General features: G+C 37.4%; 1 pseudogene; it reads right to left on the reverse strand.

The window, feature by feature from the left end:
- Window positions 1–56750: 56750 nt before the first annotated feature.
- On the reverse strand, window positions 56751–83298 carry LOC101673907 (annotated as a pseudogene).
- Between the last annotated feature and the right edge of the window lie 60881 nt (window positions 83299–144179).

Here is a 144179-nt window from a genome sequence, read left to right on the forward strand (position 1 = left end):
TTAGTATCAACAATATCTATTTGAGATATTTGGGAAACATAGGTACAGAGAAGCAAAGTCTATCCTTTGTAGTCCCAGGGATGTCTTTAGAGCAGTGCTATTCAATAGAATTATCTGTGGTGATAAAAATGTTTATAATTGGGGCACCTAGGTGGCTCAGTGGGTTGGGGCCTCTGCCTTCAGCTCAGGTCATGATTTCAGGGTCCTGGGATAGAGCCCTATGTCAGGCTCCCTTCTCGGCAGGGAGCCTGCTTCCCTTCCTCTCTCTCTGTTTGCCTCTCTGCCTACTTGTGACCTCTGTCTGTCAAATAAATAAATAAATAAATAAAATCTTTAAGAAAAATGTTTACAATCTAGTCTGTCCAATATGGTGGCCATAGTCTCATGTAGCTATTCAGCATGTGGATGCTGGTACTGGAACTGAGGACACAGTCACAGGTGGCTAAAAGTTTCTGTTTTGGATAACACAGCTCTAGAGCCCGAGTACTTGAGCCCAGTATCATATGACCAACCTTTGGCAGAGTGGCCTATGGTATCAGGGAGTGCAGTCTCCACATTTGTAATGATACCTTAAAGTTTAGAAAGGAGGTAGCTATTAAAAGATGCTGGGAAAAAACACTCTAGGTCTACAAAACAGAAATAGAGAGGGAAGAATTTTATATCTGTATATCTTTTTTTTTTTAAAGATTTTATTTATTTATTTGTAAGAGAGAGAGAGAGTGAGAGCGAGCACAGGCAGACAGAGTGGAAGGCAGAGTCAGAGGGAGAAGCAGGCTCCCTGCGGAGCAAGTAGCCCGATGTGGGACTCGATCCCAGGACGCTGGGATCATGACCTGAGCCGAAGGCAGCTGCTTAACCAACTGAGCCACCCAGGCGTCCCTATATCTGTATATCTTGATCTATCTATATATGTAGAGAGAAGGAGATAAATAGATTTTATTTTATTTTTAGAATTCTCCTTAAATTTATTAATCTTTTAAAATTTTTTTAAGATTGATTGATTGATTGATTGATTGATTCATTCGTTCATTCATTCATTCATTCATCTGACAGAGCACAACTGGCAGGGAGAAACAGAGGAGGTGGGCAATGCAGACTTCCCCCTGGGCAGGAAGCCTCGTCCCAGGGCTCTGGGATCAGGACCTGAGCTGAAGGTAGGTGCTTAAGTGACTGAAGAGCCACCAGAATTCTCCTTTAGCCGACCTGAGAAAAGACCACATGAGATGAAGCTGGAGAGGTTTGGAGAGGTTAGCAGAAATGTGTGCAAGAACAAGTTCAGCTAGCTGGGAGTTGGAGGAATGATGCTTCTCCCCAGCATCTTCTTCAACAATGGCAACTTTCAACCACTTAACTTATTTTTTTTTCCAGTTTATGTATAATTTAGTATAACAGTGGCTCTTGAAACAAGTGCCTCAAGAATGTGTCTACTCAAACATGAGAGAAGTTTATTTTTACCCACCTAAAATCAAAATGAGTAGGCAATTCTACTCCAAGTGGCAAAGTGAAGGTGCCCTTTTTTCTTGTGGTTTTGCTGTATTCTGCAAAACCACTGCACTCTATATTGTATTGTAAGAGGGGATCAAGACTGTCAAGGAATCCAGGAAGGGAATGAAGAATAGCAAAGAACCGTGGGCATTTTTGTAAGCCATTCCGGGTTGTTAGTGAGCTTCAGTTCTGTGTATATAATATGGGCTTGTCACATGATGGTCGGAGTAGTTGGTAAATGTAGGCTAGCAACAGATCCAAGAAAAAGATAAAATGGATTTGGGCAAGAGCTATACTCTCAGCCACTTGATGGTTGTTAATTAAACCTATGATGATATATACAAAAGAAATACCGTTCTTGGACAAAAATACCCAAGAAAAAAGATAATCAACAGATTACACCTATTTTATGTGATCATTTCATTTTTCCAGAATTCCTCCAATGTGTTCATCATGATGTTAGATTTTGGAATGTAGGCCAAGGTACAGAGAAGTACCTTGTGTAAGACAAAAAACATGCATTTGGCATTCAGTTAGCTGAACGAGACTGGGGCCTGTGAGTCATATGGAGTACCATGGGAGATTAAGAAGTAATGGGGCATGTGGAAGTAACTTTGGAGAACCTGGAATAGCCATATTTCTACACAGTCATTTTATTCACCATCATGCACTTGAGGACATTCTTAGAAAAATGATTCCCAGTGCTTCGCTTTTCTTAGAAAAATAATTCCCAGTGCTAGGTAGTGCTTTCCATTTGGCAAAAGTTATTTCAACAAAATCTTGCAGGAGAGATCACCTTAAAACGCTCTTGGGAAATTGAGGAAAGACAGCCATAGGAAAAAAGATAACAGATACAAAACAGGGAGTCATAGATACTCAAAGCTGGGGGAGTATGTGCATCTTCTATTTTAACACATACATACAGACCTTTACACATACATACAGTAATAAAGAACAAAGTTTCTGCAACCAGAATTTGTTTTACATTTTAGTACAGCTATTACTGTGTAGCCTTGGGGATGTTACTTAGTTTCACAGTGTCTCAGTTTTCTCATCTGTAAAGGAGGAGTATGAAATCTCCCACATTTTTTATTTTGAGGACTAAACGAGTTCATATGTGTATAGCACTAATAATCATATGATTACATGCACTGTACATATGTTAGTCGTTTTCTCTAATATCTTCTGATTACAAATGGGGGACATCACATCCCACAAGTTTGAATAAATCAGCAACCTCACACAGCAGAAACTTTCCAGGTTTCTTTGTCATGAAGCCTAGCACATTTGGGATATACAAGATTAAGAATGTCATCCTGGACTCTTGAGTTCTGATCAGGCTGTGTTGACTGTGTGCTATAAAAAGAAAGAAAACGAACATCTCTAAAACTCAATTTTCTCTTTGTAAAATGGGAAATTTATAATAATAGCTCATTCCTAAGATTGTTTTAAGGGTGGAATGACATTTCTTAGAACACTGTTCTTAATGCTTGTCACATAGCCAGGACTAAATAAATAGTATTGATGATGATGATGATGATGATGATAATTACATGATGATTTTTGTGCTACATTATTTTTAGTATACAAAAGTTATTTCCATTAAGTGAATGATTTTAAATCATTTGAATAAGCAATCCTGTTTCTTAGTAAGAAGAAAAAAATGTACTATGATGACTTTTTTATGCTATTGCTGATGTTTTAGACTATCTCTAATTGTTATAGATGATATTTTTAACAATTCAATTATATGCCACTAAAATGAAAATTAAATCAGTATCAATATATGCTTTAAACAATAAAACATCTAGAAAACCATTTCAGAACATGTTGAATTTCAATAATTAATAACTCATTGATAGAAATAGTGGTTAATATATTATGGTTGAGTCCTCACCCATATTTCAAACACATAACTAATATTTAAATATAATGTATTATACTCCTGACATTTGTGCAGACAACTCATGAACTAGAGCCTATGATTTATTCACATCTGTTATAACACATTCTGATAATTTATTTGGAAGAAAGCAATCTGCATTAATCATTTATTAATTATTAAATAAAATATAAGCACTGCATTAAAGAACTGCTGTACAAAAATAACCTTTTCTTCTTGAAGCCAAGGACCTATTTATTTTCCCCTCGCATTTTGTAAAGATTAATTATCTTTTCAGGTGTTGTCCTCTGATTTGACCCCATAAGGCTTTTGGGGAACATGTTTTATATTTAGATAGGAATCTGTTATGGGTTGAATTGTGAACCCTAAGAAAGATGTGTTGATAAACTAGCACCCAGTAGCTTAGAATGTGAACTTATTTGTAACGAGGATTGCTGGAGCTATAATTATTTAAGATGAGATTGTGGAGCAGGGTAGACTTCTATACAGCCGATGACCTTACAAGAGGTTAGTGCCTGTGAAAACACAGAGACACAGAGAGAAGCCATGTGGAGACAGAAGCAGAGAGTAGAGTAATGAATCTATAAGCCATGGGATCCCCAGGTTTATTGACCATCACCAGAAGCCAGGAGGAAGACAGGGAACAGATTTTTCCTCAGAGACCTCAGAAAGCACCAATCCTGCCAATATCTGGAGTGTAGACTTCCCTAAATTTCAGAATATGAAAGAATACATTTCTGTTGTTTTAAGCTACCCAGTTTTTAAAAAATTTTTACTTTATTTACTTTACTTTTCCAATTATATTTGATTTTATTTAATTTTTTCAATGTTCCAAGATTCGTTGTTTATGCACCACACCCAGTGCTCCATGAAATACGTGCCCTCCTTGATACCCACCACCAGGCTCACCCATCCCCCCACTCCCTCCCCACCCCTGCCACCAAAACCCTCACTTTTTTTCTCAGAGTCCACAGTCTCTCATGGTTCATCTCCCCTCTCCTGCCCAGTTTTACTTTGTGATAGCAACCTTAGGAAAATAATATGGAGTGCCTTTTCTGTCTTTGCCAGTATGTCTATAAAGATTTCCAAAGGAAACTTTTAAAAGAGGACCTTACATGTTGTGGTTAGAGTCCCAAGGAAAAATCCCCAACTTCTGACCTTCACTAGCTATGTATTCACTCTGTTTGGTAAATTTATCTAAAATTCTGCTTCTTCCTCGGTGAAACAGGAATAATCATACTACCCTTGCAGAAATGTTGTATACCCTTGATAGTTTACATAGATTGTTTCACTTTATGCGATGTCTGCTTTTTAATACATATTTTCTGGTTGTAAGGGTAGTGGCTTAATACTAATAGCACTAAGTAGTACTTAGCGGAATAGTACTAAAGTACTAATATTATTTACATTTATTTTGTCACTCATAAAGAGATAGCAATGATGGTCATAAGAAATGTCTTTGTTTTTGTTTTTTTCTTTTTTTTTTTTAAAGATTAATTTATTTATTTGACACAGAGAGAGAGATCACAAGTAGGCACAGAGGCAGGCGGGTGGAGGAGGGGGCGGAAGCAGGCTCCCCGCCGAGCAGAGAGCTTGATGCGGGGCTCTATCCCAGGACCCCAAGATCATGACCTGAGCCTAAGGCAGAGGCTTTAACCCACTGAGCCACCCAGGCACCCCCATAAGAAATGTCTCTATAACATAAGGTAGGGTTTATTCATCTTCTGGATTTAATCTATGTTCCTTTCTAATCAGCTTGAGGACTTTAGTTCGGTGTTCCTGGTTTATTTTTGCTTTTCCCATCCAATTAAGCCATTTCCAAACTTTGAGCAATTAGAATAATTGTTCAAGCCCCTTGAAGTGAATATCAGAGATGAGCTTAGAAGAGAAAAGATGCTCTTGGCCTCTATGATACAAGACAGATGCCACTCCAGGGACTTCAAATATAAATCTGATGGATTTCAGTTTATAGTGGTGAAAGTGTATTATATCTGTGTCTAACTTACTTATGTTATTGTGTGCTTAAAAAAGAAGAGGGAGGAATGGAAGTAAAGAAAAATCTGGGTTAAGAAAGAGGGATAAAAGAAAGAAATGAGGAAAAGAACTATTAGAATTGTGCAGGTATGCTTACTCACCATTTTACTACTTCTGCTAAGATACCAGAAAGAACTTAAGATAGAAGATTCTGGATCTTTTTTCCTCCTTTTTTTTTTTTTTTTTTCAGGATTTCAGAGCCCTCATAATATTTGCACCTTACTCTGATGCAGTGATTCAAGCATTTAAAAATAGAAAATATATATTCTTGGGGCACCTGGGTGGCTCAGTGGGTTAAGCCGCTGCGTTCGGCTCAGGTCATGATCTCAGGGTCCTGGGATCGAGTCCCGCATCAGGCTCTCTGCTCAGCAGGGAGCCTGCTTCCCTATCTCTCTTTCTCTCTCTGGCTGCCTCTCCCTCTACTTGTGATTTCTCTCTGTCAAATTAATAAATAAAAGCTTTAAAAAAAAAAAGAAAATATATATTCTTTAATGAAATCTGCTACCTAAACCCATCTTTTAAAAAAGGAGTTATTTTGTTTCAGTGCTAGAGGGAAGTAGAGTTTTGTGGGTTTTGTTGAGTAAATGTATCAAATTTAACTATGGGTGGAAATTAATGAATTTTTATAGATATATATAGTAGAAGGAATAATGGCTCTCAAAGATGTTTATTCCTTTAAATCTTAACACCTCTGCATATATTATCCTGGTCAAAGGACTCTGAAGATATGATTAAGGTTATGGACCTTGAGATGTGGAAATTATCTCTGATTATCATGATTGACTAAATTTAATCAGCTGAGTAGTTTAAAGCTAAAAGACTTCGCTGGTTGTGATCAAAGAGATAGTTGAGGGCAGAAGAAGGGTTAGACATAAATGTGACTTGACCCACTGTTGCTGGTTTTGAAGATGTCAGAAAGGAGCTAAGAGATGTGATGGCTTCTACCAGTTGCGAACAGTCAGCTGACAGGAAGGAAACGGTTGTCTCAGTCTCATGGCTGTAAGGAATTGAAGTCTGCCAACAGCCTGAAAAAGCAGGAAACATATTCTCTCCTAAAACTTCCAGAAAAACACAACCTTTATTTTAGTCAGTGAGACCCATTCTGGGGTCCTGACCTAAATTTGTGTTGTTCTAAGTCACTAACTTGGAGTAAAGTGTTACAGATGAAATAGAAAACTAATGCAGTAAAATTGACCATGAATGGTTATCATATTATGTAATGATACTAGATTTTTACTGCTCATTTTGATATAATCTACCTTTATGTATTGACCAATTAATTCAATAAATTTTTATTGAGCATATATTATGTGCAAGAAAATGTACCAGGCACTAGGATATAATAGCCAGAAGAGCAGATGTTCCTATAAATCATATTTTCACACAAAGAGTTTACTGAACTAGATCTGTGTGATTTTTTTGTTTATTCTATAAATAATCAAGTATCTAAATCTGGAGGTATAAGAAGAATTCTTATAGTTCAGAAAAAAAACAAATATTTAATTTAAGCAATGGCATGATTGAGTATATCCAGTTTGGAGGAGTAAATTAGGTAATAGTAATTAGATAATTCAATAGAATTGAATCTTTGATTCTTCAGACATCTTAGGACCATTGCATATTTAGTCTTGATAAAAATCACAGGGGCTAAAGGAATGGTCAGCTATCTTTGTTTTTCAGCCATTCGGAACCTCAGGGAAAGCCTCAGTGCTTTAAAGTGCTCACACTCATTTGTGATTCAAACTTAAGTTTTTTGCTAAATTGACCTGATCCATGTTTCCTGATCTCCTGCGTGGATTTCTGCAGCATCCTTCCAATTGGGCTTCCTATCTAAAATGTTGTCCTGTCCATCTTGCTCACTTCAATATATGTCTATATTCATAATTATTAAAATAGAACTCCTGCTTAAAGCCCTTATATATTTTTGCATTGTTCTGAAGAGAAACCACGTGTTCCCTAATTATGCCTTTAAGACTCCCATAGACTTGGCTACCATCTCTCTCTTCACTAAGATCCCATATCACTCTCCCCTTTACATTCTATACATGCTCTCATTCTTTGGAAGATGCCACATACTATTTTTCAAGTTTTTGCAGTCATTGTATCTTCTGCCAGGAATGCTTTCCCTCATGTATTTTGTCTGCATTTGTCTTACTCTTTCTTTGGCAGTCAGGGTAAAGATATTTTCCTTGGTAGCCATTTCCTATCAAATGGACCGAGTTGAATCTCCTTTAGTATGTATTTCAATAACTTCCACTCTTATGTCAATCTTTACATTGTACTTCATTTTCTAAATTGATGGAAGAGTCTCTTTTAGGGACGCCTGGGTGGCTCAGTTGGTTAAGCGGCTGCCTTCGGCTCAGGTCATGATCCCAGCGTCCTGGGATCGAGTCCCACATCAGGCTCCTTGCTTGGCAGGGAGCCTGCTTCTCCTTCTCCCTCTGCCTCTGCCTGCCACTCTGTCTGCCTGTGCTTGCTCTCGCTTCTCTCTCTATGACAAATAAATAAATAAAATCTTTAAAAAAAAAAAAAAGAGTCTCTTTTAATTTACAGTTCAATTGCAGACTTATCTAAAACAGCTCTGTTCCACAAATATGGGCTTAAACACAGAACTTCCCTTCTTACTATTTGACCATTGTTTAGTCTTGTGCATTTTTTAAATTAACATATAATATATTATTGGCCGCAGGGGTACAGGTCTGTGAATCATTGGGCTTACACACTTCACAGCATTCACCATAGTACATACCCTCCCCCAATGTCCATAACCCAACCAACCTCCATACACCCTCCCCCTGGCAACCCTCAGTTTGTTTTGTGAGATTAAGAGTCTCTTATGGTTTATCTCCCTCCCGATCCCATCATGTTTCATTTTTTCCTTCCCTACCCCCAAACACCTGACTTTGACTCTCAAATTCCTCATATCAGGGAGGTCATATAATTGTTTTTCTCTGATTGACTTATTTTGCTTAGCAGAATACCCTCTAGTTCCATCCACATTGTTGCAAATTGTGATTTCATTTCTTTTTATGGCTTCATAGTATTCCATTGTATATATATACCACATCTTCATTGTCCATTCATTTGTTGGTGGACATCTAGGTTCTTTGCATTGTCTGGCTATTTTGGACATTGCTACTATAAACATTCGGGTGCATGTGCCCCTTTGGATCACTACTTTTGTATCTTTAGGGTAAATACCCAGTAGTGTGATTCCTGGGTCATAGGGTAGCTCTGCTTTCAACTTTTTGAGGAACCTTCATACTGTTTTCCAGAGTGGGTGCACCAGCTTGCATTCCTACCAAGACTGTAAGAGGGGGTTCCCCTTTCTCCACATCCTCACCAACATCTGTCATTTCCTGACTTGTTAATTTTAGCATTCTGAGTGGTGTGAGGTGGTTTTGCATTGTGGTTTTGATTTGTATTTCCCTGATGCCGAGTGATGTGGAGCACTTTTTTATGTGTCTGTTGGCCATCTGGATGTCTTCTTTGCAGAAATGTCTGTTAATGTCCTCTATCCATATCTTGATTATTTGATCTTTGGGCACGGAGTTTGATAAGTTCTTTATAGATTTTGGATACTAGCCCTTTATCTGATATGTCCTTTGCAAATATCTTCTCCCATTCTGTCAGTTGTCTTTTGGATTTGTTGACAGTTTCCTTTGCTGTGCAGAAGCTTTTGATGTTAATGAAGTCCCGATAGTTCATTTTTGCCCTTGCTTCCCTTGCCTTTGGTGATGTTTCTAAGAAAAAGTTGCTGAGGACGAAAAGGTTGCTGCATTTGTTCTCCTCAAGGATTTTGATGGATACCTGTCTCACATTGAGGTCTTTTATTCATTTAGAGTCTATTTTTGTGTGTGGTGTAAGAAATGGTTCAGTTTCATTTTTCTGCATGTGGCTGTTCAATTTTCCCAACACCATTTGTTGTAGAGACTGTCTTTTTTCCATTGTACATTCTTTCTGGCTCTCTCAAAGATTAGTTGACCATAGAGTTGAGGGTCTGTTTCTGGGCTGTCTGTTCTGTTCCATTGATCTTTGTGTCTGTTTTTGTGCCAGTACATGATGACAGCTTTGTAATAGATGATGATGATGATGATGATGACAGCTTCGGAATAGAGCTTGAAGTCCGGAATTGTGATGCCACCAACTTTGGCTTTCTTTTGCAACATTCCTCTAGCTATTCGAGGTCTTTTCTGGCTTGATATAAATTTTAGGATAATTTGTTCCATTTCTTTGAAAAAATGAATGGTATTTTGATAGGGATTGCATTAAACATATAGATTGTTTTAGACATTTTCACAGACATAGACATAGACCATAGACCTATGGACCATAGACCATAGACATTTTCACAATATTTGTTCTTCTAATCCATGAGCATGGAATATTTTGCCATTTCTTTGTGTCTTCCTCAGTTTCTTTCATGAGTACAGTATAGTTTTCTGAGTACAGATTCTTTGCCTCTGTGGTTAGGTTTATTTCTAGGTATCTTATGGTTTTGGGTTCAATTGTAAATGGGATCAATCCCTTAATTTCCCTTTCTTTTGTCTTGTCATTGGTGTATACAAATGCAACTGACTTCTGTGCGTTTATTTCATATCCTGACACTTTACTGAATTCCTATACAAGTTCTAGCAGATTTGGAGTGGAGTCTTTTGGGTTTTCCACATAAAGTATCATATAAACTGCAAAGAGTGATAGTTTGAATTCTTTGCCGATTTGGATGCATTTAATTTCTTTTTGTTGTCTGATTGCTGAGGCTAGGACTTCTAGTACTATGTTGAATAGCAGTGGTGATAGTGGATATCCCTGCTATGTTCCTGACCTTAGGGGTAAAGCTCTTAGCTTTTCTCCATTGAGAATGATATTTGCTGTGGGTTTTTTGTAGATGGCTTTGATGATATTGAGGTATGTCCCCTCTGTCCCTACACTTTGAAGAGTTTTGATCAAGAAAGGATGCTCTACTTTGTCAAGTCTTTTTCAGCATCGATTGAGAGTATCATATGGTTCTTGTTCTTTCTTTTATTAATGTATTGTATCACATTGATTGGTTTGTGGATGTTGAACCAACCTTGCAACCCCGGAATAAATCCCACTTGGTCGTGGTCAGTAATCCTTTTAATGTACTGTTGGATCCTATTGGCGAGTATTTTGGTGAGAAGTCTCACATCTGTGTTCATCAAGAATATTGGTCTGTAATTCTCTTTTTTGTTGGGGTCTTTGTCTGGTTTTGGGATCAAGGTAATCCTGGCCTCATTAAATGAGTTTGGAAGTTTTCCTTCCATTTCTATTTTTTGGAACAGTTTCAAGAGAATAGGTATTAATTCTTCTTTAAATATTTAATAGAATTCCTCTGGGAAGCCGTCTGGCCTTGGATTTTTGTTTGTTGGGAGATTATTGATGACTGCTTCAATCTCCTTACTGGTTATGGGTCTGTGCAGGTTTTCTATTTCTTCCTGATGCAGTTTTGGTATTTTATATGTCTCTAGGAATGCATCAGTTTCTTCCAGATTGTCAAATTTGCTGGCATAGAGTTGCTCATAATATGTTCTTATAATTGTATTTCTTTGGTATTGGTTGTGATCTCTCCTCTTTTTTTCATGATTTTATTTATTTGGGTCCTTTTCCTTTTCTTTTTGATAAGTCTGGCCATGGATTTATCAGTCATATTAATTCTTTCAAAGAACCAGCTCCTAGTTTCATTGATCTATTGTACTGTTCTTTTGGTTTCTATTTCATTGATTTATGCTTTAATTTTTATAATTTTTCTTCTCATGTTGGGCTTAGGCTTTCTTTGTTGTTCTTTCTCCAGCTCCTTTAGATGTAGGGTTAGGCTGTGTACTTGAGACCTGAATGAATTTTTTCAGTTATTCTTTAATTTCCTGGTTGACCCATTCATTCTTTAGTAAGACTGTCTTTAGCGTTTGCATTATTTCCAACTTTCCTCTTGTGATTGAGTTCGAGTTTCAAAGCATTGTGGTCTGAAAATATGCAGGGAATCATCTCAATCTTTTATTACTGGTTGAGACCTGATTTCTGACAAAGCATGTGATCTGTTCTGGAGAATGTTCCATATACACTGGAAAAGAATATGTATTCTTTTACTTTGAGATGAAATCTTCTGAATATATCTGTGAAGTCCATCTGGTCCAGTGCGTCATTTAAGGCCTTTATTTCCTTGTTGATCTTTCGCTTCGATGATCTGTCCATTTAAGTGAGGGGGGTGTTAAAATCCCCTACTATTATTGTATTGTTTTCAATGTATTTCTTTGATTTTTGCTATTATTTGGTTAATAGGGGAATATATATTTTAAATTGTTAGATCTTCTTGTTGGATCCTTTAAGTACGATATAGTGTCCTTCCTCATCACTTATTATAGTCCTTGGCTTAAAATCTAATTTATCTGATATAAGCTTTTTATTTGACATTCATTAGCATGGTAAATTGTTTTCCATCCCCTCACTTTCAAGCTGGAGGTGTCTTTCGGTCTATAATGAATCTGTTGCAGACAGCATATCAATAGGTCTTGTGTTTTTATCCAGTCTGATGCCTTGTGTATTTTGAATGGAGCAATTAATCCATTTACATTCAGGGTAACTATTGAAGATATGAATTTAGTGCCATTGTATTGCCTGTAAGGTGACTGATACTGTATATTGTCTCTGTTCCTTTCTGGTCTACTACTTTTAGGCTTTCTCTTTGCTTAGAGGATCTCTCAAAATTTCCTACAGGGCTAGTTTGGTGTTAACAAATTCCTTCAGTTTTTGTTTGTCCTGGAAGCTTTTTATTTCTCGTTTATTTTCAACAACAGCCTAGCTGGATATAGTATTCTTTTTTTTTAAGATTTTATTTATTTATTTGACAGAGAGATGGAGAGAAAGCACAGTAGGTAGAGCAGCAGGCAGAGGGAGAGGGAGAGGCAGGCCCTCCATGGAGCAGGGAACCTGATGTGGTCTCGATCCCAGGATCCTGGGATCATGGCCTGATCCAAAGGCTGGCACTGCATATTTTTCTCATTTAGTGCTCTGAATATATGATGCCAGTCCTTTCTGACCTGCCAGCTCTCTGTGGATAAGTCTGCTGCCCATCTAATATTTCTGCCATTGTAGGTTACAGACCTCTTGTCCCAAACTGCTTTCAGGATTTTTTCTTTTGTCTCTGAGACTTGTAAGTTTTACTATTAGATGACGTGGTACTGACCTATTTTTATTGATTTGGGGGAGATTCTATGTGCCTTGTGGATTATGATGCTTGTTCCTTTTCCCAAATTAGGGAAGTTCTATGCTATAATTTGCTCCAATATACCTTCTGCCCCTCTCTTTCTTTTTCTTCCAGGATCCCAATTATTCCATTGTGTCATCTTATGGTATCACTTATCTTTCAAATTCAGTAGTTGTTTATCTGTCTTTTTCTCAGCTTCTTTATTCTCTGTCATTTGGTCTTCTGTATCACTAATTTTCTCTTCAGCTTCATTTATTCTAGCAGTAAGAGCCTCCATTTTTTAAAAATTATACTCATTAATAGACCTTTTGATTTTGATTTTGTTAAAGTCCTAGCTTCAGAGCACTGTGGTCTGAAAATATGCAGGTGATGATCCCAGTCTTTTGGTACCAGTTGAGACCTGATTTGTGACCCAGGATGTGATCTATTCTGAAGAATGTTCCATGTGCACTGAAGAAGAATGTGTATTCTGTTGCTTTTGGATGGAATGTTATGAATATATCTGTGACATCCATTGGTCCAGTGCGTCATTTAAGGCCTTTATTTCCTTGTTGATCTTTTGCTTAGATGATCTGTCCATTTAAGTTAGGGGGGTGTTAAAGTCCCCTACTATTATTGTATTATTGTCAATGTGTTTCTTTGATTTTGTTATTAATTGGTTTATGTAGTTGGCTGCTCTCATGTTAGGGGCATAGATATTTAAAATTGTTAGATCTTCTTGTTAGACTCTTTGAGTATGATACAGTGTCTTTCCTCATCTCTTATTATAGTCTTTGGCTTAAAATCTAATTTATCTGATGTAAGGGTTGCCACATCAGCTTTCTTTTGATGTCCATTAGCATGGTAAATTGTTTTCCACCCCTTCACTTTCAAGCTGGAGGTATCTTGGGGTCTAAAATGAGTTTATTGTAGATAGCGTGTTGATGGGTCTTGTTTTTTTATCCATTATGACACCCTTTGTCTTTTGATTGGGGCATTTAGCCCATTTACATTCAAGGTAACTATGGAGAGATATGAAATTAGTGCCATTGTATTGCTTGTAGGGTGACTGTTACTGTGTATTGTCTTTGTTCCTTTCTGGTCTACTACTTTTAGGCTTTCTCTTTGCTTAGAGGACCCCTTTCAATATTTCCTGGTTTGATGTTTACAAATTCCTTCAGTTTTTGTTTGTCCTGGAAGCTTTTTATCTCTCCTTCTATTTTCAGTGATAGCCTAGCGGGATATAATATTTTTGGCTGCATATTTTTCTCATTTAGTGCTCTGAATATATCATGCCAGTTCTTTCTGGCCTGCCAGGTATCTATGGATAAGTCTTCTGCCAATCTAATATTTTTACCACTGTATGTTACAGACTTCTTGTCCCAAGATGCTTTCAAGATTTTATCTTTGTTGACTTGTAAGTTTTACTACTAGATGATGGGGTGTGGACATAGTCTTACTGATTTTGAGGGGGGTTCTCTGTGCCTCCTGGATGTGATGCTTGTTCCCTTTGCCATATTAGGGAAATTCTCTGCTGTAATTCACTCCAATATACCTTCTGCTCCCCCTCTCTCTTTCTTTTTCTTCTGGAATCCCAGTTATTCCAATATTGTTTCATCTTATGGTATCACTTATCTCTCAAATTATCCCCTCATGGTCCAGTAGTTGTTTGTCTCTCTTTTGCTCAGCTTCTTTATTCTCCATCATTTGGTCTTCTATATCACTAATTATCTCTTCTGCTTCATTTATCCTAGTAGTAAGAGCCTCTATTTTTTTTGCACCTCATTAATAGCTCAGCTTGGTTAGATTTTAGTTCTTTTATTTCTCCAGAAAAGGCTTTTATTTCTCCAGACAGCATTTCTCTAATATCTTCCATGCCTTTTTTGAGCCCAACTAGCACCTTCAGAATCATCATTCTGAACTCTAAATCTGACATATTACCAATGTCCATATTGATCAGGTCCCTAGCCTTCAGTACTGCCTCTTGTTCTTTGTGTGTGTGTGTTTCTACCTTGTCATTTTATCCAGATAAGAATACATGAACAAAAGAATAAAATACTGAAAGGGTGGCAAAGACCCCAGAAAAATGTATGCTAACCAAATCAGAGGAGACCCCAAATCAGGGGGAGAAGAAAGGGAATAAAAAGAAATTTATATATATATATATATATATATATATATACACACACACACACACACATACACACACACACATATATATGACTGGTGAATAGAACAGAGCCACCCACTCGATCTTGGGTATATTTTGGTGTCTTAGAAGAAACTACCTCCCAAAATTTTAAAAGAGAGAAAAATTTATATATATACAAAAATAAGGGTAAACATGATGAAAGGATGGAATATGACTGACTGTAAAGATGAAAAATTTTTAAAAAATTCTAAAAAGGGAATTGGTAAGATAAGTTGGTTGGAAAATAAAGAAAAAGAAAGTGGAGAGAATTTGCTCAGGCTGAAGACTAGAACAAAGCCCTGTGGTAGATTTAGGGTATATTTTGATCTATTAGAAGAAATTGTATCCCAAAATTTTTTTAAAAGAAAAAGCCCTATATGTATACAAAAAATAAACTTCTATACAACAAAGGATAAAATATGAATATGATAATGAAGGTTTTTAAAAATTTTTAGAAAGGTATTGTTAAGATAAACTAGTTAAAAAAACATTAAAAGAGACAAAAGGAAAAGTTAAAGAAAGTAAGAATAAGAAAGAAATAAAATTAAATAAATTTAATTAACTTTGCAAGACTAGAGAATCATGGGGAGAAAGCCATGAATTCTATGCTCTGCTTTCCCCTAGCTCTGGATTTCCGCTGTACTCCTTGATCAGTGAGCTTGGCCTTGGCTGGATGTTCTTGCTGATCTTCTGGAGAGGGACCTGTTGTAGAGATTTTCAAATGCCTTTGCCTGAGGCAGAATTACACTGCCCTTGCCAGGGGCCAGGCTAAGTAATCTGCTTGGGTTTGCTCTCTGGATCTTTCGTTCCCTGAATGCTTTCCATAATGCTCTGGAGCACAGGAATGAAAATGGCAGCCTCCCAATCTGTGGCCTGGAGGAGCCAAGAGCTCAGAGTCCCACTCCTCAGTGTACCCTCAGAGAAAAGCGCTTAATCACTTCCTTCTCCCTGGTCTCTGGCCATGCTCTGAGCTCACCTGGCCTGTGACCAAACGTTTCAGTCTCTGGCACATGGCCCTGTTTGGAGTCCCCAAACCCAGCAGATTCCTGCCATGTGGCTTTTCCGATGGAGGAAGGTGGGTCTCCCCAGATCTACCACTTGTGGTGTCCCTGCTCAAAAAGCAGTGGCCCAACTCTGCCACAGATCATGGTTTAAGGTAACCCCATGCTGAGAGCTCACTCCTTGGCTCCTTCTCTGTAGTCAGCTTACCCGCTCTGATACCTGCGAGCTCTGCTACACTCAGACACCCCGATCCTTCTGTGACCCCACTGGACCCAAGACCATACTGTCCCTGTGAGGGTTCCACCCCCGCTTAACCTCTGGAGAGATATCCCTCCATGAGGAGACTTCTAAAAGTTCAGATTCTGTGTGCCACCACTTGCTGGGGGCCAGCCTTTCCCCCACGCCATCTATCTTCCTTTCACTTCAGATTCGCTTCTCTGCACATTCTACCATTCAGAAGGTGGTCAACTTTCTGTTTCTAGAATTGCTACTCTTCTTCTCTTTGATCCCCTGTTGAGTTTGTAGGTGTTTGGAATGTTGGAATGGTATGATAACCATCTAGCTGAACTCCTGTGACCTGAGATATCATGTTAGTCTGCTACTCCTCCACCATCTTGACTCTTCTCTTGTGCTTTTTTTTTTTTTTTTTTTTTTTTTTTTTTTGGTGAGAGAGAAAAAGAGAGAGAGTACATGAGTGGGAGGGGCAGAGGGAGAGGAAGAGAGAATTTCACCCTGAGTCTGGAGCCTGAGGTGAGGTGCCATCTTGCAAGCATGAGATCACAAACTGAGCTGAAACAAAGAGTTGAACACTTAACTGACTGTGCCACCCAGACACACCACAGTGTTACGCATTTTCACATGGTAAAATACCCCAGCCACCTGCCTGTATGTTGAAGCTTCTTATATTACTATTGGCTGAAGTTTCTCCAGCTACTTTTTAGGATGTATTATTAGATTAAGAATGATTCACAGAAACAACACTCTTTGAATGTTTCCATGTTTATGACATTTTTCTTATAATCTTTATTCTTGGAAATCAGTTTGGCTGGATATAAAAACCCTTGCTTTATATTATCATTCCTTCAATACCTTAAATTGTACACTAACTTCTCCTGAAATAAAGTGATATTTAAAAAATAATCTGATGTCAGTGTTAACTTTCTTCTTGAAGTGATTTGAACTTTCAGCTTGGTTGAACAGAAGATATTCCCTTTCTTCAAAGTTTAATAATTCTACTACAATATGTCTTACAATCAACCATAATGTGTCAGTTTTCCCGTTTGCCCTTTCAGTTTGAAAGTTCACATCTTCATTTGGGAAAGTTTTCTTGAATTGCATGTAATGTCATTGTGTCTATGTGTCTCTGTGTTCCATTGTTTTCTTTTCCTCATGCTTGGTTGTTTTTGCTTTCCTTCTATATCTATGTTTGCAAATTCTTTTTATCCCTTTTACATTTCCATTAGTAATTTTCATTTTTCTTATTTCCATTTTCTATTTTCTGTATGAGATTCTCTGTGCTTTTTATACATTCATGATCCTTCTAAGTTAGCTCTAATTTCCAGTGCTTTTTTCCCCCCTTTTATTTCTAATCTTTCCTGAGATTTGTCAGCTCCCTTGTCATGGGCTACTATTGCCTAATATCTTTTTAAATAATCTCTCTAATTTTCATTTATTTCTATTTATGTCATAATGAAATATAAGGTATTGTGTGCAGCCATTTTTTTCCCCCTGGTATTTCTTCAGATTCTTTAAGTCTTTATTTAGATTGTTTTATTGAAATAGACTGAATTTTTTTTTCAGGTAACACCTAGGTGTTGGTTTGAACCATCGTCCTTTCTTTGTTCTTTCTATAAAAACTATAAGTACTTCTCTTCTGAACAAGTTGGAGTAATACGAATCCAATTTACTATATCCCAAGTAAAAAGCAACCAGATTACATATATTTAGATAAAACTAAAGAACATAAAACAATTACATAAGATTAGAGATGATGGTTATGCTAATTAGATTGATGATGCTGATCACTGTGCAATGTATAACTATATAAAAATATCATGTTGTATATATTAAATGTTTATATTTTTGTCAATTATGCCCCTGTGAAGTTGAAAAATAATTCATAATGTAATAGTAATAATATTAAATGTCATATGGATATGTAGGAATAGCTCATGGGCTTGGAAATCAATAAGCTATTTGGAAATATATAATATCTTTTAATTAAATATTCCCTTTGAAACTATTAGTCTCATCTTTTAATATCTGAAAGAGAGGGATCCCCAAATATTGCTGAATGTATCTCCAGGCTGGACGTTGGCTTAATATTAAACATAAGTTAAAAGTTATTCCTCAAAAAAAGGGGGGGCAATGAAGAACAATGTCATGTTCATTGAGTATTGGAAGACAAACAAACTGAGTCTTACAATTGCCTCAGTTTACTAACTGAGATGACTGTCTAGGCTGTGTCTCAGAGGAGAACCCAGGGAGAACACAGAGAAATCCCTAACATGAAGAAATGAAGCAGAAAAGCTAGGGAGGCCAAGATGACTAGAATACACAGAAAATACTAGAGAAGAAATAGCTACACTTAGAGAGAATGGTGAATATTTGCAGATAATATCTCCCTCAAGTCTTACCAAATTGTGAGCAATAAATGCCTGTGTAGAAATTGTGCAAGACCATGGAAAGAATAACATGAAAGTATTAGAAGAAAATATCCTTGAAGCTCACACAAAGATAGAAATATCTCCTATTCCTACAAGACAGAGTGGAATCCCTTATAAGTGTGGTGTATTGGGAAACATACTCAGAAGGGTTTTGACTCAGTTAATAAAGAAAATTAATTCTAGAACAAATGATTTTGTAATCCCAACAAAGTTTAAAATCAGCACCTTATAGGATAAAACGGTTTCCCTGTATCTTTTTTTTTAAATTGTGCTATGTTAGTCACCATACAGTATATCATTAGTTTTTCACTAATGTTCCTTGACTCATTGTTGCATGTAACACAGAGTAGTCTAAGCAATCTCTGCCCTCTTTAATATCCATCATCAGGTTCACCCATCCCCCCACACCCCTCCCTTCTAAACCCCTCCATTTGTTTTCCAGTGTCCACAGTCTCTCGTGGTTCGTCTCCCAATCCAATTTCTCCCCCTTCATTTTTCCCTTCTCCTAATGTCCTCCATGCTATTCCTGTGTTCCTCAAATAAGTGAAACCATATGATAATTGACTTTCTCTGTTTGACTTATTTCACTTAGCATGATATCCTTCCATCCCATCGATGTTGATGCAAAAGTTGGGTATTCATCCTTAATGGTGGCTGAGTAATATTCCATTGTGTATATCGACCACATTTTCTTTATCCATTCATCTGTTGAAGGGCTTTTTGGCTCTCTCCACATTTTGGCTATTGTAAACATTGCTGCTATGGACATTGGGGTGCATATGGCCCTTCTTTTCACTATATCTGTATCTTTGGGGTAAATACCCAGTAGTGCAATTGTTGGATCATAGGGTAGCTTTCATTTTAATTTTTTGAGGAACCTCCATGCTGTTTTCCAAAGTGGCTACACTAATTTGCATTCCTATCAGCAGTGTAAGAGCGTTCCCCTATCTCCACAGCTTCTCCAACATTTGTTGTTCCTTGACTTGTCAATTTTTGCCATTCTAACTGGTATAAAGTGGAATCTCATTGTGGTTTTGATTTGAATTTCCCTGATGGCTAATCATGATGAATACTTTTTCATGTGTCTGTTAACCATTTGTATGTGGTCTTTGAAGAAGTGTCTGCTGATGTCTTCTGCTCATTTTTTGACTTGATTATCTGCTTTTTGGGTTTTGAGTTTGAGAAGTCCTTTATAGATGTTGTACATCAGCCCTTTGTCTATAGTGTCATTTGCAAATATCTTCTCCCATTTTGTGGGTTGTCTCTTTGTTTTGTTGACTGTTTTTTTTCCTGTGCAAAAGCTTTTTATCTTGATGAAGTCCCACGAGTTCATTTTTGCTTTTGTTTCCCTTGCCTTTGGAGATGTGTCTTGAAAGAAGTTGCCATGGCTGATGTCAAATAGGTTACTGCCATGTTCTTCTTTACGATTTTGATGGATTCCTGTCTCACATTGAGGTCATTCATTCATTTAAAGTTTATCTTTGTGTATGGTGTAAGAGAATGGTCCATTTTCATTCTTCTGTATATAGCTGTGCAGTTTCCCTTATCTTAACTGCATCCCAGACAATTTTTTTTCTATTTTTAGAAATACAGTGATATCTACCATATCGCAAAAGTAAAATATATAGTGTTTGGAATCCAGTGAAAATTTCCAGGCTTTAAAAATATCAAGAAAGTATCAAGAAATTGTAAAGAAACTGTAACTCATGATGAGGAGAAAATTTAATTACAACTGACCCAGAAATGACAGATGATATATTTCACAGAAAAAGATGTGAAACCAATTAACATAACTATATTTCATATGTTTAAGAAGATAGAGGAAATAGATAGATAGATAGATATAAAATGACACAAAACTTCTAAAGGTGAAAATTAAAATATCTGAATTGAAAATACAAGGAATGGCTTAAGGGCAGATTAGACATTGCAGGAAAAAAATTACTGAAATTAAAGACATAGGACTAGAAATTATCTAAATGAGCTGAGAGGATCAGTGAGCTGTGGGACAACCTCACATGTTGTACTGTTTGTACACTTGGTATTACTGGAGAAGAGGAAATGGCAGGAAAACATTTTAAAAAGTGCAGAACTAGTGGCTGAAAAAATTTGAGATTTGATCAAAACTATAAATCCACAGTTTAAAGGTAATCAATGAAATATGAAACATGAAGAGAACCACACAAATGCACATTGTGACCATATTGCTTCAAACAGGTAAACACATAAAGGGAAAACCAGAGAAAAGAGACACAATACCTAGAGAGAAACAAAGAGAAGAATAATAGCACACTGCTTGCTAGAAATAGTGCAGGTCAAAAAAATTTTACCACAAAATTTTACCACCCTAAAATTCTATAGCCTGTGAAAATACATTTAAGAAATTAAAATAAACTAAGACATTTCAGACCTAGAAAAAAATTATTACAAGCAGCCCTACTCTGCAAGAGAAAGATAAAGTATACCATATCCTTCAGGTAGACAGATGTGATATCAGATGGTAATCTGGATATACACAATAAATGAAGAATGTAAGAGATGAGAACTATGTGGGTAAATAATGAGACTTTTTCTTATCATTTAAGCTTTAAAAAATTTTTTCACTATTTAAGTTTATTTAAAGGATAATTGACTCTTTAAAGCAAAACTAGTAGTAATATTGCATGGTGTTTATAACATATTATGTCCTAATATGTTTGACAACAGTAGTATAAAGCTTAAGAGGGACAGCAGAGAATTGGATATATTCTTGTCCTTACACTGGATATGAAGTCCTTATACTGGATATGAAGTGGTGTACTTGTACTAAAAGTTAGAACTAGATGATTTAAATATATATATATATATTATAAGCCCCAAGCCAAACAGTAAAATAAAATGAAGCAGAAATATAGCTAATAAGTCAATAAAGGAGACAAAAATTAAACCATATAGTCACCTCAACTGATGCAAAAAAACATTTGACAAAATCTAACATCTATTTCTGACAACATTTCAATAAACTAGGAATAATAAGGAATCTCTTGAACCAGATAAAGCACATACTAAAAACTACCTACAGATAACTTCATACTTTAATAGTGAAGGACTGAATGCTTTGGTTCTAAGAACAGCAACAGAGCAAGATTGAACATTCTCACCACTTGTATTTAACACTGTACTCAGATTCCAGTCAGTAGAATAAGATAAAAAATATAAAAATCTTAAAGACTAGAAAGGAAGAAATATACATGTTTTTAATTAGCATAATTATCTAAGGAGAAAATTCCAAGGAATCTATAAAAAGCAAATTCTAGGACTAATTAGTGAATGTTAGCAACATTGTAGTCTATAAGATAAATATACAAAAATCAACTGTATGTCCTTATACTGGTAAAGGAATATCAGTCATTTAAAATAACATTTGCCTTTGCAGTCACATTAGATATATGAAATGTTCAGCAATGAAACTGACAAATCACATGCAGTTCTAGTACATTGAACGCTACAGAACATTTTTGAGAGAGAAAAAAGCAACTCAGTACAAGATACCATATTCACAGATCAGAAGACTCAATATTAATAATATGTCAATTGTCCTTAAACTAACTGCAGAGTCAGCACACTTTCAGTCAAAACCCCAGTAGTGTTTTTGAAGAAAATGAAAAGCTGTTTCTAAATTTCATACAGAAGTGCAAATAACCTCGACTGTGGAGCCCAAATTCAAATAAGAACAACAAATTTGGGGGCCTTACTAGTTCTTCAGTTGGAGGTATGGTATAAAGTGACAGGAGTGAACAAGAGGTGGTATTAGTGTCAAGATAGATCCATGGCACATACTAGTGTCCAGATACAGAGTCATAAATATTTGCTCAATTAATTTTGCACAAAAGTGCAAAGGTAATTTGGTAGAGAAAAATATCTTTATTTTCTTTCCATTATAGGCCCACACCTTCCTTAGCCATTGGCACACACGTCCCCCGGTTTCTATTTGTATAAATTAGAAAACTCAAGCATTGTTTTGGGGAGTATACCATACCTCCTCACGTAAATACTATGATGGTCTGCCTAGCTATCAACTGATCATCAGTGTACCTATCTCTACCTGCTGAACATGATGAAACTTAGGAGTGTTTTCACATATGTTGCTTAAAGTACATGCTTGTCCTTCACTTCAAAAGAATTCCATTGTTCCCTTTTTTGATGTGTAGTTTTATGTCGAGGTGGAGCAGTTCGTAGTTTTAAAAGACCATCTGTGGAAACCTAACCATTTGTCAGCCATTCTCTCCTCTTAAAAGTAATGAACAATTTCTGGGGGGCAAGTGAATAAGCTGTCTGTGGTGTATTGATAGAAAACGGCTTTCTTTCCCCCACAGTAACATTGGGAATCCTGTAGATAACAAATTATTGCAGCCAGGAACAACAAGTAACTCAAGAAAGCGTTAGACAAGATGACTTCAATAAATCCTGTGATGGCTTTTCTCAGTGAAAGTTTAGAAACAAACTTGTGACCAAGGCAATTCCCTTTGTCTCTTTCACTGGGAAAAGAACAGTCAAATCCTTTTCCTAAAATAATGTCGATGTATGAGGTCAAATATTTAGAAAGTTATCATTTATGCCTATGGTCAAATTCTTATAAAAGTACATAGAGAACAGTGAATTCAAACTTGTATATCAGACTTTAAGAGGGTTAGAAGCCAGTGAGACAGAAATAGAAACTACTATAAGTAGGACAGAGCTAAAATTCCCCTACCTGCTACATACCAGTCAGTATGATGGTATATTTATTATTCCTTAATAAAATGTGAGATAGTTATAAATATTATCTCTATTGTACAAAAGGGGTTTCAGTTTCCAAGAATGTATTTTAAGCAAATGGATCAACTGGGTTTTCAATCCACATCCACCTGGTTAGAAGCTGGAATCTACTAGACTAGACCAGAGCATAGATCTTGAGCAAGGTTTGATGAAAAAGAGACTACTTGTACTGTAGAATAAAATGCTAGATTAAGAAATGAATTTGGAGAGCTGTAACATCAAAGAAGTAATGGCTTTCTTTATGTGGTTCCAGAGGATAATGTTAAAAGTAATTTGAGGTAACTATGAGAAGACACATTTTGGCTTTCAAAGCAAGGAAGATGACTCCAGGTGTCCAGCAATGGAGTGAGTGTTTCCTCTGCAGTGACCTCTCCATCCCCAGAGGAGTTCCTATGGAGGCTAGAATCTAATCCTGCATTCCCCAATACCGCAGGACTAGCTATGTGTAGATATCTTAATTGAATTAAAATTACATGAAATTAAAAATTTAGTCTCTCAGTTGAAGTAGCCAAATAACAAGTGCTCAGTAGGCAGGTACCACTGCATATAAACTATTTGTTAAAAAATAATAATAATAACAGATCCATGCATGTAGATTCATGATGCCTTTGCAACTTCTTTTCTTTTAAATCTTAGTGATATTTCTAGATCTTCAGAATCTTGAAGTCTTCACAGTGCTGACAGGGTGAATGGAATTCTTTAAGGGTGTTGCTATTGGCATTTCCCACTTGCCTCCTCTGTGTCTTTGCTTCCGGGTACAAACTTCAATGCACAGTCTTTCTCAGCCTTTTTTCTGAGTCATCAATGACAAAATACCTGGGGAAGGAGGTTTGGTCATTGACTTTCAGCTGTTGTCACCCAAATACAGTTGCACAAAAACAATACTAATAAAGTTTTCTAAGATGTAGAAAATATTATTTTAGGACTTCAATTACAAGTCTTATAAAAGCATAAACATAGAGGAGGAAACTGAGATGCAGAAAGAGAAAATCACCAGAAAGTGTTTGTCAGACTCCAAACTGGAGTCTATATTTCCTGGTTAAACTACACACACCATTTCTCTTAAAAAGTCACCCTTACTTTCTCCAGTCTCTGTTTTGTTTTGTTTTGTTTTTTTTAAAGATTTTATTATTATTTTTTTATTTGTGAGAGACAGAGCACAAGCAGAGGGAGAAGTAGACTCCCCACCGAGCAAGGAGCCCAATGGGGTACTCCATCCGAGAACCCCAAGATCATGACCTGAGCCGAAGGCAGACACTCAACTGACTGAGCCACCCAGACATCCCTCCAGCCTCTCTTTTTTAAAGTTTTTCTTTGAATTAGGTAGTTAATGTACAGTGTTACATTAGTTTCCTGTGTCCTATATAGGGATTCAGCACTTCCCATACAACAGCCAGTGCTCCTCATGACTAACGCATGCCTTAATTCCCATCACCTAGTCCTCCCTTCCTCCTCCCCAATGGTAACCAACAGTGTGTTCTCTATAGTTAAGAGTCTCTTTCTTGGTTTCCCGCCCTCTTTCTTTTTTTTCCGCTTTGCTCATTTGTTTCTTAAATTCCACCTATGAGTGAAATCATATGGTATTTGTCTTTCTCTGACTGACCTATTTCGCTTAGCATGATACTCTCTAGCTCAAACCATGTCATTTCAAATGTCAAGATTTCATTCTTTTTTGACTGGGTAATATTCCATTGTATAATTATGATTATATTATGAAGCCTGTTTTCCCTGTCCTGACCATTATTCTGAAACAACGAATATGTTATAATTCCTAGGGTTTAATATGCAACAAAATGTTTCAAACTCTACTGATGGCATAAAAATTATCGTCAAACATTTATGGAGCACCATTATGTTTAAGAGATGAAGTTTTTTCATTATCATTTTAAGAACATGTATGGATTTATATGTTTACTACATGAAAATTCCACTTAGTTCCCAGAGAATGTCAGACTTGACATTTGCTTGTACTGATTTTATATCCATACATCCTCCATCCATCTATCCACCCAGCCATCTACCTCCCTGCCTTCAAGGAACTTACCTTCTAGAAGAAGGAATGCAGTATTTCATTTTTCCCTTCCATTACAGATGACTATTTCTATAAAGGCTATAATAAAGGTTTGCACAGAGTACATTAACTAGTAAAGGCTATCTCAAATAGGAAGGTTACACAACACAGCAGCCAGTTCTTTTGGGATTTAAAAGCAGAGTAGGATTTCTAAAGGAAAATACATTTTTTGAAAAGCCACGTCTATGCATTTTTTTCTTTTAGGGATAACCCTGCATCACCATACCAAGTACCCTGGAACAGGGGTTCTCAACCTTGTCTGCCCACTGAAAGCACCTGGGGAGCTTTCAAAATAGACATATCAGAGTCCCTTCCCTTAAGATTATGATTTGATTGATCTCAGGAGAGGCCTGGTCATAGGGACTTTAAAAGCTCTCCAGGTGGTTCTCTTGAGCAGCCAAAGTTGAGAACCATTGCCTTAGATGATAGTCAAGGAAAAAATGGTTGTTCACAAGGCTGGTATAAAAATCTCCTATGCATAAAAGAATGTTACTTGTGAGACTTGATACTAATTTGATATAATCCATTTTTGTATGGCTGAAGGAGAAATAAAACGAATTTACTGCCTTATGTAAGAGACGAATAAGATACAAATAAAGATACAAAAAGATATGTATAAAGATACATATGTAATCTTAAATTAAGATAATCTTAATTTATCTTCACGGCAACCTATTTATACCAACATGTCTGTCTATTCCCCACATAAGAATTATACATATGTACATGGATGCGTGTGTAGACACCAAAGTATAAGATTCTTAAATGTTAAATTACTACATTAATAAACATTTTTCCAAGGCAAATATTATCATTTTCTTTTTAAGTGGAAAGAGAAGTGGCTATGCTATAGCTACAGTATTTCTGACATACCTTGGGTTAACATGAAGGACAGAGCGTCAAGTATCCCACAAGATTACCCCCTATTGTAATAACATTCTTATCTCCAAATCATAGTGTTCACACGGATAGAATGCTGGTTAGAATTCATTCACAAACAGCACTTAGCCCAGGAGTAACAATGGTAAAGCAGCAAGGGACAGAACATAATTCAGAGGGTTGGAAAACAAAGGCTTCTGCATAATTCCTTTAAACTATGGTGGACCTTGTAAGATCCTTGTGTTCTGGCCTCTGCTCCCTCTTCAGCTTAATTTCTTGCCTCTGTGTTCCTTATTCACAGCTCTCAGAGCACACTGGGCTCCTTCACACTCTGAAGACAACACACTCTTTTTGACCCCAGGCATTTACACTGTTCTCTTTGGGATGTTACCAGCTTGGAGAAGTTGCACCTTACCACTTTAATCTAAACAGGCCACACTTGTTTCTTTTCATGCTCTGATTTTTTTTTTTTCCTGTGAATTTATTCCAAATTATAATTATATTTTTATATCTCCCAAATATAAGCCTCAAGAGGGTAGGAAGCTCGTGTGTTTTGTTTACTACATTGTATCAGGCACCTACCACCAACAGATTCAGAGTAGTTGCCCACAGTTTCTAAATGAGTGAAGAAACACAGTGAAGAAACACATATGTGTAATACAGAAAACCAATGTGGCAATTGAAATAGAACTTCCATGAGTAGAGCTTTGGCCAACTGTTTATAGATTATTAGGAATTTGTAGAGCAAGGCAAGTTCAGTTTCTGTTTCAGCTATGACCAAAAGATTCAAGTAGAAAATAAATTATTAAAAGAACAGAAGGTAATTAAAAGATCCCTGGCCAAAAATGGTTAATATTGAATGATTTTATCAAACAGGGAAAATTGCAGGTTCTGTTATTAGAAGAAAATAGAATTCTTGTAAATTATTTAAAAGGAACAAGACAGCAACATGTGAAATTGGATATGAAATTGAGAAATGACTAGTTTTTCATAATGGTGATATTGTTTGTTTAAAAATAAATATCAAAATTGAGGGGTAAATTAATCTGATTCCCGGCCACAATGGCATTCCTGGGTCTTAAATAAAAATGTGATGGGATTGATTTATAACCTCCATGGTATACTGTCATAAATAGTTCTTTCTGTAGCCCTGTCTCATGCCTCTGCATTTGTGATATGAATAATTTGAACTGTAAACGTGTGATAACAGAAGATAGTTGTGAAGCAATGGTACGTCTGTTATAAAATAAGGATGTCACACATCATGAGGGCAGATCAAGAGGCGTGATATTCATGATATGTGAAAAGACATTAAGTGTGGAAATGATGTTAATTACTTTCTAAATGCCATTTATTCAGTGTGTTCATGCTATGTTAGCAAAAGAAATATCTATTATCTCCTAATGGTTACTGGGACAAATAAATACCATATTGCTGCAGTAATTAAATCCCTTTAATAGGAAAGTGTTTGGTGCTGTTGAATTTATTTTCACACATTCAAGTTTTAAATGGGTTAAAGGTACAGTGATCTTGGTAACAGAGGCAATGTTAATCTGTGCTTTCTAGAGTGCGTCTCGGTTCAGTTATGTAAACAGTATAAATGATAGATGTATAAAGAAAGGAAGCCAAAATGAATAGGTATTGAAAGTCAATATGGAAGTTGCATTCATAGAGTACCACTTTAGCGTGCCCTTGCTTTTCATGGATTACCATTTGTAATTCTGACCTGCCAAAGCAAATATTTCATGATCCGCTACTGCGTGGATTTTCTGATATATCTATGTAAACTATGGGCTTTATTTAAATCATGTATGTCTTTATTAACACCAGGTACATATTTAAAGCTTTTGTGAGATTTATTGTGCAATGCCAGCAGAAGACTCTTGATCTCCCTGCAACTTGGCAGTCTGTGCTTTTACCAATCACCAGGTAAGTAAGAAACTACATGAAGGGTTGGAAGGGGTATCGCATCTCCTAAGAATGCTGTGTCTCCTGGATCACTTTATTATTTTGTAATGTCGGTTTTACAATGACAAATCAGACCTGTTAGGAATGAAAATTAGGTCACTCCATGGAAGGAAATATTTACCAAGTTCTTACTACATCCAAGGAACCTGGATTATCAGGAGAGGAAAATGTGAGGAGAAGAAGGATAAAACTGATAAATTGATCTGTAAGTGCTTACGTACACATGAAAAAGTAAATTTATTACTGTAAGTATGACATACTTACTAGACATAAAAAGAATGTTGGCTTTTATGAAATGTTTCTTTAACATTGTTTTGTAAAGTATGTTTCATGGAATACAAAAACCTAGGACATCCCTGGACTCATATTAAGTAGTTAATACAGATTTTGATTAAATTGTGGACTGAATATTTTAAGAAATGTTCCATTATCGGGGCGCCTGGGCGGCTCAGTGGGTTAAGCCGCTGCCTTCGGCTCAGGTCATGATCTCGGAGTCCTGGGATCGAGTCCCGCGTCGGGCTCTCTGCTCAGCAGGGAGTCTGCTTCTCTCTCTCTCTCTCTGCCTGCCTCTCTGTCTACTTGTGATCTCTCTGTCCAATAAATAAATAAATAAATCTTAAAAAAAAAAAAAAAGAAATGTTCCATTATCAATGTATGTCAAATCCCCTTTTTAGTGATTCAAGATGCACATTATTTTAGGACTCTCAACAACCTCTCACAGACTAAATAAACTTATTCAATGATGTTTTTCACATTTCCTCAACTTTTTAGGTGTTATGAATATTTCCACTTATTTTAGGTCAAATAACAAACAGTAAGTATATCTCATACAACTTATTTTGAGACATACTGCTATGATTATTTAACTTAAATTACAGGTATTACCACTTTTGCAGTAAAATGCCGGATATGCATATTATCAGTGAGCAGGGGTGAGGAGAGAGGAGCATAAAAACTGTGTCCACCAGCCTCTGTTCCCAGTGAGCAGCTCTGTGGGCCCTTTGAAGGGTGCCAAACCAGAGCCAGAACCTCAGACCACAGCTCCTGGATGAGCGAACAGGTCTCTTCCTCAGAACATCTGGGGGTGTACAACTGGGGGTCTGCTTATTTGTGCAGTGCCCCAGGAGTGGTAGTCTGCCAAGAACTGTCTCCCTGATTGTTACAGTTCTGTGGGGCCCAGGAACTCAGGCCCCCCTGGCCATCACAGTCCAGCATTAAGGTGTGAAACCTGGTCTGTAGGTCATCAGTTGTGTGCATAGAAGCTCCCATTTGGGAGATACTGGTGAGTGGGAGCGAGGCAGAGGGACAGTGTAAAGATGGCAGCCGCTGAAAAAAGAAATAAAAAGAAAAAATAAAGATTAAAAAGATCAAAGAAAAGAAAAAGGTGATACCCTCTGGCTTCAGCAAGGCTGAGAGAAAGTGTGAATACAGCATTTGGCCTCTAGAGTGTAAAGTGGGAGCTCACTGTGGTGAGGGGGGGGGGTATCAAAGATGGCATCTGCCGCCCAAGCAAGACTGAGGGACAGTGTCTACCAGACTCGGTCCCTGGAGAAATTCCCGTCACACCCCACCTCTCAGTCTGGTTCTTTAAAAGTAGCACTGAGCCTATTTCATATAAAGTCTGGGTGCCTGTCAAGGACTGCTTTTGCTCTGGGCCCTGGAGCCGGCAAGTCTGCAAGAGCCCTTTGAGAGTCATTTCTCAGTGACTTGCTTGAGTCATTGTTTGCTAATACAGATTTTAGCCCTGCAGGTCTCCTGGATGCCAGCCCTGCTAGTTTTTAGAGCTAGATATTTTGGGGGCTCATCTCTCAGATGAAGGTATAAAAGTTAGGGTGTCTGATGTTGGAGTATGAACCCTTTGCTCCTGGGGGAGAAGGTCCAGGTTTTGAGTTCTCTTCCAATTATGAGTCACCTTGCAGGATAGGGAGTGTTTGGGTAGAGTGTGTCTCTACATTTCCTACCTGCTTCAATGTTTTTTGTTTTTTGTTTTTTTTAATTCTCATTTCCCGGATGTGAAGGAGTTGTTCCACTGGGGTTTTTTTTGGTTTTTTTTTTTTTAAGATTTTTTTTAGGAGGAAATTATTCCACATGTAGCTGTAGATTTAGTGTGTCTGTGGGAGGAGGTGAGTGCTGGATCTCCATACATCACCGTCTTAAACTGGCTCTTGAGTATTCTTAAATGTACTAGTTTGGGTTCCTGAGAAATGGGCAACAGGACAGGATTAGACTTTCAACAGATTGATTGGGGGTGGGAGTTGGAGAAGGTGGGTAGACTCTTCAGAATAAAATGCAGATCTGACTCCTGTAAGGAGAGACCGGAGAGTAATGGTGTCAGGAAAAATCTCAGACTGCCTCACAGTTTTAAAAAAAAGTTTTAGCCTCGGGGCGCCTGAGTGGCTCAGTAGGTTAAGCTTCCGCCCTCAGCTCAGATCATAACCTCAGGGTCCTGGGATCAAGCCCTGCATCGGGCTCTCTGCTCAGTGGGGAGCCCGCTTCCCCCCCACCCCCGCCTGCCTCTCTGCCTACTTGTGATCTCTCTCTATCAAATAGATCAATAAATAAAATCTTTTAAAAATTCAATTAAACTAAATTTTAAAAATTAAAAAAAAAAGAAAAACTTTTAGCCAAGCCACTGGGAAGTCCTCAAGCTAAAATCAGTCCTTGAAGGAGTTCATCTCATATAATTCCTTAGTAACCCCACCGTCCTCCATCACTGGCTTAGAACAGCCCACATGTAGCTTAGCCTTGGCACAAATACGATGGAGAATAAAGAAAGATAACAGTTGTAATCTTCGTGTCTGCTCAGGACATACAGCACATTTTCATGACTGTCATTTGATAAATAGATCTTTGTTTCCTCCAGGTTTGTTCCTATATGTCCAGATCCCTAACATTTTTTTTTTTTAATTACCAACTAAAGGATATAGGCATTTTTAAGGCCCTTTATAAATGTTTCCAAAGGGTGCAAATTCTAGGGGCAAAGTTGGATGTGTTCATAAATGTGTCAGTTGAATGCACCTTCTTATACACGTGCCACCATTGGATGGTATCCTTATTACTAATTTTAAGTCTTCATGAGTTTGATATTCACAAAGTGATATTTGGATTGGATTGCAAAGCTGTGTTTTGGACTGCTTTTGGCATTGCTTAGGGTGTAATGGAAACAGAAGCTCAGTCCTTGTGTTGGTAGCATGCGGGCCCAGGTGTTCCAGTCTTTTATGGTAGAGCACTTGCCTTTCTCTGTTGCCCAGTGAGGCTTAGTGCCTGCCCTGTTCTTTAGATGGTCTTGCTCCTGCTCCTCCCATTCACTTGTTCGTGCGTTTAATACTATGCCGAGGCGGTGGTAGGTGAGCATATGGAGGCTCTTGCCTTTGGAGGATTGCACACAACAGCAGCAGCAGGCCTGCTGGTGGGGAAGCAGCATCTTGTTTGTTAAACTCAACCCTCTTCCCACCGAATCAGCCCCAGGCAGAGGGTCTACACAGCTGAGAATGTCAGAAAACATGGGGTGTCTCAGACCTTCACCAAGATTGGCACTTCAGGCAGAAAGGCAGCCTTTGCCTAGGGGATATCACTGCAGAGTTTGATAGTTCTTGGTAATTAATCAACTGCTTGAATGAAGGCATCAAGCTGTATCAGGAACACTGAATAAGGACAGAATTTTATATGGGTATAGAATAAAATAGCATTCTTCACAGCAAAAACAGTACTACACTGCAATATCCTCTCTGGAAGAATGGGTCCCTGTATATGCAGAGAAAATCTGAGCACTTACCACAGCTTCGTCATTAGCTTTCGATGGAACTTTGGGTAAACCTGCATCTTAATTTCCTTTCCTGTAAAATGAAGCAGCTGAAAATGGGATCGGTAAGAATCCTTACTGATTTGATATTCTGGGGACCCGGTCACACCTCCTATCTCCTTTTCCTTGATGGCTGTTTCTTGCTGAACCACCCAAACATAGGATCATTGGCGTTCTCTCTCATATCTCTTTACCCGGTAGAGCTTTGATGGGCGTATTAGTGGGCCTCAGCTGCCATCCCATAATACCAGAGACTGGGTTGCTTAAGAACATATTTATTTCTTACAGTACCAGAGGATGAGAAGTCCAAAGTCGTGGTGCTGGCATGGTATTGGTATCAATCTGAAGTTGCTTTCAGTAGCTAGTAGACAGCAGCCTACCCATGGTGGTCTCATTGTGGAGAGAGAGGGCGCTCTGAACTCTCTTCTTACACAGACACTAATCCTACCAGATTAGGGCCCCACTTTATGATCTCATTCAATCTTAGTTACATCTTAAAAATCCAATTGCCATGGGTCGCCTGGGTGCCTCAGTTGTTAAGCATCTGCCTTTGGCTCAGGTCATGATCCCAGGTGGGATCCAGCCCTGCATTGGGCTCCTTGCTTGGCAGGAAGCCAGCTTCTCTCTGTTCCTCTCCCCCTACATGTGTTCCTTCTCTCGCTGTCTTTGTCTATCAAATAAACAAATAAAATATTTAGAAAAAAAAAAAAAAAAAAACCTATCGCCACATGTAGTCACCTTGAAAATTAGGGCCTCATCACATGAATTTGGGAGGTGGGGCATAATCAAATCCATAGCAATAGGGTTGTGATCATGAAGGAGCTATCTGAGGCATCAGTCAGTTATGGGAAGTGCCTCTCACTCACACTGCAAACACCGTGCTTTTTCATAGCTCTTATCTTCAGGATGTTCCATTTCTCCAAAATGCTTTTTCCAAAGATTTTCTTTTCCCTACTTGTAAAGTCCTACTTACCATTTTTTAAAAAACATTTTATTTATTTCAGAGAGGGAGTGAGCAAGCAAGAGAGCAAACACAAGCTTGTGGGGAGACACAGGGAGAGGGAGAAGTAGATTCTCCCTACTCCCCCTGCCCCCCCCCCCACTGAACAAGGAGCCAGATGCAGCACTTGATCCCAGGACCTGGGATCATGACCTGAACTGGAGGCAGACACTTAACCAACTGAGCCACCCAGGAACCCCTCTTACTTACCTTTTAAAAGTCAGAACTACTGTCTGGAATTCTCTCTTAAATTCATCTCCTTTTAGGGTCTCACATTTTTCCTGTATTTCCTACATTGCTTTGTGTATATTATATAGTGACATGTATTCCCTTCTCTGAAGATAATGCCATCCCCTTTCTTTTTCTTCTCTTAAATTATTTATTTAAATGTAATTACTATGACAGTCGAGATAATGTTTCCCTCAACTTCCTTCTGGAATAGAAGACGCTGTGATTTTTGTTGTTTTGGGATGAATAAGCCTGCCTCTTATGACAAGAGACAGTGTCAACCACTTAATGTAAAAATGAATTAAGCTAAATACTTTTTTGTGTATGCAAATCATCACCTCTAAAATAATTCACTATGACTAATGTTGGCATTTCTGTATCTGCATTTTCAATTGTAGTTGATAACAGTAATCTGGACGAAATAGGTTAGTAAAGATTTTAAATTTTCTTGATAGGATTTATGGCCTCTCACACATTTGGGTTTAGTGTTATTTATTTTTTCTTTGTTTTTGAGAGAGATGATTTTATTAGTTTTCTTTAATGACTATGGATCTATTCAGATTTTAAAGATATTTTTGAGTCAGTATACATAAGAGAAAATGAATAAAACATTTCTACAAAAATATACTTTTAAAAAATGATTAGCAAAAGGTTTAGAAATCTTCGTAACAAAGGTCCTCCATTTATTTAGTGTCTTTTTTTTTTTTTTAAATAATGTTCAGTTCTGCTCTTGCTCGTGCTCTCTTTCATCCTTGATACATTTAGCAGAGGCTTTCCCATCTTTTAGCCTTTTTAAGGGATCAGTTTTAGGTTTAGTTGATTATCTCCAGTGTTTTGCTTTAATTTAAGTCGGTTTCATGTTTATTCTTTCCTTCCTACATTTTGTGGATTCACCCTGTGGTTACTTAACTTTCAACAGAATGTTTACTGGAACATATGAGTCTGTGTCCCAAGTCTGCTCTTGCTTACGCCCACCCCCCCTTCATCCCTACCACACCTCATGTAGGACCAGTTAGAATCTCAGGTGGTGGGTGGTCATTAACTAGGAGGAAATGAGGACTGGTTAAGGTAGTGCTGTTACAGCACTCTATGAAGCCTATAGAGAAGGAGAGCAAATTATTCAGATTTGCCAGTCATTCACCACCACAAATTTCCTTTTTGATATTAGATTTTATACAGGGAGTAATTTGCACGATACCAATTTTACAAATGGAAAAATTGAGGTTGAGAGGGCTTAACTGATGTTTGTAAGTTCTGTCAAAGTAAATAAAAAAAAAAATTAAAACTTGAGTAGTAATTCAAAGAATTTTGTCGTGCGCACATCCAAAAGACCTTTTGCAAACTGGGAGCACAAACCAAAACATGGAATAAGGTGCAGAGGGATATTGTTATAAAGCACCTTACAGGGGCGCCTGGGTGGCTCAGTGTAAGCTTCTACCTTAGGCTCAGGTCATGATCTCAGGGTCCTGGGATCGAGCCCCACGTTGGCATCTCTGCTCATTGGGGAGCCTGCTTCCCCTTCTCTCTCTGCCTGTTTCTCTGCCTGCTTGTGATCTCTGTCAAATAAATAAATAAAATCTTCAAAAAAAATGTTTTTTTAATTTGAATTAAAGCAACATACAAACTGCACAGGCAGTTTATTCTTTCCAGGGAGCGGTTACAATGTAGAATTTTCTTAAAGGAAAGGGAATTGATGAATGGTTACTTCATATCAATTTTGGGGAACTGTTTAAGTTTTGTTTGTGATTTTCAGAGGCATAAGCAAGAAGTGACTCAGGTCACGTTAGTCACATATGTCTTGCAAAATAAGCTAAATTAAGCTTTGCTGGATGACTAAGCTGGTTTTGTCTGCTCAGGGTATTTTCAAGTCTGATCTCTGTTTGTGTTTGATTTTAACAGTTCACACAATTAGGAAGTGATGATGTTATGGTTCAAACAATGTAAAAAAAAAAAACCATGCACTGAATATGAAAAAAGGAAAATGGGAGCTAGGTACAGCACAATGTTTCAGGGTAAGCTGGGAGAAGAATAAGAGACAAACCATAAACCCAGACATAGAGTAATTAGGAAGAGAGTCCTAAATAGGACTAAACAGGCAGAGCTTGAAGGTCCAGGATAATTGCCTTACGCAAGGTTATAATGTCCAAAGCCCCAGAGGTAAGTACAGGGGTCATTTGAGATTAAAGGCTTGGAGTATTGCCTAGTTATTGTGACAATGATTTACTAAATTTTTTTCCCCCGAAATTGACAGTTCACTGAATTGTCTTTGTAAGCTGACTTTGACTTCAGTTCTGAAATGCCCAGAAAAGTAATAATGGGAAAACAAACACAGACAAATATATGTTTGCTAGATTGTACTTACTACTCAGCTATGTTTGCCTAAATGGGAGGTTAGAGATGGGTTCTTTGCTTTGAGATGCTAAAATAGGCTGTCTAGAATGACATCACCCCACCAGGAACATCTTCAGAACTTTTGTGGTTCTAAACACAATATATGTGTAGCATATATGGGAACAGAGAACAAATAGATTTCTGGGTTCCACAAATTGTATGCATACACACACATTCATACACACACATCTGCTTCTTGGCCTGGTTCAGGAATTTATTTCCCGCATGCTCCATCCTCTAGCTTTCTAATGGTTCATTTTATGATATGATATTCTTTCACACATGAATGAATTGAAAAACATAAGTAGCAATCTGCCTGCTGTGAATTGACTTCTAACTCCCTTCTCCTTTCTTAATGTCCATGCATTCGAGCCTCCATAACCGAGTGCCAAGAAAGAGGCTTTCACTACTTGGTATTTACACTCTGTCTGCATTTCCACTCTACCCCACCCTCAAAGAAAACATTTGGACTTTGTTCAGAGTTCTGAAAGAATATTTGCATTGTAGATTCCCTTTTAACATTTGCAGTGAAAATAACAAGAGACAACTCATTCCCTAATGCTCCCATTACAGAGTATTGGTGTAAAATTAATTAGAAAAGAATTAATATTGTATATGCTCAACTTATAGACCCAAATATTTTCTTGGAATTGATTTGATGTCACGCCCCCCCCCCCCCAGAATATAGTCAGCATGATGCAAGTATTTATTTCATTTTCATTTGTTTGTATTAAGAAAATGGGATTTTTACTTTTGTGGTTGTAGATCTTTGATGATTAACCCTATCAAAAAACCTGGACATGGTATTTCTTTATAAAGAAATAAAACATGCATTTTATCCATATAAGAAATCCTAGAGAGATAAATTAGACATGGTCCCTGACCTCATAGAGGTTATAGTCTAATATAGAGGAAGGTCATTGTATATGTAATTGTAGGTAAGAATAATCAGAATATGCCACACAGCTGTGTAAGTCACACTGTTACTCTAGTCTGTGGCAGCACTGAGGACTTCTAGGGAAAATGACCTTAATTAAGACTTGCCAGAGGAGTAGGCTCTCCCGAACTTCCCTAAAAGAAAGGATAGGCTATGCAGATCAGGCAATTGCAATTGTTAGCCCTGTGGGTAAGCCTTTGACCTAGTAACACCTTGACTAAGTGTGTTAAGGAGTAGTTATTTGTAAAAGAATAGACCATCTGTTTTTTTTATGGTTTCCCTAATCCAGTGGAATGAGAAGGCTGAAACACGCTGGGGTTGGGATGAAAACTCTACAGTGTGGCTTTTCTTTTTTCTTTTTCCTTTTTTTTTTTTTTCCTTCTCCTTTTTCTTTTCTTTCCTTTTATTTATTTTTTTCCCATTAGACATAATGGTAAGAGCAAGTTACAATATTTCATTATTCATGAGAATGATGAAATAAATTTATTGTCAGAATGTAAGAGAGTAAGGTAAGTCAGGAAACGTACTGCTTCCCCGTTACATGTACTGGTCAGTGATTTCAGTTGAATACATGCCAAATTATGGAAATAGCCTAAGTTCATCATTTGATGAATGGATAAAGATGTAGGGTGTGTGTGTGCGTGTGTATGAACACATCATACACACACGCGCGCGCGCACACACACACACACACGCGCACACACACACACACACATATAATGAAATATTACTCAGCCATAACAAGAATGAAATAGGGCCATTTGAAACAACATGAATGGATTATTTCACATGCTAAGTGAAATAAGCCAGTCAGAGAAAGACAAATACCATATGATTTCACTCATATATGGAATTTAAGAAACAAAACAGTGAGTGGTGTGGGGTGTGTGGACCTGGCGATTCACGGACCTGTACCCCTGGGGATAAAAATATATGTTTATAAAAAATAAAAAATTTAAAAAAAAAAAGAAAGTAAAAAAAAAAAAAGAAAACAAATTAACAAAGGGAAGGAGGGGGAGAGAGAGAGACACAACCAAGAAACAGACTCTTAATTATAGAGAATAGACTGGTGGTTACTGGAAAGGAGGTGGATGAAGAATGAGAGAAACAGGTGCCAAGCACAGGATGGTGTACAGAAGTGCTGAATCACTATATCGAAACGTAATATACTATATGTTATCTGGAATTTAAATAAAAACTTAAAAAAAATAACACTTAAACATTTTTAAAAAGATTTTATTTATTTATTTGAGGGAGAATGAGTGAGAGAGAGCATGAGAGAGGAGAGGGTCAGAGGGAGAAGCAGACTCCCCAAGGAGCTGGGAGCCCGAGCTGGGACTCGATCCTGGAAGTTTGGGATCATGACCTGAGTCGAAGGCAGTTGCTCAACCAACCAAGCCACCCAGGCGCCCTAAACATTTTTTTTTTCCCAAGTTAAAAAATGTGCAGTAAAATTCCATATTGCAGAATTTTGGGCAGGTCAAAAGAATTATAGAAATGGATATGGCAAGAGTGAGAGAGAGGACTAGTCAGGAGGAGAGTACAGCAGGTATTGCCTTATAGGTATTAAAGAAATTTCATTGGCTCATTTGTTCATAGTTAACCTCCTTAACTGCTCTTCACCAAATTCCATTACTGCTCTGCTCTGGGTGGGAGAAGGGTTTGTTCGGACCTCTAGATGATGCTCTTACTAGTCTCTAAATAGCCTGGGAGAATGGACAAGATGATCAACTTGGAGATGAAGGATTATCTCAGTATTCAAAAAAGAATTTCACGAAGAATAAATCAGTGAGATTACTGAATACTGAATTTGTATAATTTGCATCAATATCCATTAACAGGGCATTTAAAGAACGGCTGACAGAAATTAGGACTCTTTGATTCCAGGTAACTAATTTCCAACATGTCCAGGTTTAAGCCAGAAGAAAATGAAGACTACTTTATCTAAGATGAAACTGGAAAAAAATCACAGAATCAAAACCTGAGCTAAAGAAACTGGAGTCCTAGAGACAGATATTGAGTATCTCAAAGATTTTAGTCTTCTATTTCTCATTATTGTTTCTCTCTTGCTCACTTCGTTCTGGAGACATTCTGCTCTCTCCTTATGCCATAAAAGATGGCTACTGTTAGCTCTAGAGTTCCACTCTCCTGGTTAAATAATCCCAGTAAAGGGGAAAACCTTTTTTCTTCAATCATGTAAGTACCAGGGAAGCACTTAGATTCCATACTGGGTTGCATGCCCACTTTTCTGCTTTAGGAGTTGTAGGGAAATGGGTTACAACTGATGGGTCAGGTAGATTTCAAAGGTTCAGAGGTTGGACTCAAAAGCATTTAGAGAGAATGCTTTCCAGGAGGGGGAAAAAAAAAAATACAAAAGTGCAGAGCATTATAATAGACAATATGAGCCACTTGCAAATCAATGATTTTTTTTTTCCTTTAAGGAAATAAGCGTGTCACAGCACTGTGTAAGGGTGAGTGTGCAATTCTTCCTGTAGAGGGAGCTCAAGTTATCCTCTGACTTCCCCTCTGCTCTGTCAAGACACTTAGATGAGACTTGTGACATTGCAGAGAATCCAAATGTAAAGGTTAGGTTAGATGGAAATTATATCCAAGTAGGACAACAGACAGGAAGAAACTAGAGATTAACACACACACACACACACACACACACAGACAAAATAAAAGAAAAGAAAAATTAAAAAAGGAAATTTTAATAGATTATCTAAAAGTATCTAAAAAAAGTATCTAAAGAAAGTATCTAAAAAATACTTTCTGCAAAAAGAGCTTGAGGCTTGAAACATTTGTGTCTCAAACATTGAAATTATAATCACTGTATTACATAAATTGTATATGTGATTCTGTCATCTATAATTTATTTTTTTTAAAGATTTTAGTTATTTATTTGACAGAGAGAAAGAGAGATCACAAATAGGCAGAGAGGCAGAGAGAGAGAGAGAGAGAGAGAGGGAGGAAGCAGGCTCCCTGCTGAGCAGAGAGCCTCATGCAGGGTTCGATCCCAGGACCCTGAGATCATGACCTGAGCAGAAGGCAGAGGCTTGCTTAACCCACCAAGCCACCCAGGCACCCCTATCTATAATTTATTTTATGTTATTAACATGAATAGTATGAAAATAAAACCAACAAAAACACTTAGAACAATTTTAATTATAGTGTTGTAAAAATACCGAATAAAACACCAGAAAATTTAATACAATTGTCAAAATATTAACCCTACATAGTTAAGGGAGATGAATGCAGAAATATAGGATTATTTTAGTATTAATTTATTATCTATTAGAGCAAATAAATACTTCATTAATAAATAAGATAATATGAATAATATAATGGGGTCTATAAAGTCAATTTCCCTTCCTCACAAATCATAATTTCTTCCCCTAGATTTCATTTATTAAAGTATAAAGAAGGTTAATCTTAACCAAAATCACACTTGGGTTAATAAAATATTTCCTGGAACTTTTTTTTTTTTTTTTTTTTTTTTTGACAGAGATCACAAGTAGGCAGAGAGGCAGGCAGAGAGAGGGGGAAGCAGGCTCCCCGCTGAGCAGAGAGCCCCATGGGGGGCTCAATCCCAGGACCCTGAGATCACAACCTGAGGCAGAGGCTTTAACCCACTGAGCCACCCAGGTGCCCCTGGAATTTTAATGTTTGGGGACAAATAGGTTTCCTTTGATAAATGGATTTCTTTTGAAAACCTCTTTGTCTTGGGAAGGTAGTAGGCATATGCACACAATATATTGAAACTAGGATATTTCAGGGGGCTTGCAAACCCCAGAAATTAAATGTAATATTTGAGGTGCTCCTGCATTCAAGAGGCATTACTTTTAAAATAGAGAATAAAAGCCACAATGATTGGGTATCAGACATCTTCAATAGTATTTTAGAAATTCTGACTATTTCAGCAAGATGCAGAATTCATTCATGCATTCAATCATTTGCCTGTTGGGTTGTCTATTTAATCATTTTGAATTTTGTTTTTGTATAGGAATTAGGTTACATACTAGAAAATACAGGTGATAATACTCAAAAAATAATTAGAGGTGACATTCTTCAAAGGAATCTTTAATCATTTTCAAATAAATTTTGGTTCAGTAAATTAATCAGGGATAAGTTAATTTAAAAAAAAATTTCCTATTTTTCTGCCTAATTAGTTTACAATGCATGAAAAATATCCAGAATATCAATGACATGAATTATTTAAGAATAATCCTGACAAAAACTGACTAGCAGAATATGTATTAAAACAGCGCATAAAGAAATGGAAAAAATCTTGAATCTATTTGAAGGGAATAATGCAGCATCATCAACACACATACACACACAATACATATATTTATACATATAAATACAAATATACATATGAAATATGTGTATTTATGCATTAATTTGTGAAAACATCAAAATCTCAATCTTTGGGAAGCTTTGGAAACCAAAAAAATTGCAAAAAATATAGAGACTTTCAAACAGAAATATTGAGTATAGTCTGAATAAAAAGACTAAAGATTATTTTCCTATCAGCTGTAAGAAGATACTATAAATTGAAATTTAGGTATGCCTGGGTGACTCAGTCAGTTAAGTGTCCATCTTCTGCTCAGATCATGATTCCAGGGAATTAGGATCAAACCCTGTGTCTGGCTCCTTGCTCAGCAGGGAGCTCCTTGCTCTACCTGATGCTCCCCCTGCTTATGCTCTCTCTGTCTCTCTTTCTGACAAATAAATAAAATCTTAAAAAAAAAATGAAAATTACTTTAAAAAATGTGGACATCATACATGAAACCAAACTGATCAGTAGGACAAAACAAATAGAACTTCAGCCTACTTGGAGGAGACCTATCATAAACAGTGAGAATATTGATAGATAATCCAACAAATGTTCCTTAAAAATTCTACAACTTAGGGATAAGTTAGGCATCAAGATATATTACTCCTTCATACTATGTATCAATAATGCTTTAACTGATAAAAAAAAAAAGCTTATATGTGAAAAAGATGACATCTATGAAAACAAGTACTGATAAGCATACCCACATTTGGGGACAATAATAATTGATAATAGTTATGATGAAATTCTTAAGAAATATATTTGGATAGAAAGTTATATGTTAGAAAAATATCACATTAACAGGAAACCACAGAAATGTAAAAATGCAAAAATAATGACAAATAAATAATGCCCTAATTTGAAGCACTATAAAATTTAATAAAAAATTTGCCAGTAGTAAAATTTAAAAAGGATATTAATGGAATAATTTCTAAATAAGTAATGCAAATGGTCCATAAACTTGTAAAATATGTAATAAACTTTATACTGATGCAAATGAAAACAACAATATGCCATTTCTTATTTAACTAGCACCTGAAAAATGGAGATTTTATAGCAAAACAGCCTCACTAACAACATGCTGGTAGAAATGTGAATTGATTTCATCCCTTTAGAAATCTCTTTGGTAATGTAAATCAGAAAAACTAAAATATCCTAAAATTTGACCCAGTACATTCTTGTTAGTAATCTGTCAGAGAAATGATCATAGAGGTGATAAATGTTTGATTTTAATAACAGATATAGAGTTTAAAAGTTGAAATAAGATACATGTCTAAGAGAGAAATTGATAAATAAATTATAAGAAATCTTATAACAATATTTTGAAACAATTAAAAATCTCCCCTGAAGCATTTAAAACAAGTCAATATGAGGCAGCTGGCTGGCTCAGGTGGTAGAGTATGCAACTCTGGATCTTGAGGTTGTGAGTTCAAGCCCCATGTTGGACATAGAGATTATGTTAAAAAAAAAAAAAATTAAGCCACAAGGAATTTAAAAAATAAGAAAATGAAAAACAGGTCAATGCAAAAGTTACATATGCAAACATATATATGGGTATGTACATATATACACAAAGGATATGCATATGTATAGAAAATATATTATTGTTTATAGTACACATTTATCATCAATGAATGTCATCAATGGATATGTGTGGATTTTTTGAGTATAGATTTTTCCTCTCTACTTTTTACTTTTGTTTTTGTTGCGATTTTGTTACTTTTCCCATTGGTTTTAAACTTGAGACCTATTACTCTCTGAGTGTCTAGCATTTCCATAACAGAGCTTCACTGTCTCTATGGGTACTTGGAAACCGAAATCACATAGAAATATTTGTTCATCATGTATTCTCTTCTGACAGAACAGCACACACATTCCACTAGAAGAGGAACTTAAAAAAATATATAACTTTTGGGGCGCCTGGGTGGCTCAGTGGGTTAAGCCGCTGCCTTTGGCTCAGGTCATGATCTCAGGGTCATGGGATTGAGTCCCACATCGGGCTCTCTGCTCAGCGGGGAGCCTGCTTCCTCCTCTCTCTCTCTCTTTCTCTCTGCCTGCCTCTCTGCCTACTTGTAATCTCTCTCTGTCAAATAAATAAATAAAATCTTTAAAAAATATATATATAACTTTTTTGTCCAGTCATCTTCCTCCTTCCTCTACCTATATCAGTGAGTTTTATTGGTTTGCATGACTTTGTATGGTAGGATATGGAATTTATAACATAGGTGAATGATGGGAAAGAGGAGAGAGAAGGGTAGAGAAGCAGGAAGAGATAGAAAGACATAGAAAATGATAAGGTCTCCATAGGCTGGAAATTCAAGGAGAATGTTGTATGTTGAATAATTGTTTAAGCAAGAGAGCAGCTTGAGCACTGCTGGATAGAGAGATAATTTGAGTATAAACAGAAGTGTATGATGAAGTGCTGCTTTGGGATATGAACAGGATCACCTTTAATATTCCCTAAGAGATGGAGGGAATATTCGGAACCTTTTTATTATTACTTTTATTTGCTAGACTCTATTTTTAATGCAAGGCCATGTTGTTTAAGTATTAAGACAAACATAAAACAGATTACTTAGGGTTACACATATTTATCTGAGGGAAATTTCTATATTGATTTAATTAGATTTTCAAAAAAAGTCCATGCTCTTAGTTGAGAAGGACATGCATGCATATTGTATTTGCAAATATATTTATGACTAGAGGGAAAATAATATACAGAATAATTTTCAAGAGACTTCCTTCAGTGGTGATCACCTCCTCTATCTTTTTTGTTTTAGGGTTTTGTTAGGAATGCAGTAGAATCTCTGCATTTTCCCTTCAACTGCATCCTAAGATCTTCTATAATAATTGAATCAGGATCCCAGCCAAAAGAAAAAATGATGATATATCCAAAAGCAATAGAGTTTAATGTTAGGACTTTCACAAAGTGTCACTAGGATTGTAAAAAATGAACAAAGTACAGTAGATCGCCCTGGGTTTAGAAATAACAGGAAGTGGTACCATTCCTAGGTCTCAGGTATAAGGGGACCTGGAAGGTGCTGTAACTTTAGCAGAGGGATCCCTCCAAAAGGATCACACACATACTTCCAAACCTAAATCCGGCAAGAAGGGAGCGAAGAATATAAATACCATGATCTCTGTCTCTTCCTGCCCTCTTATCTCCAGCCACCTTTTCCCAATGGATGTACCCAGTGGGACTCCAGAAAGCAAGGAGGCCTCCTTGGAACAGTCCATGTATGTCAGGCCTGGAGCATAAGCTGATCTCAAGAAACAATAAATATCTAGAAAATTTGAAACTATTACCTACCAGATAATTCATAATCTCCATATATGAAGTTCACTTCACAACATGCACACAAAATATGCAAGTATAACAATACCCTGACTGCTGGTGCACCTGGGTGGCTCAGTGGGTTAAGCGTCTGCCTTCCACTCAAGTCATGATCTCAGGGTCCTGGAATTGGGCTCCCTGCTCAGGGGGGAGTCTGCTTCTTCCTCCCCCTTTTTTTCTTCCCCTGCTTATGCTCTCTGTCTCTCCAATAAATAGAATCTTAAAAAAAAGGAAGGAGAAGGAAAGACCTGACTACAAAGATAATGATGGGGCCTTGTGTCTGTATATGTGCTGTTGAAGCGAGCACAAGGGCCTTGTGTCTGTAAATAATTATCAGTTTCTCCTTTTATAATCTGAAGTAGTAGAGGCATTGGCACCTAATCTGAAAAGGAACACTTGAGCTCTGGGGAATTAAAGAACAATCTCTGTCTTTTTCACTCTTTTTATTTCAATTTAATTCATGTTGGTAAACATCAATCAAAAGTTGTGTTTTTGGAATAACCTTCAAATTTATTCAAATTCCCTGTCCACTATTACCCAAAATGTAGTGACTATTTAACTCCCTGAGCTTCTACAAAAAAAAAAAAAAAAAAAAAAAAAAAAAAAAAAAAATCTCCTCTTTATAAAGAAGAATATTGATTCCAATTTCAAAAATAATTTTTGAAGATTATGTGCAACAGTGTATTAAGGACACTTGTTGGGACGCCTGGGTGGCTCAGTTGGTTAAGCAGCTGCCTTCGGCTCAGGTCATGATCCCAGCGTCCTGGGATCGAGTCCCACATCGGGCTCCTTGCTCCGCGGGGAGCCTGCTTCTCCCTCTGCCTCTGCCTTCCACTCTGTCTGCCTGTGCTCGCTCTCACTCTCTCTCTCTCTGACAAATAAATAAATAAAATCTTTAAAAAAAAAAAAAAAAAGGACACTTGTTGCTCTACCAAACCACATGATACTAATAAAACGTTAGTTTGAGTCTCAACCCAAAGCTCTAGGCAACTTTCCTCCTTCCCTAAAGTAGTGGATTGATTCCTCCATCTGAGAGAGACTAAGAATATTCTCTGGTTGTCACAGCACTATTGATTTAATCAAAAAAGCCTTTCATGAATGAACACTTTGAGCTTAAACGGAGAATGTTTGCAGACTAGTGCGTCTAGGTGTATGAGCATAAGCAAGTCTGTGCATGGTCCAGGGCCCGGTTGGTATTGAGGGAAAGAAACAAAGCAGCAGGGATATAAAGCTTTCACCATGCTTAATAAAGTTGAATGACTAGAACAAAGAAGATTGACGGCTAAGTGGATAAAACTCTGAACTTTGACCACTGGGACTGTAATTCAAGTTCAGCCTGATGCCTGACTGCCATGCCTGGGACTTCGGTTGAGGCAATATCTATGCCACCCATGAAGGAAGCCAGAGTCGGCTGCCTGTGGATCAACAGGACACATTTATTCTTAGCCGAGGGCCTAAAATTTGACATTTTGTAAAACAAAACAACGAAAATGAAAAATAAATTCTCATGGATTGAGTCTGTGAATGTGGAGCTTATTTCTGACAGAGGCCTTCGTCGCCAACCAGCGCATGGTTGACTTTACATCTGCCTTGACAATTTTGCTGTCAGTTAAATTAGAGATATTTAGGGTACATGCAAATATAGTTGCTTTCAATTCGCTAGAAGCACTCTTGTGTGCCTCGAGGGACCTTCCGCAATGACTGTTTATGATACACCACTCCAAGCTCAAAAACTTTTCACATGTTGAGTTGTGATCAGCTATGAAACTCATGAATGTTAGTAACTCGAAAGAGATCTCTGTAGAAACTGTGTGGCGTTCTTCCCTCCCACACCTCCCCCCCCAGGTTGCCAGATTATCATAATGCAACATAATACCATACGATGATAATTGTCTCCCCAATCTTCCACGTGTGAAAAAGAAATCAGAGGTAAATTCCATTTAGTTAAAAGCATATCTGTCTGTGCAGGGTTAGGGACATTGAATGATAGGCCCCTTGTGAAACACCTGGCATATAACAGAGAAACAGCAAATAACAGTGGCCTCTCATATCCTTTCCACCACTCACCACACCCGTGTGTCCTGCAGTGACACGTGAGCCTTTGCTATCCTTTATTTTCTTTAACACAGAATAAGAACAATAGTTTCTGTGGCACACTGAGACTAAGGAATTTGATTGAAAGGATGTTGAGTACCTAGTATACTGTCTTGCCTGTAGTAGTATTCAATATATTAAAAAAAATCCTCAATATGCCATAAAGCTGACTCTTTAAATAAAATATGAGTCAGTTAATGAGCTATTGGTATAAATATATACAGACGTTGCTCCAAGTTACACTGATCTGAGAATACTTGATTCCGAAAGTGTTGCTTGTCATCAACAATTTATTTAAGGAGCCATTAATTCCTATTAAAATTAATCTAAAACTGACAATGTGTCTATTCCTGGAAAAAAATAAGTCCAGCATCATTGTGGTGATATTGATGGTATGCATTCATATTTACATACTACAGATAACTGGAAATTTTGTCACTACATTAACATTTTTAAAAATTCCTGAAGCAGCCAGGCCCTTAGTAGCAGCGATGATATCAGCCCCTTCCAATTGTTCAGAAAGCAGCGCTCATGGAAACCTTTCAGATCATCTGTGAGTTGTGTCAAATGCTGTCTCCTACACGGCTGCATCTGGGAGGGGCACTGATTTTGTGTATCATAATCATTTCAACATAGAAAACACACTAAATGCAAAATGCTGATCATGATACACAGATCGCTGTTCTGTACTAAAAGCAGAACACTGAAAGCATGTCTTTCCATAGTCTACAGCAGGTTCTGACATTGTATTAAGTATTCCCCCCCAAAATAGGGTTGTGTGCATATTAAAACATATTTTATAAGAAATATCTTTTAAAAAAGAGGATTCTAGGGGTGCCTTGTGGCTCAGTCAGTTAAGCGTCTGCCGTTGGCTCAGGTCATGATCCCAGAGTCCCACAGCCGGCTCCCTGCTCAACAAGGGGTCTGCTTCTCTCTCTGACCCACCAGAACACTGTGGTCAGTGAACACAGGATGATCTTGTGTTCTCTCTCGCTCTCTCTCAAATAAATAAAATCTTTTAAAAAAGGATTGTAAAATAAATCACGAGACTACTGTGTAGCATGATGATACTCAGTACTCTGTATTATATGTTAGAAAGTTGATAAGAGAGTAGAAATATAAAGTTCTCATCACAAGAAAGTAATTTTTTTTTTTTTGTCGCTGTCTGAGGTGGTAGACGTTAACTAGATTTAACTGTGATGATCATTTCAGCATGTATCCAAATACTGTATCATGATGTTGTATACCTGAAATAAAATGTTATGTGTTAGTTATAACCCAATTAAAAAAAAATTAGAGGAGAGGAGAGACAAGAGTGTGGTCTTGTGCCTGAAAAGTCATTTGGACCAAAATATAATATAATGTAGTACAATAGAGATAATATGATACATTATGTAATGTAATGTCTTTGTATTTCCTTGATATTGGAAACAGATCAATGTAATGCAATGTAATGCATCAGTGGTTTCCAAACTCTATTTCTCCTTTTGAGGAGAAAAAACATCTTTATGAGACTGTATGTGAAAGGCCACGCCCCTACTTTCTATTTCCCCACCCCATTTCTCAAGGGTCTTCACAGTGTAGTTGGGCCTTGGTGGATGAGCTGACTTTGAATCAAAGCTAAGCCATGCTAAACTAAAATAACACAAAGCATTAGATTAGGGGATGACAGTTATCTATATACTGCTAAATAACATGCTAATAAAATATGAGCTCTGTTGCTTTGATAATATTGCCACAGACTTACCAGAAGTTTTGTGTATCCTTCTGCGTAGGAGGAGGATCTAATGGACTTTTCCCCTATGAAAGGGGAAAGAACAAAAATTACGTGGAGGGATGTTTCTTTCACTGTAGGTAGGTCTCAGGCCCTCCACCTTGAAGGCTCAGGGGCTCCATTTTTACTTTATCCGTGATACAATATATAGATCCCTCCCAGGAGTGCTGATTTCAGGAGTAGGGCCCAAGAAAGCCTATATGCAAATGAAAATGGAAAAGCAAATGATTGTTTAAGTGTCTAGAGAAGGGACTTTCACATTTGCCCTAATAGCGATATAATCAAGTTAGACAGGAGCCAGGTTCTCAGAACTTGGCTTGAAGAGGTTTGTGATGTGAGGTGAGTGGGCACCCATGTCAGGGACCTTTAATGTGATGCTTCTATCCCCACGATGGAGTTTTAACTCCTGGTCAGGCAGATTTGTCCTTTCCTCTCTCTCCCCAGGACTGTGTTTGAATGGGTGGTATCCACTTGCTCTTCTACACTGATTTGGTTTTTTTCCCCCAAGATTACAGCAATCCTAGTTGACTAGTGCATTTGTTGATTGGACTTTGGAGATCTTGTCTGGGAGTGTTTTCTTATTTAGGTATTTAGTACGTGCCTGATCTCTGATGTAAGCACTGGGGTCATAGTGAACCAATGCCAAAGCAGACCAGATCTCTTTCTTTGAGGAGTATCATGGAAAACCATGGATTTGGTGAGACTTACCTAGCTACTAATCCTTAGTCCTCATGAATTAGCTCTGTGATTTGAGTAATTTGTCAAATAGCTCTGAGTCAATTCTTTCAAGTGTTTTTACCTTACATAAGGATCATGGATACAAAGTGCCTAGAACCAAGTAGGTGTTTGAACTACTCTTCTATTTCCTTTGTTCTTTCCCTCTGGCCCTTATGACACTTAAGATAAGTGGGAAGATAAACTCACATACGTATTTTGAAAATTACATGTTTTTCTCGCAAAGAAGTCCATCAAGAAACACAAACAATATTACCTCTCAAAAGTCAAAGGACACACCGGTGATTATTTTCTCTCTCCTTAAACCTTTGCCATATTACAACGACTAATGGATTTCCAGGTCACCAATGTTTTTGGTGCCGATATTTCCCTTTTTATCACAGGTCCTTCTGTTCCTATGTCAGTTTTGTCTGTTCTCTAAATTGTTTCATCGCTCTTTCCCTGAGATAAATATGCCCCAGTTTCACTCTTCTCCGGTGAAGTTTTAAAAGCTACTCCTTACATTCTGCCTGCCAGAAAATTAAAGTTAAATATTAGCAGAGTGCCTCATTTATTCATTAAACTTAAAATCAGTGATTTCATGGAGGAGCTCAGTCTTTAATTACAATGATAACTTCCAGTATTTACGATTCACTGCTGATGTGTGTTTTGTTCAGTCCGTAACCAATGTTTCTTCTAATTCACAGCTGACATCGAGGAGAGAAAGCAAAATGCTGATGAGGAGGAAGAACAGGAGCAATCAAGAGTGCTTCAGCCTTTGCCTGGACATCCAAGTGACAATGGACGTTTTTATCTGTTAACTATTATCTGTTAACTTGGGGGAGACTTAAGAGAGCTGTATGGTTTGACTCCCCAGTAACTACCAGGCATAATAGCAGGCATTTTACCCAAGGAAAAAGAACTGACATTTGCTAAGTTGTCTGCTAGATACTAGAAAACAGGCTACTTTTTATATGCACATTTCATTGATTCCACAGAACATAATACCTTTTTTTGCAAGTGAAGAACTAGTTTTCAAAGGTTTGCAGATGTAGCAAGTATGTAGAAGAGGCAGGGATTAAACAGGTCTGAACAACTCCCTCTATTTTACTCTTTCAAAAATACCAAGTTAGTAAGACTAGGAAAGTAAAACTCCTGTTAACAACTAGGGGATCTTGGAAACGACACTTCTTAGAGTTATTATATTATTAACATATTTTTCAAATGCAGTCTCTGTATTGATAGGAATGTAAGTTCAAATATTTTAGAGGTTTTTACAAGGAGGTAGAAATATCAAACACATTAAGAACCATCCCAAGTATTTTTGTTTTCATTCCAAAATTTCTCAGCGAACTTGTTTTGCTTTTATTAAACCTAAGGTAAATTGCAGAGCAATCACTATCAACATTATTTAAATCTCTTAATAGGCGAAGAGTAAAGTTTCTAAGTTGTGTTGTATCACTATGGGTGAAATGAAGAGCTTCATTTTGTCAGAGTGGTTATTGTCCGTTCTCCGAGTTGATTTCATAACTACTAATACCAACCCTCTTACCTAATCTCACTGCTTTAGAGAATGGCTTGAGGCCTTCCCATATCTCATCCTGGTTTTGTTTGTTTTCAAATCTCTCCTTTCTCACCGGAGCTCATAGTTCTCTGTTGTTTTTATCTGGTGACCATTCTCACTATATACATTAGACTTGACATCATTTTAAGTATCAGAATTACTTGTCCTGATAGGTTCTAAGCATATGGAGGGAAATGACCAAATTTTATTATTTTTTTCTATCACTTAAAATACCCATGAACAGGCAGGTACCAGAAGAGGTACATGACATGGTCAAGAACTATGAAAGAGACTTAAGACCAAATTTATAGGTTTGTGATCAAATCCATTTATGTCACTTACTTAGCAGTGTGAACTCAGGTGAATTAATTAACTGCCATCTATAACATGGAAACCCAAAAAAGCCTTATCGGTTGTTTCAGGAAACTTTGTAAGGCTGTCTTTTTTTTTTCTTTCTTTCTTTCTTTCTGTTTTTTTTTTTTTCTTTCTTTCTTTCTTTTTTTTTTTTTTTTTTTTTCCTGAAGAATAGCCAGGGTTATTGGAAACCTACCACTAGTGTACACTGAATAAGTTGCTTATTCTTGTTAAGGTTCAGTTTTCTCATTCACAAAATGAATATGAAAATAATTGCTATCTCACAAGGCTATAATGAATATTGATATAATGGATATAACTCAATTTTTGAGCAAAACGTTTCCCTAAAGTGTTCAACTATTCAACAATTTCACCACATGCCCCAGAATGACAAGTAGTATCACCTCCTCTTCACCTCTGTCCCACTTCCTCAATACCTGTGTGCACTACTGGCCCTGGCAGAAATCTAGAACTCTAACTAGAAGAGAATAGGACAGGTGAGTCTACTAGAACAAGAACAAATAAGGTGGAGGATGGAGGACCAGAGAGTTGAATCAATGTCCTTACATTGTTCAATGATAAGAAATATTCGTGGGAAATCATCTTTCCAAACAGGCAACAAATAATAAAAGGAATATTATGAATCCTTTGAAATGCAGCAAAAGAAGCCATGGTTAACATTTTCACACGTGTCATTAGCCAAACAGACCTGGACAGCTCCCCAGTCACCGGGAGACACCTAATAAGGGCTTGATTTGTGAGACACCCTGAAGAGTCCCTCTGCCTTTCCCTTGAACATCCCATTTTGTTCATCTACTGTGTACCCTAAAATGTCATTCCCTGTTCTCTCTGCTAGTCACATATGTTTAAAAAGTATAGCTAACGTTTCCCTTTATTAGTGATCAGAGGAGAGAGATTCTCTTCTGCATCTCGCTGTATTGATCTCTTTAAAAAGAGGGACATTGCTGAGGAAAATGAATCAATTGATCCCTGTAAGCTTTCAAAATGAAGACTTTCTTCCTTAGGTTTTGCCATTTCTCCCAAATCTCAAATGATAAAACAGCAGATGGTTCTCATTGCCCCCACTCTAAATAAGAATAGAGAATTATGGATCATGCCATACATAATTTATAGCATTTAAAAGAAAGGCAACCTGATAGAAATACATTTTAATGAACACCTACCGACCGAACACTAGGCTTTATGGTATTTAATTTACATGTAATTCTCTTGTAATTCTCACAAAGGTGTAATGGGGTAGGAAATATTAACCTTCTTTTGCAATCAAGGAAACGAAGGTCAGAAGGTTGAAAATGAAAAAAATCCCTCATGAAACAATGCATGTAGGAGAGGTGCTTGAGAGAAACAGAATGGGAAATGTATTCCATTGATTCACTTTCTAGCAGGGAAAAATATTATTATTACTAATAGTTCATGTTATATTCACACTTCAAATTTATTTTGAGTCTTATTATATTTTCATTTTATTTCATTTTTAATATGAATTGAATAATAGAACTTTTAGTTACAATTTTCTTATTGAATTACTTCAGTCCTCCCCCTCCCCCTGCTGCTGAAGCATATCCCAAATTTTACAGAGCAGTTGGCTAAGGAAACCACATTCTTGTGATAGGGAAGGGCACTTTCTATAGAACTGGCCAAGACTAAATCCCCTTTTACATTAGCTCAGTATAAACATGTGTGTTGACTCATAAAGGAATGTATGTTATTTTAGATATTTTTATTAACGGACAGAACTCTTAGGTAGTAGCAGAAACAACAAAGCTAATACTTTTGAAATCCCTGCAGAAAATGACCACAGTAGAGATTTGGTGTGGAGGAGAAAAAAAAAAAAAGGTGTATAAAAGTGATTTCACTGAATTTTCAGTGTTCTCCCCTATAAGGAAAATAAATATATTTATTCATTTATGTATTTATGTGTCTCAAATGAACTCCCCATGAAGCACAAATATTTCTCTAACCAGAGGTTTCATATATGAGCTGGGTTTTTTGGTTTTTGGTTTTTGGTTTTTTTACCACCACTAAATCTGTTTTCTCTTCCCGGTGAATCCAACCAACTTCTCTGATTTCCTTTGGAGAGGAAATCAGTCTTTCTGGCTGGAGCCCATCAAATTGGCCGAGCTGTGTGTATAGTGATGCAGGGAGAAGAATGAGGATAGGGAACCCAGAAGATATTTTCTCTCTGCTCAATGCTGAAAGAAGTTTGATAGGAGGGTGAGTGTCTGTGTGACCGGGGGGGGGGGGGGGGGGGGGGGGGGGGCTCCCGCCATTGTTTACTTGGAGGTAATGTCGCTAAAATTTTGTGAGGGCCATAACTATAGAAGAGTGAGATTACATACACATTTTTATTGCATAGCTATCCACAAAACAACCATATCCTTTAAAAATAAGGAATTGAGAACCTGTTTTCATGTATTTAAAAAAAGTTTTGAATAGACATTTTGCAAGAGAATACCGATTGAAAAGCACATATGGAAATATTCTACCTCGCAGCAATCAAATAAATCCAAATTCAGCTTCAGAGTTAGAGAAAATGAGGAAATGTAAAAATCAGAATATTTAATATGAGAATGCTTACAGTTTTACCTTGATGGTGAGGCAAAAATTGAGGTAAACGTATCAGAAAATGTCACAAAATACATCAAACTTTTAGATATGTCCATAACCCTTAACACTTAATCTTATTTCTGGCAATAAATCCGGAGAATTCGACAAACAAACAAAAAATCAAAATCAGCTAAAAGTTAAAATATTCACATTAATATACACATTGTATAGCCTCCTTGATATTTTTGAACACTTGGAAATGGCATATATGATTGAAAGAAGAGAACAAAGAAATTATGGCATGCTTTATATGAAGAAATAGTATGCAAGGATTAACTTTGCCTTTGCAAAATACTTTAATATCATGGAAACAGGTTTGCTTTTTATTATATAGAAAGATACATATTTAAAACATACAGTGCTTCATATCATCTCAAAATTATGTACAGGTTAGAATATAAAGCATGAGTGAAGTACATATTTCCCCACTATTTAAAAGTAGAGTTTTCCTACGAAACGTTTTGTAAGCTAAAATGGCATAAAGCAAAAAATGCAATTACCATTTCGTAAAAGTGAAAATTTTCTTCAGATTTCTTTTGGTTAGTGAAAATCGGTAGTTCTAATGTAGGTTTTTCATAAAAGCGAGGTGGTATAAAGAAAATGAGGGATAATAATAGCAAGAAATAGCAGGGAAACCTGTATACCGAAAATGTTATAAAATTATTAGTGACTGCATCTGACATAATAGGTACTTTTTTTTCCCCCCCTATTTTTCTATTTTCTGTATCCCAAATATTTTCTCATGAGCACATATCAATTTTTAAAATGAATAAAAATAAATCTCATCAAAATTATTTTTAACATGAACCCTAGCATTTGGAAGGCTTTTTGAGTAGGATCTCTCATTTTACTAAAATCTCAAATAATCTAATCACTGCCACCTCCCTTCCCCCTAAACCCCACAATTAAAAGATGTCATCTGAATCACTTGGATTACTCCTCCACAAAACTAGATTACATCCCTAATTCATTATTATTTTAGAAAACTCACCTTTCAACCACCGACAACTTGGGCCATCATTCATATCGAACTTAATTAGAAAACAGTTTGGATGTTGGAGGAATTCCTAATTTAAATCAATTAAAGGGAAAGTTGTCAAGTTCATTTCGGGTTTGCTTTTCTCTAGTCTCACAGCAGGACTGAAGAGATCTGTCTTCCCCAATCTCCTTGTCTTCTTCCAGGATTATGTCATAGTGTTCAGCGTGTGAATCTCGGAACTCATGGTGGCAATTAGCATCTGAGACTCCTGCCACAGCTGGCTGGAGCCTGGGTGACAAACGAAGTCATCCCAGGATCTCGCGGTGGAAATTCTTTGATGGGTGCTTTCGTTCACACATGATAGATCTCTGGTTGGTGGGGCAAGGCAACCCCGAACTCTAGCCCTATTTCTGTTCTGTGTTGAGAGCTCTTCTTCCTTCCCTCCCCATGCCCTAAATCCTATTGTGTCACGGTTAATCTAGTTATCAAATGGAAAAAGCATGTCAGATAGCGACTATTTAAGGAGCACGTTCCTTTCACTGAGTAGATCATTACAGGTCCTTTACTTCTGCATTGCTAAAATAAGATTCTTTGCCTTATCTGTCACCTGCCCATATCCTTGCTGCCTTAAAATATGTGCTCCCTCTCCACCCAGCTCAGATAGAACTATTTTCTCTGTACTAATTCCAGTCATTTTCATGCCTGTTAAAATCATTATCTGCCAAGGAAAGGGGACAAGATATATTCTATATAGTGATGATATATATATTCTAAAATTGGAGCATATGATCATGATCATTTATATTTCTGCCTTCTCTCTCAGGCCCATAAGAACAGGGACTAAGTTTTAATGATCTTTAGTATCCTAGGATATAGATTACTCTCAGTTTATTACTTTGAGTGAATTAATGAAAAAAATAACAGCTGTCTTATCAAAAGCAATAGAAGATTTCAAAATGACGGAATTTCTGGAATCTTTTAATGATTTGAGAAAATAATCCAGATATTTGAAAGGCAACATAGCTTTTAAATCTAGATTTATAGTCTAATGTTAGAGTAAAGCAAAAGAAATTTCTAGAATAAGAGGCTAGAAAATCCAGACTAAATTATGTTTATGCATTTAGGATATTTAATGGAAAATCCTGGACTGCAGATTAGAATACTCTTCCAAGTTTCCACTTGTGGGGTGAGCTGTTGCCCTTGGCTCAGGTCATGATCCCAAGGTTCTGGGATTAGGCCCCACATCAGGCTCTCTGCTCAGCAGGAGCCTGGTTCTCTCTCTCTCTCATGCTCCCGCTGTGCTCTCCCTCTCTGGTGTTCTCAAATAAATAAATAAAATCTTTAAAAAAAAAAAGTAGATGTAAAAGTTAAAATAATTATCTAAGGAATTAGGGTGATTATATATTCTTTTTCTCCTTACATAACTTATGTGTAGTCTTGTCTTCTGTCAGATTATAAACTCTGTTAAGTTAGAAATCTCACTCTTCTTTGAGTTTTTTTTTTTTTAAGATTTTATTTATTTATTTGACAGAGAGATCACAAGTAAGCAGAGAGGCAGGCAGAGAGAGAAGGGGAAGCAGGCTCCCCGCCGAGCAGAGAGCCCGATGCGGGTCTTGATTCCAGGACTCTGAGATCATGACCTGAGCCGAAGGCAGAGGCTTAACCCACTGAGCCACCCAGGTTCCACCCCACCTTCTTTGAGTTTTGAGAACTGCCTCTCCTGAGCTGGTCTTAGTAGAACTCATTTGGTTGATTATTGTCAGTTAGCTCCTTAGAAGGAACAGGCTCCAGAGACAGAAGATATTTTCCTTCTCGGTGACTTTTTTAGGTGTCTTTGTACCCATTTACCAGAAGGGCTGGTCCAGTGTGGAAGAGCGCAGGATGGAGAGGGTGTCTTGCTGAAACTGGAGGGTTATAAGGCATACTATCAGTCTTTTTAAAACTCTACTTTGCTTTAAAATCATCTTGGACACTTTAAAGGAAGAGTTCTAGGCTTGCCCCAGATACTCTGATTCAGTGTTCCTGAACTATAGCCCAGAAATACACATTTTATTTTATGTTTTTTTTTTTTTTTTTTTTGGATTGAGATATACCTGACATGCACCATTATATTAGTTTCAGGTGTACAAGATGATAGTTGGTATTTGTATATATTGCAAAATGGCCACAATAAGTCTAGGTATCATATTTCATGTATGTTTTATATCCGGGAGAATACTGAGATTTTGCTACATAAATAGCTACAGAAGGCTGGGATGACTGGAGGGAGCAGCTGTTGTCTCCCTCTGCACAGGTCCTAGGAATTCATGGGCAGGGGAATTGGGAGGCGGTCTATGGTCATGACCAAAGAAAGGGAGAGAGGTTCCCTTATATGCTATCTGATGTGAGAAAAAGGGAGAGAGAGAGAAAGAGAGACTAACAGCTGTTGACTGTCAGCTAGGCAGCTCCAGCAGGCAGGGTGTCCAGGGTCAGCAGGACAAAGCTCTCACTAGTCTGCACTCTCCCTTCCTCCCTTCAAACCTTACTTGGCAGATGTCCCACAAAGGACATTATCCACGCAGGCACTTTTGTACCACCGTGTGGTCACTTCCAACAGGTATCTGGCAGTTTCAGCTTCTCTGCTTTCATTCATGTCCATCTGCTTTCCCCGTACCTTCGTGAACTCATTCTCACTCATGAACACAGGGGCCACTACTCATTGGGTGGCTGAATGGAGATGTGGAACTGTTGGGTTTGGATTCACAGCTGGAAGTTGAGCACCTAGGTTGAGTCACAGAAATTAATGCCCATGAAGCAGTGACAGCTTCTTTGGATGCTAGGGACTCAATTTCAGGATGCTAATGCCAGCAGATAGTGACCACATGCAGGCCCTTGATGGGGATATGGGAGTTCTTAGAGCAATGGGTATGCACAGATACTATGCTAGTCCATGGCCGGCTCCTCACCAGCTACAAGGTGCAGCTGCTCCTGCCTTCCAACCCCTGACAGTGAATTCAGCAGCACGGGCATCAGGGAAGAGTCTGTGACTATCCCACCTCCCATGTCAGTAGCCAGGCAGGTGAACACAGCCATGGTGGGAGACACAAGGTGAACAGTAGGAGGGGGAAGTTCTCTGGATCAAACAAAGACATTTCTTTGGCTGCAGGAGTCCATGATCCACTGGGAGGTTTTTCTTCTTCTCCTTCTCCTTCTTTTTCTCAGGAGCCAGATTCCTCCTGCCCCTCCTTGGGATCAAATATCATCTTGAACTCTGATGAGCTACAGCTGGAATCTCTGCCCTCATGCAAAGACAAGCCTTCTCCTTGTCCTTCTGGCACCTTCTTCATCTTCCTCTTTTCCTCTTTCTCCTCATTGTATTCACTCTCCCTCCTTTTCCTTTCTATTCACCCTCATAGTGGTCTTCATTATTAGACTCACTGCTGGAGTCTTTGGCTGCTCTGGCTGCTGCCCTTTCACTGACTGACTCACTCTTGGACTCTGGGAGTCTATTTGTGGACTCTGTGGGGCCTGACTCCTCCTCTTCTCCTTCCTCTTCGCCCTGTTTGAGCACTTGGTCCATTCAGGTACCTCCACGTTGCACGCAGATGTGTCTGGAGCTTCCTCTGGCCAGTGTGGGAGCTCTAGGTAGCCTGTGGCCTTGGCATTTAATGGGTGGGATAATGAGTCCAGCTGGAAGTAGTCTGGTCTTTGAAGATGACTCCAAGCCTGGGGCTGGTTTGGGTGCCAGGAAGAGCTTCTTGGCATGGTGGCTGAGGGCTCTACCCTACTCTGAAGAGAGGATAAGCTGCCAGGTGACAGGTCACAGATATCACAGTTCTGGTGGGACTTGGACAGATTTAGTGTATACTGGGTCAGCAGTTTGGTCTGCTTGGGTTTAGTCAGGTAGAGCTTGGCTGCCAGGTTGATAACCTGGAGTTTGTGGATGTCTTGCTCTGCTGTGAGGGACTTGGCCATTTTTCCCAGGACATCAGGTGAATATTGGAGACATGCTCACTGTATTCCCCAATGAGCCACAGGATGCTGGCTCAGGCCAGGAGTGCCTAGGTGTTAACGTGAGCTTTGCCAACTTCTGACATCCTCAGGCTGTGCTGGCTGCATCTGCAGCAGCTTCTTAATGATGACCACTGACTCTGTGATAAATCACAGTGCAGCCACTATTTCAATGTGATTGAAATAGTGGCTGCACCAGTCCGTTGAGGCAGGTGTCACAGACTTGTCCCATGTTAGTTGATCAGCATCCAGTGGCCTGGATCATAATGCCGTAAAGTCCCTGTCCATGTGTGAATATAGGTCTGGAACTTCTATAGGATTGTTGATTGACCTGATGCAGAAGCTCTTCAGTAGGATTGAAACCCACTGGATGCTCGATGGGCATGGTGGCCGTGTACTGCCCCTCACTGTAGAGAGGACAGGGCCAGAGGTATGGGGAACTTGGGCTGGGGCAAAGGGTGATAGATATGGGGAAGAGAGGTATACTAAGTAGAATGGCATAGAAGACAAGTTGGAGGAAGACAAAAGTAAGAAGAGGGCAGGACTGGGGTCAGTGTATGGGGAGGTGGGCCAGGAGAGAGAGAGAGGCTGGGTGATGTGCCCAACATGCTGGAGAAGACTTTTTTTTTTCTTTTCAGTGCAAAATATTTTATTTAAGTTTGCCTTCTAGACAAATAGAAACTCCTGCCTCAGAGAAAGGTTTTTTGAATCAAAAGTCCTGGAAATTGCCACAGAGAGCAATGGGCAGGGCTGCACTGGAACAAGCTGAGGGAGCCAGGAAGGCTCATGTTTTAGGAATCATCACATCAAGTGCTGACCACTGATACAAGAGACTGTTCCATCAATGAGGCCAATTTTTTCAAAGTGACAAGAATATGAATCCAGTCATTCTCCAGAACATTTTGGAAAACATTCTGTGGGTCTTTCCTAGATAATCCAGTGAACCAGAAAAATGGGAAGACCTGTGCTAAATACACATTTATAGTTTCTAAACTTCGATTTAAAATAGTAAGCAAACTATGTTCTCCTGGAAGAACATACAGAAATTATTACTTTTTTTTTTTTTTTTTTTTTTTTTAAGATTTATTTGAGAGAGAGGGAGAGAGCATGGATGCCTGGGCAAGCACTTGCATGCACCAGCTTGGGGTGGGGGTAGGCTTGGGGGGGTGGGTGGTGTAAGTAGGGACAGAAGGAGAGGAGAGGCTCTTCAACTAGATTTTCCCCATTTTGCACAGACTCAGGGGCTGTGCTTGATCTCCCTAACCTGAGATCAGGGACTGAGCCAGAATGGAGAGTCAGACGCTTAAGGAACTGAGTCACCCAGGCACCCCTGCTAATGATTATTATAAATATTTAAGCCTTTTCTTCAGTCTGTTCAGACTTAATAATGTAACTAGTTTTGTTTTGTTTTTGTTTTTTTAAAATATTTTATTTATTTGACAGAGATCACAAACAGACAGAGGGGCAAGCGGAGAGAGGGGTGGGGTGTAGCAGGCTCTCTGAGCAGAGAGCCTGATGTGGGGCTCCATCCCAGGACCCCCGACCTCAGCCGAAGGCAGAGGCCCAACCCACTGAGCCACCCTGGGACCCCAAGCGTGTAACCAGTTTTAAGAACAGTCTATGAAGTCTCAAAGCTTTAGTCCACTGAGAGGAGGTTTTCCTTTGTAGTGTAATTTATGCCTAACAGTCAACCTTTCAGCTAATGACATCTTAGGGAGGAAGGAATTGCCCGTATGTAGATGGTGGATGGCACCTGGCGGGGGGGGGGGGCAGAGTTATGAAGATGGTGGCGGCCGCTAGAGCCTGGCACGAGGAGAGCGTGCAGTTGCTGTCCTTCCACCAGCATCCCCTGAATGAGTCTTAAATTACAGGCCTCCTCTCCTCCTCCTGGATGCTTTCAGATTAGCAAATAAGCATTTTTCAGAACAGTCTGGACGCCTGGGGACCTGCCGCCCCCGCACCGCCCCCTGGGGCAGGTGAGTCCACGGTTCTCAGATTGTTACGGAGCTTTGTGGGTCTTTTGGCCTGGAGCCCTCCTGGTTTTCAAAGTCAAATGTTTGGGGGGCTCTTCCCTCAGCTGCCAGTCTTAAAAGTTGGGGCAACTGGTGTGGGGTTCCAGCCCTTTGCATTCAGCGAGAAGTTGCAGGTTCTGAGTTCAGTTCGGACTCTAGGTGGCTTGGGGCGGGGTGGGGTGGGCGGTCTGCGGTGAGATTGTGCCTCAGGCTTTTGTACTTGCTTTTGTGTGGACCTTCTTTCACAGAGGAGTTTCAGATGCAAATTTGGTTTGTCCGTGGTAAGACGGGAGTTTAGGTTCTTTTTACGTTCCCGTGTTGAACCCAGTCGTTCTAGAGGCGGGAAGCCCTCAATCAAGGTGCCAGCATGGCTGGGCGAGGGTCCTACACATTTTGAGTAAGTGTTAACTGTTCTTTTATATATGGATGGTAATGTGGAGAACAAAGGCGAAAGAAATAAAGAAAAAAATTACGTTTCCTTACAATTTACAGCCCATTGATAAATACTTGAGACAGGCAGAGTGACCATCCTTAAGGAGCTCCATTATCTCCATGTTAATACTTTGCAGGAGGAAAAGGCAACCTTAGCTTGGCATTAACCCGACCTCTAGGATCCTGTGCTGTCTTTAATATGTGAAATCCCTTTGGAAGCTTCCTTTATTTCTACCCCCTCCCCCAAGATATATGTTAGTAATTATCCTCCAAACGTGGTCTGCTGATAGCATCTAAAGGGTCTCATGACCAAGGTTTTTGTAGACAGTAGTAAATGACCTTATCCTAATAATAGCTAGCCCCTCAAGGTCCTGGAAACCTTGCTCCAAATTCCCTTAGAGACTTAGGCTCTCATAACTCCCACCCAACTTGAAAATCTGTAATCAGTCACTCCTCACAACTCCACTGCAGCTTCTCTGCTCATGGGGCCTGTCCCGTGCTTTAGTGAAACCACCTGTGTAGGACACCTGTGTTGTTCAGTCAGTTAAGCTTCTGACTCTTGGTTTTGGCTAAGGTAGTGATCTCCGGGTCATGAGACGGAGCTCTGTGCGTAGAGTCTGCTAAGGACTTGCCCTTACCCCTCTGCGCCTCCCCGCTCTCTCAAGTAAATAAATACAATCAAAAACCACCAAAAACAAAAACACAAAACACTTTTTTTTTAAAGATTTTATATATTTGACAAACGGAGATCACAAGGAGGCAGTAGAAGCAAGCAGAGAGAGAGGAGGAAGCAGGCTCCCCGCTGAGCAGAGAGCCCGATGCGGGGCTTGATCCCAGGACCCTGAGATCATGACCTGAGCTCAAGGCAGAGGCTTTAACCCACTGAGCCGCCCAGGCCTTGTCTCAAGAATTCTTTCTTGAACTTTCACTCCCAGACCCCAACATTTCACATCATAATGTTTGTATTCTACTCCTCTGGTGCTAACTTACTAATTTACTAATCTATCTATCTATCCATATATCTGTAAATAATTCTGGAATATCCTTTCTTCTACTCCTTCTGCCTCCAGTGTATTGCTCAGATCTATCTCCTTCCTCTCTGGAGTAATATAGAGAAAGCAGGGTGTGATCTTGGAAAACAGCAAAATAGGACTATTAATGAGATGGTTTAGTTCTAGCTCCAGAGAACTTTCCTTGCAGTGCTGTTCCATGATCAGATTGACCTCTGACTCCATCACCGTAACAATTTGTGTCCCATTAAAAACCTTCAGGCATTACCTGAAGAAGTAAATGGGCTTTTCGTCAGCATCTCATCTCAAGCTATGTTTTCTTGTGAGTTTTGGCATGAATTAATGCTCCAACAATGAGCTATGTAAGGGTCTAGAGGCAGGGGGCATCTCACCATCTTGGTACTGGAATGATAGAGAACACACATAACAACTGAGGAAGAGTTAACAAAAACAAACCAGTTATGTTCACAATATAGTGACCATGTGTTTACTTGTATTTGCAAATGCATAAGGACATCCCCCCCACCCCCCTGCCCCAGAAAACATACCCTGAACTTCCCTGCGCTTTCCTCAGGGAAAGGAGGTAGGATTTGGGAATTGTCCTCCGGCCCTCATTATTTTAATAGTTTTCTGTTAGTGTCATTATTTCAAAATTTATTTTAAGTTGCTTTCATTTTGTTTTACAATTGTCACATGTTCCAGTATATCCTGAATATAATTTTAACGTTAGCAATGATAATATGTTTAAAAATAGTTTACATTTATGTATACTAATAACAGTGGGGGATTTATAACAAGAAATGTCCCCAGCCTAGAAACTTTTTTTTTTTTTTAATAGGTTATAGGAAGATGACTGGTTACAGTGAGAGATTATCTGCCCATTAAAGTGTGTATTAGGCAGAGTTTATTCCAGTTAAAATGAAGCATTTAAGCCTCTTTCACAAATTTATCTATAGAAATTTCCTGGGAGCATACTTTTTTAAAAGATTTTATTTATTCATTTGACAGAAAGAGACGGATCACAAGTAGGCAGAGCAGCAGGCAGAAAGAGGAGAGAAGCAGGCTCCCTGCATCCCAGGACCCTGAGATCATGACCTGCGCTGAAGGGAGAGGCTTAACCCACTGAGCCACTCAGGTGCCCCTTTGGGAGCATTTTGGAATAGGCTTCCTCCCCTACAATGTCTCACCTGGAAGGAGGTGAGGTAATTCTCATCTGAAGTACAGCATGTTTGAAAAGATCGAGAGTTATGGACAGATATGTAGATAGATGGATGTATTAATAAGTTGTTATGAAACCATCTTGACAGATGTTAGGCTATACACACACACACACACATATTCGAACAAACATGACATAGCATGGTATCGACTTCTTTTCATAGTAGGGCACTCCTTATTGGCTGAGATCTACCTGGGGAATGGCAATTGCCACCAGAGGAGTAGAATACAAACCTCTCTCTCTGCAGCATGACCGAGAGAGAGAGAGAGAGAGAAAGGAGATGCTGAGCCATGGCACTTGGGTTGAAGCCTTAGGTCTAAACCTTGGCTGCACATTACAATTGCCTTGGGAGCTTTCAAAAATGACATAGCAATGCCCGCCCCCCAATTCTGATTTAATGCTCTAGAATGGGGCTTTGGCAGTATTACCGTTAAAAGCTCCCCAGTTGATTCTAATGTGCAAGTAGCGTTGAAAATCACTAGATTAGAAAAAGAGAATATATCGTAGTGGGTGACAAAGTTTGTTAGTTGAGCAAACACGATAGTGATCAATCGATAAACACAGCAAACTGGAAGAATACTGTGATCAGTTAGAAGACCAGGCATAAGTCATGCTAGTAACTAGGATTCTGAAGCCTGAAAGAAACCAAGTTGTAGGACACACCAGGACAGCGCAGCACTTGAGGACACATTAAAAAGGAGAAGACAGACCAGACCAGCATGGAGATAATGTATTCATTGTGCAATCTGGACACCACTTTCTCAACTACATTGGCTCACCGTTCTTCTCAGTTTCCTAGCAAGAAAGAATTTGATAATGGTTTTGGAACTTGGCTATATACCCCCATGTGGTCTGTTATCTATATTTACTGTCAGATTAACATGGAGTAAAATGGTTCTCATTACATATCTGGGCATATTGGATCTCTGTAAATCTTTTCTGTTCTAGTCTGGGCAGGTTACTTTGTAATAAAAACTGTCCTGAATTCTGGTTGGTACGGTTCAATAAACATTTACTGGTCACCTAATAGGAGTTGAGTATAGAGCATCTATTAAATAAATTAATAAAAATTCCTGCAGTCGAAGAGGTTGCATTGTAAGTGAGGGCAGATCAGTTCAGCAGGGAAGGCACTTCTTTTTGAGGTATTTTTACCTAGTGATGAGTACTACGAATTAAATGAAGCAGAGTCATGTGTTAGAGCCCTAGGGGTGGGAATGATTCCGGGGTCTCTTGATAGGTTGGTGAGGGAAAATACGTGAAATGAAGCCTGAGTGACTCTAACAAAAATCTGGGACAAAGGATGTTTCAGAGAGTACAGCAGATATAAAAGCTCCAGACAGAAATGGAGTTATTAACATCAGCTGGGTCAGAGGATTCACCTGAAAAGGAGTTCGGTGGCCAAATAAGTGCTCATCTCCCAATCCTCTTCTGATACACAAAACAGGTTCAGCGCAGTTCCTGAGAACTTCGTGTTTTGCTTAATCAAGAACTACCCAAATTCAAATGTCCTACCTAACTCCTCCCCATAGGCTGAACACATATACATATACATAAAGTCTCATGTTCATGTATTTATTGCACACAGCCTCCCAGTGCTCAGTGGGATGCTTGTTTGGTAATCACACCTGTGTATCATTGATCTGGATGATTCTGTCTTCGTTATGGAAAGCATGGCCTGAGGACTATCTCAAGCAAGTATTAGCTTTCTGTAATTCTGTGTTTCAAAGACATTTCCCACATGCTCTGCCCTGGCTTCTTTGGGTCTCTCTGTTCCCTCCCTGTCCTGTGCACTGTTTTGTTCGTTGGGGGAAGTGAGACTGGGGATCTTACCCCTTGCGTATATCAGGTTGTATGTGCGCACATCATAGTCATCCTGGTCCTCTTGTTGACCCAGATCTCTACAGGCATGAAGGTTTTAGAAGTCTGTGCTACCATGAACAAAATAAGCAGATAAATAAATAAAGGATTTGCTAGGCTCCAGAAGCGAATGCACTATTCATAACTTGGATGATTTTCCATGTTATTAAATAAGGGGCAAGTACCTTTTTACATTTTGATTTTTCATGTTTTTAATATAGCTTCCTTCATGTCATCTGATGGAGCTTGATATTTTAATACTCTCTGTTCTCTTTGTGTGTCTTTAACTTTAATCCTTCTTGAAATCATCCTGGAGACAGGCTTGTGGCTTTTGGATTACTGGATTTTTTTATTGTTGTTACCTTTAATTGTAATGTTCAAATTTTGAGATCATGTTTACTGTGTAATAACCAAATAACTCAAATCATATTTTTGGCTTAGAAGGTTTGAATTTTTAAAGGAGCATGTTGAGGATTATCAAGGTCTATGATTATTTTATCTGGAAAAGTTCAGTACTGCCATGCTGGTATGGACTATTATGATTAAGTTAACCATATTGTTAATTGAATATGTTAAAAACAAACAGTGCTGAGTCTCCTTGTTCCTCTCCCCTCTGTCAGTCTTCCTGTCTCTCTCAAATAAATAAATAAATCTTAAAAAAAATTTTAAAAAGGCCTTAAAACACAGAGTGTAGAAATGTGTTTTGTTGATGAAGGAGAGATACAGTGATTTAATAGTAAACAACTAAAAAAATATAAATTTTCCTTTCCTTTATCTATAATATAGTTAGAGTTGTCTTGTGGCAACCACCTGTAATAAATTTTAAACTTGAAAATCCTTAGCTTCTTGGTTCAGACAACAGTACGTCTTCACCTTCGGCCATTTCATATTAAAATATATCCAGGGTGAAAACCAGGTAATTTCTTTTCCTGAGGTTATAAAGATCACTTTATTCTTCTTAAGGCTTTCATTTATTTTTTTATTCTTTGAAGATAGTTTTCTAAGTTGTGTCTAGTAGCTGTGTGTAAATAAATCCCAGAACCTGTATTTATTAAAACCTCTATCAGCAGTCATTCCAGATTACTTTAATTCTACTATTTATTGTTAGTCTAATACTTAAATTATACTTAGCAATTTTTATAGATTTAAGAAAATAATCCATATTTAATTCTGACCATAAAATGTTACTAGAATTTTTTGTAAGGTGAGATGGTGATGGTCAGCATATGAAACTTGAATATAAGGAGTTTACATTTTGAACCTGCAGTAATTTTTGGCACATTTTTGGCACTCAATAAGTGGGATGGTTAGAAAGAAGGAAACTGAGTTCTGTTACTTACTTTCTGATAGCGTTTTTTATTTTTTTAATTTTTTTCCAAAATATGTGTACCTGAAGTTTATTATATGCCCTAAATAATAAGGCTCTATTGTCCAAAGTTTTTGTTCTATTTTACTGGAATAGCCATCTTTGCAATATATGTGGTAGCTGATATAAAGAACAAGAGAGACTAAAAAATTTTTTTCTATCTTCTTTCTGTAGCTGATTCTTAAGAGAGTAGTAGTTTCATTTTCTTGTTGAGAAGTAATAAACATCTCTGTCAAATATGGGGGGAAGGGAGTGGACACATATCTGGGAGTTTCACACATAAGTATTTATTTCTGGATTCAAAAATTCCCAAATAGATCAAGTTCAGTACTAATGTTGAACACATAGCTGCATTTTAAAAGTTTAAAGAGTCAATTGAGTTATCTGTTTATCAAAATCATATGCTTTTTTCCCCTTGGATTTCAAAACTGACTAGGCCTGAAAACAGAATTTTCATAAAGATTGTAAACTATATAGACAAAGTCTAAGCAAATTAAAAATCAAATTGTGTTTCTAAATCAATAAAAGCAATAACAAGAAAAATTCCAAATATATACATAAAGTTTTGTTTCATGCCTTCAATCAAGTAGTCTGTGCAGTTTAATGAGCCTTTCATATTATTGAACTAGCTTACCAATTTTTAACAGAAAGCGGAATATAGACTGGGTCTACAGAACAATATCCATGTGTATGATTGGTGGGAAAAAAAATGCCTTATACTTCAGGAAAGTAAGAAATCTAGGGATAAAATAAAAGAAGAACTTTCCCTTCCCTAATTACTTTTGTCCACTTTTTGCATCAGTATGAATTCATGGAGTCATAATTGATTTAATGGATTATAATAGAATTTATTTAGATGCTCGGAGTTTTTCAGAATGGGAGTCCCATCAATATGCTTTTGTGTCCTTTTGAGAAGTCTTCATCATTTCTCATTGACCATCTTTAAGTTTAACTTAAGTAATATTATATAACTTTCTGTATGCTTCTGTTCCCCCCTGCTGACTTTGGTAACATTACTGTCATACATGTTACTTTATGTTATAGGTCTTACAAAACAGTTATTACTTTTTACTGTACACATTTGATTCCTTTTATAGGTATTAAAAAGAAGGAAAAAAATAAAAAGGAAAATATGTCATAATTACCACATATTTATAATTTTTGGTGCCCTTAATTGCTTTCTGTAGATATGTATTTCCATCTGCTATAATTTTCCTTCTGTATGAAGAACTCCTTTAGCATTTTCCTGCAGCATAGGCTTGCTGGTGATGAATTCTTTTAGCTTTATATATCTGAGAAAGTCTTTATTTCATCATTTTGGAGGCATATTTTTCTGTGTTAATTCTAGGTTGACCGTTTTCTTTAGTAGAATTGTTCTGTTCTGGTTTGCATTGTTTCCAGTGAGAAATCTAACATTCTTCATTCTTTTGTTCAAAATCTACTACTTTTGCAGTGCCTGGGTGGCTCAGCGGGTTAAGCCTGTGCCTTCAGCTCAGGTCATGATCTCAGGGTCCTGGGATCAAGCCCCATATCAGGCTCTCTGTTTGGTGGGGTGCTGCTCCTCCCTGCTCTCTGCCTACTAATGTCAAGAAATAAATAAAATCTTAAAAAAGAAAGTTTAAAAGAAAATCCACTTTTCTGAAGTTACTTCCAAGACTTTCCCTTTGTTATAGTAACTGAACAGTTGGCTTAAGATATGCTATTGCGTTGTTTTCTTCATGTTTCCTGTACTTGGGATTTATCAAGCTTATTGGATCTGTGGGCTTATGGTTTTCATTAAATTTGGAAGAACAGCAGTCATTATTTCCTGAAATGTGTTTTTTTAATTTTTGTTTTATTTACTTGTATTATCCTGCCCTGATTTATTTTCCTTTGACTCCAGTTACACAGGTAGTAGTCCACTTGTAGTTATCCCATAGCTCACTGAAGATATATTCTCTATTTTTTTTTTTTTGTCTTTTTCCTCTCTGTTGCATTTTGCCTGGATTCTATTGCTATGTCTTTAGGTTCATAAATCTTTTCTCCTGAAGCATCTACTCTGTCATTGAAAACCACTGTGTTTTTCAAGGCAGACACTTTAGTTTTCAGGTCTAGAAGCTTAGTTTGTTTTGCATATTTATGTTGCTATTTAACATTTTTAATGTTTCCCGTTTCTTCTTGAACATAACAGGAGTTTGATCATAACATCTTTAATGTCCTTGTGTAGTAATTCTATAGGCATACGTTGGACGTATTTCAAGTTCAGTTTCAGAATACCTCGAAAAAGTGAATCACAGTAAAGTGAGTCAAATAAAATTTGGTTCGCAATGCATATAAAAGTTGTGTTTATACTATACTGTAATCTGTTAAGTGTGCAATAGCATTGTGTCTTAAAGAAAGTGTACATATTTAAAAATTAAGTTAAAATGCTTTAATGCAAAATACTTAAAATTATAAATATAAAATAATATAAATAAATATAATATAAATGTAGCCATTCCAGGAAGTCATAATCACAGATCACAAATCACCATAGCAAATGTAGTGATGAAAAAGTTTAAAATATTGTGAGAATTACCAAAATGTGACACAAAGACTTGAAGTGAATGGACACTGTTGGAAAAATGGTGCCAACAGATTTACTTGATGGAACATTGCCCCAAACCTTTGATTTGTAAAAAATGCAATTATTTGTGAAGTGAGATAAAAGGAGGTATGCATTTATCTGGTTGTTTCTTGGTCTCTTTCCATTGCCTTTTTTTTTTTTTTTCCCCTTTAAGGATCAGATCTTCCTGATTCTTTGTTTAACTGGCAGTTTTTAATGAAGTATCATACACTATGATCTTTAAATTTGTTGTTACTGGATACTTCTGTATATCTTTAAGTATTCTTGAACTTTATGCTAGAAAACAGTAATTACCTGGAAAGATACTCTTTTGAGTTTGCTTTTAGGTTATATGATAAGTATCCTTAGATTAGACTGACCTATATCTAATTTTGCCCTCCTACTGAGATACTATGGAGTTTTCTAAATATTCTGATTTCCTGTGAATTGTGAGGATTTAACTTTCTGGTTGAATGATTCTTTTTCTGCTCTCAAGTAGTCTTGCCTATATGTATGTTTATCATTGATGAGGCAAAGATGTAGAGAAATGCTCCAAGATTCCCATTGCTTTTCTTCTGTGTAAAATTACTTCTCTCCTGTACTGTGATCTGCAAACCTTTCCCATCTTGGCCTCCTGCTTTTAATTACCTCCTATTTACCCCATTGGTGAGGAAGGGATTTTTACCCTAGACCTTTGAGGGTAACCAAACCTGTGTCACCGAACACTGGACAGAGGAGACTGACCATAGTCACATGTGTTAATAGTCATATATATTCACAGTCTGGAGGAGGGGATGGAGCACACCACACAGAACCTTACAGAGGTGGCTCCTGGGAGCAGTGAACAACCAGAGGCTATGGGAAGCAGGCTTTGTAGTACTGAGAGGGTGTGGTGACCCCTTAGTTCCTATGAGAAAATATAATTGGTTTGTTGGCTTATTCCAGGAGCTGTCAGTGGAACCCACTATTCCACTGTGAGCCTGAAGGTGGTTTGGCTAGGAGATCTCATCCATGAGTGCAGAAGTAGGAGGTGAACTTGTGGCTATACCATTTGAGAACCTCTCAGTTTCACCAGATATAAAGGCAGCACATAATATTGGATCTTAATTTTAGGCCTCACACCATACACCTGACTCCGATCTCCATGTTCTCAGCTTAGTGGCATTGGTGGGCTCTGACTGGGTCCTTCTCAGTACTGCTTCTGAAGTCCCTCACTAGTCCATAACCTGGGGATAATCATAGAGTTCACCTCTTTCATAGATCACTGTCCTGTGCTACCCTATGTGCATGGCTGGAAAAAAGTACTTCATTGACTTTGTTCATTGTTTTTATTTTTAGTGAAATGTTAAATCTGTCCCATTACTCCTTCTTGGCCTTAGCTTCTGTTTTAAAGAACTTTGGCATGGCACACTTGATAAATTGAAATTTAATGGAAAGTTTATCATTATTAAGCAAATGTTAAGTATTTGATCAGCAAGAGGAGAGTTTCACCACTATTACTTTTACAAGGTTTCCTATCCTTCCAGAACCTTAGAAAAAGTGTTACTGTGGTATGATTAGAGGAAGCAAGGCATAAAAGGGTGAAGAGAAAAGGGGGGAAAAGAGTACATTACATACCAGTAAACAGTGTTCTTACCATTAGCATTCCCCTTTCATTTGTAGACTTGAATCTGAAGGCTCACAATTTTGAAAATGAGACAAGTAAGCAGTTGATTTTGTTTTTAATAATTTATTTCAGAGGGAGAGGTAGGGTGAAGGAGAGAGGGAAAGGGAGGAAGAGGGAGGGAAAAGAAGGGAGAGGGAGAGAGGAGCCCAGTGTGGGGCTCAATCCCAGGATTCATGACTTGAGCTGAAGGCAGACACTTAACCGATTAAGCCACCCAGGTGCCTCTGGGCAGTTGATTTTGAATAAGTATTTAAACTCTTCCAACACAGTGCTCCTGCCAAAAAAAAATTTTTATGTGGGAATAATATGGACATCAGTGATTCCACCCGCCCCCCCAAAGACATGCTATAAAACCTACACAGGTACTTTATACAAGGTTTGGCACACAATAGGTGCTCAATTAATATCATTTCCACTTAAGCCAGTTTGATTACTTCTGAAGGAGTTTCATGTTTCAGAGTTTCCCTCTCTCTCTCTCTCTTTTTTTTTTTTTCCCCAAACTAAACTTACTTTACCAACTAGCTGGTTTTGATTTTGTTTTGGCCCTTTTCCTTTTCTATTTCCTCACTCTGGGAGGCTATAAACCATGCTGTGTCCATAAGTAAATAAAAAAGTCCTCAGCTTCCCCAACAAAGAGTATTTTTGGCAAACTCAGTGCACTTAACACAAAGTGTCAGAATTTCAAAACCTCCCTAAGGAGTCTGGCAAACATATCTAAGGGAAGGTAACCGAGTGATTATGAGTCCTTTTCAAGGCAGTAAGGCCACTCCAGAAAGAAAGGCAGTGTAAAGAGTCACTGGCTTATCCTACAAGACTTGTAGCAGCAGCAGAAAATACGTGCAGGCAAAGAATAAGATACTTTGGCTCAAACAGGGGAGTTCACTTGAGAGCCATGAATTACTTTTAAAACCTTACTCTAGAAAGTATATAGGAAAACTGTAATTCTTTTGATTATGTTCAATCCATATATTAGTCAATTGTGTTAACAAGTTTGTATTGAGCAAATTAAATTGTTTTCAATATACTGTACTTTAATGTTTGGACATAAAGATGCTGTGAACTGCATAGATAAGGTCTTGTCAGTGTTAACATTCCAACTTCTCAATTACTAATTCCATAACCATAGCCAATTATCTAGGATCTCTGCACCTCACTTTGCATCTCTTGTTAATAATGGACATTTCATAGGATTTTTTCTGAGTGTCACATAAACCAACACAAGTAGAAGATCAGCCAGAATCCAAAATTCATAAAAGGTTCTCAGTGAATGATTGCTTTGCTCTTGTTACTACCACTGTGAGTAAATCATGAACTAGTACTACGTTTATCATTACATGTTTGTTTTCAAACAATGGACATTTTTAGATTCTTCCATTGCTTGCCAAAAGCAGAGCTCCAAAATCAAGACAGGAAACAGAAATGAAATATTATAGGCACAATGATGGAAACTCAAAAATATCTATCATTTACGAAACCATGACATTTAAAATATAAAGAATTATTGCTCATATTAAAAAAGAGAAAAATAAGGAGCATAAAATAGCACTCTACCACTGTAACAACTTTTTGCCTTGTGTATTCACTCATTCATTCATGAAATACTTATTAAACCCCTGTAATGTTTGAGCCATTATTCTCGGTATTGTGGATAAAGAAATTAATAAAACATACGAATTTGGGCTCTCATGGAGATTACAATTTCTTAATGGGGAAAAGAGAATAAATCTCATGCTGTGTCCTTTCCTATCTTACCCTGTTCCTCAGAGGGTGATATTTATCTCTCTCTCTATGGAAAAATAAGAATGAGAAGAGGAATAAGGAGTGTGTGTATGGGTAGAAAGGACTGTGATTTTATTTATTTTTTTAAAGATTTTAATTTATTTATTTGACAGACAGAGACCACAAGTAGACAGAGAGGCAGGCAGAGAGAGAGAGAGGAGGAAGCAGGCTCTCTGCTGAGTAGAGAGCCCAACATGGGGCTCGATCCCAGGACCCTGAGATCAAGACCTGAGATGAAGGCAGAGGCTTAACCCACTGAGCCACCCAGGCGCCCCAGCACTGTGATTTTAAATAGGACGGCAAGAGAAAAGCTGAGTGAGAGATTGCGAACAAAGACGTAAAGAAGGTGTAATTTTGACCTTCCGGCTGGATGAGGAGAGTATGGAAGGCAGAAGAAGTAACAAGCAGTGCATAATCCTGCATGGGACCATGCCTCTAGTATTGACAGAACATAGAAGAGATGAGTGTAGTTAAGTGAGCAGGGCTCCATCTTGTGATTCGAAGGTAGAGAGTTAATGCAAGGAAAGTAAGTATTCAGAAGACAGGTGATCTTTCAGATTGTTCTCAGGGCGTTGACTTTTTCTTTTAAAGAGTTGGAAGAATCATCCTAATTCTGTGCTGGGAAGAGATTAAGAGAGGAGTAGGGAGGGGCGCCTGGGTGACTCAGCCGTTAAGTCTGTTGGTTTTGGCTCAGGTCAGGATCTCAGGGTTGTGAGTTGGACCCCACGTTGGGCTCTGTGCTCATTGGATAGCCTGATAGAGACTCTTTCTCTCCTTACGCCCCTCCACATCACTCTTATATGCTCTCTCTCAGATAAATAAATAAATCAATAAATAAAGTCTTTAAAAAAGATAACTAGAACATTTAGGAATTGGGGAGCGACTGGGTTCCTGATACATTATGATGTGATTAAATACGGGATATAAGAGAAGGCAGGAAATCATGAGTAACTCAAGGGCTTTGGGTTGAGCAACTGCGGGGTGGAATTTCCAGGTAGAGAAAAAGACAACGCAGGTGGAAATTAGAAATAGTAAGATCAAGAATTTGGTTTGGGGGATATTAATTTTTAGGGAATTATCAGACATTTGAGCCTTGGTGTCATGAGAGTATGTGGGTTCAAGCCTGGAATCCATGGGGAAGATCCAAGCTAGAGATACAAAATATGGGTCACCAGGATATGGAATTTTTTCCCATGTTTTTTTCACTCCTTGCCTGTAGACATTTTGAATTTATATATCCTGTTTCTCAGCATTACATTAACATTTAAAAAAAAATTGCCTCACGGCAACATGTAGTATTATTTTAAGGACAATGGAAGGTATGTGCCAGATCTAGAGGTAAATGGTTAATTTCACCAGGTTTCATTTTGACAGCTTTGAGCTTGGATTTGCTCTTTTAGATTTGTGATCCTCAGTTCCTCACTGGCAAATAAGAAACAATAATACCTATTTTATATGATTTTTGTGAGGGGCATGTTTTATACCATTCTTTGAAATTTTAGTTTTTAATTATTTAGTGGTATAGGATGTACAATATACTTAGTGCTTCATATTCATTATCTACTTTAATCCTCACTAAAAATATAGAAGTAGGTGGAATTATCCCAATAGGAAGGCAGAGCCTCAGGAAGATTGAATAATGTACTCATGTTAACCTAGCTAGCAAGTAGCAGAATCAAACCTATCTATTAACGGTTTTTGTTTTGTTTGTTGTTTCTACATGGATTTTATATAATACAATCTAAAGTCCTAGGAATAGAATAAGCACACAATAATTCCTCGCTATTTTCATTATTATGCATGTGAGAAGGTTAGTTACCAGTTTTAGAGTAGTATCTAATTTTCTATGAGGATCAAACAAAATTTCATTTGAATGAATAATGTATGTATAACAGTTCTGGTAGCAAAATTCTTTCAAATGCAGTATATTAATTAAGCAGTATTTATAAATATATATCAGTACATGAATTTCAGCTGTTCAACCTATAAATGAGTATAGTGTACTCAACATCGTACTCAATGAATGGCTTTAAGATGAATGCAGAGTGGATCCATGGCATCTGTCTTATTTACCCAATGTCTCCAGTGTTCTATGAAAGACCCACTGGGACTCTACTATTCCCTTCCAGTACCTTCCATTGTGAAGACTCTATCCCAGATATCTAGATATACTCTAGATATGTTTATGTCCTGAGTGAAACCAGCCTATTAGCTTCCAAATGCAGTTGAAAAGGTATGGATGGTGGGGGTGCCTGGGTGGCTCAGTGGGTTGAGCCGCTGCCTTCGGCTCAGGTCATGATCTCAGGGTCCTGGGATCAAGCCCTGCATCGGGCTCTCTGCTCAGTGGGGAGCCTGCTTCCCCCTCTCTCTCTCTGTCTGCCTCTCTGCCTGCTTGCGATCTCTCTGTCAAATAAATAAAATTAAAAAAAAAAAGGTATGGATGGCAAAATTTCTTTGAATTATCTGTATTACAGCCAAGCCCAGTTTAAATAACTCTTGATTCTGTGGATAAGTAGTGTCTGTTGCTAGTATGCTTTTTTGTATAATTATTATTTATCACATATGTTTTACTTTGCTTATACAATGTTTATTATATCATACATGTCATAACATACATTAATAGATTTAGCATGTAAATGCCAGAAGATCTGTGCCATAGTGGTCAAGCGTGTGCAAGAGCACAAGTGTTTTGCATGAGTTGTGCATTCAGTGTCCCACTCAGGTGAATCTGATTTGTCTGGGTAATTTCTCATAAAATTTAGCATTCTCATTTGTGAAATGGAAAGGGGTCACTCTTTTCTCAGGGTTTATCATGCGTTTTGCAAGATGATAAATAACATCATTAGTGACCTCTAAGACAATAATTTTAAAGCCTAATATTTATTGGGCACATACCAACTAAGTGGGTGCTCCAAATGTTTATGTGAACTAGTGAAAATAATTCTTATAATGCCCTCAAAGGCAAGCATTGTAATTATATTCCTTTGGTAGAGAGATTAGAAACTGTGGTATAGAGAGGCTAAATATCCTGCCCAAAGAGGCATAGTTGGCATTTGCCTCCTTGCTACCAGAGCAAGATAGGTTGTCGAGAGCAATCATGTCCAGTACAATTTTCTGCAGTGCATGAAATACTGTATATCTACTCTGTCCTGTGTAACAACTAGCCACACGTGGATGTTGAGCATTTGAAATGTGATGAGAGGGATAAAGGGACAGAATTTTCAGTTTTATTTAATTTTAATTACAGTTTAAATTAAGTAGCCATATGTAGCCAGTGGCTAACATATTGTACAGTGACGCTGTGGAGTAAAAATCTATTACACTGTGAGACCCTCCAGGGCTTGTCGCGTGTCTCATTTGGCTTTGTGTCAGGGGCCAGTACTGACTTGGAACACAGAGGTGCACAGTGAATGCTTGCTGCAGTAAGAAGAGATTTCTTTATGGGTTCTACTCTCAGCTTGTGGGTCTAGTTTCTGGTTTGTGGACATCCTGGTACAGCTCTACTTCTCTATACCTCCAGTGTCTTTTTACAGTCTTGCTTAGTGAGCCTTTCCTTGGCTGCATTTCAAGCTCCTTAGCTGGGTTTAAGCACCAAAAGGGTCACCATTTGCCAGGGAGGAAATAAAAATGCCAGCTGAGAGTGTGTTTTGGAGTACGGCTGATCTGTTTGATACCCTGTCTCACAACTTCTGAGCTGACTATCCTTCCTCAGAGAAATGATGGACATCTCAGTTTTCTGTTCTATCAGGTGTATATAATAAATGTTCTCTTTGCGTGAAGTTGTTGGGAAAATAAATGGAGATAGTTCTTGAAACCCTTTGCAGAATACCTGGCAGGTAGATTTCAATCAACAAATACCTATTTTTATTATTATTTTTCTAAATTTTTCCTATTTTTGCCTTTCCTTCAAACCTCCAACACCTCACAAAGGTAAAATTTCAGGAGAATGTTTTATGGAAAACATGTTGAAACATTTAGACTATCTACAGGATGCTGATTTACATCTTTTAGTTAAACAATCATTTCTTGAGCTACAATAACTTGCCAAATCCTTGAGGTGGAACAAAGAGTGTATATATAAGGATAAATAAGACACATCTAGTGCCTCCAAGGAGTTCACAGCGTGCTGGGAAAGAGAGCCAACAAACTGATTACAGAGTAGTGTGAGCGTTCTAGAGGAAGTAAGTACGAGGCAGTGATCATCATTCCTGGATGGATGGGAATTGTCACGGAAATCTTCACGGACGACGTCGTGTATCACTGAATTCTAAAGAATGCTTAGCATTTGTTGGATGCATATGAAATATGAACTTCATTGATCAGTCTGTTCTTTGCTATTAGGAGCTTAATGAATAAATTATGAAAAGTAGTTCCTCCTCCTCCATCACCCTCTCTTCTTTCCCTGTCCTCATTCTTCTCCTTCTTCTGATTCTGCTGCTGCTGCTGCTGCTTCTGTTTTCTTTGTGTAGGTTGATTTTTCAAAAAAAAAAAAAATCTAGAAAGTGAAAGTCAGTCTTGTATCTAGATCATGCTTTCCCTACAAAGTGTTAAAATGGGTAATAGGAAGAAAGAGACATTTAATTAGAATGTGATTATCCTGGAGGTCTCATGCTATAGCAGATGCCATATTAAAGGTTTAATTTTTTTTTTTAAGATTTTATTTATTTGACAGAGAGATCACAAGTAGGCAGAGAGGCAGGCAGAGAGGGGGCGGGGAGCAGGCTACCGGCTGAGCAATGCCGGGTTAGAGCCCAACGTGGGGCCCTGTCCCAGGACCCTGGGATCATAACCTGAGCCAAAGGCAGAGGCTTTTTAACCCGCTGAGCCACCCAGGTGCCCCTAAAGGTTTAAAAAATCCAGATAACAGGAATATCTAAAACAAATACAATTCTTTTAAGTATTAAAAACAGTATATCAAATAATTGCCACAGCTGGTACGTTGATGATCAGCAATATTTGGAGGTGAGCATGGGGTGCATTGAAGAGCAGCTTGAGCCTCCATCACTGTAATTATGTATGAGTCCCAGACAATCTACACAGCCTTGTCCTGCCAAGACTCCTCATATAACTATGCACAACCCATGCCACCAACAGAGTGCATTGCACAAGAAATTATACATTTTAAATTGGATGCCAGAAAGAGGGTTTCTAACTACATAGTGAAGGCAGCTGTGCTAAGATATTTGGCCATCTCTGTTTTCTATGGTTTAGCTCAATATATTAAAAGTCCATGAAATATTTTAGATCTGTTACCAGTGCACTAGGGCATGGTGATTGAGAGTTCCTGAGATAGTTTTTGCTCAGATCCTATCTCTGATCATTCCTACTAAGGTATTTAAGCTGTATATGCCTCAGTTTTCTCAGCTGTAAATTAAGGTTAATAATAGTATCTCCCTTATAACATTGCTCTAATAATTAAGTGAGGCACTATATAAAGTGATTAGGCAGGGGCTACCCTAATTTGTGGCCAAAGAAGTTAGATACTGCCTCTTCTATTATTCTGTTGGTGTGGACTGTGTCTTCTTGGTATACTGTGTTCTTCTAACTTCTAAAACTTTTTTTGTTTTTTAAGATTTTATTTATTTATTTATTTGACAGACAGAGATCACAAGTAGGCAGAGAGGCAGGCAGAGAGAGAGAGGAGGAAGCAGGCTCCCCGCTGAGCAGAGAGTCCCATGCGGGGCTCGATCCCAGGATAACCTGAGCTAAAGGCAGAGGCTTTCACTCACTGAGCCAGCCAGGGACCCCCAAACTCATAAAGCTTTTAAAAAAATGGTTGTTCAGGGACACCTGGGTGGCTCAGTCAGTTAAGTCTCTGACTCTCGATTTTGACTCAGGACATGATCTCAGAGTAGTGAGTTGGAACACGGCTTCAGGCTGTGCATGGGTACGGAGCCTACTTAAGATTCTCTCTCTCCTCCTTCCTCTGCCCCTCCCCCGTGCTCTCCTTCTCTGTCTCTGTCTGTCTCTATATAGCTAAAAAAATCATTGTTCTGTGAAACAATGAGTAAATGAGAGCCTGGTATTTATATGGATTTTGGAATCATGCCAATAAATCATTTTTTCTCTGATTCCAACATCGTAATACTAACATTATACTCAGATAATTTGAATGAGTGATGCCTTTAATAATAAAATTATATTATTAAATGTCTGTAATACTCCATATTGGCGACAAAAGATGGTGTGTGGATTACTTTTAGGAATTCTTTTAATGTTCCCATTGATGTTCATTGCTTACTCATTTTGTTATTGGTAAATAATCATTTGCAGAAATATGTTGGCCAGTTCCAAAACTTATGTACACACACACACACACAATTTCATAGGTGGTCATTGTGTAGTATTGAAGTTGGGATTTAAGCAAATGATGGAAAACCACTTTTTTGCAGGTATAGGCATTAAGAAACACTCTCCAGTTACCCTGACAGCAATGACATAAAATTTTTCTCCTGCATTTCTTCACAAAAGACAGGAGAGTGTTGGGGTGGAGTGAGAAATCAGACACCAGTAGAATGTGGCTTTCCAACTGGATAACACCCTTTCCCTATTAATTGTAATGAAGAGCGTACTGTGCAGATCTGAATTCCAGAGAAGTTTTATAAAATGAAAATAAAAAGAAATACAGCATTTCCTTTAATGTATACACTGGGTAGTATAAGAAAGGAAATAGATCATTTCAGATGCCTTAATTAACATGTTAGTAAAATCAGTTATTGTGCTGGAATTGGTCAGGAATATTTTGCAGTATCTGAATTGATTTTGTGTGCGTATTTGTTCATTATAACCCAGCACATGATTCCCAGCAAATGTGTGGAAGTGATAAGGTTTACCAGAATTCCTGGGTGTGTTTGTGTGCATTTTCATTTCTCTGCTTTCTGGAAGAGGGCATTTCCCCTTAAACTCACCTACTTTTTTTTTTTTTGCTGCATGCTTACTCTTTACCCCTTGGAAGATAATTCCCCTTGTTAGCTTTATCATTTGAATTGGGCTATTCTACCCTTTTTCCTTCAGTACTTTCTACCAGGGATAAGAGGGAGGCTGTGACCCTGTCAATTTTGTCCTCTTTGCAGATTTTCTTCAGGTGAGACAGAGGCTGAACTAGCCTGTTTGTATATTTTACTGTCGCACAATAAATATCAGCTTTATTATTCAGAAAACACATCTTCATTGTCCGGAGCTCTCATTTTTGCATAATTTGGGAAGGTTTGTTTTAACTGACCCCTTTCCAACCCCAACTTCCCAGCTCTCATTGTTTTCTTAGAGAACCTTTGTGTCTATGGGACTTCTTTTCTCACTCAGATTAATGTCTGCTTTCTTCAGCATTATCCCTGAGTAGAGAGACTGGTAGTAGTACAAGGATGTCTCTGAAGGTCTTATGTTAAAATGCAAGATGTAGTAGAGGGGGAAAAAAAAGAGAGTTGTCAGTAATAAGGTTTTATCTTAATGTCGTCAAGTGACTTCTGGAGTTATCGCTGGCACATTTGTGAGTATTTGCCTCAACGACGGAGTCTGCTTTACAAAATCATTTTGTGCCAGAAGAGACTATTTAAAATTGTGCTCATGGTGCTGTCTCCAGGCGGGAATTTGTTATTAGCAGCGGTGATAAGGAAGGCTGCAGACATGTCATGACATTGGTTACCCTCAGGATAAGAGTAGATCAAGGCGTTCTGAGGGAAGGGCAGAAGGGGTGAATTACTCCTCGTCACTGCCAGACTTTGTGGCTACCAGCAAAGGAACATTTTAAGCTGCTTCCAACTCAGGAAATTGGGGAAATTGCAGCTCCTGCACCGATCACTGCTTCCCTCCATCTGCCCTCTTCAGAGCTGTCCTTTACGGGGACTTCACTCAGGTCCACGGTCATGGCAGAGTTTTCTCTGCAAGTAATTGAAGAATGACTTCATCTGAGTGTAGAGGGGTCTCAGGGTCATATGTAGTGAGCTGAAGTACTGGGAACACTGTTTCTACACATCTCTGCACACACACTCACAAACGCACACATGTTGTTTTGAGAATACTGGCTATGGAATCAGTGCTTGAGACTAGGAGGTGTGTGGACAGGTGAGGTGGCCAGGTGATTTTCCACTGATCAGAAAAGTTTAAAACCCAACCAGATAACACTGACTTGAAGTGAAAAGACTTAGGTACTCAAAAATTTGAAACAAATTGATACCTATTAATCAGTTTCTCCCAACTCTGAAGTAAAGCACATGAAATGACTACAAAATTTTTGTGTTGCAATGTGTATAATTGTGTCATTTGCTCCTATTCTGGGATATTGTTAACACAAAACAGGGAGCTATTAAAAAATGGGAAAGACTGAATTCTAGCAATATGCTTATTTTAAACCAAAATCTAAGCATTATTGGATATGAAACTTGCAAATCTTTAGTCATATTCCCTTTTATTCAAAGATCAAAATGTCCTTTATACACCACAGAAGAAAATGCTGGGTACATTTGAATTCAGTAGATATCACCGACTCTTTTTTCAAGTGTTCTGACTTTGGCAGAAGCCAAGAAGCAGTTTGCAAAGCACTTTTCCTTAATATTTAAATTCCCTTTGAGGTTTAAGAGAAATTTAATCCACATGTTTCTAATTCATTTGCACTCAACTCATAAAAAATGTTCTTCAATTTGATCTCATTGTGGTCCAGGGGCATTAAAAAGCTTTCAAATGAGCCTTCCTCCTTGAATTGAAATCCAGATGTTGTGTTTTGTCAGCTCTAAGCAAATTCAAAACTCAGAAAAGTCTTGGTCATAAACGAGAAGGCACAGATGGTTTTGGATCTTAGGGAGGAAAAAAATCCACAGATAATAGAAACTCTTAAAATATAGGGAACGATCATTTTTAAGGATTTCATTCAACTGGTGAGTAACATTATGCTCATTTAAAGATGGCAGTCTCTGCAGCTACGGGAAATCAAATGATCTGAGGCCAAACTGTGAGTGAGAATATAGCCAGGAATAGACTCTCAGAGACCTTCTTTTTACTAATCACGAGTAGTGATTAAAATAAATAAATAGTAGGAGGGTGAAAAGGATGGAACCAAATGCTAAAGCCATATGGTAGCACCATCAGGGATAGAAAAAAATAAGGTTATTTTTCACATTTCAAATACTCCCTCACATTAGCCACAGAGAAGACGGGCAGGAGAGAGGGGACTGAATACTGTGCAATCGAAGGCAACAACAGTCACATTCTAAATAATCATATTCCTGGCATTTCCCAGAGAGTTCGGTTTTTCAGCATTCAAATTTTCAATCTCAATTTACTGTATCTGGAGGCAAAATGGGATTCCGTCCCTCTTAAATATGAATTCTATTTGAGAAGCGCTCAAGTTTTTTTCTGTATCTTTAAACCAGTGTGCTGATCCACACACACATAGAGAGGTCACTGACTACTAATCAGTAATCTTTTTTACCTTAGCACCTAGATCATTACCTTTTCTGCCTTAATTACAAATTTCTTCATAACCAGGATGAGTTTACCAATGCACTATGCATTTTTTGCTGGAAACTTCCACCTGAGAAATTTCTCATGGTTTTGAAAAACTTATATTTGGAAGATCCTTTTAAGATCGATTGATCAATTGATTTGAGAAAGAAAGAACATGCATCACGTGGAGGGGAGATACAGAGGGAGAGAGAGTCTTAAGCAGACTCTGCACTGAACTTGGGGCCCCAAAAGATGTTCCGTCTCAGGACCCTGAGATCAGGACCCTGAGATCAGGACCTGAGCTGAAACCAAGAGTCGAACACTTAACTGATTCAACCATCCAGGAGCCCCACTTTAATATAACTCCTTGGCTAAACATTTTCTTCCTTCCCTTCCTCCCGCCCTTCCTTCTTTCCTTTTTATTTATTTATTTTTTTAACAAAATGAAAGGTTCTTTTTTTTTTTCCTTTAAATTCAGTTAGCCAAGGTATTTTACAGATGTAGTAAAAAGAGGGGTGCCTGCACCCCAATGTTCATAGCTGCAATGTCCGCAAGAGCCAAACTGGAAGGAGCCAAGATACCCTTCAACAGATGAATGGCTGAAGAAGATGAGGTTCATATGCACAATGGAATATTACTCAGCCATCAGAAAGGATGAGTAACTAAACATTTCTCAATACTTTGTTTCATAGGGTGTGGGTCTTAGTTCTAAGATTAGAAATTGTTTTAGAGTCAGCCCAATCTAGGTTCAAATGCTAGCTCTGGCCTTACTAGCTGGTTTATTTAGGGACTTTACATTGCTTCTCTTATCTTCAATTTTCTCCCCTCTGAAGTTTTGATAAAATAGCTACATTCAGGAAGTTTGTGGTGAGGACTGAGATGTGCAATATTCATTTATTCCTTTTCTGTTCACTTTTCTCTCCCCAGTACTATGAGTCACACTCTATGGGTATAGCTCATCCTTGATAATGTGAAGAAAACAAAGAGAACTTGGTGGGAGTTTGTTCTTGAATTCTTTAAGCCCTCTTTTGTTTTAAACGTGTACTTTGTAAGAGAGTGCTATGCAATTCCTCTTGCATGTGTTTATTAAACATTGGTTCCTGGTCTGAATTTAGCACCCTTCAGATCTAAGTCCCACACTCTTCTTTCTCTCTTTCTTTCTGATAGACTAGAGGGTGTCTGTGACGGTCTAGCAATCATTCATCCAAACGCATAGCAGCATCCCAAGTTCCACGTTGAACCCTCCCCTCCCCACCCCTTACCCCACCCTCACCCCCCACTTGCCTCTTCATTCCACCTAAGTCCGATGTGGAAGACATCAGGCCAGACCCAGCAGGGCACTGGATTAGTGTCAGGCACGAGACCCAAGAACGATAATCAGGACCACTGGATTTCAGCTGTAACACCTTTGAGTAAAAGACTCTGGAGCTTTCTTTGGGTCTTGTTGAGAAGATAGCTTTGATATCTGGAGTTGCTTGTAGCCTCTGCCATTATGAGGGGGAAAACTTGTCTGTAAATGGAGCCCCATGTAAGAGAAGAGAACAAAAACATCTGAGTTCTGATGGCGTTGGTTATACGCCTGGAATCAGCCGTACCTGAAGCCTTTCCATGGCGTAAGAAAACACATTTTCCCCTTCACACCAGCCACTTTGATTATAAGTGTTTTATTTTATACTAAGATGAAAAGAACACACAGATAAATAATTTTTACAATGCATAATAAGATGCTTTTTATAAAAACAATGACTAATGGCAGTTAATGTTCTTCTTTTTCTTACTGTTATTGCTATGATTATTACTTGTGGCTGAAAAATAACATAAAAGACAGTTTTCTCATCTTACACAGAATGGTTTATTTTTTTTTTTATTTTGTTAAAAGTTTTCAGTCCCAACCTCAAGACCTCATGGTGCTTGCAGACATAGGCAACTACTTTGTTCAAAGAAAAAAGTCATTCCTCTCCTTAGATATGCCCAGCAGGTCTATTAAACTCCTGTGATTTCTCAGCCATTCACAGTTACTGCATAATGCTTACAACTGTGTTTCAACAGATCCTTCACACTTTTTTATATCTTTTTTTATTCTCTTTCTGCAGACAGGCTTACTATTTAATACCGGCTTGGGGAGCCTGATATTATGGATTCTAAATGAGTTCCACTGCCTGGGGTGGTTGACTATCCGATAGTGGCCTTTTGTGAATGGATCCTAATTTATACCTCAACTTATATTAGTAATGTTGACCAAGGAGCCAGATAAAGGTCTATAGATGATAATTTTGTTAAGAAATTAGAAAAGGAAAGAAATGGATGTTGAAGAAAAATAATCAATGGTGTAGATAATGGAAAGGGACCGTCAGCACCTTGGGAGAAGGAGACACATTTGAATTGCTTTCCTTTGTACCCCAAGTGCTAGCATTGCGACAGGCATTGTCTTAAATTCTCCTCTCCATTTGGTTAAGGGCTGGGATACTACTGAGAGCCAGGTCCTCAGCAAAAGACGTGGGAGGAGTAGGTTTTGATGTTTATCCTTGTTTGGTGAATTTTTACATGCAGTTATTTAAGGATTTACATGAAGAGGGAGGGTTTTCGAAAAGTTTATTTGGGCAAAGGCAGTTTCCCTGCAGCTCTAATGTCCTAAATAGATAATAAAGTTGCCTGATTTCGTTCTTCTTGCAAATATCGAAACGTCCTTTGTGTGAAACCGGGAGATCAGACCGGAGAACTCAGCTATTTGTGGAGTTGGGGGGAAATGCAGAAAGCACCGCTGCAGACTGTTGGTTAGATGTGGAAGATAGTAGTGAAAAAACACAATCTGGTTTCTTTGAGTTGAATGCCCTGTTGTGATGGCCAGTGCCTCCCTGAAACAATCTGCCCGTCAGAGTGACATTCACAAATAGCATCCAGGGCTATATTTCTGGCACTTTCTCCCTGCCCACTAAGTTTTATTGCTGCATGTTGCCATGTGGTTCTTAAACTGCTCAGGAAGATCACCCGTTCTTAGCACAACATAAACTTTACCTAACGTTTCTCTGAAATGGTGATGAGTGACCTCTATCTGACCTTTCCTGCCCATTCTGTCCATATTTTTGAAGTGCATCATGGAATTTGTATTAGAGGAATATTGTGCAGTCACTCTATATCATATACAGTATTACAATTATTTATATAAAATAAATATAAATAATAGAGTATAATTAATATAATATATAATCAATTTTCCAGAGATACTCTGCCCCCCTCTGCCATTGATAAAACTAGTGGGTTTAGTTGGATAATCAGTGGTTCTCTGAAGAGATGAAACTTGGTGACTCAGTTGGAGAATGCAGGGACCCTTAAAGCAGTTTTGCTGGAATGGAATATACCACACATAGACCCTGCGAAGTTCAAATATCTAAACTTCCAATTGAATTGTTCATTTCAAACCCCCTGTTCTTTCTCACTGAAGCCACTCAACAACTGTTTTCTAAAAAAAAAAAAAAAAAAAAAAGATTTTATTTGCTAGAGCATATAAGCAGGAGTAAAGGCAGGGAGAGGGAAAAGCAGACCCCCCCCATCGAGCAGGGAGCCTGATGCAGGACTCAATCCCAGGACACTGGGATCATGACCTGAGCCGAAGGCAGATGCCTGATGCCTAATTCCAGGCGCCCTGGAATTGCTTTTAAACTAAGACTTAACCATGAGTCTAGGATGGTGTTATGTTGTGAAATACGGGACTATATGGTTAACTTCTTTAAAAATAAGTTTTAGCAACAAACTTGTTACCAGAAATTTATTGCTATTATCTCTTTATATTTTGAGTGTTTTCTGAGTCTTAATAATCTTAATAACTTAAGGGAGTTGATAACAATCCTAAGATGCATAACTCCAGACAGCAAAAATCCTTCTATCAGTTGTTAAGAGAGAAAACATTTCATTTCTCCAGAATATCTAACTTAACGGTATAGCTTTTCTATGATCTGGTTTGTTTTACCTTTAAAATTCTAAGCAATCACTTTGCTAAATTTTTTAATGATGCTAATTTGAGCATTATAAATGTCTTATAGTCATTTTCTGTCAAGTTCTCATGTAGTCATCACTGCTATGTCTCTTTTGTAGCTGTGCTTTTTTACCTTTGTGGAATAACATGTTTCTTATAATTTAGGAGGATTGCAGAGATGAGCGAGTTCCTATCTCGTATGACTTGTTTGGTAACAACTATGTTAAATCACATTCATTCCAGTCGTTTGATGTAGAGACAGACCGTCATTCATTTATTCTGCCTGTTCACATGTATTGAAAATTTGCTCGGTGAAAGGTACTGTTTATGGAGCTGGATAGAAAAGCAGTAGGAGGGTAGGCATGACTAAGACCTTTTTGGGGGTGGCAAACATTGGAAGTGCATCATTGCTCTACATTACAGAGTAGTATGGTTACAGGGTGGTATACAAGAAGTACATGGTAAGGAGCAGAGAGCTCACTCCGTTGATGGAAGGTTGTGGTTCCATGATGCCTTTGCAGGGGATAGAATATTAATTTCATCTCTTTTTTTTTTTTTTAAGATTTTATTTATTTGTCAGAGAGAGAGAGGGAAAGAGAGCGAGCACAGGCAGACAGAATGGCAGGCAGAGGCAGAGGGAGAAGCAGGCTCCCTGCTGAGCAAGGAGCCCTATGTGGGAATCGATCCCAGGTCGCTGGGATCATGACCTGAGCTGAAGGCAGCTGCCCAACCAACTGAGCCACCCAGGGCATCCCTTAATTTCATCTCTTAATGTCGTTCATCTTGGAGGGTTTCTGTAACGTTCTTGGTTGTCAGTATGATTTTTAGGCTTCTCCAAGTTTACTCAAAGAATATTTATTCTACAAACTTATCCATTTAGAAAATGCACCTGTGTTCCGAACAACCCATTCCGCTCCATCTCCACTACCATTATACAGTTCCAGTAAGTGTCTTTTTTGGTTCATCTGCCTCTATTCTTGCCAGCTTTGGTGCATTCTTAATCCACATAAAGAGAGGAACTCTAAATCAATCTGTTGTCCTCCTGCTACTGACTTTCTAGAGGTTCAGTTTAATGGCCTACGTGGTTCACCAAGATCTTGCCTCCTCTTGGTCAGCACCACACCCTGGGCCCAGTACCTCAGGGTGTACAACTCTGATAAGAGTTGTCTTCCTTCTACTTGTTTGGCTCATTCCTTTATTCTTTAGAGTCTCAGATTAAATATTAATTCATCAGAGTACCCTTACCTAATACTTAGCTGTCTTATTTCATAGAGTCCTGCACTTACCCAGTATAATCTGCTTCATTATTTGTAATTTGCGTGATTGTTACCTATTTTCTTAGATCATCAACCTGAAAAAGGTTGGAGACTTTGCCCTTACAGTAGTGTCTGCCAGGTATGGAACATTCAAGAAAGCTATTTTCTGGATGAATTAATGTTATAACCCATTTGCATCCAGGCTAAATATTTCATCAGTATGTCTGTAGTGTATATCGACCATTTATACTTGGAGTTTAACTTCCTAAGGATTGCAGGGGGCGGTGGAAACAAAGGTCTTAGGCACAGAGTTAATTGGAGCGCATATTATTTACTGGAATAGTCTTACTTGTCTATTCTCTGCAGCTTGAACTTAAATTCAGTATGTTCAAACTGTAGGCTATGTTTACTACTAAAATCAAACTTCATTCAACTATGGATAAACTGTCTCTGAACATTGCTATAGGCTGCACTCTATCAGAGGAGTGGGCAACAAGCTGTGAGCCTAAACTTTTATCATCGTATCTATAAGTCAAGATAACAGCCAAGACTTCCTCCTGTGGACCTCACACTGCCTTTAGAAAAATAGAAACGTGAAATATTTAGATTGAAAAAAAAGGAAATATAAAAAAAATTACTTGGCATTGATAGAATACCACTGACTATCCCTTTTCCTTAAAAAGACCTGGACTGCAGAGAATTGTCCAAAATGCTAAAAAGCACAATTGCAGATACCTGGAAAAACATAACCAACATTTTAATGATTAATAATATCCTAGTTTGTGATGCCAATTTCCAATGTAAGATAAGTTCCCTCACAATGTTTTTTTTTTTTCAATTGAAGTTACATGAACATTTTTTCAGTTTCTAGTGTATATTATAATGATCTGATACTAGTATATATTGTCAAATGACCACCACAGTAAGTCTAGTTAATATTTATTCCCATACATAGTTATAATTTTTCTTGTGATGGGGACTTTTAAGGTCTATTCTCTTAGCAATGTTCAGTTTTGCAATATAGAATTGATCACTGTATATAAAATTTATATGTTTAGTTTTATTCAGTTTTTCTTGAACATAAAACTAATTATAAGCCACTTAAATGCTATTTCCATCTTGCTCATCTTTTTTTTTTTTAAGTTTACAATAAACAAATCCACTGCCAGAATAAAGTAGTCTTTACTTTAGATTTGGAAAAATGAAAATAAATTAAATGGAATACAAACCAGGACACATACCAAGTTCCATATCAAATACAGGAAATGCTTACCTTTTTTTTGAGTATTGTTGACACACAACCTTGCTTAGTTTCAGGTGTGCAACTTAGCAGTTTGACAAATTTAAGTATTATGCTGTGTTCATCACAAGTATGGCTACCATATGTCCCTTTGCATTGCTATTACAGTATCATTGACGGTATTCTTTATGCTCTGTTTTTCATTCTTGTGACTTACTCATTTCATATCTGGAAGCCTGTCTCTCCTTCTCCCCTTCACTTGTTTTTTCCCAATCCGCATCTGCATCCCCCTTGACAGCCATCAGTTTGTTCTCTGTAGTCATAGTCCTCATTCTACTTTTTGTTTGTTTACTCATTTTTTAATATTCCACTCAAAAGTAGAATCATATGGTATTGGTCTTTCTTAGTCTGACTTATTTCACTTAGCATATACCCTTTAGGAGCATCCATCTTAAATGACATGAGCTCATCCTTTTTTATGGCTATATAATATTCCATTGTGTCTTTATATACCACGTTTTCTTTATCCACTCATCTGTTGATTAGATACTTAGATTGCTTTCATGTTTTGGCTATTGTAAATAATACTGTAGTAAACCTAGGGATGCATGTATCTTTTTTAGTTAGTATTATTTTCTCTGGGTAAATCCCCAATAGTGGAATTAATGGATCATATGTTATTTCTGTTTTCAATTTTTTGAGGAATCTTCATACTGTTTTCTGTAGTGGCTGTACATTTGATCACCCCACCAGCAGTGCACAGGAATTCCAGTTTTTCAACATCTTCATCATCTCTTGTTGTTTCTTGTCTTCTTGATTGTAGTTATTCTAAGAGCTATGAGAGGATACTTCATTGTGTTTTTGATTTGCATTTCCCTGATAATGAATGATGTCAATATCTTTTCGTACTCTCTGTTGGTCATCTGTATGTCTTTTTGGGCAAAAAAATATATATATATCTACTCAGGTCCTCTGTACCTTCTCCCGTTTAGTAGGTTGACTTTTTGTTTTGTTGATGGTTTCCCTTGTTGTGCAAAAGCTTTTCATTTTGACACAGTCCCGTGCTTGCTTCGGCAGCACACTTTATATATATATATATATATATATATATATATATATATATATATATATATAAATTTTTTTTTTTGACACAGTCCCAGTAGTTTATTGTTGCTTTTGTTTTCTTTGCCTTAGGAGACAGCTAGAAAAATGTTGCTGTGGCTGATGTCAGAGAAATTACTGCCTGTGTTCTCATCTAGGCTTTGATGGTTTTAGGTCACACATTTAGGTCTTTAATTGGTTTTGAGTTTTTTTTGTGTATGGTATTGGAAAGTGTCCCAATTTCATTCTTCTACATGTAGCTCTCCAGTTTTCTCAGCACAATTTATTGAAAAGACTGTCTTTTTCCTATTGTATATTTTTGCTTCCTTTTCATAGATTAATTGACCATACAGTTGTGAGTTTATTTCTGGGTTTTCTATTCTATTCTATTAATCTGTGTGTCTCTATTCATCAGTACTATACTGTTTTGATTACTACAGCTTTGTATTATGTCTTAAAATCTGGAATTGTGATACCTGCAGATTTGGTCATCTTTCTCAGGATTGCTTTGGCTATTTGAGGTCTTCTTTGATTCCATATAAATGTTAGTATTAATTGCTCTAGTTTGGTGAAAAATGCTGTTGGTATTTTGATAGGGATTGTGTTGAATCTGTACATGGCTTTGGATAATATGGACATTTGGACAGTATTCATTCTTCCAGTCCATAAGCCTGAAATACCTTTACATTTGTTTCATTTTCAGTTTATTTTATCACTGTTTTCTAGTTTTCAGAGTATAGGTCTTTCATTTCTCTGGTTAAGTTTCTTCCTAGGTATTTTATTCTTTTTGGTGCACTTATAATTGGTGGTGGTGATCTAATTTCTCTTTCTGTGACTTCATTGTCAATGTATAGAAATTCTACCAATTTCTGGGTATTAATTGTATATCCTGCCACTTCAGTGAATTTGTTTATTCTAATAGTTTTTGTGGAATCTTTAGGACTTTCTCTGTGTAGTAGCATGTTGTCCACAAATAGTGATAGTTTAACTTCTTTACCAATATTAATGTCTCATTTCTTTATCTTGTCTGATTGCTATGGCTAGGACTTCTAGTATTATGTTGAATAAAGTGATGAGAGTGGACATCTTTGTCTTTTTCCTGATCTTAGAGGGAAAGATCAGTTTTTCACCATTGAGGATGATGTTAACTGTCTTTTTCATATATGGCCTTCATTATATTGAGGTATATTCCATCTAATGCATTTCATTGAGAATTTTTTATCATGACTGGGTGTTGAATCTTGTCAAATGTTTTTTCTGCAATTGACATGATTGTATGATTTTTATCTTTCATTTTGCTGTTGTGGTGTATACTGTTGATTGATTTGTAAATATTGAATCATCCCAGGAATAAATCCCACCTTATCATGGTGAATGATCTTTTTAATGTATTTTTTGTATATTGTTTGCTAATATTTTGTTGAAGATTTTTGCTTTTGTATTCATCAGAGATATTGGCCTGTATCTTTTGTTTTTTGTTTTGTTTTGTTTTGTGCTCTCTTTTTCTGGTGGTCTTATCAGGGTAATCCTGGCCTCATAGAATGTATTTGGAAGCTTTTCTTTCTCTTCTCACTTTTGGAATAGTTTGAAGAGAACAGGTATTAACTCTTATTTAAATGTCTGGTAGACTTCACTTATGAATCTATCTGGTTTTGGACTTTTATTTTTTGGTAGTTTTTTTGATTATTGATTCAATTTTGTTTCTTGTAACTCATCAATTCAGGTTTTTTTGTTTCTTTCTAGTTCAGTTTTGGAAGTTTCTTTCTAGTTCTAGGGATTTGGCCATTTCTTACAGGTTCCCAGTTTGTTGGCATATATTTCTTCATAGTATTCTCTTATTTTTTTGTGTTTCTGTGACATCAATGTTATTTCTCCTCCCTCATTCTTTGATTTTATTTATTGGAATTCTTTTTCTTTTTCTTGATGAGTCAGGCTAAGGGTTTATTAGTTTTATTTATCTTTTCAAAGAATGAGTTTCTGGTTTCATTGACTTTTTTTCCTCTTATTATTTTTTTTCTTTTAGTCTCTATGTCATCTCTTTCTGTTCTGCTCTTTATTATTTCTTTTTCTGCTCACCTTGGGCTTTAGAACATATGTATCTTGAAATCTAAGGGCAACTAAGAATTCTAGATATCCTTTTTTTACAATAGTCCTAAAGATAGTTTAAAATTACCTTGCTTATGGGTAGTAGGTAAAACAAATATACACTTACTGTAATGTATGTTACATTTAGTAAGTGAACATTAAAAATAAAGGTATGTTTCTAATCATTATCTTTTAAAAGAAGAAATGGCTACATTTAGTAGCAGAGAAAATATTTTTAATTAAATTCAATAACACAATGAGGGAATGCTAGACCAACCTCAACTATAAAATGAAAATTAGAACTATATTTCATACTTCCAACCTTTGTGTACATTAATATAATTTAAATGTTGTTTAAGTGTGGCTTACTAGCTCTTCATTTTAATACTAGAATGTTGGAAAGTAGACTTAATTATGGCATACTTAGCTTCTACATAATAGCAATGTTTTCAGTTATATCGTTTTCTTTTTTCCTGAAGTATTTCAAATACTTCTATGTATTCTGTTGTATTTCCTCCTCTCTGCATTTTGTGAAGTCAAATACAAAAATAATACTTTGTTAGAATCCAGGGAATCAACTTTTAATTTTATTTTCTTTCTACCTTCTGATTGGCTGTATTTTGGTGAGTAAATCATTCATTAAATCAGTCAGTGCCTTAATTTCTCCACCTATGAAATGGAGAATTATCTTTTGCTATTATTTCCTTTTTGTTTGATCAAATGAAGTAATGAGATTAAATACCTGTGTCTACATAAACTCAGGTATTCGAATCTATATTTTCTAGATGACAGACTGGTTTAGTTCCTACCCTAGTTACTAAAAGAGATTCAATCTTGATACCTTGAATCTTTGATGACAAGAATCAGAAATTCCTTTTCTTATTCCTAGGTGGTGCTAACCAAAGAAAAAAATAAAATGCCCTCCTAATGTATGGCTTGAAAAAAATTAAATTTTGACTCATTTGACAGTTAAAAAATGAGTCCTTGGGTGGAGCATGGAACTAAAATGTAGGAGGTAGAGAGGGAAATAAATTCTGTTCAGCAACAAATCTGTGTCAAGCATTTTATTGCCAGATAAAAAATAGGACACCCATTTAAATTTGAATCTCAATTAAATAACAGATCATTTAGTATAAGTATATCTCATGCAATATTGAGACATAGTAAAAAAATGCTGTTTATCTGAAATTCAAATTTCACTAGGAGCTTTGTGTTTTTATTTGCCAAATCTGGCAACTGTATCTCCATGGGAATTCTGCAAGGTAGGCTAATGCAGCCCTATCTTACAGTTGGAAAAAATAAGGTTCAGAGAACTTTCATTATATTCCTTGGATCACACAGCCAGCAAGTGGCAAGGAGGGAGATTAAACCCAGGCCTGCTTCCCCCCATTCTAGTTCTCCTTCCAGTGTGACCTGATGCTCATAAAACACACTAACACATTTGACTGCAGAATCATGAACAGTGTCTCCACCAACACATACATTTCTCCCTGGCTAAATAGATCAAGACAAACAGAAATATTTTATTTTATTCTACCTCTTCTCCAGGCAAAATCCCTCCACTCTCCAAGTTTTGTTAGAAGAGAAAAGAGCACTCTCATTTACTCCCAGCACGTAAGACAACTACAGCCACATTCCCTTGAGGTAAGAAACCCAGAGTACATTCAGAGAACTTAGGGACATATTTACAGTCTCCCAAGATCCTATTCTTGCTTCTTTGCTACTATTTATCATTTTTGTGGTGAAACATATTTGGGGAAGCACTGCGGTAATTCCCTCAAAGCAGCAGTTCCAGGACTCCATACAGCCATAGGTGGTCATCCATGGTCTGTAGATTCTGAAGGATGGAAGAAAAACGGAGTTTATTCGCAGTTAAAGTGATGAAAGTGGCAGCTATTAAAGCTATTAGTTACTATTTTCTGTGCTGAAAGAAAAGGAGAGAGGATATTAACACCGGGGGCAAAGGAAGATGTATTGCTGAGCTTCAAGCTTCGGGAGCCTTGCCCTGCAGCCTGTGCTGCTGCTCCCACACTATTGGCAGGGGCACATAGTGAATAGTGTTCTATTTTTAATTTTAAACTTTTAAGCAGAAGGCCATCAGGAATAATCTGCTCAGTAAACAGTTGGTCTGGAGTCTTAGCATTTCTCTTCGTTCAGCAAACAGTATCACAAATGTTAAATGTTAGAGAAGAACCAATGGCATGTGTGTTTTATCAAATGAGTCTTTTGCCAAGAATATCTCTGGATTTTTTTTTTTTTTCTGATGCAGTTTAGGAAAGAAATGATAAACATAGCTGGAAGGCAGTGAATATAGGTATAAGGCATGGACTTTCTAGCTGGGTAGACACAAGTTCCAGATAGGTTCAAGCACCAGCTCCATAATTTACCTGCTGTGTGACCTTGAGCACATTACTTAAATTTACTCCATCTATTTCCTCTGATAATTAAATTAATAGCAATACCTACTTGGTGCTAACATTGCAAAGATAAAGAGATGGGGTATGTGAAATGCAAAGCAGTACCATGGACATATTAGATACCTCCAAATGCTTATCAATTCCCCTTTACTTTCATCTTTTTTTTCTAATTTTGAAAGTACAGTTGATTGGGAGAGAAGAGAATGCTGTTAAGGAAAATCAAATTGTAGATTTAAAGGCAACATATGCTTTTATTTGAAACTATATTATGTGTTAATAATTCTCCTGTCATATAGACATGTTATAGATCTAAAGGTGACAGTATTGGTTGATATAACCATAATACTTTTCTTTCCTTTTTTAAAAAATTAATTTATTTATTTTCAGAAAAAAACAGTATTCATTATTTTTTCACCACACCCAGTGCTCCATGCAATCCGTGCCCTCTATAATACCCACCACCTGGTACCCCAACCTCCCACCCCCCCGCCACTTCAAACCCCTCAGATTGTTTTTCAGAGTCCATAGTCTCTTATGATTCACCTCCCCTTCCAATTTACCCCAACTCCCTTCTCTTCTCTAACAACCCTTGTCCTCCATCATATTTGCTATGCTCCACAAATAAGTGAAACCATATGATAATTGACTCTCTCTGCTTGACTTATTTCACTCAGCATAATCTCTTCCAGTCCGTCCATGTTGCTACAAAAGTTGGGTATTCATCCTTTCTGATGGAGGCATAATACTCCATAGTGTATATGGACCACATCTTCCTTATCCATTCGTCTGTTGAAGGGCATCTTGGTTCTTTCCATAGTTTGGCGACCGTGGCCATTGCTGCTATAAACATTGGGGTACAGATGGCCCCTCTTTTCACAACATCTGTATCTTTGGGGTAAATACCCAAGAGTGCAATTGCTGAGTCATAGGGAAGTTGTATTTTTAATTTCTTGAGGAATCTCCACACTGTTCTCCAAAGAGGCTGCACCAACTTGCATTCCCACCAACAGTGTAAGAGGGTTCCCCTTTCTCCACATCCTCTCCAACACATGTTGTTTTCTGTTTTGTTAATTTTGGCCATTCTAACTGGTGTAAGGTGATATCTCAATGTGGTTTTAATTTGAATCTCCCTGAGGGCTAGTGATGATGAACATTTTTTCATGTGTCTGATAGCCATTTGTATGTCTTGATTGGAGAAGTGTCTAATTCATATCTTCTGCCCATTTTTTGATATGATTGTCTGTTTCTTGTGTGTTGAGTTTGAGGAGTTCATTATAGATCCTGGATATCAACCTTTTGTCTGTACTGTCATTTGCAAATATCTTCTTCCATTCCATGGGTTGCCTCTTTGTTTTCTTGACTGTTTCCTTTGCTGTGCAGAAGCTTTTGATTTTGATGAAGTCCCAAAAGTTTATTTTCGCTTTTGTTTCCTTTGCCTTTGGAGACATATCTTGAAAGAAGTTGCTGTGGCTGATATCGAAGAGATTACTGCCTATGTTCTCTTCTAGGATTCTGATGGATTACTGTCTCATGTTGAGGTCTTTTATCCATTTTGAGTTGATCTTTGTGTACGGTGTAAGAGAATGGTCGAGTTTCATTCTTCTACTTATAGCTGTCCAGTTTTCCCAGCACCATTTATTGAAGAGACTGTTTTTTTTCCACTGTATATTTTTTCCTCTTTTGTCGAAAATTAATTGACCATAGAGTTGAGGGTCCATATCTGGGCTCTCTACTCTGTTCCACTGGTCTGTGTCTATTTTTATGCCAGTACCATGCTGTCTTGGTGATCACAGCTTTGTAATAAAGCTTGAAATCAGGTAACGTGATGCCCCCAGCTTTATTTTTGTTTTTCAACATTTCCTTAGCGATTCGGGGTCTCTTCTGATTCCATACAAATTTTTGGATTATTTGCTCCAGCTCTTTGAAGAATACCGGTGGAATTTTGATCGGAATGGCATTAAAAGTATAGATTGCTCTAGGCAGTATAGACATTTTAACAATGTTTATTCTTCAGATCCAAGAGCATGGAATGGTCTTCCATCTTTTTGTGTCTTCTTCAATTTCTTTCATGAGTGTTCTGTAGTTCCTCGAGTACAGATCCTTTACCTCTTTGGTTAGGTTTATTCCCAGGAATCTTATGGTTCTTGGTGCTATAGTAAATGGAATTGATTCTCTAATTTCCCTTTCTGTATTTTCATTGTTAGTGTATAAGAAAGCCACTGATTTCTGTACATTGACTTTGTATCCTGCCACGTTGCTGAATTGCTGTATGAGTTCTAGTAGTTTGGGGTGGAGTCTTTTGCGTTTTCCATATAAAGAATTACTTACAGAGGGAAGCCCATCAGAATAACTTCAGACCTGTCCACAGAGACCTGGCAAGCCAGAAAAGGCTGGCAAGATATATTCAGGGTACTAAATTAGAAGAACATGCAGCCGAGAATACTTTATCCCACAAGACTGACATTCAAAATGGATGGAGAGATAAAGAGTTTCCAAGACCGGCAAGGCTTAAAAGACTATGCAACCACCAAGCCGACACTGCAGGAAATTTTAAGGGGGGTTCTATAAAAGAGGAAAAATCCTAAGAATAGCATTGAACAGAAATATAGAGACAGTCTACAGAAACAAAGACTTCAAAGGTAACTCGATGTCAATAAAAATGTATCTATCAATAATCACTGTCAATGTGAATGGCCTAAATGCACCCATAAAATGGCACAGGGTTGCAGATGACAGGACCCATCCATATGTTGTCCACAAGAGACCCACTTGGAACCTAAAGAGACACCCAGACTGAAAGTGAAGGGATGGAGAAACATCTTTCATGCCAATGGGCCTCAAAAGAAGGCTGGGGTAGCGATTCTCATATCAGATAAATTAGATTTTAAACTAAAGACTGTAGTCAGAGATACAGAAGGACACTACATAATCCTTAAAGGGACTATCCACCAAGATGATCTAACAATTGTAAATATCTATGCTCCCAATATGGGAGCAGCCAATTACTTAAGAAAACTGTTAATCAAGATAAAGAGTCATATTGATATGAATACACTAATCGTAGGAGATCCTAACATGCCTCTCTCAGAAATAGATCATCGAAGCAGAAAATCAATAAAGAAACAAGAGCATTGAGTGACACATTGGACCAGATGGACCTCATAGATATATACAGAACATTCCACCCTAAAACAACAGAATACTCATTCTTCTCAAGTGCACACGGAACCTTCTCCAGAATAGAGTGACATACTGGGTCACAAATCAGGACTCAACCGATACCAAAAGACTGAGATTACTCCCTGCATATTCTCAGATCACAATGCGTTGAAACTGGAGCTCAATCACAAGGAAAAGTTCAGAAGGAACTCAAACACCTGGAAGCTAAAGACCACCTTGCTTAAGAATGCTTGGATCAACCAGGAGATCAAAGAAGAACTGAAACAATTCATGGAAACCAATGAGAATGAAGACACTTCTGTCCAAAACCTATGGGATACAGAAAAGGCTGTCCTAAGGGGGAAATACATAGCCATCCAAGCCTCCCTCAAAAAACTTGAAAAATCCAGAATACACCAGCTGTCTCTACACCTTAAAGAACTGGAGAATCAACAACAAATCAAACCAACTCCACACATAAGAAGGGAAATCATCAAGATTAGAGCTGAGATCAATGAGGTAGAAACAGTAGAACGTATCAATGAAACTAGAAGCTGGTTTTTTGAAAGAATCAATAAGATTGATAAACCATTGGCCACACTAATTCAAAAGAAAAGAGAGAAAGCCCAAATTCATAAAATTATGAATGAAAAGGGAGAGATCACAACTAACACCAAGGAAGTAGAAACAATCATCAGAAGTTATTATCAACAGTTACATGCCAATAAGCTTAGCAACCTAGATGAAATGGATGCATTCCTGGAAAACTATAAACTACCAAAATTGAACCAGGAAGAAATTGACAACCTGAATAGACTGATACCTAATAACGGGATTGAAGCAGTGATCAAAAACCTCCCAAAAAACAAGAGCCCAGGACCTGACGGATTCCCTGGGGAATTCTACCAAACCTTCAAAGAAGAAATAACACCTGTTCTCCTGAAGCTGTTTCAAAAAATTGAAGCAGAAGGAAAACTTCCTGACTCTTTCTATGAAACCAGCATTACCCTGATCCCCACACCAGGCAAAGACCCTACCAAAAAGGAGAATTTTAGACCAATATCACTGATGAATATGGATGCTAAGTTTCTCAACAAGATCCTAGCAAACAGGATCCAACAGCACATTAAAAAGATTATCCACCATGGGGCACCTGGGTGGCTCAGTCGTTAAGCGGCTGTCTTCGGCTCAGGTCATGATCCCAGGGTACTGGGATCGATCGAGCCCCGCATTGGGCTCCCTGCTCAGCAGGAAGCCTGCTTCTCCCTCTTCCATTTCCTCCGCTTGTGTTCCCTCTCTGGCTGTCTCTCTCTGTCAAATAAATAAATAAAATTAAAAAATAAAAAAAAAAAAGATTATCCACCATGACCAGGTGGGATTCATCCCTGGGATACAAGGATGGTTCAGCATTCGCAAATCAATCAATGTGATACAACAAATTAATATGAGAAGAGAGAAGAACCACATGGTCCTCTCAATTGATGCAGAAAAAGCATTTGACAAAATCCAGCATCCGTTCCTCATTAAAATGCTTCAAAGTATTTGCTTCAAATCTATCTATGAAAGACCCACAGCAAATATCATCCTCAATGGGAAAAAGCTTGCAGCCTTCCCGTTGAGATCAGGAACAAGACAAGGATGCCGACTTTCACCACTCTTGTTCAATATAGTATTAGAAGTCCTAGCAACAGCAATCAGACAACAAAGAGAAATAAAAGGTATCCAAATTGGCAATAAAGAAGTCAAACTCTCTCTCTTCATGGTGACATGATTCTTTCTTTTTTTTTTAAGGTTTTTTTTTTTTTTAATTTGTCTGACAGAGAGAGATCATAAGTAGGCAGAGAGGCAGGCAGAGAGAGAGGGGGAAGAAGCAGGCTCCCTGCAGAGCAGAGAGCCTGATGAGGGGCTCGATCCCAAGACCCTGGGATCATGACCCAAGCCGAAGGCAGAGGCTTTAACCCACTGAGCCACCCAGGTACCCCTCCATAATACTTTTCAAATTCCTATCAACCATTATGGATGGGTTCAGTGGGAGGGAGCTGCAGGGGCCATATTGTGCTTCAGTATCAGAAACTCTCAGATATTGTCGCTTAATGTCTTTGGAATTAAGTGATCCATGGGATAATGAATTTTCTTCCCAGAGATACTGAACTAGTATCAAAATAACTACACATCAGGAACTCAGTGGAAAAGAGGTAGATCAGATGGCTTTTAGGCCAAGATTATTTTCCAACTTCCAGATTCTGCATTCCTCAGTATACATTCTATAACTGGTTTATTGAGCCTGATTTAATTAATCCACTCATTTGTTCACTCCTAAAAATACATTTATTGTGTCTCTCCTATGTATTCAGGATTGATGGAAGCACATGATTAACGAACATTATGTGGAAATCCTAGAGGAAAACATATTGAAATGTAGTGAAGAAAAGAAAAAAATATGTCAACCAATAGTTCCTTGTTACTGTACATTGAGCAATACATTTTATCCCATTACATTTTATATGTGTCACTTCCATTCTGCTCTCGGTATGAATAGACAAGGCTAATATTGTTTCCGGTGAAGGACTGACAGCTATTCTTTTGATTTGTTTGGCATTACATTTGAGCTGCACTCATGCGGCCCCGACTGCTGAAGGATGGCTTGGCTGAAAAGAACAGGCGATATGCTCTAGGGAGAAAGGGCAGGGTTTTGGAAAAGAGAGAAATCTGGAAACAGTATTTGTACATCTATGTACTGCTAAAGGCTCTGATAATTCCTGCATAGTGGTTGAGGTCGTCAAGAGAGAAATGATCTTTTCTCTTACCACAGAGCCTGGAGCCTCAGAGGCTAATTTTAAAGAATACCAGCTTTGATATCACATGACCCAATCCCTGCTTCTCAGCGGCCTTTTCCACAAAACGTAATCTAATTTTCTTTCTAGAAGATCTATTCTTGCCCAGTTAATGTTAGTGAAGGAATGGGGTTGGGCCTTCTCTCTTGCCAGAGGTCTAGGCCATCTTGAATGTTGACAAATATGGGTAGCTATCCCAGGCTGGATAAGGAGAGAGATTTTTTGGGGCTTCTAGGGAAGCTTCTAACTTGTTATTCCATAAATGATAAGAAACCTTCCTAATGGTCAGTGCATTCAGCTCTGGAAGATGTGGGGTGTAGAGGGAGGTCTGAGTATCAGCAACTATTTGCTATCACAAGACAACAATCCTGATGAAGAAGTTTTTAAATAGAGGAAGTGACAGTTAAGGTAGTTTTTGAAAAATAAGTCAGAGCTCATACCATGAAACTTTGTATCAAATCATCCCCAAGATTGACCTCCCAACATTTTAGTCTAATGAGCCAATAAATTTCATTTCAGTAAAATGATTTAAATTGGATTATCTGATAACTTCAAAGAGAAATATTCAAATGACAAATTCCTGTCCTAGCTGTGTGACTGTGGGCAAACTCCTTATCCTTACTGAGTTTTCTGAGTGTCTATTCTCAATTTCTTGCTAATAAGTTATGTGACTTTATTTCCTCTTCTATAAAATGAATATAATATTTTGGATATATCTTTTATATAATACATTGCACAAGATATTTAAGCATTTGGCACAGTCCCTTGAACTTCCTCAATGCAATATAGTTATTATCATCAAGTTTCTGCATATGCATTTACGTTTTCACATATACATGCTGAATTTCCAGTAGTGTACAATTCAGGCTATATATGGTAAACCTCAAAAATGATGATGATGATGATGATGATCTTATTTTCTTTTTCAGGGAAAGAAAAATATGTCAAAATAATGATAATACATAGTAATATGTAGAGAAGTACTTTTCTTTTTTTTAAGGGTCATGAGTAAAGTACACAGGATATCAGACTGGAGAGATGCTGTTTTTTAGTGGAAGGTTCAGGGAACGCCTTATGGTAGTAGAGATAGAAAAATTGGGTGCATTTACATAGGTAGATATGGGTAAGCAAAGGAACTGCATCATATCTTATCTGAGTCTTTTATTTTATTTTTTTTTAATAGTAGAGATGCCTATAGGAGAAAGGATATATAGTAAGGAAAGCAAAGAGTGAGAAAATTGACAAGAGATTGACATTTTTTTTCTGGATTTTGAAGCTACCCTAGGTTTCTTGTGCTCAGGGACTGTAGCTTGTTTAGTCTTAGCTTGTGTGTGTAAGGTGATATATGAAGGTGCCAATATGTGTGGTGATTGGAGGAATTCCAAAAAAAATTACTTTACTTCTCAAATCTAGTATATGTATGTGTGTGTATAAAATTATACTTACTGTTTCTCATTTTCTTCTGCAGTCCCTTACCAAGCTCAGAGGAATAGAAAGTAAAAATTGTATGCATGAATAAAAAACAAATGTAATAAGGAAACTGAGAATACTATTGGGTGCCTATAATATACTAGTCATTCTAGATGCTCACTCTCTGTTTCTCTCTCTAATCTTATTTTTGATTAATCTTGATACAATTATTGCTAACCATATTTTATGAATGGGAAGGGAGACTCAGTTTAAATTGTCTGGGTTTATTATAGCTAACTAGTGGGGTCAAAGAAAATGTACATAATTGGTGTACTTTAATCTTCATAGAATTGAGGGTCATGGCATGGGAGAAACATTGATTGCTTAATCGTTCTCTTTGAGAAAGATGGTAGCTCTAGAATCTTTATTATTGCTTGTTGTTGTTTGTTTTCCTTTTGTTTTTGCCTACTCAGACCATAATCAACTTGTTACTGGTAATGTCCACAGTTGTCTTTATCTACTACCACGAGCTAACTTTTCATATGTCTCCCTTTCGCTGTGTTACAAAGATAAGGGTACTTTATCTGTATTGAGAATCTATTTTGTACTAAGGATTACCAAAAATAATTCAATTTTTCTGTTGACCTGAGTTTCAAATAGTGTGAGGTAGGTCCTATTTCTTTAATATTAAAAAAAAAAAAAAACAGTACTAGGCTATTTATTTAGTTTCCTGGTCTCAAACATCTTGTCATAGGGAGACAAATCAAAATATGGGTCAATCTGAGTGAACATTTATGGTGGAAAGTAGTGTGCTTCAATGGAGAGAACTAAGAGAACATATGTAGAACCATTAAGATGCAAGTAAAAGAAAAACAATAACTCAAGAAAAAAAGCCAGCTGATGACTTCATTTCATAAACTTGCAGTGACTGAACACAGACCATGTTAGTGAGCTAAATTTTATATTCCTCCTTGCCACTGCATAGTCATAAAATGGCTCTGCTATATAACTCCAAGAACTATGTGTCATATAATGGCATCCACCATAGGAAGGCTTGTATCTTGGTCAAAATGGGGGATCCTTTCAGAACCACCTTCATCCCAACAGATACTCCTTCACCTCTCCTTGGCCACTATCAGATGGTGGCTCACCCTGGAGAAGGAAAAAGGGGATGGCTTTTGAGTAGCAACCAGTGATTTAAATCATAATAGTTTTTCTTCTTTTTCTTATATTATCAAAATTTAAAAAGGAAAGAATGGAGAGGATTGGTAAAACATATAGAACATATTCAGAGGAACATTATATTCTAAAGATGGAAGATATAGAATAGATACATATATTTAAACCCATCATTTTACAGAAGGAAAGAAAGATCCTATCCAAGGTCCCATACATAATAAGACCCATGCTAGCATATCTCATCCTCTCTGGTGTGACGTGGGCTGTCTTCTTCTTGGCAGCTAGCTACTATTTCCTTTCTTTGGATTGGTCTCCACAACTTTCATGACCACTCACTTTTCACGGAGGTGCTTCCAACTAGTGTGATATTCTGTTTCCTTAACCAGTTTTACAGCCTATGAAATGGAGTATATATTAGAGGAAAATGAATTCTCCCTAAAAATACTTGTTTGTATTTAAAACAAAAGTTATAACTAAACATAGAAAGAGATATAATAATATCTATTCTTGTAAAAATCTTGATATTTGGGAATTCAGAACATTTAAAAAATAATACGCAGAAATTAGAGATAAGGTTTTCTTTTAGATGTTCCTCAATCACATTTTCACATAGGCATGCTAGTTTGAATATAGTCTGTATCTTCCTGGTCAATTTTTAGTAACATATTAATTAGCATCTTATTACTAACAATTTTAGAACATATTTGTATATAGGTAAACTATATTGAATGCTAATTTAGAAAAATTATATCATTGTGTACTTTTAATTTTGCAACTTGAATTTTTACCTAGCATTGTTTTTGAGATTTATTCATATTGGTGTGTCCTCCCTCCGTCCCTCCCTTCCTATGGCGTACAGCATTCGGTCATATAAATATATTGCTGTTGTTTGCATTATTTCTTGTATTTTTCAGTTAAAAATGATATATATGGAGTATTATGCCTCCATTAGAAAGGATGAATACCCAACTTTTGTAGCAACATGGACAGGACTGGAAGAGATTATGCTGAGTGAAATAAGTCAAGCAGAGTCAATTATCATATGGTTTCACTTACTTGTGGAGCATAAGGAATAACACAGAGGACATTGGTTGATGGAGAGAAGGGAGCAGGGGGAAATAAGAGGGTGAGACAAACCATGAGAGACTGTGGACTCTAAGAAACAAACTGAGGGTTTTGGAGGGGAGGGAGGTGGGGGGTTGGGTGAGCCTGGTGATGGGTATTAAGTACGGCATGAATTACATGGAGCACTGGGTGTGGTGCATAAACAATGAATTTTGGAATACTGAAAATAAAATAAAATAATATATATGGTTACTTGTGGGTTTGTATGAAAGTTAACATACAGTGAATGCCTAGAGTGAATTCTGAGTCAGAAAATGTATGCACATTCTCAATTGTACCAAATATTACTAAATTCATCTTTATTTTCCCACTTTCCAAAATTATAAGTAAAAATCTATCTGAATTAAACAATAATGATAATGATAGGGCTTTGTTTCTTGACTTGGATCTACTTAAGAAGGTCAAAATGATACCTCCACTTTCTTCATATCCTCTCATTAGAATCAATTACTGACTAGCTGGAACTGATCAATATGTGCTTAAAACTTCCTTTTTCCTAATCCTTAGTAAAAGCTCAGGTTAAAGGAAATGGATTTTTCATTTTCAAATGGTATAGCCAAAGTCTAACTCCCAGGTCTTCCTAATGTTAGGAAATCAGAGGATGAAGTAGAAATAAAGAACCAAATGTTTTTTAAAACATCTAATAGATGGGTCAGATGTTTTCTTTTTCCTGCAAAAACCATCAATCATTACTTTATGTTTTTGAAACAAGAAATTTTACCATATGTCTGGGACGGTGTCTTAGGCACTTGCTTTAGAGTCTGCTGTAGCTGAATTCAGTAATGATATCCACTCAAAATCATTTCATGAATGCTTCTACTGTACCTGCAAATGCACGTGGCTGGGAATACAGATATGATTCTCTTTTGATAGACTTCATCATCATCTATGGAGGAGGCAAATGTGTAAGCAAATAATTGCAGTTGTTAATACATTTTAATAGAATATGTAGAATTGAAAGAGCATCTCCAAGAAGAACAGAGGACTATTGATAGGAGTGTGCTTTAGAAAGGATTTTGCCTTAAATTTATATTTTGAAACTATTTGTAAGTCTGTAAGAAAATAAATTAACCAATTTTAAAAAGTGAAGATCTAAACAGGCAGTTGATCAAAGAAGATAGACAGCAAATAAACATATGTTCAACATCATGCATTAGGAAATTGCAAATTAAAACAGCGTTAAGATATCACCCAAACTCCTACTAGAATGGCTAAAATCCTAGTATCTATTATCAAATACTGGTGGGGATATGGAGAATAGGAATTCTTCTTAATTGCTGGTGGGAATAAAAAATGGTAAGCTTCCTTAGAAGACAATTAGGCAGTTTCTTACAAAGTTAAACACAGTCTTACCATTAATACATAGCAACTGGATGTTTATCCAGATGAGTTGAAAACATGTGCATTCAAAAATCTACACATGAATGTTTAAGCAGCCTTATTCATAATTGCCAAGACTTAGAGGTAACCATGATGTTCTTCAATAGATGAATACATAAGTCAGTTATATCATACAATGGAATATATTACTCATTGGTAGAAAGAAATAAGCTATCAAGCCATAAAACGACATGGAAGAACTTTAATGCCTTTTACTTCAAAGCTATCTGAAAAGACTGCATACTGTATGATTCCAACTACAGAACAATCTGGAAAAGGCAAAACTATAGAGATAGTAAAAGTTCAGTGGTTACCAGGAGAGAGGGTGGACAAAAGCATTTTTAGGACACTAAAATTATTCTATATAATAGTCTAATGGTGAAGACATGATATTATGCATTTATCAAAACCCATAGAACTGTACAACACAAAGTGGGAATCCTAATATAAACTACTTTGGCTGATAATAATGTATCAATATTGGTCTATGGATAGTAACCAATGTATTGCACTGATTTAGGATGTTAATAGTAAGGGAAACTGTAAGCCAGGACTGGGGGAGTGTATATGGAAACTCTACTTTCTGCTCATTGTTGTAAACCTAAATGTGCTCTGAAAGTATATTCTGTTAATCAAAGAAAAGGGGGGGGGGTTGTGTGTCTCCTAAGAAAACAAGGAGGAGCAGTGGATCCCAATCAATGACATTATTTCCTGCTAACTGGGAGCAAGGAGTACATAGACGTTAAAAGCCTAGAGAAGAATCTCAGAAGAGACTGGTTAGGTGAATATTAACTCTATAGGAGATCTGTGATGTGGGTTTAAGCCCAAGTTAGGTTGTGGAGATGAGTAAAATCCGGCAAACTATAGGCAGAATGGAGGGAGGAGGCAGAATCTAAAATACATCGATTCTGAAACAAAAATGAACATGCAAAACCAGTAAGAATTTATACTGCTTCTGTCTCTCCTACTCCATAGATTAAAACAACAACAACACACCTTGAGCTTCTCTGTATTTTAAAACCTACTCAGGAATTTGTTACAAATTAAAATTTAAGCATTTATAAATTACAGGGACTATAGTAATTATACAAAATGTTATTAGTAATTGAAATAATTATATCCTTTTATTGGAATAATTAAAACTTACTTTTAGAAAGAAAACAATTAGTATATTCCTATAAAAAAAAATCTTCCTTCTGACATAGTCACAGGTAAAAATAAAAAACCTGATTATATAGTTTCAGTGGTCCATAAAAGGAATTAGGCATAGGAATATTTTTGGATGAGCAGTGAAAGATATTTCAGAAGGGGTGTTGTGGTTTTAGAATTGCCATAAATGTTGATGAGTTTGGCTATAAAATGGCTAGAATGAGAAGGAATGCCGGAGGTGAATGATAAGTTTGGGACACTGGGAGGGAAAATGATTATATTTCAGATTCTGGTAAAATCAGGATCCAAAAATATCTTGGCAGTGTGCTAAAAGAATTAGTCAGAAATCAGCAATAAAATTTAATAGGGCAAAACATATGTCTGCTTAAACAATTTGGTAATGTCAAGGTGGGAGAGAAAGGAATGAGGAAAAGATGCAAATAATAAAAAATGTTAAGTTTCCAGCTGATGGAAATTTCATCACAATCCAGCACTGATGGGCTATTGGATCAGCCTAAAATTGGTCCAGAATTTAGTATCCTAGAATATTTTTGGCACAAATTTTTGGTATCTGAGAGGCTACCCTACTGTTGAGTTTGGGTATGGTCGTTAACAAGAACACAGACTTCATTTATCCAAAGATTACCATTTAAAGAATTCAGTGTGAAAGTTTATAAAACATATTGGAGAGAAGTAAGATTTTTTTCTATGATACAGTATCAAGGAGTACTTATTATTTTAATGCCACCTTTAGTAAAAAGCAGGCTTCTAAGTAAGAAGAAAGTAATAGGGTTCTTTATAGGAAGCAGGACAGTTATGCATGAATTTGTTTATATACTGCCTCAAAGGTAGGAAAATCATGAAAAAGAAGCTGTGAGCCAAGTTTTACAGTTACCTTTTTACAGTAAAAATAATTTCATATTTTTGCATGAAGTGAGACCATGATCATGTGGTATAGAAGAAAGAAACCAATTATATTTAAAAGTTGCTCAGTGTTGAGATTTAATTTTGAAACCAACCACTAAGTCAAAATTAAACTTTGGAGAAATCCTGTTAAACTCTCTGCTTAAGGTTTTTAAGAGAAATAATAGTCTTTATAATTTTGAAATTATGAATCCATGTAATACACCTTGATAAAAAAAATTGTGAAAAGTTACTTAAAAATCAGTCCATTTTATAACATAAAAGAAGAGTTACCTTCATTAGTTTAGGTAAAAAAAAATTCTCAGTAAAAATATTTTTAAGTAGCTACTGTCATTTTACAGGAAAATAAGAGATCTTTTTAAATGATAATTCCAGTTTATTATCATTTGAACAGCCTTGCTATGAGCCAAAGGAAAATGCATCTCTTTTATTTCATAAATCCACAGTTGCCAACCCTATGTCCATACATTTAGACGGAATGCAATTTTGTAAATCTTAATTTGTCTTGAATAATGGGAGCCTGTGACTTCAGCACAAAATATCTCTAGAAACTAAAAGTGGATTGTTGCTTGTCTTTTTAATTTGTTCCTCAAATTGTCATCTCCGTGTTTTGTTTACTGACATGGAAAACCAATTTGAAAATAAATGTTAGAGAATACTGTGGGATGTGAATAAGAGATAAAAGGCTTCTTGAGTCCTAGATTCACCCAGGGGTGGAAATCTATAAAATGGCACAATTCCAGCAAAGGAAATGAAAGGCCAAGTAGCTGAGTACCATAAAACAGCTATAAAATCTGTGGTGCAAGATAAAAGGAGAGAGAAATTCAATAGTGGAATTTTACATATTGGTGATAAATAAAAATGAAAAACAACCAACGGAAGTGACTAAAAAAGACTTACTTCAAATCCTCCAATATTGTTGAAGCTCCACTGGACGAAGACCAGTAAAATCCATAACGAGAAGTGTTGAGGGAAACAAGACCATGCAGGTCTTGTTTACAATCAGTTTGCAAGTCCAGCGTTTGGTGTTTTAGACTAAGCTCTGCCCTCGTGAAACCCAGAAGACATGAAAAATGAAGTAAGTTAGTTACAGTGGGATGAATGATTATGAATAATTCCTCTTTAATAAGGCATTGGAAATTGTTAAATGCATGGAAGTAGACAATGGACAATAGATGATTGGTACTTTCTAGGAAGATGGGTATAAATTTATATAAGATGAGTAAATTTCAGAGATTTCCTGTATATCATAGTGCCTGTATTGAGCAAGAAGGTACACTGAGCTTAAAAATTTGTTAAAACAGTAGATGTCATGTTCATTGTTCTTATACACCACCTCCCTGTTTAACAGAACAAACACAAGGAAACTTTTGAAGATGATAAATATATTTATTACTTGATATTGGTGATGTTAACATGAGTGTGTGTGTGTGTGTGTGTGTGTTGTATATCTCCAAACTCACCAAATTGTTTACATTAATTAGGTAGAGTTTATTGATGTATAACTGATATTTCTTATAAATTAAGGGTGGGGGAACAAAGAATAGAACTAAGAAAGTAAAAATAAGTTGCCAGGAATATAAAAAAGGAAAAATATATTAAATCAACATAATACTTAGCAAATATATAATTTATATATTATATCCTCCCTTTCTTTTTTTCTTCCCTTTCCTTCTTCATGTGTCCCTTCTACTTCTCTCTGCTCATATTGAGAAAAAGAAAAAAAACCATCATTGTGAGCATCAACTTGTTTACAACATTTCGTAACTTAAAAAGAAAATCTGAAAAAAGATCCTTCAGAAAGTTTGCAGATAATCCAAAACTAGTTTTTAAGTGACAAAGTTCATCTATGATCCTGCCAAGTATGATTCTTATAATATATTCAGTGCAAGAAAATAAATGACAAGTGACATAATGAATAGAGACACACTTATCCTTAGAAAGCACAAGGAGAAAGCAGATTTGTGAGGAGGCTGCTAATGACTGCAAGTCAGTTGCCTGCAAATTGAAATGGCCAAGGTCAGCAGTGAAATAACATTCAATGTGCTAACCGAGAGACACTTCAAGTAGGAAAGAGTGAGGTTGAAGTGCATTTCTCCCTGGTGGACCCATCAAAAGGGACTGTTTTTAACAGGTGACCTAAGTTCATCTACTGGCCAAAACCAGAATATTACCAATGAAGCAATTAATCAGAGTACATTTTGTAGTTCACCCTAATTGGAGAAACTTTTTGTTAAACTCCCCTCTACCCCAAACCCCCTCCTGTGAAAGCATTGAGTACATAGTGAATTTAAATTAGGCTTTATTAAACAACATTATGTCTGTGTTTCAGAGGCTTTCATTTTGCATAAAAGGCCAAAATTGACATATATTCCTTTTTTAAAAAAATGAGCTCTAAAGTCTGTTAACCTTAACTTCAATTTTAGTGTAATATTTTACAACATAAAACAAGACTCTAGAGAAAATGTCATGCAGCTCTGAAATATGCACCCCCCAAAATAAAATGACCCTTCTAGACTTTGGATGGCATTTTTAGGAAATGTTTAATTTGGTTTATGAGTCAGCTCTCTGAGTGGAAATGAAACTTCAAGGATTTTAGAGTTATTTCTCAACTTTCAAAAATGTATTTTTTAATAATGATGCTTGTGAAACTAAACTTAATATTGGCTCAAATTTAAGCAACTAAAATCTTACATATCTTAGTGAGAATATTCCAATTTAAATTCTAACATTTACGCCATTGTGTTAGACTCTTAATGTCTAAGAAGTATATAAAGAAATGCATGCAGTTCTAGAATAAAAAATTCCAACCATTCTGCCTGATGTTTGAATAGTCTCTGCTGGAGCCCAAAATTGTAGTTGCCTACTCTCTGAATATCCCAGTGTCAGGGATGGCTCAGATATCCTTTACTTTGGTAATACAAATTTACTGTTTAAAAAAAAAAAATATTCCTTACCTCAGGATCTCTGTAATTCCTATGTAATGTAGTTCTTAGGAGCACAATGTTTGGATCAGCTTATATAGATTGAATCAGTGGTAGGTTGATCAACAGCCTAACTGATTTAAAGTTATGGGGGAAGGGTTGGTTTGTAGCATTTGGAAACTTTTGCAGTATAAATAGTTCCTTCATGTTTAGTTCAGGCTATCAACATGACCTTGCTAAGCATAGAATTGGGAAGAGGTGTTCTACAGTCACGTCTTGAGAGCCGTTAAGAGGTGTCTCCAGTAGCCACCCTCTTAGCGCAGTACGCAGCGTCAGTCTCATAATCTGAAGAGGTGTCTCCAGGACATCACTTTTTTTTTTTTAAATTTTAAATTTTTAATTTTTTATAAACATATATTTTTATCCCCAGGGGTACAGGTCTGTGAATCACCAGGTTTACACACTTCACAGCACTCACCAAAGCACATACCCTTCCCAATGTCCATAATCCCACCCCCTTCTCCCAAACCCCCTCCCCCCAGCAACCCTCAGTTTGTTTTGTGAGATTAAGAGTCACTTATGGTTTGTCTCCCTCCCAATACCATCTTGTTTCATTTATTCTTCTCCTACCCACTTAAGCCCCCATGTTGCATCAAAACTTCCTCATATCAGGGAGATCATATGATAGTTGTCTTTCTCTGCTTGACTTATTTCGCTAAGCATGATACGCTCTAGTTCCATCCATGTTGTCACAAATGGCAAGATTTCATTTCTTTTGATGGCTGCATAGTATTCCATTGTGTATATATACCACATCTTCTTGATCCATTCATCTGTTGATGGACATCTAGGTTCTTTCCATAGTTTGGCTATTGTGGACATTGCTGCTATAAACATTCGGGTGCACGTGCCCCTTTGGATCACTACGTTTGTATCTTTAGGGTAAATACCCAATAGGACATCACTTTTTAAATCTCAACTCCGCTAACCAGAAATTATGCCCTCTGGTATAATTTACTTTGTTTCACTTTTCTCAAACACAAAGTGATCTAAAAAAGCACCTGTATCATACATTGAGAATTAAATGATCTGATCCGTCTGGCACAGAGTAACGGTGCATAAGTGCTCATTATCAACATTAGTGCTCTGTTCATTTGCCGGGGCCTAACACAATACTTTAGATCCTCCTTCTACTTCATGGTCATGCAAATATTTGAATCCAGTTGTAAATGCTTCCTCAAGACCATCCCTTCTGAAGTAAAAATCTTTTTGGTAGTGTTCCTCAAGTATATTTTTATATGTTCTTTGCATTCCTCTAATTGGTCGCTCAAAGCAGATTGTACATTACAGCCTTCCCCCACACCCCACTGCCTTAGATGCCAAAATTTTCATGATAATCCAGTTTCTTGCTTATCTTAATGAAAATTGGCAACAGTCATTTCGACTGCCCTTTTAAGATAGGATAGGTACTCAATGTCTCCAACACTGCTTACTTCATCTGGAATGCTGGCCATGTCACTTGTTGACTTTTTCTGTTTTGCTCTCAGTAATAGCTTTGAATTTTCATTCTCCCAACTTAGTAGTTGTTTGTCCTAATAGGAGGCATCCTAAAATAAATACAGCATTCCAGGTGTGATGTTAAGGAGGTTGAAGTCAAGCAAGACCATCATTGTCTTTGTGCTGGATGGTGAATTTGTGGTGGCAGGACCTAAATTTACTCATATTTTACTTTTGAATCATCTGAGAAAAAGAAAATTTATCTCCTCCAAAATAATTCTCCTTTTTTCCTGGACAATTTTTTTTTGAATGGATTTTGTCCAGTATTCCTCAAATTTAGTATAAGGTGGTTGAAAGTAGAGAATGTTTTTTCTTAACCCAAATTTCAAAAACACAAACCCCAAAACTAACACAAGAAGAAATCTTAAAAGCTGTGTTTTTATTAAAGGGATTGTATTTGTAATCAAAAACCTTCCTAGGAAGAATAAAAGCTTGGATGGCTTCATGGGTGAATTCAGTCAGATATTTAAGGAAGAAGTAATAGGAACCCTGCCCAATTTTTCTTTAGAAAATAGAAAAGGGGACTCTCCCCAACTGTTTTTCTTAAGAACAGCATAACAACCCAGGTACTAAAATTTGAGGTCATTACCAGAAAAAGAAAATGACAAACTGAAATCCTTCAGAAACATAAATAGACTCCTAAACAAATTATCAGTAAGTAAATCTAGGAATATATTAAAAATGAATTTATTGCAGGAATGGTTTACATTAGAAAAAAAAAACAAATAATGTGTGTCACAGAATTTCACAGGATAAAGAAGAAAAATCATACCATCTCAGTAGACACAGAAAAGTTCAACATCCGTTGATAACATATAGTGATTTCGTATAGAAAAAAAAGTTCTCAGTTTGATAAAATGCTTTAGGAAAAGCCTACAGTTAACATACTTAGTGGTAAAATAAAGCCACTTAACTGTCAGGGGAAGAATGCTGGCACAAATAATTCAAAGTATATTTCCAAAGCTGGGTAGGAGCTAGATAGACAGATTTAAAGAAATTAACCAACTAACTTAAAAGAGTTATTGCATTCTTAGACAAATCCTTTCAGTATTTACTATGGAGAAGACAATGTCCCTGGATTTATTTAGGCAAAATAAGTAAAACTATAGCTGGCCTCAGACTTCTCCTCTGAAATACTTAAATTCAGAAGGCTGTAAAGCAACTGCCTGGAGAATTTTGTCAGAGAAATTGAATCAGCCTTAAAGAAGGTATTCTTTCTCCTCAAAATTAAGGGGAACAAAGAAGATTGTTTGAAATGTGCAGAGCTGCTTAAAAAAAGAACAATAGAGCAATTTAATATAGAAAGGATATCTTGGTTTGATTTTGGACTTGGATTTACATTAGAAAATATTTACTTATAACTAAATCTGGATAGGAGTGTCATTTATATAGAATTACCATATTTGAAAGCATAAAGGTCATTTTTGCATAATAACTGCACTTAAGCTTTAGAATCAGACGCTTGTCATTTAGATATGGCTCCTGTGTGGATTTGCTGAATTACTTCCATCTTTTGACTTGGGCACCAAAAAGAAGCATATCAGTTGGGGGTAGTTCTGATGAAGGCTGTGTTCTCAGCAACCATATGCATGTATTTCTCCCCCCCCCCAAAAAGGATTCATCATTTTGTATCAATAATAACTTTGTCTACTTGAAGAGATCCAAGTTTTTTTATTCTAATTATTTAAACTCATGATAGTATATCTGACTAGTTTCCCTGTCCCCTTTCTCTGGTATCCCTCACATACATGGCCTTCAGAAGCCTTCAATGTAACCTAATCTATCATTTGTATAATATGTACTTTTCATATTATAGACCAAACACAGGTTCTCTTAAGAAAATTTATAAAATATTTAAAATGTAGGAAAAAGAACAAAATTAAAAATACATATCCTCGCATCCAAAAAAAGAGCAAAGTAAAGCAAAATGAACCTGAAAATTTATGACATATTTATGCCATGTATTTTTTTCCTCATTGATCATTAAATTATGTGGAGTTACTATTCTCAGGACATAAAGAAATATTTCCATTATTTCTCCAGTTTAATTCCTCTTGTTTTACCTAATTGTTCTGTATAATCCACCTAATGTTTTCCCCAATATGCAAGTAATTTCTTATCACGAGTCTTTGCGTAAGATTATTATTCTTATGTAATCTTTAATTTGCCCACTGATACCTCAATAGATGACTTTGTAATCACCTTATCTCGTCCTATTGGACTTTTGTGTAATAGTGTTGGGGTTACTTGTCTTACTTCCTTTGTACCTCAAGAATCTGAGGAATAGAGGCCAGCAGCCTTCCTAAACAATACCAAGACAGAGGCTTGGCGCATTGTAGACATGCTAATCAATGTGTATTAAAGGATGAGTGAGGAGGATTCAAGTCAAATACAGGCATCCAAACATCTCAGACTACGTCTGACAAAAATAAATAAAACCCATACATGTGTTTAAATCTGCCCGCTAAAGCCCTCTTCCCATGACATTTCATATCTTGGCTTACGAGAAGCCTTTCCCTATTTCTATGAGAGCTGGCATCACATCATAGACTATGATCCCCATCAGATGGAAGACAGAATAAGTCCTTTTCTTTTTTTTTTTTTTTAAAGTAGGATGCTGTCAGGGAATGCCTGTCTGAGCATCGGACTGTTGAGATGAGTTTCTTATTTAGTATTTGTCTTTATGTATATCTTCCTCTCTCTCTCCCATATAGGACATTGAATTTCAAACAAGATATAGAACCCCATAGTCCCTCGTGCTATGTAAAAGTGTCAGAAATTTTGTAAGAGACTTTGTCTAGAGAACAGAGCTCGAAGACATGGTAACAGGATTTCATTAGAAGTTACACAGTTGTTTTCTTTCACACGTCTGAACCCTGTGGTGGGTGACACTGTATTTCCCTTACTGGACATGCATTTTTGCATTGGGCCTTTGCTAATTACCTCCTTTTATTGCTCAACTCTCCACTCCTCTGACTGGGTGAATCCCTTCCTATGTGTTTCTAAAGCATCATGGGTGGGATTTTTGCCAAACCTCTCGTCACAGAGTCTTGTGGTCGCCTTTTCTGTTTAGGGGTCAATCAGCCCCATGAGACACTGAACTCCCTATGACAGGTGGATGGCCATACTCAGCAGTCCTTCTCTAGCTTCTCACACCACTACCAGAGCACAGTGGACACTCAGGTTTCCATGTGTCCTTTCCCACTCCTTCCCTCACCAAACATTTCCTGCTTGGGCTTGTTCCAGGGAAAAGTGAAAATTAACCACAGGTCACTTAAAGCAAAGTGAGCAGACCCACCACATGGGGGGAAGGTCCCAACATAGCTGAGCAAACCAACAAAGGGTCTTTGCGATTTTGTCGACTCATTCTTCTGTAGGCCTTTTCCTATTCCAAAAGGAGTCAGGTGTTCGATAATCTTGTTTGGTGCTGATATTAAAACAGAAAAGAAAACAAAACAAAATCCACATAAAGAAGAAATACGCTTCTAGAGGGAAAATCCGTGTTTTACAAAACCCCTCATTAGATTAACCTAACCCATTTGGTTAGAAGCTGGTTATATGCCTTGAGTTAGGTTATTTCCCGTTGCTAGACCTCAGTTTTCTCATTTGTAAAAGAAAAAGGGTTGAACCAAATATATTTTAGCCCCCTTGCAGCACTAACTTCTTATGATACAGAGCAAGAAATTTACCTGCACAATATATATTTTATTAGTTCTTTAAAAGTTGGTGGTATATGTTGTAATAAAAAACTACTCCTGCCCATCTTTTAAAATTCTTTTCAGTTTTCAGATATAACCAGAGCTACATTTTCTCCCCACTGTCTCACAAAATCACCATAAAGTTGGAAAAAGTTATTGCTTCTTGCACGCTTTTCATTCAGCTACTTGTTGAGGACCTACTATGTAACAGGCACTATGTTAGATACTGAAAATATAAAAGTAATGGAAAATTGAGTGATCTCCATTTAATAAATGCTGAAATCAAATGATTTGCCAGGACCTGAACCTGGCACTACCAAACCTGATCTCTCTCTTAAGTCAACCAATAAATCAACCATTATTCCATAAAACTTTGAAGCTTCTCTTATTTCTGGGTTCTGTTTTGGAAGTCAAGATTAAAAACAAAAAATCTAGGTATTTTTAAAGATGGTGCTTAGCCAGAAATACATGTACTCATCTGAAAACTTGGCCTGGAAACAGATTCCACTTGGAAACTGGCTCTACCCCCCAGTTGCCAAAAGAGCCTCATAGCAGGAATGTGACCCCAACAAGAGAGATACCGAGTATGTGTGAGTGAAATCACTGTGGGGTTGGTGCGAAACAGCTGTGTGATTAAGGAGCCAAACTTTCAAGTTAAAAAATAGAATTAATGGGATAGTTAGCCTTGTTGAAAAGAAATTTAAAGTGAAACATATAACGGGCTTGGTTTTCTTTTGTGAGTGCTGGAAAATGAGCATGTCACACCTGGTGCCAGGGCCTTGTACCAGGACTGTGAAGAGTGCATGAATTCTGCCTATGTTCTGCTCTAGGAAGAGACAGAAGATAGACGTTCACCCAATCTTTGTTTCTCACCTTGCTTAATCCTTCTCGCCTTCCCATCTACCTTCTACCTGTTGTATCTCTTCTCCTCTCATCACTTTTTATTTGTTAAAATGAACACTGAGAATCTATTTTCAAATCCTCTGTTAGCCATGTAGAACAAATATGTAATATTGAGTCCGAAAAAGACCCTGCTTTCAAGGGTGTCATGATTGATAGGGGAGAGGAGACATACACATATGTGTGACCTGGATGTAATGCTGGTTCCTCATGCTCAGTCTTGGTTGATTACATGTTAAAGAGAAAAAAAAAAAACACGATGTCTAAAAACTATAAGTAGGGTACACATATTTTAAATAACTTTAACATCTAACAAGTTATTAGAAAATTAGTGTAAGTATTTCCTTGGATCATTCTCAAAAACTGGTGAGTGTCGAGGCATTTGGGTGGCATATGTTTGGTATGCAGACAAAACCTTTCCTATAATTTTCTGGTGAATCTGTTTCTCTCTCTTTCTCCAGTTGTTAGTATCCCCTTCCTTAGCATTTTGCTAATCAATTTCTTATATTTCCTTCTATTCTGGTTTTGGCCACTAGGAGTTTTTTCCCACTTAACCAACCCATCAAGTTGCTCTAGGATCAATAGACACCTTTGAACTCCAGCCACCCTGTCTTTCCTTGCTTCTCAGGTAGGAAATGATCTAGGACACTCCATTTATTCTCTCCCTCACTGCTTTTTCTGTGAGAATTTGCGTATCATTTCCAGTGAATAGAATGCTCCACTTTCTTATTTCTTTTTACATTTAATTACATTTACATTTCATTGTGTCCAAGAAGGAGGAGGTTGTGAATGGGAGTGGCTGTTAATGGATCCTAGTGAACATGACCCTAGAGATTGGAGCAGACCCTGAAAAGGGCAAGGGATAATAGCTCAGAAGAATTTGTCAGTGCTTGCTTTTATTTTATGGAAACCTTAGTCAAATCTATAGTGAACTGCTATTGGATAATATGACCTTGCGTGTTATTTTCTGGGAACAGCTTTCATCTACTGCAGAGAATCAGATACATGAAGTACATGTGGAAAGATAGAGAAAAAAGAGAATCTTGACAGAATCCCTCATTACACATACCCCTGAATCCCAGTCATTTCTGCCCATCTCTGCTGTGGAACAAATCCACTTCACCACAAGAAGGTTCCCATTTTTGCTTAAGAGAGTGAATTCCTGTCACTTTTAATTCAGAAGGTTTTAACAGTTTCAAAAATAGTTACCACAAATCCTGGGAGGATGGCATTTTCGTCCTGATTTTATAGGTGGCGAAATTGAGGCTGAGAGAAATAGGAAATTATAAATCATTTGGAAGGATTCATTCTGAGTATGTTGTGTAGACATATGTAAGTACAGAATTTGTTCAAGGAAAATACCTCTTCCTGCAGTTCACACTGTGTGTGTGTGTGTGTGTGTGTGTGTGTGTTTCAGTGTAATCACATCTCTGTGTCCTTTTCTGTGTGTGCATGTGATGAAAAGGTGAGGAAGAAAAATGAGAACGGGAGGGGATGAGGTAAAATTTGGAGCAGAGGAAGTGAAGGCTACGTGTGAAATGATGCAAATCTTGAGCTTGATGAAAAGAAACACACACACAAATCTGTAAGTCATTGTAAGGGTGTTAGAAATGTCTATTTTTCAAGCCACTTGATCTTCATGTTACTTCTTTCTACCCACCTTTCAAGTACCCAGTAATCTGAAAAAAAAAAAAAAAAAGATGATAGACTCAATTCTCTCTGTCCCTTTTGACAAATAAAGACAGCTCTCAACAAGATGGTAATGGCAGCTTCTCCAAATTACCCTAAAAATACTGCCAGGGTATCAGCCTTTCCCTGAACTGCCTTGTTATCCTAATGCAATTATGTAACTTTCTAATCTTTCTGTTAGTGCAGTAGTCAGGAGGCAGAAGAAAAAAAAAAAAATCCTGCAAAACCATAATGACTGAACATTTAAAGTAGAGGTGACTGATTAATGGCTGTTTCTACTTTAATATCAAATCTTTTAGCTCCTGGTGTCTGGACCTATAGCTTTTTAAGGTTCCTGAGCTCATCAATTTTATACTCAACAAATTCATTTTAATGCCTACAAATGTTATAACTTTCCTAAGCCAGCTTTCTACCCGCCCCACCCCACTCCGTGTCCTCTAATCATCCTAAATGTAGCCAGGGGCAGGTGATAGAGCTTCATGTTCAGTGGTCAGTAAAATGAAGACGATCCAGGATACGAGGAATGGATGGCTTGTCATGAAACCTACAAAGAGACACTTTTCCTGGCTTAATGTCTTCCTGTGCAGGATAGATTGAACTGTCCATGGAAATCTACCTATCTTCTGTGAGGATACATTTTTTTTTTTTTTAACATTAAGGGAACTAAAGTATGAGAGAAAAATCACTTGAAGTATAAACTTGTAAGATTTTAAAGCTGTAAGGAACTGAAGAAACACTATTGCTTTTGATTCACATTGAATGGACGAGATCTCCGGGGTTCAGTGAGGGAGGCTTCTGTACTGAAAATAACCTGGAGGAGGTCTACCTAGATGGCTATCTCTAACAGGTAGATTCAACATCATTTTGACTTCCCTTTTATCTGCATTTCAGAGATTTTCTACAATGAACATGTATCATTCTTTCAAAAGTGTTACTGTGTTTAAATAACGTAAGTTTGGCGACAGCCAGATCTGAGAGTGAGTGTTCACTCTGTCATTAAGTGTTGGGTGATACTAAGAGGTTATTTAACCTCTTTGATGCTTGGTATTATCTCCATTTTATTTATTGTTTATTTTTATTTTTTATTTTTTTATTGTCTCCATTTTATAAATAAAAGTACTTGTATCAGTCTTGCAAGAATAGTGTGAGGACTTTACAGAATAAAATACTGAGATAAATAGCACGTGATTCATTTTTCCTGTTCCCTAACTACCTTCAACAAGACACCCAACTTAAATGTCCCCAGTGCTTTCTCTCTCTCTCTCAAGTCAGTGAAAGTGTCTGTTTTGGTTATGAATGAAAACTGAAGAGTTTTCATTTCCTGTTTGAACTTCCAGTCCCCTATTACAACCAGGGAGCTTTTTCCAAATCCTCTGGACCACCCAGGTTTAGGCAATGCCTATGAACGATTCTGTTTTCATCACTAAGGGAGAAATCCCCAATTAAATCATGCTTGGTAAAGGCTGATTGAAGACCAACAGATTTCTTTTGCTGTTAAGAACTGGATCTTCCTCTCCACGGATGTGGAACATGGGGCCCAATGTACAGGTCCTCAGTGTGATGTAAGTAATAATTAAGATGATAATAAAAATAGCTAACATGCATTGATCACTTGTTCTTGGCCCTCTGCTAAGTACTTCAATAGTGTCTCTGTTTAATCCTTCTAATGCACCTCCAAAGCAGTTAGTAAATCTTTGCCTAACTAAGGGTTAGGGAGATAAAATGAATCAGTCAAGGTCCTACAGCTCTGAAGTGGTAGATATGGGAAGGAGCCCTGAGGTGTTGGACTCCAGGTACAATGCTGTTAACCACTGATGTATAACTTAACCTTGTTCACTGGGATTCGAAGGCTTAGGGGGGCAAGATAATTGGGGACAGGATTCTAAGTCTGACTTGTGTCAACGAAGAAAAAAGAATACGGCTAATTAGAGTGTAAGGTTAATATTGAAGAAAATGTCAGTAGAGGGATCTACATCTCATCATTCATTCAGTTTTTTCACTTTGTATCTGTTCATTGAATGTCTACTAATCATCAAGCCTACATCTAAGAGCTGGCGATACCACAAAAAATAAAGTATGATCCATATTTTTTTAGAGCTTACTCAGCATGGAGCCCTTAGTATTTACTTGCTGTTGTCAGAAGAGAACTACCTATTGTATTTTAACTCATTTTCAAACATTACTCATCTCTCATAATGACCACATGGAATATACAGCTTTGTCCTCATTTTATAGATGAAACTACAGGAATTAAAAATTTTGCCAGTTCACTAGGTTGCAACTTTAAGAGCTGTGTTCTCACTACTCATCTGTGCTTGCCTCCTGGGGAATGGAGCAAGAACACCCAGGTCTGTGCACTAGTTCTGTAATGTCTGGTTTAGTGAGGCTGGCTTTGCATTCTCTCTCTATCGCATCCATAAATGGAGAGACAATGAGCTATACCACATACTTAGTACACAGCGGATATCTCATTGGATCCTCACTATAGCACTTCTAAATGAACACTTGTACATTTCGCCTATTGTCCCTCCATGGATGAGGAAACTGAGGCTCAGAACTATTAGTGGCCTGCTAAATGTCACAACGGTCAATAAGAAGCAGAGTCCAAATTCATTCTCTACCAGTCTGATTCCCAAATTTACCCTTTGTTTTTCCACTGCTGTCTCCTTCATTATTTTTAACTCATTTGATCAGTGCAGGAGCCCTGACATCTTTAGCTAAAAAGAAATAAACTTTGATCCTTGGGTTGGTGTTCTTCTACCAAAGCCATGCTTAATTTAAGAAAATGTGTGTCTGCATGCTCACAGAGACAAAATGTAGAGGCCGACTTGGATGGAAACGCATTTTGGAATTAAGAATTTGTGATGGTCTGTGTGTGTAGTGACCAAGCGTGCTCCGGGCTCCCTGCTCAAGTACTGTGTGTTGTTTCTTTGATAACTACCTCCCTACCCAGTGTGCTTAATTCCTTGCTAACTCGTCGATAATTCACAGCAATGTATTTGAAAAATGCTCCTTGATAACTCATTTCTCAGTGTGGATCCATGGAAAGATACTCCCTGTAAACAAAGCAAACAACAACAAAATTACTAAGTAATTAATTGCAAAGTAGTAAAATAAAAAGTTATCCCGACCTCTAGCCCCAGAGCCACCACCTATGAATGTGTGAGTAGCATCCTTGAGTACCTTGTCTTGTCAAGACACAACTGTACAGAAACAGGATGCGCACAGCTTAATAACATTGTGCAGATTGACGTGAGCATTGGTAAGTCTGGATTCCAAGCCCAAGTCTGGTTCTGATACAAACTGACTATTACTTGTAGGCAAATAAATGAGCGTTTCTGGTCATAAGTTCCCTGATTTAGTAAAGGCAAGGCACATTCTTTTGCCCAGGAACTGTGTTTTCTCATTCGGTCTGGAGGAAGAAATGGGGTGCGAGGGGAGGTTTTCTCTAGTATCAGATCCTGAAGCAGAGGAGCTGAAATTATGTGACAGTTTCTAGCTCAAGTATTCTGTGCATCTGTGGCTTCATAGTAATCCATGTATTGCTAAACAATTCGTTGTTTTAGTTATGTATCACTTCAGTTATAATGCGCTAATGTCCCAGATGAAGTAGTCGTTTCAGGGGTAAGAGTAAAAAGAATAATGCAGGGCCAACTAAGAAAGGCAAAGTGCAACATAATTTTGCCCTGCCATGTCCTCGGGTTTATCTGAGTCTATGTATATAGGATCTGAACATATAAATATGAAAGGTAATGATCTAGAAAAGGGTTGGCGAGTTGTTTTTTTCTTCCTGTGAAGGACCAGATAGTAAATTGGAAGGTCATATAACCTTTAAAATGTAAATACTTAAAAATGTAAACATCCTTAGCTTCCAGGCTGTAAGAAGTATAGGCAGGGAATGATTTGGACATGGATCATAGTTTGCTGACCCTTGATCTAAAAGATTAAAATTTATTCCAGAGACCTTTGCAGAAAGGTTTTTAGCCGATGAAGTAAATAATATGTAGGGAGAATTAAAAAGTTCAAACAAAAATAAAATATTTTAAAATTCATAACTAAAGAGTTTGGAAAATGTATTTATTTAAACAATTCAAATGCATTTTCAGTTTGGTTGGTTGTCCCCCCCCCCCCCACAACTCACTTGCTCCCATGAGGGTGTTCAGCCTTCCCGTTGTGAAGCTCGTTCCTGCTACCTGGGATTGGAACAAGTATGTGTACAGTACGGGATCCCAAGTGAAGCCAGACTGCCGAAGCCCACGTTTCGTGCATGATCCCTCCTTTCTTGATAGGACTTTTCTAGAGACTGCTCTCCACATTCCACACCATGAGCGTCCTTTCCACAAGCAGTTTCCTCTTGGGCTTTCAAGTTTTGTTAGTGGAAGTCTCATGAATATATTATTTCAAAGTCTTGGGACTTTAAACAGCCTCCTGATAATCTATCACCTGGGGTAAAAGGAAAATAGTTGAAATGGATGACGGTTTATGCTGTGAAAACTCCAAGGGTAGATAAGACATTTCGCCTTTTATTTTCCCCTTTCTGCAAATAGAATTGCTGAATTTAGGATATGACGGTTTCTTTTTTGAATACTTTTTGGGGAAGTGTGTGTGATTTGAACGTCCTGTGACTAAGGAAACTGAAGCTTCATTTAATTATTGATTTTTTTTCCTTATGACATGCAGAATTAATGGATTAGGATTGATGTTGAAAAATATATAAATTCTGTTGCTCAAGATTCTGTAGCCCAGTGGAGTCCTCTGCACTGACTTAACTAGATGTATTTAGATCATCTCAACTAAAACTGCTTTAAAATATAGCCTCATGTCTGAATATAATACAAGTACCTCCTTTTGCTTTGATTCTATTCATATATATTTGTTCCCATCTTCAAAGATTTCCTGATCCTCACTTGGCTTTGACATTACCCTTTCAACACCATCATTGATCTCAGGCCAATGACCACACTGTGAACCACAGTGAACAGTGGCAGTGAACCACACTGCCTTGGAACTGTTCCTCAGACAAGCTGATTGAATTGCCGGCCCCACCTTAGTCAAGGTGGCCACTTCCATCCCAGAGCTATAAAACACAGACTAGAACAACCTGACCATTCTACCTCAGTGGGCAAGTTACAAGCAAGCAAGGGCGGATCTTTCTTACTCTTTCCTTAAGCTCTTTCCCCTCTTTTATTTATTTATTTTTTTAAATATATAAGACTACAAATAAAGTCAGATTGCAGTAATTGTTGAGCTGAAGATCCAGAACATTGTCACGGGCAATATTGTTAAAATAATAAGGAATGAAAGTTTTGGACTCTTACAAAATGGCTTTACAACCAGCCAAGTTAGTGAATCGCTCTACATTCTGCGGCATGAGGGGTAACTAGTGCATATATCACTGTCATTTCCTCTTACAAAACCTAGAAAATACCAAATAACTGCCAAATTACTACATTCTGAGTATCACTCCTTAGTATGAGTTTTAGTTCAAGACAGTCCCCCCCCCCACCCCCCCCCCACACACACTGATAGGAATATTGTCCTGCTTTCGTCTCTAAACATTTTTCTCCCTTTGTCATTTTTTCAATCTCTGATTCTTTCCTAACAAAAAAAGATTTATTCGGTGCCGTATGTCTCCTAGGAAGTCATGATGAAAGAAACATGCAGAGCCTAACCTCATGGAATAGGAAGATTTTCTTCTTCCTGGCATCCTCCTTTTGCTACTTCTAGCGACCTTCTTTTCCTGGCTTCCCTTATAACGCTTCCTTCCATTTCTTCCCCTGGTGATATTCCTGCCCTGGGCAGAGCTGCAGTGCCTAAGTACCGTATATCTCTGGGCATTTCTGTTGATAAGTGGTTTCACCTGCTGTGGTTATACTGTGTGAAATGCACACCTATTTTTTGAAGGAATGGAGATAATTGGAAGAGAAAGTGAACAGCAGTTGAAGGCTGTGCCATTCAAAACTGGGAACGCTCTGTTCAAAACTGTTACTGTTTAAAAACACAAAGTCACCTCAAATCACTGACTGATTCTTCCTTCCCATCTCTAGTCCAGAGTGGTCATAATGGCATAATATAACATGTTCTTAGACTTCTATACTCTAAATAGATTAAAATGTACATATAAAAAGTAGAACGTATGAGAAATGTTGTACCTTCAGTACTAAGTGAAGTCATGGGTCAGAACCAAAGACTTCCTGGGAGTGCATTTTGAGTGTTCTCTGTAGTTAAATTATAGTTTAACAAAAAGCAGCTGGTCCCTGCATGAAAGATAGTACTAAAAGCTACAAGGCTAGAAACAAAGTTGACAAAAGAGTGTAACAGACCAAAATATAAGAATTTCCTAAACCTCTCTGTCCCTAAGGTCTTGCTCTTTGATGTGTATCTAAGTCATTTTTTTTTTTCTCAACAACTAAATCATTCTTTGGTCACAGACCAGAAAACCAGCACTGGGGAGTATTCATCTGGGAGACACAAAATAATGTGGTTTGGGAATGGCACTTTTTATTTTCGAAGAAAGAAACTAAAACTATCCATCTGGGGTACAAAAAAATCTGTCAACCATTATCAAAATGATTTACTTAAGAGCCATTTAATGAGATTCATTAATTTAAAGAGATTAAAAACAGTCTGTATTAAAGGACATTTTGACAGAAAAAAATAGGTTATAATAAAAGCTGAAAATCAGCAGTCTCTCTTTTTATCAAAGACGATGCGCAACTTTCCACAAAGTCTTCTTCATTCAAAGTGAAATTCAAGATCTGATTCAATTAATAGCAGTCTTTAACCAGGATATAAAGAAAGTTTGCAGTAGGTCAGAGTATTAACTGTACTACCGACAAGAACACACAATGTTCAGTATTTTCCTGGAGGAACATCTAAAATGAGATGGAAAGTTTCAAAGTGAAGAGGTAAACCCATATACATTTAACAGAGAGCAACCAGGCCTAGAAACAAAGCTGACTTTTAACAAAGTGAACAAACAAATTCCCTATTCCTCCTTACGTTTAAGGAAGCAGTTGTGTATAAAATTAGTGAGAGCATCTTTTCCTCTCTGAGTCCTGATTCTTGAGAGTGTATTAAATACATTAACTTCCTTCAAACAATAAATAACAAAGTACTCTTTCTTTTAGAAACCATTTAAAAATATATAATAAATATACAAGAATGACTGTCTTTGTGAAGTAGTGATTTTGGGAAAGGGAAGTGTAGGAATAAGTACATGAAATTTAAAAGGGAAATCTATAGAAATAAGACCATTTATACTCATCCAAAATACATACATACATATGTACGTACAAATGACTGAAGAGTTGAGGTATGTGGGTCTCTCAGAATCTAAGTGAATGGGGTGCCTGCGTGGTGAGGTTGATTAAACATCTGCTTTTTGCTAAGATCATGATCCCAGGGTCCTGGGACGGAGCCCTGCATTGGGCTCCCTGCTCAGCATGGAACCTGCTCCTCCCTCTCCTTCTGTCTGCTGCTCCCCCTGTTTGTGCTTGTGCGCGCGCTCTCTCTCTCTCTGTGTGTGTCAAATGAATAAATAAAATCTTAAAAAAAGAAAGAATCTGAGTGAGTAACTTCAACCACAGAAGAAGCAAAGATAGAAGGCATTGTGTTAAAGATAGAAGGCAAGGTCTTCTGGGAAGCAAGTGCTGAGATGGATGTAGAATTGTAAAGGTGTTTTGGGGGCTTATTTTTTTTTAAGTTTTTATTTAAATGCATTAGCTTACAGAGTAATATTAGGTTGAGGTACACAATCCATGGCTTCCAAACTTCCATACACCTCCGGATGTTCATCACAATGCCCTCCTTAATCCCCATCACCTACTTTACCCATTACTTCATCTACTTCCCTTCTGGTAGTTAACAGTTCTTATAGTTAAGTCTGTTTCTTGGTTTGCTTCTCTCGCTTTTTCCCCCTTTGCTTCTTTGTTTTGTGTCTTCAATTTCACATATGATCAAAATCATATATTTGTCTTTCTCTGACTTTTTTCACTTAGCATTATACTCTCTAGCTCCATCCATGTTGTTGCAAATGGTGAGATTTCCTTCTTTCTTACGACTCAACAATATTCCATTGGATATATATACCACATACTCTTTATCCATTCACCAAATGATGGATACTTGGGCTGTTTCCAGGATTTGGTATACTAGATAATGCTGTTGTAGGCATTGGGGTACATAGATCCTTTCATATTAGCATTTTTGTATTCTTTGGGTAAATACCTAGTAGTATAATTGCTGGATTATAGGGTAGTTCTATTTTTAACTTTTTGGGGGAACCTCTGTAGTGACTCTACCAATTTGCAATACCACCAGCAGTGCAAGAAGGTTCCCCTTTCTTCACATATCCTCACCAACATCTGTTGTTTCTTGTGTTGTTGGTTTTAGCCATTCTGGCAGGTGTGAGGTGATAACTCATTGTTTGGATTTGCATTTCCCTGATGATGAGTGATAATGAACATCTTCTCATGTATCTGGTGGCCATCTGCATGTCTTCTTTGGGAAAATGTCTGTTCAAGTTTTCTGCTGATATTTTAATTGGAGTATTTGATTTTCAGGTGTTGAAATGTATTAAGTTCCTGATAGATTTTGGATAATAACACTTCACTGGATATGCCGTTTGCAAATATCTTCTGCCATTCTGTGGGTTTTGTTGATTGTTTCTTTCGCTGTGCAGAAGCATTTTATTCTGATGAAGTTCCAGTAGTTTATTTTTGCTTTTTTTTTTTTTCCTTTGCATCAGGAGACATATCTAGAAAGAACTCGCTATGGCTGATGTCAAAGAAGTTGCTACCTGTGTTCTCTTCTAGGATTTTTATGGCTTCAGATCTCACATTGGTCTTTAATCCATTTTGGATTTCTTTTTGTGTATGGTGTTAAGAAAGTGGTCCAATTTCATTCTTATGCATGTTGCTGCCCAGTTATCCCAGCACCATTTGTTGATAAGATAGTCTTTTTCCCATTGGATATTCTCTCCTGCTTCGTTGAAGATTAATTGACCATGTAATTGTGGGTTCATTTCTGTTTTCTATTCTGTTCTTTTGATCTATGTGTATATTTTTTGTGCCAGTACCTCACTGTTTTCATCACTACAGCTTTGTATCATAACAAAGTCAGGAGTTGTGATGCCTGCAGCTTTGCTTTTCTTTTGCAAGATGGCTTTGGCTGTTAAGGGTTTTTCATGGTGCAGACAGGATTCTGGTTCTGTGAAAGATGATGTTGGTATTATCTAGAAATTGCATTAAATGCATAGATTGCTTTGTATTATAGACATTTTAACAATATTCATTCTTCCAATCTGTGAGAATAGATTGTCTTTCCATTTCTTGTTCTTTTCAGTTTCTTTCATCATTTGTATAGTTCTCAGGGTATAGGTCTTTCGTCTCATTGGTTAGATTTATTCTTAGGTATCTTGCTGTTTTTGGTGCAATTAAAAATAAGACTGATTCCTTAACTTCTTTTTATTGCTTCATTATTGATGCATAGAAATGTAACTGATTTTTGTGCATTGGTTTTTTTTATCCTGACACTTTACTGACTGCATTTATAGCAGTTTTTTGGTAGAGTCTTAAATGTTTTCTGTATATACTATCATGTCACCTGCAACTAAGGGAAGTTTTGTTTATTCCTTGCCAATTTGGGTGCCTTTTTTCTTTTCTTTTTTTTTTCCTTGTTGTTGTCTGATTGCTGTGGTTAGGGCTTCCAGTACTGTTTTGTATAGAAGTAGTGAGACTGGACATCCCTGGGTTATTCCTAATCGTAGAGGAAAAGCATCTAGTTTTCCTCTGTTAAGGATGATACTAGCTGTGGGTTTTTCGTTGATGACATTTATTATGTTGAGGTATGTTCCCTTTAAACCTACTTTGTTGAGGGTTTTTATCATAAATGGATGTTGTACTTTGTCAAATACTTTTTGTCTCTTGAAATGTTCACATGGTTCTTATCCTTTCTTTTAGTGATGTGATGTATCATGTTGATTGGTGTGCAAATATTGAGCCACCCTTGCCACCAGGAAGAAATCCCACTTGATAGTGGTGGATGATTTTTTTTTTTTAAAATGTATTGGTGGAGTCTGTTTGCTAGTATTGTTGAGGATTTTTGCATCTGTGTTCATCAGGGGTAGTGGCTCCTAGTTCTCTTTGTCAGCGGTGTCTTTATCTGGTTTTGGTATCAGGGTAACGCTGACTTCATAGAATGAATTCAGAAGTTTCCCTACCTTTTTATTTTTTAGAAATAGATTAAGAAGAATGAGTAATAACTCTTCTTTAAATGTTTGGCAATATTTGCCTGTGAAGACCTCTGGCCCTACACTTGTGTTTGTTAGGAGTGTTTTGATTACTGATTCAGTTTCTTTGCTGATTATCAGTCTGTTGAAGTTTTCGATTTCTTCCTGCTTCAGCTGTGGTAGTTTCTATGTTTCTAGGAATTTATCCATTTTTCCTAGGTTGTCCAGGTTGTTGGCATATTATTTTTTATAATATTCTCTGATGATTATTTGTATTTCTGTGATGTTGGTTGTTATTTCTGCTCTCTTATTTGTGATTTCATTTATTTGGGTCTTTTCTCTTTTCTCTGGATAAGTCTGGCTAGAGGTTTGTCAATTTTACTGATTTTTTGAAAGAACCAGTCCTTGATTTCATTGATGTGTTCTATTGCTTTTTTAGTTTCTCTATCAGTTATTTCTGCTCTAATCTTTATTTCCTTCCTTCTGCCTTCTTTAGGCTTTATTTGTTATTCTTTTTCTAGCTCCTTTAGGTGTAAGCTTAGGTTATTTTTTTGAGATTTTTTCTTGCTTTTTGAAGTAGGCCTGTATTACTATAGACATCCCACTTAGAGCTGTTTTTGCTGTATCCCAGAGATTTTGGACTGTTGTATACCCATTTGATTTGTTTCCATGTATTTTTTTATGTCTTCTTTGATTTCCTGGATGACCCATTTATTGTTTACTAATATATTGTTTGAGCTCCATGCATCTGTGTTCTTTCTGAATCTTTTCTTGTATTTGTTGAGGATTGTTTTGTGGGCTAATATGTAGTCTTGGAGAATGTTCCATGTGAACTTGAAAAAAAAAATGTGTACTCTTCTGTTTTCCAATAGCATGTTCCGAATGTATCTGTTAAATCCATCTGGTTCAATGAGTCATTCAAACCCACTGTTTTCTTGTTTATTTTCTGCTTTGATGTTCTGTCCATTGATGTAAGTGGGATATTAAGTCCCCTACTATACTATTACTGTATTATTTTCAGTTAGTTACTTTATGTTTGTTACTTTTATATATTGGGGTGCTCCCATGCTGGGTGCATAAATATTTTCAATTATTATATCTTCTTGTTGAATTGTCCCCTTGATTATTAAATAATGTCCTTCTTTGTCTCTTATTGCAATCTTTGTTTAAAGTCTAGTTTGGGGGCATCTGCCTGGCTAAGTTGGGGGAATATACAACTCTTGATTTTAGGGTCATGAACTCAGGCTTCACATTGGTGATACAGATTACTTAAATAAATAAAAACATTTTTTTTTAAAGTTGAGTTTGTCCAATGTAAGTATTACTAGTCCAGCTGTCTTTTGACATGCATTTGTGTGGTGAGTGTTTCTCTATCCCTCATTTTCAATCTGCAGGTGACTTTAGTTCTAAAATGAATCTCGTTTCAACAGCATATAGAAGGGTCTTATTTCTTTTTTTTTTAAGCTATTTGATACCCAATGTATGAAGTCAATTTACATTCAAAGTAATTATTGACAGATATTTGTCAAAAATATTGCCAGTGTATTTCTTGTTTTGTGGTTGTTTCTAAAGCTTTTCTCTGATCCTTTCTTTCATGTTTTGCTGATTTTCTTTAGTGATATATTTGGATTTTTTTATCTGTATTCTTTGCTTATATTAGTTACTTTTGATTATGGTTACACTTAAGTTTGTATATAGCCTCTTCTGCAAAGTCTATATTAAGCTGATGGTTTTTCAAGTTTGAACCCATTCTGTTCTCCCCTTCTCTCCACATTTTATGTATGTTACTGTATTTTATGTCCCTTTTTGTTGTATGAGTTTCTTGTTTGATACTTACAGAAATATTCATTTTTACTGCTTTTGTGTTTCCTGCCTTAATATATTATCATTTTTGGTCTCTCCTTTCCACTCAAGACCCCCTTTTAGTTTTTCTTATGGGGCTTGTTGAGTGGTCATGAACACCTTTAGTTTTTGTTTATCTGGGAAATTCTTCATCTCTCCTTGTATTCTGAATGATAGCCTTGCAGGATAGAGTATTCTTGGTTCCAGATCTTTTCCATCCCCCACTTTGAATAGGTCACTCTGCTCTGTTCTGCCTTGCCAAGCTTCTGTTGAAAAATCTCCAGCTAGCCTTATGGGTTTTCTCTTATAAGTTAATGACTTCTTTTATCTTGCTGTTTTTAAGATTTTTTTTCTTTATCATTATATTTTGTATTTTAACTACAGTATGTCTTGGTGTTGGCCTGCTTCTGCTGATTTTTTTTTTTCAAGACTTTATTTATTTACTTGACAGATAGAGATCACAGGTAGGCAGAGAGGCAGGCAGAGAGAGGGAGAGAGAGAGGGGAGGAAGCAGGCTCCCTGCTGAGCAGAGAGCCCGATGTGGGGCTCGATCCCAGGACCCTGGGACCATGACCCAAGTGGAAGGCAGAGGCTTTAGCCCACTGAGCCACCCAGGCACCCCACTTTTGTTGATTTTTATAGGAGTTCTCTGTGCCTCTATGATCTGGATGTCTGTTTCCTTCCCTAGATTAGGGAATTTTTCAGGTATTATTTCTTCAAACAAGCTTTCTGCCACCCTTTATCTTTTTTCTTCTTCTAAGTCCCCTATAATATAAATGCTGTTATGTTTGCTGGAGTCCCTGAGGTCTCTAAGTCTCTTTTCATTTTGCAAAATTCTCTCTCTTTTGCTTAACTTCATTGCTTTCCATTACTTTGTCTTCTAGATCATTAATTTGTTCCTCTCCTTCCTCTAGCTTGCTGTTCTTTGTATCGAGCATGTTGTTAATCTAGTTCATCACACTCTTCATCTTTGCTTCATTATTTTTTTAAGTCTTTTATTTCTGTGATAAGGATGTTACTGATGTCTTCCATCTTTTTCTCAAGTTCAGTGCATATATTTACCATCATTGCTTCAGGCATGTTACTTATAATCTTTTTCACTTAGATCTCTGGCTGTGGCCTTATCTTGTTTCATTTGTGGTAAATTTTTCTGTATTTGAATTTTATCTACTTTTCTGCCTTCCTGTCTCTTTTAGAAACCCTGTTAGGTCTCCTGCTCCTGAAAGTAATGGTCTTATGAAGAAGAGATCACATAGTGCCTAGGGCCTGGTTCTTCAGGGAGTGTGTCTGGTGTGTGCTGTGTACACTCTGCTGTTGTGTTCTGGCTGCTTTGTCCTTCATGCCATTTGTCTTTAGAGGCTCTTTGCCTGCTTTGGGCACTGTTTAGTCTCTCGACTGAATGCAGTAAAGTTTAACTAGGGGTGTTCTGGTCTGCTTGTGAAGTGAGACCCGTCACCACTTCCCCTGGAACTGAGGTCCTGCAAAAACTCTTTGGTCAGGAAACTTGGTGTGGGCAGTGGCCTTTGTTGGTCTTCTTCAGGGACTACCCTCCTGGGGCTGAGGCAAACATGACTGACAAGGGCTGTTCCATCAGAGTGCAGAGGGGTGAGGCTTGGTGTAAGCAAGTTTGGCTGCCACTGTTGATGTTATGCTGCTTTCCACAGGTGGCTTTTTGTTTATGCTGGGCGACAGGGAAGGAAATGGTTCCAGCCAGCTCCTTTGTTGTCAGAGACATGTCTCTGTGATTACAGCCTTACGGACACCCTCTGCAAAGAGCAAATAATCTCTTCTCTCTGTGCCTCATGCACTCTTCAGTTCACTGTTTCCATGTTGTATGCTTCTTCGTTGTTCATCTGCCTTGTCTCCAGAAGCAGTATTGTGCCCTCTGGTCTCTACGCCAACCATACCTGTTAAGTTTTAAAACTCTAGACTTTAAGCCCTACTTGTTGCAAAAACTCAGAAAATTCAGCCCTCTTATTTTCCAAGCCAGTGGCTCTTGGGAGATGTGCTTTTTGCTCATTCCCTTGTGTGCTTCTCTTTCTCTCACCATTCTCTTGCTTCCTTTAAGGAGCCATGATCCATTTCCCCCCTAAACCATAGCTCCACACTTCATACATTCTTCAATGTGGCTTCTCTCCCTTTAGTTGTGGAATTTCTTCTGTCAGTCTTTAGGTTGATTTCTGAGGTACTTAGGGTGATTCAGTAATTATCTAGTGTGTTCATAGTTTAAGGTAAACCTAGGGTCTTCCTATTCCACCACCATCTTCCAGCTTCTTGAGGTAATGTTTTTAAAAGGTAAAAGAGGGTAGTAGTGGGATTGTGCAGGGAAAGCTCCAAACCATAATGTAGATCCTTTCCTATGGGAAAGAAGAGGCATGGTGATAAGATTGGACAAAAAGAACCTCAAATTGAAATGTAGATTTGGAAATTTCTTAGGGAACCCAAGGGAGAATTTTCTCACTGGATAGCCCCGAATTGGGATAGAAATAGCCAAGTCCCTGTGCCTGTCTTGGGTTCATTCATTTGTGAGGATTGCTGAGGAAGAGCATGGCCTTGGTTGGAAAACTTAGATGGATCCTGAAGACATTAGCAGGTGAAGGCTGTTAGCTAACTGCACTTGTTACCCTTGGACAGAAAGTTCCTTTTTCAGGGGAGGTCTGAGCAGCACATCTCCATAGCTGTCACTACCACAGAAAAAACATTTTTCCTTTCAATTCTATCACAATTTACTCTCTTTGACTTCAAAGAACATTTTATTTATTTTATTTATTTTTTTTAAAGATTTTATTTATTTATTTGACAGAGAGAGAGATCACAAGTAGGCAGAGAGGCAGGCAGAGAGAGAGAGGAGGAAGCAGGCTCCCTGCTGAGCAGAGAGCCCGATGCGGGACTCGATCCCAGGACCCTGAGATCATGACCTGAGCCGAAGGCAGCGGCTTAACCCACTGAGCCACCCAGGCTCCCTCAAAGAACATTTTAAATGGGGAACATACTCTTAGTCTATACTTTTTTTTTTCTCATTAAAAGCCTACATTTCAAGGGCACCTGGGTGGCTCAGTTGGTTAAGCAACTGCCTTCAGCTCAGGTCATGATCCCAGGGTCCTGGGATTGAGTCCCTCATCGGGCTCCCCCTGCTCTGTGGGGGAGGCTGCTTCTCCTTCTCCCTCTGCCTGCTACTTAACCCACTTGTGTTCTTTCTCTTTGTGTCAAAGAAATAAATAAAATCTTTAAAAACAAACAAAACCTGCATTTCAGGCAGATTAAATGACTTGGACAGGATCTCACATCATTTGTTGGAGTCCTTTAAGTAATTTTAAGGTAATTTTCCCACTTAATTACACTTCTTTCTCAAAAATACACAATGTATTTGATGCTTGTGAGACTGTTTCTTTAAGTACTGAGTTTTAACTGTGGCTTTTGTCTTATTTTCCTTCTCTTTTACTTTATTTACTGTATCTTTATACCAAACGTCTTGCTAGAAACTATGTCTATATTAACATTTTTCTTTGTTAAGATTCCTGTTATAATATTAAATGTCCACAAAGGGAATTATATTCAAGCAGTGAAGAAATAATTTAAATGAGAATGCTCCTTGACTGACAACTCCATTATTTTCTGTAGCAATTACTAATGTGACCATTTATCCTTTTAATTCTTCTGGTGGTTCCAACATAATTCTGTAGTAATACTTTTTTTTTCTATTTCTTGTTATGTTATACTTTGTTATAAGCCATGAAGGATGGTAGATTTATCTCTCTTTAAAACATTCCATCTCCTCTCCATGCCTAGTGTTTGCAATTTACAAATGATATTTAAGTGATAAAATGTTACGATTTCCTTGTCTTTCAGCTGTAGACAATTCATCATGTCTCCCTACTTATGTAATCTGTAAACCTCTTTTCCACTTCTCCCCTTTTTTTGGTCTTCTGAACTCTGTCGGTTTTATGATCATTTTTTAATTTTATGGCTTATGACATTTACATTCTCTGCTGCAATCTAGAACAATTGTCACCTTTTCTGTGAATTTTGAATATCAAAGTACCAAGCAAGAAGGTAATAAAATCTTCTGTTTCTAAATCTGTGATGCTCACATGAGAAGGTTTAGAATGTTAGGGTGAAGTAATTCTCTACTACTACTCAGTAGGTGAAAAATTATGCAACATTTTATTTTGATTTATATAAGCACCACACATTATTTATTTGGATTTTTCTTATCTACAGTTCTATTTTCATCCCCTGTGGACAGAAATATGTAAATACAGATACATTTATTCATTATATAGGTATAATGTGTATTATCATTTTCAAAAAGTTTATTTTGTGCATGTCTCTCTCCTTTTTAAGGATTTATTTATTTATTTTAGAGAGTATGTATGAAAGTGGGGGGAGGGCAGAGGGAGAGGAGAGAGAGAATCTTGAAGTAGATCCCCACTGTGTGTCTCTTTTAAAAAAATAATTTGTTTTACTCATTGTTACTGTTGCATATTTTAAAATATGGTTGTTTTTATTTCAAGGGTTATTTTAAGTGTAGGGTCTCTTTGTTGTGCTTCTTTTTTTTTTGGATAACATTTTAATTTCAAAACCATTTCAGTTCTTGTTTTTCAATATAATCCTCAACAATCTCTTTTTTTTTAAGTTCAAGTTTTTTTTTTTAAGATTTATTTATTTATTTGACAGACAGAGATCATAAGTAGGCAGAGAGGCAGACAGAGAGAGAGGAGGAAGCAGGCTCCCTGCTGAGCAGAGAGCCCGATGTGGGGCTCGATCCCAGGACCCTGGGATCATGACCTGAGCCGAAAGCAGAGGCTTTAACCCACTGAGCCACCCAGGTGCCCCTAAAGTTCAAGTTTTTTTAAAATATTGTGGTAATCATATATTTGTATATATGACTGTAAGAAATAATTCAGAGTATAATTCTTGTGCCCTTTCCCAAGTTTACCACAATGTTAGCATTTGCAAAACTATAACACAATATCACAACCAGGATATTGATTTTGTTACCTACACTCAAAATAAAACACTGTCCATCATAGCAAGGATCCCTCCTTTTGGTTTTTCATAGTCATACTTCTCTTTCTTCCATGTCCACTGCTGCTAAATCATGGCAACCACTGATCTCTTGTCCATTTCTATAATGTTACTGCTTTAAGCATGTTATATAAATGGAATAATACAACATGAAACATTTTGAGGTTGCTTTTTTCACTTAGCATAATTTTTTTGACCTTCAACCAATTTGTTGGATATATCAGTGGCTTGTTGTTATTATATATTTATTTCTGAACAGTGTTCTGTACTATGGGAGTACTATAGTTTGCTTAAAGATTGAGAATGGAGAAGTAGTTAATATCTATAAATTCCACTAGTACTATCTGCTTCTAGAATTCTTGGAGTGTTACTAAAAATGAAAATTCAGTGGTTCTACCCAAGACCACTTAATCTGAATATTGATATTAGGCCCTGAAATAATCATAAATATATTAAACGGATGATTTTTTCATTACAGTATCTGAAAAACATAATTGCACAGGACTGCACTAGGAAAATGAAGTTTCTTGGGATTAAGGTATCTGGGTTATTTGTTGATAAAAAGTACTTAAGTAACTGGACACCGATAGGAAACTTGAATATCATATGGCACCCAGTTTTTCCAGAACAATTATGATACACGTTTAGTGTTGAGGCCAATGCTACAAGATCAAAGAGCAAAAGAGGTAAATTTAAAAAGGTCACACGAATTGTCTTTTTTTCTCCTAGTAGTAACAGCTTTTTTAACCAGACAGACAAATACAGTGACCTTTTTCACAGAAATAGGAAAAAACAATCCTAAAAATTCATATGAAACCACAAAACAACTTAATTCACTGAAGCAATCTTGAGCAAAAAAAACAGAGATGGCAGCATCATATCTCCTGACTACAAACTAAACTACAAAACTATAGTTATCAAAACAGTACTATTTGGGGATTAAAAAAAAAAACAAAAAACAAAAAACAGGCAGATAGACCAGTGGAACTGAGTAGAGCCCAGAAATAAATAGTATTCTGAGTATATCTGAGTATATCTGAGTATATTCTGAGTATATCTGAGTAGAGCCCAGAAATAAACCCACACATGTGTAATCAACTGATTTTCAACAAAGGTGCCAAGGAATATACAGGGGGGAAAGAAAAGTCTCTTCAGTAGACAGTGTTGGAAAAATTGGGTAACTAATCAAACTACCTGATTAAAATTGGGCAGAGGAACTGAATCCACACTTTTTGCAATGTCAATAGGGTGATTTGGTCTCTGACTTGGTAGTCTGCAATAACATTGTTCCATAAGTTGAATCTCTTTCTGTAGCTTCATCTTAAATAGTCAGATAGAGGATAAATGTGTAATGAGTGTCAATCATGTTCCAACCATTTTTTATCCTTTATCACACTAATCTTCATAATTTTCAAGTAGGTATTATCTCTGTTTATAAGTAAAGATGCTAAGACTCAGCAAAGTTAAGTAATTCCTCAAAGGTCACACAGTTTGTGAGAGATGAGGATATCCAGTTGTCTGACTCTAAAATTCGTTTTCTTTCTACTACATAAGCCTACTCTTCTCATTCATGCTATCGGGTGGTCTTCTCAGAAAATCACCTTTGGCAATATTTCCCCCTCCTGTTATTCAGAGCAATTTCCTGTGAGTTACAGTTTAGTAGAGAAAGCCCGTGCTTCTGTCAATTTGCCTGAATTGGTTTAACTAAAGTCCTTACACTGAAGCTGGGTGGATACCCTGCTCCTTTGTATTTTCAGAGGATCAGAAGCACTTAAACACAAAGTAAACATAGGTTATGCACAAAATTAACCATTTAATATTTATCAGAGGATATCTTTATAAGAGGAAAAGACCCCTGATCCTTGAAGGCAGATTACCTTGTCATCAAATACCTGCATTTTATAATTTCATAGGTTCTTTCCTTTAGTTTTGTCTTTTTCTTCTTTTTTTAAATTTAAAACATTCTCCAGTTTGATTTTTTTAATGAAAATCTGTAGATTAAAAATAAGTATGCTTTTGAAAATGGTTGAGAGGTTTGGCAGTGTTATTACCTTAGCATTTATAAAGAGTACGCCAAAACCATTAAGTATCAACAACAACGATAAATGATATACCACTACTTATGAGGAAAAAAAAAAAATAAGAACTTCCAAAACACTGAACCTATGACAGAAATAAATTTACAAAGTGGAGCATCTGACAGATTAACACTATACAGTGAACATTAGTAAATTTCAGTACAATTGCTACTACATTATTATGACACCATTAATAGCAATTCTGAATTCTGCAGACCTAGGTCAAGTAAAGGCAAATGTATTAATAATAAGTGCATACATTTTACACAGGAGATGTATGGAATTATATTCCAGTTAAGCCTTGAAAAATTTGGAAAGGAACCCTATTTTGAAAAACTTAAATGAACATTATGGGATAAGAGCTTATAAAAGATTTTGAGAAGTTTTTCTTTTCTTCCTTTCTTCCATTCTTTCTTTAAGCACTCCACACTCTACCCACTTTGCCATGCTAAATAACTAAGAACACATCATTTCCTCTAGAGTATTTCTACAAAACTTACCCTGGGTGTTTACATAGCTAGTTTTTACTTATATTTATTTTTTAATTTTTTAAAATTTTTTATTTTATTTTAATTTTTAAATTATTTTTATTTTATTTTATTTCACTATATATCTATGTCCCACAGAACAAAGAATGTATTTTATTCATCTCTGCTTTCTGTATAGCTTAAGATTTAACCTATTGGTAAGAAATAAATATGCAATGAAGAGAAGTTAGGTTGTACCTCTGGGCTGCTGATCCACCAGGAGGCAAAGGTTGGTAATCTCAACCAACTAGCATGGACTGCCAGTGGGTCACTATCATCTGGTGGCTCTGGGACAGATTGGTCAGGTATTCCCTGCTGATGGGCTAAGACTTAAAAACAAGCCTATAAACAGCAAAACAGGGTGGGTTGGAGCTAATGGGACAGGGAATTTAAAAGAAGTCTTAGCATTTGTTCCTGGTTTGTCAAGACCAAACATTGGAGATCATGAGAGGGTATCTAGGATAAAGGGAACTAAAAAGCCATTAAAAACAATAGATTTAAATAGTAACTTGGGTAGAAAGACAGCATATTTGTTATGGGCAAATACTTGGAAGGGAAGATAGTCACCAGAAAGAACTACCTGCTGTTTGAAGGCAAGAAAATGTATATTCATAGAGAGGAAGAAGGCCTTTTTTCTAGGGCTCAGGAATTTGATGATATCCATGTAGGAACATGGGATATGACGAAGTACAACCATAAAGCTAGAAGTCTGGTAAGAGTCTGTGGCTTTACTTGGTGGGAGATGGTCGGCGATGACCTCAAACTATACTGAGGGCTGGAATACTATTGACAAGGTCTGAGAACAGGCTGGATTGAAGACCAGGAGATTCACAATCCTATCTCTGGATCTCTCCCCACCCTCCTTCCTGCCTGACTACAGTAATCTGTATACTTTAAACTGTTTTTCTCCTTTTATTTAGCATTTTCTAGCAAAGTCATCTTGATCTAAAGTATTTCATCCTACTGGAGAGATTGGAATAAAAGGGGAGAAGATGCATAGCATAGATTTTAACTCAACATATCTTGTGTAATTGCAGTGGGTAAAAAGTCTCTGTGAAAACCAAAGATTTCTCCAAATTTATATATGTACAAACCTGGGTGGGGGGACTATTTATCTCAGTACTATTGTTTCAACTCCCCTGTTTCACACAAAATGAATCATTGTGAAGAATTGCTAATTAGTTGATGATCTTCATCCTTTTTTTGTTTTTTACTTTATTTTTTTAAGTTAGCTTTACCCCCATTGTGAGACTTGAACACATGACCCCAAGATCAAGAGTCATGCTCTACTGACTGAGCCAGCCAGGTGCCCCCATCCTTAAATTTTTAAACTTGAAATTAATAGAAAGTGATTGATACTGGAAAACGTGTGCCTGTAACCTGCTGCTTCAGATTGGGGGACATAGACAATAGGGTATGAGAAGCAGGGAGACATCATGGTTATGTTCGCAAGACTAGGTTCAAATTGAAGCTTCAGCCATTTACTGGTTGTGTGACTGAGCTAGCTTCTCAACCTTTCTGTGCCTGTATTTTTATGTATGTGTGTATGATTTGTAAAATAGGATATTAGTGACACTTATGAAGCTAAAAGGAGTTAATCTGCATAAAGCATTTTGATTGGTACCTGGCACATAATTTACATACTGAGTGCCCAGTAAGGATAAGTGTAATTATTACTTAGAGAAATGAAGGGTTTACATATTTCAAGGTACTGGTCTTTTTCAGGCACAGCTATGACTACATGCTATGCCTACCAGATCATCAATAGTTAAAAATGTTATGTGGTGGTTACGTTCTAAGCACCAGGTGTTGAACAAGCAGAGGCAGTATAATTTAGCAATGTAAGGGAGCATCTCTGGCCTGCCGAAGGACAAATCCCTCCTCTGTCATTTGTCTTATTCTCCGTATCTGTAAGATGAGGAGCATAAGAGCTTTACTTTTTGATGGATTTATAGAGAGGATTAAAGGCCGAATTGAGTGCCTTCTATTTATTCTATCATTTAATCATCAACCATGTGAAGTAGGCATTGCTGATGTCCCCATTTTAAAGATGTGGAAGCTGAGGCTAAGAGTAGTTTTTCAGGTTTATCAGTGTTATATCTCTAATAAGCACAGGATTCAAACCCAAGACTGTCCTCGTTCAAATCCTGTGCTCACAACAGTGGCTTGAATTGCATCCAAATGTTAGAGTACCCAAAGTTTTGGGCGAGAATCAGCTGGTCTAATCCTCACTTGTTACAGATCTGGGAATAGGATTAGGTTGACACAAGGTAAAACAGTAAAATGAGTAGCTGTTTCATCACAGCACACCAGGTGTTAAGTCTAGGTTGGCTTGTCCTTTGATCTGAAAAGGATGAATAATGGTGTTACTGAGGACGGATCTATCTTTCCCAATAGTTCCATTCCAGAAGAAGTTCAGGATCATTTGTCTTTAAACCATTCTTGGCCATGGCATTCTGAGAGAATCATTCACATGGCAGGTGCTCAGTCCATTCATACCATGTGTGCTTATTAGAATCATCATTTCTAAACACTTGATACAGCTATTAACATCCTAAATTAGCTCTTATAAAAGGGTAGGTGCTTATTTCTGTTGATTTTACATGGACAGGGGTTGTGTAATTCTCCTGTTTGATATGTCTAACAGTTTGGTCACACAGGAACCCAGAAGCTTTCCCTTGCTCTATCTTATTTGGACTTGGTTATTCAATAAAACTTAATGATTGATAATGTGGTATGTAAAGCCATAATTTCAGATTTAAATCTGAGACTCCCTACAAACTGTGTCAACTGTGTCAACCAATATAACATGTCAGAACGTTATATGTTGAAACTGTTGGTACCTCAGTATCCCTAACTAGAAAATGAGATAGTTAGCAGTACCAACTTCATAAGACTATGTGAAGATCACATGAGTTACTGTCCACAGAATGTTTTTACAGTACCTGGCATGTAATGATATACCTGGCATGTAGCAAGGTCTCAATAAATGTCCACTATTATTATTAACTCACTGATCCTAGGATATCTTAATTTCATGTATTTACTGACGTCAAACACTTAAATATAAATATAAAGACATACATAAAATGATACAAACATTTTTGTATTTGGATGCCATGCATATTGAAAAGTAGAGCTGGCCTTCCAATGGTTTACATAAGAGCAGGAAAGATAGATATGTAAACATAATTATATCACAGCATACATCCCCTGAGTCAGATTCCACGGAATGTTACTAGGAATGAAGGAGAAAGAGTAGACTTTGAGGGAGTTTGGAAGTGATTATTGGAAAATGTAATATATGAACTACATGTGCTGGAAGAGTGAATCAAGTAGAAAGAAATAAAAGATAAAAGACATTTTTTAAAATGTCTTGTTTGGTGAATGTACAGCTGATATTTTTGGAGAAGTGGGAGGAGAATTTGGGACCATTGAGTACAGGCTGTGAAAGTAGCCTGGGGCCTAAGGGGGGACACCTCTGCCTCACTGTAGATATACATGGTCTCTCATGAAGCTTCTTTGAGATTCATGGTAGGAGTTCTTAGTGACAGCAGTATATTGGCTCTTTACAGAGCTAGACTTATTCTTAAATCCCCATTCTGCCACTTCCCAAATGTGGGCAAATGATAATCTTTCTGCCTCACACCCTCATTTATAAAATGAAAATGATAAAAAGAGTTCTGTGAGGAATGAATGACATAAAAACTCATGGAGGTCCCGGGTGTATATTGTGGTCTTATGTATTAGTTATTTTGAGTATAACTTCAGTCATACTAGTGGCATAACCAAAGAGTATAACTTCAGTCATACTAGTGGCATAACAAAGGATATGTACCTTGAAAATGTTGAAGTCAAGATTGGAGCCAAGAACTAATGCCAAAACTCATGATATATATATTTTTTAACCAAATGCTAGCTTTAAAAAAATATGTGCTTTATATGCTTCTTTTTTCTTTTTTCAAATGAAGAGACATTAACCTTTCCCCAGAGCCTGGCGAGGAATCTGATTATTTTTCCTCCAGAGCAATTTCTAGTGTTATTGTGATCCATTCAGTGAATAACATTTGGCCACTTCAGAAGCATTTTCCCACTTCCATGTAAATGGTATGATTAGATGTGAAAGGTAATCTTGAGTGCTGCCATGTTATGACATTAAAATAGTAATTCAATTGTTAGCAACCCCTCACAAATAACTGTTCAATCCACTTGTGTTTAATACCTCAGTGTCCCTGCATGCCTTTCCTTTTTGAAACACAAAGCAGTATTGATTTCTCTTCATAACCAACTAAAAAGTATTTTGAGCGGTTATATCATTTCATTATCCAGCAATAAATAAAGAAAATAACCTACAGAAATAGAAAAAAAAAAAACCAACAAACTGATGGGCTACTTTTATCCTTTTCCCTCTAAAACTCCAATACAGACAAGGGTGACTTTTTGATGGATTTGAATGTCTGTATTTGAAGACCTCTTGGCAATCATCATGAAAGGCAGCTTATAGTGAAGGGATGTGAGCACAGAAATGGAAACCCCAGTGTATTAACCTGCTTGGGCTGCCATAACAGATTATTCTAGGCTGAGTGGCTTAAACAACAGAAATTTATTTTCTCATAATTCTGGTGACTGTAAGTGTAAGATCATGCTACTAGAAAGTTTGGTATCTGGTAAGGTATTTCTTCCTGATGGGTGGCCACCTTCTCACTTAGTTCTCACATGGTCTTTTCTTGTTTCCTCTCCGATGGCACATGCAGATATAATGTTCTTATGCATTAGATTTGAAGCCAGTGAAGGGCTAAGAGTCCACATTCAGTTTTGAATCCAAAATGCATATGCAGTTGACCAAAAAAGTGCCTGGGAATGTGAGTGCCTGGGATATGGAGTAGATGTTAAAGAAGACTCTAGCCACCTGGAAGTCCTCCCCTTCTTCTGTTGTAGCAGAAAAGTCATACCAACTCTTAAGCCACACCCAAGAAGTAAAGAGGAATTAATGAAACGTATTCTCCTTATATAGAATATGAGGCTTAGAGACTCATTATCCCTGGACTTGTAAGTCCGTGCTTCCTCAGCATGGAAAATGGAACAATTTTCTAACTCACCAAGAGATTGTTTTGGCTACGAAAATATACAGGCAAACCAAAACCCTTTTTAAATGTAAATTTTAGTACTAGCTAGGCATCCTGGTAAACTGTTTAATTATGTTATTGTCCTGTATTTGTGTCAGTGTCCTAGGGTAAATTGCCCATATTGTTGTCTTTAATTCTTACGTGAAGTAAAAGAAAGGAAGGTCAAACCCCCCTCTCAAGGGTCCAAACTTGAATGCCAAAAGTGACTAGACAGAAAATGTAGATGAGTTGGCTGTAGTGATCAGGAGTGTGGTAAACTTGAAACTGTAGGTTTCATTAAAAGGGGCAGATCCTGGGAAGCCTGTATGGCTCAGTAGGTTAAGCATCTGCCTTTGGCTCAGGTCATGATACCAGGACTCTGGGATGGAGCCCTGCATCTGGGTCCTTGCTCAGCAGGGAGCCTGCTTCTCCCTCTGCCTGTTGCTCCCCCTGCTTGCACTCTCTAATATATAAAAATCTTTAAAAAAGAAGGGGGAGAGAACTTCAGATCCTACTCCTTTCCAACTGAGAATTGCTGTATAGGAATGTTGGCTCATTGTTTTCTGATCTTCTGACCTTTCAAGTAACTGGATATTGGGTTTCTTAACTAAATGCAAATTTGCTTGGCAGCTAATTAAAATTCTGAGAACATTGGAAACACCAAAGAACCTATCTGTTCTAGTTACTATGCCTTCATAATGAACCAGTCCCAAATTTAATAGTTTCAACGGTGTTTATTTTGCTCATGAAATAGTAATTCAGGTAAGCCTCAGTGAGGTCAGCTCCTTCCTATTCCATGTAGCTTTAACTGAGGTGGCTCAGAAGATGAGGGCTAGAATCATATAAATGTGTGTCTACTCCTACCTAGTACATGGACTGGGAAAATTCAAATAAACAGAAACTCTCACAACATGAACTCTTTGAGACATCCCTATGAGTGGTCTAGCCACATGGTCTCACAAACAAGATGGCTCTTGAGCACCCAGCTTTCTTACATGTCAGCCTAGGACAGCTCAAGATAGATATCTGAATAGAGAGCCGTCAGAAGGCATATCATCTTTCATAAACTAGCTTTGTAAGTCACTCAGCATCACTTTTGTATTGTCATACATCACGTTGTATTTATTGAAATAGTTGTACAAGTCTACTCAGTTCAAGGAGAAAGACTACAAACCCCTCTTTTTCAATGGAGGAATCTTGAATATATTCTAGAAGAATATATAGGATGTGATAGTATTAGTATGGACATGTTTGGAAAACACAATTTGCCATGGCATACATACACTAATTTGGCTCATTGGCCATCAGTTGGCACTACCTTATGCTTAAGAAGCCTTGGCATGCTCTAGGACTTGAGGAAGTAGTATTGAGAATTCACTGGTGGTACCTGAAATTCTCTGTTCCTTCCTACAACCTGATTTTGAAGAAAAACATGATTCTACCTAAGTGTACTGAATAGTCTGATTCCTTTTTGGAAGAGGTGTGTACAGTTCTAGTAGTTACCCATAAGTCTAGACAGATGCTACAATTAGTTTTGAATAGCGGATTTGATCAGATCAAGAAGTTGTTTCAGACAAAAGTAGAGGGATAACTAGGCTAGTTACTAATGCATTCCTTGAAGTGAAGTAGGTCAGACTGAAAAAGGTAATTACATTTCTTAGCTCCGAGTGGGTAGGACAG

Source organism: Mustela putorius, unplaced genomic scaffold, assembly GCF_011764305.1.
Source record: "Mustela putorius furo isolate JIRA1106 unplaced genomic scaffold, ASM1176430v1.1 tig00000174_pilon_pilon_pilon, whole genome shotgun sequence".
In the NCBI taxonomy this organism is placed as follows: Eukaryota; Metazoa; Chordata; class Mammalia; order Carnivora; family Mustelidae; genus Mustela; species Mustela putorius.